We start from the raw sequence: 140,676 nt of genomic DNA, 5'->3' as shown, positions 1-140,676 counted from the left end.
GAATTGGTCAGTACTTCACTACAGGCTTCATTTTATTTTAAGGAAAAAAAAGTAGCTTAAGATAATGTAACCTGGTCTTTCAAACCATTTCCTGTAGCCAAGCAAAGAGCTGGGAAGTAGGAAGGAACATGCAAACAGCAGTTGCTCAGGGAATAAGAGGTTATAGTTAGTGTTACATAAACTTGCTAACATACGCTCTCAGACAAGTGACAGACTGTCAAGGTGTAATACCATTTCAAGTGATCCAGTGCTACAGAAAGTTTCCAGCACTAGCCTGACTTGATGATTTTTTTTTTTTTAACTTCTGTTCGAAAATGGCTGTTCTTAGAGCAATTTGTATGTAACAGCTTTCTTATTCAAGGGATCAACACTCAGTGTATTGTAGCACTACACCAAAATATTTTTTAATAGCTGGAATAGTTTGTGTGGGAGTAGAGTAATATTTGAGAAATTCTACCCTGGAGGGATTATAGGCCTTTACAACTACTGGAGACAGATAACCTATATTTAACAGAAACAGTTCAAAACATGAAAACAGCACTGGCTCAAGCGCTGCATCTCCAACCTGGTTAAAGACATGTCAGAGCCATTACTTACCACTGCATTTGCACAGACCAACCCAAAACTCAAAAGACCTGGCAAGAACATTCGCACCAGAGCAGGGCTATTCTCAGCGTCAGGCGGGAAGGCTGCACCACCTAGTGTCCCCACAGGGAGGGAGAGGTTCTTGCTCTGAACTGGGTCCCCTTCCACTATGAGAAACAGCATTACAGCAACTGATCAATCCAATTTACTTACAGATTCTGCCTTGTTCTCGAGCAATTCTCCTGCACTTACAGGCTGGTACTTTCACAGTAGTTAGGAAAAAAACTCTCACTGACTGAAATGGCTCTAAGAAAGCTATTTCAAATTTTGTCATGCTGCAGTCTTCCTTCCTTGAGTTACTAGATTAAGGTAAGTAATATAATCAGATCAATGATTCTTTCAAACTCAAGAACATCATACCTCAATCACCACAATCATTTGGCCTCTAAGTTTATGATCTTTCCTTACTTGATTTCACCCATTTTCTCACCTTTATAAAATGAACAGTCAGAGCTTAATTTAGCAATGGAAAATTTTATTATAAATAGATTTTTCAAAGTTTAATGCATATTCTTAGTGGAAATTCAAATGATATTAAAAAAAGTTCCTTTACAAAGCCAAGTTAGCTGACAAATCGCAAGGAGCCAGATTAGACCTCCTGTTGTTGCCTCTTTTATGAGGCCTTATGTTTAGCAATTTGCTCAGTTTGGTCCCAAGATGCAACTTCCAGGTCAAAGCCAGAATATTAACTGAAGAACCAAGCTATTTCAACTACTTGAGATTAAGCTTACAAGCCATCCGATTTCTAGGAATCAACAATGAAAATTATATACTTTATTTAAAAAGGTAACAAAAGCAGCAGATGAGGAACATCCCACATTGCATGAATCACACATTTATCAGTATAGAAGACCATGATATCAGTTACTCAAGAATTAAAACTATATATATCTATTTCTCAAATCACTATATCAACAGTAAAAGCACAAGTTTAGGTCTATACTTACATAGCTCTAAATTCAACCTTGCTTCAATTAAAACAGTTCTGTATTTAAAATTTTTCTGTCTGTTAACATCACAGTGAAGATGGCATCTGAGAATGAGAAAAAGCTACCAACAGTTTAAGATTGATAAAGAAGCCCAGTAATTGCACACTGATTAATCAAATACTATTCTTTTGCTTTATGAGCCAACAGTACTTGTTTTCTTGAAGAGGACGAAGCATCTTCATACTTCCCCCAGCCTTTACCAAGAGGTGTACTAGCAGTGGCCGCTACTGTGGACTTCAGGTTAGCCAACAAACCTTTCCTGGGTTTTTGTTGTTTTGGCTCCTCTATAGAGCAATGCTTTTTCCGTCCCTCAAGTTCTTTTTGCAGGGAAGACACTGTTTCTTCAAGCTCAAGAACACGTTTAGCCCAGTTCTGAAGACTGTTTATTTCTTGATCCTATGAGGATAAGGCTGTGTTAGGTATGTGAACACTCCAAAGCCTTTTTCATGTAGTTAATTTTCTGTTTCAGCTTATTTTACTACACCAGTAAACACTCCTGTTATTACTATGCTAAATGGCTATTCAGTACCCATTTCTTCTGAATTACTTCTATGTAATTTAAAGAACAGCAAACTACAAGGCCATCAGATCCAGTTAGAGGCTAAGTCTGACTGAAGAAGCTGATGCTAAAATGCTTAGCCACACTATGCAAAGAATTGCTGCTTTTCAAGGAACCAAATAAAGAAGGCTTTCCTGTCTTAAGCTGCAATTACTGAAAGCAAAACTGGTCAAATCAAAAGTTACCGTAGTCGTAAGTCTGCTAACCAGGACTGAGTAAATGCTTTGAGTGGGCAGAATACAGAGTCTTAAAGATGCTCTCTAATCCTTATGGTTAACAAAAAGTCACCTTCCTATGTCTTGGAACCAATTAAGAAACAAAGTTCAAGAAGAATAATTTTCAGTTTCAGACTTAGACTAAAAAGCATGCAGAAGGTAATTTAATGTTCAGAGGAAAACTTCACCAAGCAGTCTTATACCTGCCTTGCTTCATTTGCAGATTACAAATGAGGCATAAATGCAAAGTGTCAAGAGTTCAAAATTTTCATTTATTATTTAGGAATCTAATTGATGTCCGAAGTCAGATGCTGTCAACTTTATGAAGTCCCTGCTTTTGAAGGCAAGCTTTCTTCTATTTCAGTATTAAATAGTTTACCTGCCCGTATCTCTTTCCCAGCTTGGTCACGTCTGCAGGAGTGTCAGTACAGCTTTAAAGCCATAGATCCTCAGGTCTTGTTGCACTAACATTTGTGCACTCACAGCTTGCTTGCCCTCAGCAAAACACTTCATGGCTAGAGTTCCAAGTGGTATTTTCTTTGCTTGACAATAATTTGTGGCATCTTTAGATTAGCAAGAGTTGTCAGCATGGAGTTATCCTATTGACCAAGTCTATCACTTAAATTGAAAAATGAATCTTGTCTTACAAGATACAAAGTCAAGGAGTGAAACACAAGGGCTCTGAGCTCATAATTCAGGAAGGTAGAGACAGAAAAAAGGAAAGCAAAAAAAACCAACCTAAGTAAAAACATTATGCTAACATAGAACCATAGAATAGTTTGGGTTGGAAGGGACCTTTAAAGGTCATCTAGTCCAACCTCCCTGCAATGAGCAGGGACATCTTCAACTAGATCAGGTTGCTCAGAGCCCTGTCCAACCTGACCTTGAATGTTCCCAGGGATGGGGCATCTACCACCTCTCTGGGCAACCCATTCCAGTGTTTCACCACTTAATTGTAAAAAATTTCTTCCTTATATCTAGTCTGAATCTACCCTCTTTTAGTTTAAATCCATTCCCCCTTGTCCTGTCACAACAGGCCCTGCTAAAAAGTTTGTCCCCATCTTTCTTACAAGCCTCCACTTAAGTACTGAAAGGCTGCAATAAGGTCTCCCTGGAGCCTTCTCTTCTCCAGGCTGAACAACCCCAATTCTCAGCCTTTCTTCATAGGAGAGGTGTTCCATCCCCCTGATCATTTTTGTGGCCCTCCTCTGGACCCGCTCCAACAGGTCCATGTCTTTCCTGTGCTGAAGGCTCCAGAGCTGGACGCAGTACTCCCGGTGGGGTCTCCCAGAGTAGAGTAGAGGGGCAGAATCACCTCCCTCGACCTGCTGGCCACGCTTCTTTTGATGCGGCCCAGGATAGGGTTGGCTTTCTGGGCTGAGAGTGCACATTGCTGGCTCATGTCCAGCTTTTCATCCACCAGCACCCCCAAATCCTTCTTGGCAGGGCTGCTCTCAATCCCTTCATCCCCCAGCCTGTTTTAACCCTGGGGGTTGCCCCAACCCAGGTGCAGGACCTTGCACTTGGCCTTGTTGAACCTCATGAGGTTCACACGGGCCCACTTCTTGAGCTTGTCCAGGTCCCTCTGGGTGGCATCCTGTCCCTTAAGACTGAATGGTGTACAAAGATGCAGAAACATCCAGTACAACTATAGATACAAGCCATATTAAAGTTGCTTTTAAATTGTTGACAAACCTTGAGCATGATTGTATGCTTCAGTTGACTGTTCTCTTCTGCCATTTTTCTGTAGCCTTCATTAGCTTCTAGCAGGGTTTCATTTAATTTTTGTATTTTAAACTTCAGAGATTTTATAAGCTGAAAATAAAACCCATACAGAATGAAGTTCAAGACAGCACGTTTTATATGAATTTTTTTTATGACTAGAACTCATACAGACACTGTAAGAATTTCTGTTTAATATGGAACAGTGCAAACCGCAAGATCAAAGCAATGAAGACAAAGCCTGCTTCTCTCAACCTCCTATGTCCCAACCCATCATTTCTAGTGATAAAATTCAGCTGGAGCATTTAAGGGCTGTTCTGCTGAAGCTATTAGATTTACACACACCTGTCAATCAAAGAACAGCCACACAGACTAAGCTACTTCTGGAACAGTCTGCTCCTTTTCAGCAAGGGTAGTTAAAAGAATGCTCTTGTCTCATTAACACTATTCATTTAATGAATTGGAGCACAGTTACAACAGAAGACCCCACCTTTCTGGTGGGAATATTGGTGATTAAGTCTTGAGAGGGAAAAGAAACTCTGAACCAGCAAAATTAATGTTATATCATTAATTTACTTCTACAAAGTTAGAGAGAAAATATCTAGATTGAAAAAAACCAAAACAACCTTTGCCCATATTTAATGGCTGAATGAGGGAAGAAAAAAAAGTAGTGAATTACTCATCACACATGCACAGATATGTGAGGCAAAGCAGCAGAAGGATGCACTGATGGAACCAACTGCTTTAAACTGCTCTCACTTCAGTTATTGCCAGGCAGCAATCCCATCATTCTAACACTTTCTAGCCACACAAAACAATCAATACTGTATCCCCATATCAAGCATAAAAGCCAAAGTTTCTTTTAGCATCAAAATTTGAAATTGACATAGGAAATGGAAAATTATGTAGAACTCTCAAGAACAGGAGTGGAAAACAAATGCCAGGGCCGTAACACGAGACATTAAACTTGGTAAGGAAAAAGTTATTTTTGGAGTACACTTTCTCAACAGAAAGGGATTTAAGTTCACTTTCCATTTACATGGTTTATTAGAACCAGCTGGAACTGTTTCTCCAACCTCTGCTCCTATTTGTTATTAGTGAAAGGAACAAGGCTTGTCTCTTCCCATCCTCTTTAAACATGGGAAACTAATTGTAGCCTTACAAGAAGTTCATTGAAGGTATTGACTAAAAATGCATACCTAAAAATAATTAATATTTGTTTTCCATAACACAGCCTGAAGCTCCTAATTTCCACCTCTATATGCTATTCAGAACATGAGGATCTTGTTTGTTTGAAGAACAGAGACATTACCCTTTACTTAAGTTTAAGGCGATAGTGGAGTTCAGTACTTACAGAAAGAACTAGTTTAAGGCCCTATTTCAGCTTTAGACCTAAACTGTTACCAGATTCTGTAACTGTTCCCCTGTGCACGATCAGGCAGCATTTCAGGAAGGAAAGCACTGAGGCCATGGCAGCAATGTTTGCAACACATTCCAATACAAGGCTATACATACTTCCCTACTTCCAACTCACACCATGTGACTTGTTACAGCAGTAGATGCCTTTACAAACTAGAGTAAAGTCACAACACAGCCAACCTCTGGCAAAAGTCATCCACAATTGGGCAAGGGCTTTTTGTAAACCTGATGCCCATTTGCAGGAAATTTTCGTGCTTTTGTCTACCATGCAGATCTTGAAGCATTGAACCATGCCAGAGCTTAGGACCATTATCCCCAGATCTGTTAAATACTAAGCAAGAGCTACCTCTTCTTTCTCTCTGCATTGTTTCTGCAATCCTTCATTGGCTCTCTTCATCATCTTGGTCATAAGATCTATAGGCAAAAGAAAAGTTTGCTTGTTTATACACAATACCAAAAGTAAAATGAACTTTGAATATCCATATTAGATTCCTACCGAGTTCCATGTTATTTTCAGTAGCCAGTATATCTGAATTCGGACTTCCCAGAGCCAACAGCCTCCCTGACTGTTCATCAAGCTGCCTTTCCAACTGCAGTATTTTACTCTCTCTATCCTGAAAAAAGAAGGGTACATGGTAGAATTTGTCTAAATTTCTGCTTAACCTGATGCACTGCTGCACGTCCTTCAATTATACTACACATGTATATTCAGTTTTAAAATCATTTCAGGTGGAAGTTGTGATGGTTATGGTTGAGAAATCACAGTAAGGAATAATACTCAGATCATGAGACCTTCTAGAAGGAAGTTACTTTAAACAGGAGTCAACTCTTCCAGCCTGAAGATTTCCAAACTGTATTAAAAGTAACTATATGGCAGAAAGGAAACTTTAGTGCATCTGTGTTAACACTGTTGCCAGTTAGCTTGCTAAATAAGGAAGAACATATTTCATAGAACTAAGTTTTAATCTCAATCTCTTTTTCAGTACCTGTCCAATTGCGAGGGCAGTATTTCAGAGTGAGAAATCAAACAAGAGTCACCATCAAGAAAAGTTATTAATTTAATTCTGGTTCTCTGAAGCTGCCCGCTCAGATTTCATGTTGTGCTTTCCTTTGTCAATCAAGAATTTTCCATCCCAGGGATTTCATCGGTTTCTTATTCGACTTGCTACCAAGACTATCTTGTTCTTTGAATCTTCCCTTATGCAGCCTTGTGGCTAGTGTAAGAGGCAGCTATAAATCCAGAGGGCACTATTAAAGCTCTTTTCCTCCACCCCAACATAGTGTATAGCTAGGACTTAAGCGAACATAAAAACAGAGTCTAAGTGGGGAAAAAAGACAAGTGTGAAGGAGCTGGAAAAACAGAGGCCATTACACAATACAGTGTTGCTTGTCAGCACCTGACTAGAGAGTTGTAAAAGCGGAAATGTTCATATATCACAATCTACAACAGAAAGCCACTTCCCTCATGCCTTGAAAGGAACCTGCCTACCAGTGGAGTGAGATGTCTTATCGGTTCCTGGACAGGAGAGTGCAATGAGAAAGCACCTCTGGTGTATACCACAATTGTTCTATTCTTCCACTACAGACCTTCTGAAAAGACTGAGACCCACAGGTCTCACCTGTTGCCTGGATGCACTTAGCTATCTATGCAGAGGCTAGAAGTAAAGACTGCTAGAGTTGCACATGGCTAACATGGCTCAGTTGCAAAAGGAATAGCAACTTACTGATGCCAACTCTGAGCAGTTTCCAGGTATAAGTACATTTAGGATATTAAGTTCTCTCCTGCATAAAGTTTGATTTCTCATCACAGTTTCTTATCCCACAATCCTCCCTCTAGACCTTCAGAGCAGAGATCCATTATAATTAAAATAGCTACCCTGAATAGTACTGAATTCCCCACCAGCCCTTTTAGACTAGCTTTTTACTCTACGCTCTACAATCCCAAGGACCTCCACAAAGCCAGACTGCTGTACACACCATCCCTCTAGGTGTTCCAATCATTGCACTACAGAGATAAAGATGACTTAGAGTTAATTGAGCTGTGCCCTCAAAGATCAGGAAGTTTAGGTATACACTACAGGTAGTGTTAGACAGAAGACATCTCTATCCTTATGGTTAGCACTGGACACCAGAACAGCTAGGCTGAACATTTAGGATTCCCAAATGATTCTGTTAAGAAAAAGCAAAGTTTACAGTTAAGAGGCTAGCATGCATTTTTTAGCAGCAGTCAAGTATACCTCAACTTTCTCTTGTTCAGCTAGAAATTCTTCTATGGGAACATAATGGTCTTCAATTTGTTCCATTGCACACAAATATGCATGTTTCTTGATGGCCTCTTTATACATTTCAAATTTGCTCTCCAGTTTTTCTTCATAACTGTCTTTCATATCTTCCAAGCGGTTACTGAGGAGAACATGTTAGTTTTATTTAATATATTACTATTCCAGCTATTACAATTTGACTACGTGTTCAACTGCCAATATCAAAGTTATTCATCTAATCATAAATAGTGAAGTTAAGAGACCAAGAAGTACTTTTCTCCTTTTTATTCTCAGTGATCCTACAGACGTGCACCAAGGCATAACTTCTACTTGGCATATACCAAGAAAAGTGCTATAGAAGAACACATACTTAAGATCTGTCAAACAAAAGTTTTATAAAAAAAAAAATCCACCAACATGTAGTGATAGATATGACTACACCCAATTAGACCTAATATTTGAAGCACATTTCCTGGGAGTGCCTTTCACATTGGGTGGTTGTTCCCCCTCACCACCACCATTAAAGATAAATGTCAAATTCATTTTGCCTTATTATTTCTATACATTACACATTACTCCTGTCACAATTTAAAAAAAAATGCCCCAGCAGTGACACAGAACATCACTTCAGAGAAAAAGTATCACTGCTGTTTCATGTGTTTGGCCAAAGGTACCCAAACAATTTTAAAGTCAGTGCAGTTAAGCCATAGTGTGTTCAGCTGACAACTTAACTTGGGGTTAAGTCTCTGTTAGCAATTCAAACAGTAGGAAACTGATTTCAAGAAGAGAAGAGTTAAGAGGAAGTGAATTCAGCTTGAGCAATCTGGACACACTCGAAAAAAATCCCCAAATTAGTAACATCAATGCAAGCAGCCACAGTAATTTATAAGATAGTAAGCTAACAATGGTTCGTAAGTCATCCAGGAGCAAGAATCCAGGAGAGCTCAAAGAGATACAATCCAAACTACCTTAAGCACATGCATGCATATTAACATGACCAAGTGTAAGTTTTGGAACAATCACAAGCCTCAGTGGGGTACCTCTAACAGTCTTCCACATCTGCTAAACACTAATAACAAGTCAGGACAATCTCCAGTAATTACAAATTAAACAGAAAAGTTCAACAGAAAGCAGCATAACTTTTTCATTGTACATGGGAAGAGGCTGATTTGTACAAGTTTATTTTAATGTTCCTTCTTCCCTTTTCATCAGAAGCTTTGAAACTGTCCAGCCCTAACTCCTCTAAGTAACATGAGTATGCATGTCTTGCATATACATATATATGTATATACATACATATGTGCATATATAAAAATGTATGCATTTATATCTGTGGAATCCTTTCAGTCTTGAAGAGGACTGCAATATGACTTGCCTCCAGGCTTCCTCTGTTTCCAACAGCTGTTGGAACATTGCTTCTCCCATCTCTCTACGTATCTTCACCTCCAGGAGGAGTTTACTTTGCCTTTCTGCAACTAGCTTCTCCTTTAGGTTCTCTGTAGTTTTCAAGAGATCCTAAATTTAACATATTTCAGTTCAGAAAACAAGCTAGAAACACATATTTATATGCATGTCAAATGAAATATTCATACAGACAGCCATCCACAGAGGGCATTTCTACAAGCCTATGTTTTCAGGGGGGCTGCACCAAAGGTTAAATATTTTCAAACATGAATTTCTACTGCAAAGACAACCTTTCTCCATCTTGATGGTTTCTGCTATCAAAAAGTTTACTACTGTTTTGGCATTTGAATATTGATTTGTACAACCGTTTAGCATAAAGCCTACTTGATTTTTACAGTTTATTGCTCTTAGATTGTATAGCTTTGTTTTTAAAATGCTGCATCTTGACTTGTTCCCGCTGTTCCCAAAAGAGCACAGACAACTAACTAATGTTGTTTTAAACACACATACTGCTTCCTTACTCTTCTTGTTGAGCAACCAGTTGAATTCCAAATTTAGCACTTGACCTAACTAGAAAGCCGCAGGCAGCTTTCCACAGCTACACTTGTTCCCTCAGAACTAGACCACTAAGTCTAGGTCTGCCTGACACGGAGCAGAAGCTTACAGTTCTCATTTGATACAGCTTCCAGCACTTCCCTTATGGTAAAAGATTCTAATATTAGAACTAATAGCAATGGCTTTCTTGGGTACAATTTTGAGTAGATGTGTATCTACCTCATGACTCAGAATGGTGATGTCCACATCCTCTTCTACGGAGGTTTCAGTACTGTCAGGAAAGTCATCTACAGATGTGTTAGCAAAGTGTATGATACGTTTGCCATCGCCTCCAACTAACTTGGGTGGAAAGTAACCAAAACTTTTGGGTAGGATTGTCTGGATTACCTGGAAAATCCAGAGTTGGATGCATTGGTTTGTCAGTGCTGTCAATATTGCAGATATCAGAATACTAGGAAGAAGTGGCATGAATGCATTGTTGTATTTATACTATATTTAATGATTACAAGAACACACAAGAACAAAATTTTACATGGCTTTTAACAGACAAAAAGATCTATCAATACAAATATAAGACTTTGGTACTCTAACAAAGTGAAAATGGGAAAAAATATCTACTAACAAACTTAGCATGCTTGTCTAGGTGTTGGTGTAGTTTCCTGGAAAGTTAATGAAAAGCAGCAAATCCCTAAAACACTTGCTCCTTCCTGAAATACTGTGACAAGGATACAGCAATTCATGCTAGTTTACGTAAAGATTTTAAGTATATATGTCATAGGACAATGTATCAGTGTAGCTGATCCTCAGTGCATGCTCTTATCTTATGATGAAAGTTGCAGCTGAACAGAATTAGAAAAATCTTTCTCTCAGATCTTAATAGACATGCCGTTACAGACTTGGAACATGTCAGAACTAATCCATGGTTCCACACTAGAAATGGACTTTATTTATGCCATGAAACAGTATAGCTCACATCCCACTCCCTGCATGAAGCAGCTTCTAGGGAAGCTGAATGAACTTAAGACCAAACATCAGCCCCAAGTCCTGAATTTAATGGGAGGCTGACAAGCAGAGCTACCAGAAAAAGCATGAAAGCATGTACATTTAGCAGAGTTTTTTGCCTTCAAAGGAGGGGAGCACGCTACCTTAAAACATTAACTTACAAATAAGTCTTCCATTTTTGTTTGTTATTAATTACTTGCACTTGCCAAATAGGAGCAATGCAGGCACAAGAGATCTCATTCAGACTACAAAATAAGAGGCTACTACCACTACTAGCTGTCCAAGAAGTTTTGAACAATTGTCATCTTGTGCAACAGATGCTTAACTGCACACAGGTTAAACAATTCATCAAAAGCTTGAATCAATATTTTGCATTTGTTCAGATATATGGTATAACCAGTCATATCTGAAAGTGCTCTGACTACTTTTTACAGAATGTCTGTGGTGTAGACCTGAACAAGCCACAGACAGCTGCAGCTATCTTAACTTCTTACCACAAGTAGGTTTAAGAATGGGCAACACTACTAGAAGCCTTTTAGAGGGAAGCCATATGCAGAAGAATTAATATGATGCATCAAAAGTCCTAATCACACTCAAGTCCATACAACCTGATCATTTCACAAACCAATTGTAGCAAAGAATGCAGAATAGCAGAGAAAGTAGATGCACTCTTACCTGTTTGGCAATAGCTGAAAATTTCATTACATGTAGTGTTTCATCATATGTGGAAGCATGCTGATTAATGTTTACAATCATACAAGCTTTGCCTTTTCCACAAAAGAATGGCTGAAGCAGACGAGTCAATTTGCTCTCTCTGAACGGAATATAGCTCGGCTTCAACCTCATGGAAAAAAGAATACTAAAATTGTGGAACAAAAAATTGTAAAAGGCCCATGCAATACTGTAACTTAGGTTAATTCTGTTTCTCTTTCAGAAACAGATCCAGTAGGATGCTCATATTTAAGCCTAAGCTGTTTCACATCAAAGAGCAAGGTCTTTCCTGGATCTCATAAGCTTACAAAAAATGAAACTATTTAAAAGTAAAAGAAGCAAAAAGTGTCTGCATCACAGCTCCCTAGTGTTGAAAAACAGATCCTGGAACAAGCTGAAGGCTAAGTACAGGATTATCTGCAACTGTCAAATGAGTCCACCTGTGTAATTTGGAGGTGGAAGGGAAGAGGACAAACCAGGATATCTGTACACAAAGCATATTGCTCATATGCACACACTGAAAAAAGCTTGGTAGTTTGCTGCTAATTGCCTTTTATTGTTCTCCACAAAAAAACAGTTTTAGAGAAAGAATGTTCATTTCAGGTTTTCCAGTGACACCTGGAAAAAGGGCAGCTTACAAGATTTTGATGTGTATTTTTCTTTGACCATGTGAATCCCTTGCAGGAACATAAAGGGATGCTTAGGGTTTCAACTGAAAACTCAGCATGTTGTTTACAACTTATCACTTACTTCGGATTTTGATTTTGCTTCAGTGCTGCAATGCATTTTCCAAGAATATGAAGAGAATTATTAATATTTCCTGCTTCTTTTAGTCTGTCTCCAAAGGCTTGTGTTTTGTTACACCTCTCTGATCCAGCCAAGTCACAGAAAGACAACCTGCATGAAAGAATTATCCAGGACACGCATACAAACTTACTTCTCAACAGTATGAAAATAGAACTGCATGTCTTTTTATTTCTTTATATGTCTAAAGTGTAAATGACTCAGCCTACCTAGATCACAGAGTAAGTTGTACTTTAATGTTGACACTTTGTATGGAACACACTACGCAAGGTTTTTAGGATAACAGCGCTAACCTATCTCCCCACTGCATCTAAAGATACTTGAACGAGATTGCTGCTCCTAAGACAGTCTATTCAGCACATTCAAAGAAGTCTGCTTGTAGGCTTCATTTAAAACTTTGTAAGCATTCTTACATAAAGAATTCAGTTTAGGAACCCAAATTTTGTTGCAATCCTAAAATGCATGCTTCCAGACAAGACGAATTTCTGAAATAGTTTTGCATAGTGGGGCTATACTACAGAAGCACTTTGATTGTCACCAGTTCCAGCACTGGCAAGATAGTAGTCAGCTTCGATACACTGCAGTCTGCCTCTTTTGGATGCAGAACAATTTGTCTCCTATTGCAAATAAGAGGCCAGAAGTCCTTCCCAGATTACCTTAGAGCTCTTTGGCTATAGAGCTACTAAGTGCTCTATAATGATATTCTTAACAGTGATAAAAGTGCTACTAAGCTCAGGCCACTGAGTTGTCCCTCATGGTACAACAGGTCACAATCAGAGACAATTATCCTGGATAAAGAAGGAATTTCATCACTTTTACTTAATATAAAGAAATCCCTTGAAATACAGGAATTTATGTAACCCAACCATTACTCACTTATACATACATAAAGTATACATAAAGTATTTATTTACATATTTACATAAAGTAACACCTTTGTAAGATCATAGCCTTTCACACAGTTGAAATAAGTACATGTTAATACTACACATATTAATAAGGCACATATTTCAACTGTGTGAAAGGCTATGATCTTATGATCTTTATCCTTTTCAGTACAAGATGAAGAGCTTTTTTTCCTTCCTTAAGCAACGTACAAACTCTGTCATTCATCTAACAGCTGCTGCAAGCTTTGCCAGGGGAATACACCAAGACACAGAACAGCATAGAATACAGACATAGTCATTTCCTCAAGTTATCTTTCCTTAGAGTATTTATCACCATAACGTCTGACATTAAAAGGTGTTATCTCACAGTGAGGTATATTTATTACCAAATCTGCTCAGCAGAGACAAGAGAGAAATCAGTAGGAGCTATGACTAAACTAAAACACTCTGTTCAGGACCGTCCTCATTTTTCCGTATCAAGCTAAATGGACAATTAATCAGGGAAAAGAGAAACGAAAAAGCTATCTAAATGGCTTCAAGCAGCTCCAAGCCACTTCCTCTAAATCACAAAAGAACAGAGAGGTGTAAGGACTTAGCACTGCTCTCACACAGTGCACCTACATTAGCATTTTAGATCAGGAGAACAGTTTTTAAGCAAATCACCTCTTAGTGTAGATTGTACCATGGAGCAGTCCCAGAGCACGTCACCTGCATTCTTTTTGGATGACAGACTTGAATTTGCATTACAGGAGCACATCAAATGTGCTGCCACAAACATTCAATTCATAAACTCTAGTCTGGTCCCAAAGTAGAAAGACCCAAGGAGCAAGCTATGCCAGTGTGTCTTCAGCACACACTGCTGCGCTCAGACCTTAGAGATTAGCATCTATCAGCCCTCCATTTGAATTCTGATTACCAGAATATATAGTGTGGTATTACAACGTACTACTCTGTCCCCATCTCCCCATTATGTAAGACAATATACATATATTTCCCTCAATTTATACATTACCAACAGAGTTTTAACACGTTCCTTCAGCCAAACCTTAACAGAATAAGAGAGACAGGGAAACACTTCTACACCTGTCCCTATCAGGTTTCCAGTCAGTTTTATGCAATCCATGGAGTTCTGATTTCCTTCTCAGCTGTCACAGGATTTATTAAAAGAAAGTTCACCAGTTTAGCATGCTCACACCTTATCAACTTTTCTAAAGAATTTAGATTTGGTAATCAGCTGAAGCATTTACTTACTCTGAAACTCCAAGAACACGTGGCTGATGCTCATCAGTTAGCTTCAGTAGCCTGATTGAAAATATACTGTGACTGGAATGGAAAGAAGTCCTTTTTAATAACCACAATTATGAAAATTAAGCAGTCACTGAAGCAAAGTAAAATTTGTACACTACAGAAAGTTTCAGTGAAGAAAGAACAAGAATTAATTCACTAATTTACATTAGTTACTTCGCAATGCATTCATTTAGCAGCAAAAAGCAGCAATAAAAGTTGTATTTTATGACTTTCCGTTTCTTTCAGTACAGGAAAGGGAAAAATATCACATGAAGCCTACAAGCTCTCTTGGAGAAAGAACAATCCAGTTCACTTAAGCCTACTTAAGTGAAGTACTGATCGGAAGATCAGTAGTACTCAGGTAGCCACCTCATGTACAAACTTTAGACAGTATCTGAACTCAGTAAACCTGAAGAATTAACTTCTTAGAAATAGAAATAAATAGATGGGGGTGAAGGGAACAAGTTAAGGTTCGACAGTCCTGTAATTTTGCCTACTTCAACATACACAGTTATTTGTTCAGTTTTGAAATTATTCTGTTTTCTAGAAAGGTTGAATGTGTAACACTTGAAAATCCAGTTATTCTGTTTTAGATATCAAGCTACAAAGGCAGTGGACAAACTGTCTGAAACCAAAGAAAATCCCAGAACCAGAAGTGCCCTGTCCCCAGTTTATCCAGTAAATCAGGAAGCACAAAAGACAAACTTCTCTAGTATATATTTAAAGCAGTGCTTTACTCTTCAGCACCAACCCACAATTTAAGAATGAAGTTTCTAAAAAAACCAAAACCAAACAAAAACACGATTTAGAAACAAGCTAAGTAGAAGTCAGCATATTCTCTGGAGCAAAAGGAGGACATGCTAGGCACAAAACTCTGCCAGAAAAACACAGTTCTTTTCTGCACTACTTTAGGCTTGAGAGAAATTCACGTGGAATCATAGCATGAAAGTTAATGGCAGCTGTCTTTAGCTAATACAGAACAGCATAACTCTTGCTTCTTAGAGAAAAACCAGGCTTAGTATCACTATGATTATATTAGCTAAATATACAACATGGCCCTTCCACACTTAAAGGACAAATTAATAAGAGGGCATTAAAATCAAGTAGAAGGCATTTTCAACAGGAAGTATACCACCTTCTCCATTTATTTCCTCCCACTCCATCAAACCAGATTCTCCCCAACCCATCTCCCAAAGCTGAGTAAGAGCTAGGGGCTTAATTCTTAAGATACCAAGTAAGCTCAGCTAGAACACAGCAATTTAAGAGCATCTAGATAATCTAGCAGCACTGAAAGGTACTGCATGACTCACTCCTTCCTACATCCCCTACTGACAGTCTCCAGGTTTCCAAGAATTATACTGTCAGTGATGAAGAATTATCCAACTTTTCCTTCAACATCCTCACACAGCCATTCCCACTCAGCACCATTAGCATTTGCCAAGATGTATAGCCCTGTTGGCACTCAAAAATGAATGTGATTTGATCTTTCTGGTTGTCCAAAGCCATGAATAGCAACCCAAGTCCAGCTACTATTAAAGTCACAGGGCCTCTCCTATCTTTCTTCCAGAAAGAATTTCATAAAACCAGAGTAATCAAGGAAAGTCTTAAGCTATTATTGAAGAGTGGCTCATTTCAAACATATTCTGAAGTCTTCTCCTCCCTCCCCTTCCTCCCTCCCCTTAAAAGAGACAGAGTATGCTTATAGAGGAACAAACCTCCTACTTGACTGCTCGTTCATTCTAGTACAAGCATAGCTTCGGTTCTTGTTTCCTATTTTTAGTATTTTACAGGCTTCTTCAGTGCTCTGAATGTTAATCCACTTTAAGTCTGTGAAAAGAGACCTTTTATATACACTTCTGATCATCAAAGAAGTTCTGTGAAACTGTCGAGGTCATAAAACAGTATTATTACCTTTAATATAAGAATTTCCTCCTTGATCCTCACAAATTCTTAAGACTCTACGCTTTTGAGTTTTTGATGTAGACAATACATTTAATAGGTCATACACATATTCATTATAAATTTCACAAAAGGAAATCCACACAGATGCTTGTGTTCTTTGGTGTATATTCGTCCTATATACATCAAGTGGAAGAAAGTTGTTCTCTGCTAACCCAAAACAGAGAAAGAGTTCAATGATCAAACAACTCATTGGTAAGTTTTAATTGCAGTATATAGAACCTTCTAAAAGGAGGCTGCTTGTACATATCTGTGTTGTACAATGAGATACACAATACTGCATAACTTTGAGTTTACCCAAGAACATTCAAACCTCTCAGCAGTCACCTGTAACCAGAACATGCCCAAGTTCTAAGCTATTGCCCCCGTCTACCACAAGCTTCCAGCAGCTTATACATTAGCTTTGCAGAACTAATGCTCCCTCTTCCCCCAAAAGGAGCAAAGCTATCAAAATAGTTTTACATTGTTACTCTTTCTCCTGAGTCGAGCCATTAAAATTTGGTTAAAAAAACTATATCTATTTACTTTGTAGTATAATATAGAGATTTTTTAATCCACCAAGTTACCCACTTATATTCCTAAGTTTCTATTCTTTTTTTTTTCCCCACAAAATTTTTCCACTTCATTTTACCTAGTGAATCAGAAGGAAGACTTTTTGAAGTACAGTTGGAAGAAGCCGACTCCACATGACACATATTTGTAATAGTATTTGAGATGCTTTCTGTCTCCTTGAGAAAATAAGAGACCGTTACATCCACATGAATGGACTATGAGAATAGCCAAAGTAAAAAATGACAGTAATTCCAGTATTTAAGATTTAAATATTGAAATAGTATTAAGTGTTAAGCCACCCTTACTCTGGCTGCAAATGAAATGTTTTTAACAACACCAAACTAAAATCAGTAAATGCTTTCCCTTACAAGAATTATTTCTCTCTGCTACTCCCAGCAACCTGTTTGGAGACCAATTGCTGCTAACATAGGAGACTTACTGGACAGTTCTGGGAGAACCAAGATCCTCTGTCAGACTGCGACAGCCCAGAATCCCTTTATGAACTACTGGACAAATCTGAACAGCATTTCAGTCAACAAAAAGAACTGGAAAAGTAAATTTCTTTCAGGGGCAGGGTGGTGGGCAAAAGACAGACTAAAGGAGCAGAGATTCCTAATTTGCCTGCTTGTTGCCAATCACTTTTGCAAATCACAGGCTTGTGCTACATCTGTGAGAGTTTGAGTCAAACTTACTTTAAGACCTCAGACAGAGTGAAATGAAGCTTCATAAAGGACTTAAAGATCTGATAAACCAACAGTCTATGTTCGTTTAATTCAGACTGAATTAAAAGGCAATTAAAAATCCTGGACAGATAACAGCACAGTTTCTTTAAGTACACATATTTGCTGAATTTCTTTACATCAACAAAATTATTTAAAAACCTGCCAAGACTTGTCAAAGCATAGGCTTCAAATTACCCCTAGGAAAACTGGTGTAACGAAGTAGCAACTCCCACTATTTAGAGATTTCAACATCTCCACGTACTACCTCCCTCCCTGTATTTTATATACTGATATAAATTTTCATTAGGACATTCACCCTGATTTCCCAAAATCCAGTCCTGATAGAGGGTCATCCTACAGCAGAAGAGGGGAACAGATTCAAAGAAGTAAACCTTAATCTTCTAGGTATTAGAATGCAGTGCTAAGTTCATTACGGATTGTCTGCTGATCCCTGTATTACTCACTTGGTATATTCAAAATGGAATTTTTACAAATAGAAAAGTATGAAGCCACACTTTCAGATCTTCCATTTTCAAGATAAATAGCATATGATTTTGTTGTAATTTATTTTATAAATGACCATTTTGCAAAGACTGCACTGTCTATACATTTATGTTGCTTGAGTAGTTACAAGTATAACCACAAGCATGGATTCTATTCATTCTGTTTGTATAGTACAAAGCAGGATTCTATTCATTCTGTTTGTAAAGTACAAAGCCGAATTCTAAAGCAGGGTAAGGGACTGACATGCACGACACATCTATGCATGTCAAAAATGTAATGGAAAGTAAAAAACCCAGTACCACAGTACTTGTTCACGTGATAAGTTTTTGTAAAGATATTTCAACAAAACTGAGCGAATTAGCTATGTTGCTAAACTGTTCTTCAAATCACAAGACCAAATACAGAAAAGAACATGAAGATGACTGCCTGAAAACAAGTGGGAACAGGAACTGACATTGTTTGCCAGCGACAGAAGCTGACATTTAATAGCAAACACGAGGACAGGTGGGAATAGGAATGCAAGTAAAGCAGCTTTTAATCCAGTAAAAACCAGTATTTAATCCAGTGAATAGAACAGGTAAAAGGAAGGAAAGGGAGGGTGTGAACCATGCCAGGCAAGAGTTTTTGCAGTATATACAGCTTTCTCTGTATAGAGAACGTAAACAGGAGAACATTAAATACAAGGGTATTGCAGTAACTCAGAGCAGTTTAAACTGAGAGAATGAAAGGAACAGGACATGTAAACTGAGCCTGGGAAAAGGGCCTACAGAAATCCATGTAAACCAAAACCAAGCCCACCAAACCGTATCTGCTCTCAGATTACAAGCTTGAGTGAACATCCGAACAGTGATGCTATTCACAAGCTATCAAGCACAGCTTCAGTACTGGGGATAGCTTAGCCATCACTGTGTACGCATTGTAACACATAAGCAAGGTCTGGTCATGTATTATTTTCTAGATGCATTTTTACCTTTCCTTCTTGATGGTGGAGTCTTGCTTGCTTTGCACTGTAGTGCATCAGCATCTAGATCACCTACTGCAACATTCAGTAACTAAACTACTAATAAAGTCAGACGGTGATTTAACAGGAATATTTGTAAAGTATGGAGTTATATTCAAAATAAGATATTTCTTATCTAGAGAAATTCTTATTTCTTCTGTTCTAGACCTTGAGCTCCTGCTTGTTCCTTCTTGCAAGCTTGTAGGTTGCATAAAGTTTTTTAAAATGTTTACCTACTATCCTCCTGACCATCTCAATTTTTCTTCAAGACCCTCACCCCTGTGCATACACACACACAGTGTGAGTAAGCTTTTAAGACACTCTCAAAATAAATATGCGATCTTTAGCATCTTTTATATTTTTCAGCTGAGGTCTTTCCTCAAAAGTTAACCAGACTCAGCCAACAAAGTTCTGTTTGCAGAGTTTAAATTAAGCAATAGAATTTAGAGTGGAACTTTACATACAAATTTGATTCATAGAAGGATATTCTTTCAGAGCTATCTGGAGTACTTTAACAACTAAAGACCACAGAAAAAAGAAAACCCAGTCAATCATTACGTCTATACTTCCCAGAATTCATTCAGAGTTGCTTTGAATCATAACCCCAAAATGCAGTAGGCTCACAGTTCAGGTTAAAAATGTTCTGAACATAAGGAAAAAAAGCCAGACATTTTGTGACAATTTGCAACTGGGCTTAGAAGTTTAGAACAGTCACACACACAAGAGTGCCCATTTTTCTGGCGAGACCCATTTCTTACACTGGAAAGAGAAATTACTAGATAATGAGAACAGGAGGCTGCCACAGTAAAGGCTCCTCTACTGTACCTTCAGAGACCAGAGTTAAAGATACATACAATCTTATAAAGCAGGCTGTAATCCTTTTAGGAAATTCATTTCGTGGCATCTCACTTCACTTGCTGTATCAGAAAAGTTTCTTTATGAACTTACATAAATCACAGGTTTACCAACTCTTTAATCTGCCTTAAGACAGTCTTCCACAAAAAAGGACTCTTCTGCCTTCTTCGCTGCCCCTGCTAAGACATTGCTATGAACTCTCCTGAGCTAGTACTGGAATTTGAGCAATTGCCCACAGATCCAGCCTGGGAACCTGACCCGAAAGACGTTTCACTTAACAAGAAGCAGGTTTTAGATAGGTCAGCTTTCAGAGACTTGTCAAGGGCTAGTGTGACCACAGTGTCAGAACTGCTTCTCTATGGCAACCCTGGCTTTGCAATGGTTTTTGGTTTGAACTGTGTGCTGCCTGCTGGAGAAAGTTCTTCCAGTTTGCCCTGAGCTCCAAAAAAAAGCCAGTTGCCTTATTATTCCAAGGTTTACCAAGTATTCATACTGTAGGTTTATCTAAATCTAAAGAATCAATAGTGAAACAGAGCTTTTATTAAAGACAGTCTGTTAGACAGGAAGTTTTTAAGAAGCTTCATTCAGTAACAAGGAAGTATTTGGTCACTGACCTCTTTCAATGATGTAAGAATAGCAGTTTTTATGGCTTCTTCTTGCTTAACTTGTGCATCTTCTAGTTTCTTAACATCGTTGCTCAAATATGGTTTGAAGTTCATCTTCAGGTAATGTCTTCCCCTTATGTGGTTAAAAATCACATCAAGTGAGCGAGGTAAAATACCACAGTCTTTTGAAGTCCCTTAAAAGTAACAAAAGATAAAATATAGACATTCATACAAACTTCTCATTGGATTTTGACTTGGTTGTTATATATGCTTTTTGGCAAACATTTTATACCTTGGATAGTGAATGTCTTGCCTGCATTTGTAACCCCATAAGTAAACACCAGTCCATTCACTCCATTAACATACGCTCTTATTATCTCTTTCATTGAGCCTTCAAAAAATTCACTCTGAGTAGTTTCTGGTCCAAAGACCTTGAAGAAGGGAAAAAAAAAAAGAAGAGAAAGAAAAAAAGGAGTGATAAATGGCACCAAGAAGCTTAATATGTCAAAATATTAAGCACTGATTAATAGCGACTAGTTTTTCAGAGCAAGCTGAGTAGGATATACCAGCTTAGTTTTCTGTCTTGCCTGAACCCCTTCTGATTCAATGTTTTCTCTTGGGTTCTCATAGGATGCCTGCTTAATTCTGAGAGGCACTCAGGTTTCCACTTATTTTTGAATATTTTCCTACTCCTAAAATAAACTACTCGGAATGCTACTGAGCACATACTGTTTAGTGGATACTTTCAAGAGCTCTGCTAGCGATGCACAACTCCCTCCTCACTCCGTACCAGTCACCCACAATTGATGAGAAGATCAGCATTACAACAGTCTAAATGACTCAACACCTGGAGCTGTTTATGTTTTGATGCTGTAAGAACAGAAGTTCGTGCAGTAGGTAACAGTGTTAAGAAACTTACTTCCAGTATAAAAGGTTTAAGCAGTTAGGCTGCTATTCTTTCAAAACCAAGTCCCTAAACACAGGCTTACGTAAGTCCCTTTAAACAGGTGATTTCCTGTAACACTTCCTAGACAAGGGCATCTGCAGGAACAGCAGAACCACTGTAAGTTTGTGCCTACAAGAAGCTTCTGTGGCATCTAATCAAAGAAAACAACAGAGCTACCAAAGAAGCTTCCTTGTCTCATCTAATAGGCACCTCCATTGTCATACAGCTTTCCGGACAGGCTAACAGTGAATAATAAGCAGTCTGGATTTTTAAGGCAAGTACCACCACATGTAATTCAAAGAAGAAAAATAACATTGCAAGATACAGTAGAAAATTCAATTTTTATCATTACAGTGGGAAAAAAAATGTATAACTAAAAATTAGAAAAAAGTTTGCCTACCTGAGAAAAGGTGAACCTGTGCACAGAATGACCAATCCCTCTTTCACTGTTTTTCATTGCAGAAGACTCTTTGGGTGCATTAAGAATTACTGTCTGAGGATCTTCAACAGTTACACAACCCTTAAAAAACAAGACAAGGTAAACCAAAACACCACACAAAATTATTTAGGAAGAAAGCTATCTGGAGGGGAAAAAAAAACCACACCAACAAACTAAAACCAAAAAACAACAAAACCCCGAGTGTTTTCACCTATTTATCAGAGCTACAAAGAGTTGCAAAATTTACATATAATCTCTCTTGAGGCATGTAGCAACTACAGAGATATCCACTTCACATGAAAGCCAGAGTGTAGACAAAGTTAAGGCAGTCATCTAGAGTTTTCTAAGAGGTATAAAATTTTTCTAGGATTCCTTCCAGCAACTTTTTTTTTTTTTAAACACTTTCTAAACCCTAGTATTTTGTTATTGTGGCTTGCACAATCCTAGCTATGAAAACAAAGCTATATAGAAATCTACCGGTTTTCCACTTCAATCACTTCAAGTGTGAAACAAGCTACAACCAGCATAAATAAAGTAAAATAGTTTGAAGCATTATCCTTTGATTGATAGATGGTGTTATCAGTAATGAAGAAAACTAAGTTAGTTTCAAGTAATTTGATTGCTCAATTACTGATATTTCCCAATTAAGTAAAGGGGAGATGCAATTACCTCGCACTCACTAACTAGATGAATGTAGAATGCAGTATCCCAGGAAAATTTATTTTACACCAGACAGGCTACCAAAAATACAAACTGAACTACCAGTATAGCTTAACAGTGTCTTGAACCATCAGCCGCAAGGATTGATTATAACTAAATCTGACATTTATGTTCAGAGGCCAGCCAGAGCTGGTAAGACTAACAATCCATGTGTAACATGTACATAGCAAGTACTGCTCTTCCTAGGCGTCTCAATTAATGAGTCTGTTTATCAACTGGTATAGAAGTTCTAAGAAGCTGGGTACTGAATTTAGCCCAATCACTTGCTCACAGTGCTAGGCTCTAAATCCGTATACTCTTTAACATTCCTCCCACATTGCCAGGAACAAGAATGCAGGTCAGGTGTGCTGAATCCTAGAGAGCTACAGAAGAATCCAACATCAGCAGCATGTGCCATCAGCTGCCACTGGCCTCATAGATGCTCGTGAGTAGAGGCTTGAAGTAGTCAGATCTGCAGAGCTGGAATCCAGCTGGTAACACGTCACTCTCGTTGTCTCCCCCAGCTAATCCCGCAGGTAAGTTGTCAGCAGTGGGACCACTTCTGGCACTGTACACATCATTCATATCCAAAGAGCAGAACTTCCTGCTCTCCCATGGGTGACTCCAGAGAATGACTGGCAGTTGTATTAAGAGTACAGAATTTCATCCAGAACTCTTAAGTTTTACTTGCATAAATCATTATCTCTATAAGCAACAACAGATCAGTTAACCTGTTGACCATCTCTGTTTAAAGCACCTGTTGACCATCTCTGTTTAAAGCTATAAGAAACAGGGCTTGGGTTCTACTTTTTTCTTTTCTTGTTCCATATTTGGAACAAAGATGCTTTCCTGAAAATTATGCATGGCAGGGAAGAAAAAAGAACACAAAATTAAGTTGATCTCTCATTGATTATAGAGATGGGAAGGGGTTTTTGTTTGGTTGGTGGTTTTTTTTTTTTCCATTTGTTACCAACCATCTTCCTCACAGGTTCAGGTGCTAGTTAAAAGAGTAGAAAACATTGAAGACATTGAAGATCTTTCAAGCATTCATAGTTTTTGGAGGCTGAGGAAAAAGCCTTCATACCATGCAAAACAGGTTATACAGCTAATATGTTGGAAGATCAACTATTTCATCATGAACTACATGAAGTAGTAGAGCTTTAAAAAAATCTAGTCCAAACTTCAACACTTACTTTTTTCCTCCCTCCCTGCTTTTAAGAACAAGTAGCTTCACTAATGGTCAGGTAGTCAGAAATTTCCCATTCCAAAGAGGAACAAGATAAACAGCTCTTAAAACAATTTGATTTTGTAAATCAATTTATCCTTACGGCCAGCTCAGATTGCTGAATAATACCAAACTGGAAGCATTGTGGCAGTGCATACTACTCAACAAGAACTGCCTAAGGAAAGGTGAATGGAAGTTGAGGGGGGGAAAAAAAAATATCTAAGTGAAAAAGATACAAAAGTTCCAACTCTGGCAGATCAAATGCAAGAACACATTTTAAAAAAGCAAATCGCAAGAAGCAAATCAGAACTAACATTAAATCCTCCTCGAAATAGATCAGGAACAAGAGGTCTACCAGAGAGCCTGTGAGACCCTGCGAACAGGAGGGCTGAGAGATATGCTGTAGACACCTTGTCCTCCAAGGACAGCTAAATGAATTCTTTGCATCAGTATTCACAATGAATGGGGGGGGTTGGGGGGAAGGAGTATTTCTATGTGTTTGCATGTGCACATGTATGTCTGTGTAAAACGCTGAAGCATCTGAATCTGACAGTATAAACCCTAGAGGTTACAGGAAAAATTTGAGAGTATGAGCAGCAAGTCACCGTGATGAGGTAGCAGACTATTCAGGCATTCCAAAGAAACTCAAGGGTCAGATACCTGAATTAATGCTAGAATTGCATAATCTTTTCCATGAAACTCCTTCGTTTCTTGAGTCAAGAGTGACACCAACTTTTAAATAACATACCCAGTGGAATTTTGCAGAGCTACAGGTGGGCGTGTCTGTACCATGCAAATTAGTAAAAATTGTGATTAAAATAAAAAAGTCACATTTATCCAGGTGTCCACTAATTCTATTTGGAAGCAGTACACTGCTTTTATAAAAGAAAGTCCCAGTTTACAATACTAGGTGTTCTTTGGTGGAGAAGAAAAACTTATTTCTTAATTCTCCAACTAACCTGAGATTCATGGTTTTCAAGCTCTCCCATAGAAAAGGGCCTCACTCTCAAGAAGACTTTCAAAGGCTGATATGCCTGTTCATTAAAAAACAAAAATACACAGTTATAACAGCCGTTTTTTAAACAGAACACCCCCAAATCATATTAGCATACATCTCTGATGCAGTATTTCCTATGTTATCTTACTGCCTCACTTTCTCCTTCCTTGTGAAGTTCAGACCCTAAGCTTTCATTTGCTTCTTTACCTCCTAATGTCCTTAAGTAACCCTGTTTTTGTTCTCCGTTCCCCCCTTAGTATTCTTCTATAACAAAACCAAGATTTTGATTTAAAAAGAGCACGCTATTGGAAGTGTAAACTGCACTGCTTCCACCTTCTGGTCTCCCTCTATATTGAATTCAAGCTGTATTTTCTAACAGCTGCTCTGCAGTACTGCACTTCCATTTTGCATGGAGCATGTTCAGTTGATAGATTGACACATTCTTAGCCTCAGGAGGCCGCTTCATTACCACCATCCAGGCACTAGCCCCTCATCTTCCTCACAGCAACAACCATGAAACAGTTCTCAGTTGCTAAGGTGGGCTTTTCCATCCCATACCATTATACAAAGGTCTCCCTATCCAGGTGAAGTGATAATAGCAGGGAGATTTCTAGAGGGATCCCAGCATTCTTTCCTCACGGAGCTTCAAACTCCCTACTTTGGCAACTTCATTCAGCAGATGGATTTACCAGAGGTCTCCACAGCCCTCCCATGACCAGCAGTCCACTAATCATACACAATTGAGTCACCTGAGGAAACCTACCATTCTGAAAAAGCAGAGATGGCTATGCTACCTTCAAAAGTGTACTGCAGCACAGCATTATAGATTTTTATTTCCAAGCACCTAACAAGCTTTCCACAAGGATCTATATCCTTCTTTAGCTTACCAAAAAAAAAAACAGTACAGTCGCATTACATTCAAAGTGCAATTACTGAAGTCTTTACTTCCTTCTCAAAAGCTTAGCACAACACATAGCATTGACCATCTGCATTTGCTACTGGCTATGATCTATTTGTAAGCAATAAGAAGTAAACAGAAGTATCAAACACATCTTGGGGGCAGAGAAATACAGCAGTTTTTACCAAAGAAATATTTGCCAGCATTAAAGCTTTTTTTTTTTTTAAAAAAAAGCATAATCAGAAAACACATTACAAAACCAATCCACACCTCCTTTTCCTCTGTATTAGGCAATACTGTTGACTCCATAGGTGAGGGTTTACCCGCTACATTCAGAAAAGAAACTGATTCCAACGCATCAGATACTTCTGCAGAAACATAGTTTTTCCCCTCATCATCCATTGTTCCGTGCAAAGCAACTTGTAAGGGGAAGAAAAAAAAAAACCCATCATTTTCTCACAGAACAGGCAAAAATACAGAGAGCAAAATGGAGATCACAGTAGCTTGTATATAAACAAGCACTTCTGAAAAAAATAAGGTCCTCTAAAGAAGTTTCGGAGTATGAAGGAACTTTAAAAAAACAACTGACAGTTGGGTTATACTAAGAAACATGCAAGTGAAACCAAACTGCCTAACTACTGTTGGGCATCACTCTCATCCACCTGCAAGCGCCGGCCGCTGCCTGTAACCCCCACCCCTGAAAGGCTCAACACTCCCCAGGCGTCAGGGACTCGGATACCAGGCCCAGGCCCGCACTCCGCCCCGAGGCCACTGTGCCCTGCCTCAATGAACCGTCGGCTCGGACAAGGCTCCGTTCGCACGCAGGAAAAGGACGGCCTCGGGGGACCGGGCAGGCACCGCCAGGCGGGCGCACCCCCCTCAGGCAAGCGGAGGCGGCAGTCCCGCCCGTGCGCCGGGCTGGGCCCCGCGGCGGCCGCCAGCCGCGGCACGCGGCAAGGCTTCAAGCCGCGCGCCACCGGGCGACCGCTCGCGCGGTACCAACCGCCGCTACCTTGCCGCGCGCGGGAACCCGCGAAACACCCGCCGCGCGGGCGGCGGAGGCAGCATTTGGGCGGGGGGAAGGCGGGCGCTGATTGGCCGAACGAGAGGGAGCGGGCGGGGTGGAGCGGCAGTGACGGACAGGCCCGTGCGGGCACAGGCCCGGCTCCCTCCGCCCGGCAGGGGGCGCCGCCGCACAGCGCAAGGCAGCCGCCGCGCCGCCAGTCCCCGGGCGGCCGCCGGCGGGGGGGGGAGAAGCGGGGGGAGCGTCTGCAGCGCGTGCTCGTGACGCAGGTTTATTTATCGTTTTTAATAAGGGACGGGGGAAGGAAGGGGTTTGAGCGGCGAAGTAAGGCGGCGCCGACAGCGGCAGCTTAGCGGCCGGAGGAGGGGTGTCTTGCCTGACTGAGAGCGTGCGGGGGGGGGGGGGGGGAGGGGGAAGACGCAGATACCTAAATATTTCCATCAAAACAGTTATATAAAGTTATTACGCCTGTTACGTAACCGCTCCGGCACCAGGCGGTATTGTCGTAAACTGAGCAGAAAACAAACAAATCCCAAAATGTTCAGGTTGCACAGAGCCAGAACAACGGGGACGAAGGGCGCAGGGCGGGGCGGAGGGGCGGACCCGCCGAGGGGCCGGGGCCCGGCTCGCCGCGGCGGGAGCTCCCCGGCCGGAGCCTGCGGTCCGGCACCTGCAGCGAGCCATAGATCCGCTTTCCTGGGAAACCTTCGCGCCTGAGCCCGGCTCTTCAGAGAGCGGGGAGAGTTATGTGGCGTACGAGACCCAGGCGCACAGTTGCATTTGTCCTTGCTGCTAAAAGTCAGTTGGAGGCAGGTGAAACGAGAGAAACGCACTCAAAAGACCACAGAAAACTTGTTTTTAAAGAGCCACAGCTGCTCGAAGAACATACATGGGACTTCAGGTCATCTAGGTGTTTTTTAAGGGGCACAGCCAGCTGTAAGCTGGTAAGAAGCTATTATGTTTTGACCAACAGTAAAGACCAAAGACAGAAATGATGTCAAAGCTGTCCCCTCCCTGGATCCGTCCAAATGCTTTTGGTCAGGCAGATGTTGGGTTAAGCAGAGGGAAGACGACTTGGGTGAAAGTTAATAGCTTATCATACACAAAGGTTAGTCAGCCCCAGCTAGTGACACTTCTAGTCTGTTGCTTGTCCACCCCGGTTTATCCCCTTTTAATCTGACTAGTGTCACAAAGTCAATGTCTCGCAATGCTTTTCAGAGCTCCCCATACAATACAAATAATTTTAAAACTAAGGCTAGAAGTATTTGTCAGGCAGCTCACGTTTAAAACGTATTACCAGAAACTGACCTTTACGAAGACTCAGGTGTTTTTTGTCTGCTCACACAGTTCTTCAAGAAATTTCCCAAGCAAGCAGGCTTGTCACAATCTGTGTGTGTACATGCAACTAAGTTTCTCACCTCTCCCTTCTACCAACGCCCTTGAGCCTGCTAACTAGAGGGATAGAATCCTTCTAAGGCTTTACATTTAATGAAATTAAGTGGGCAGGTGAGGGACTCCTGAATCCCTTGAGTAAGCAAGCTCAAGCTTTGGCCAGTTTTAGGTCTTAGCAAATACAGATGGGACCTCTAGCTCCACACAGCCGCACATGTCCTCATTTCTGCTTGTTCAATTATAATTCAAGTTCTCTCCTATGGTTGAAGCAGAAGCAGCAACCTGATCTTAAATGGAAACTGTTTTTTCATTTAACTCAGGGCTTTGTATCTTGTAGGTTTAAGAATTAATCATAGTTCCTTTAAGGAACAGTTTGCAGAAGAAAGAAAACCCACCACCAAACTTGAGAGGCCTAAGTAACAGCAATGAAAATGGCTGTTTTACTGCTTTACATGTGAAAGCTTACCTTTATTATTAACTTTAATATTCAAATCCATGGAAATCTAAACCTAAAAAGACAACTAAAGCTTCCAACAGCTTAGTTTTGTGACTCTACATGCAAGCCTAAAGAAAGAACTCGCTAAATTCAACGTATTCACTACAAAATATGAAGTTTTATAACTAACATCCTCAGGAGCCATTGACTGTAAAAAGCATGGGGGGAAAAAAAAAGGCAAGTAAGCTCAGTTCAGCCTTGCATAGCAAAACCTAAGATTTGAAAACTTGGTAATTTACCTAAACATCAATTTTAATGCTACTGCTTGTCTGGGTATAGACTAAGATTTCAGCCAAAGTTAAATCCTTTATGGAAAATATCTTTTTAATAATTTAAGTGCTGCACGTCCATACAGTCACCGACCTCCAATGAAACTATGACGCCCAGGTTTCATCTTCCTGATGTTTACAACTGGCATATTCTTCCTTAAGTATCATACAATCCTTTCACACAGCATTTTGATTATGATCCCTGTTGTCCTTCTTCATGAAAATCACCATAGGGCTACCCAAGATTCTTGGCACACATATGAAAACAAGCTGATGAAAATTTGTAAATCAACTTTATTCAACGATGACCATCATTTAGGCATCGGCAATAGTAACTTCAACTTCTACACCTGGTTCAATGCTGATGGAAGTGATCTGCTTCACAATCTCAGAAGGGCTGTGTAAGTCAATGAGCCGCTTATGGATACGCATTTGGAAACGATCCCAGGTCTTGGAACCCTCACCACAAGGCGTCTTCCTGGTAGTGATTCGCAGAGTCTGAAGAAAAATCATAAACACAAGGTGTCTAGTTGATGCATACAGAAAACTAATCTACAATCAAATCAATCCACCTAAATATACTGTATGGTATCTATGTCATCAGAAAGTTACTTCTTAAGTTACAGTCTACTGAAGTTAACAGTCCTTCCCTATATTCAATTTAATTTAAAAAAAAAAATCACGATTAAAATAAATCGAAGGACAAAAAAGCCCCTTCCATGTTCAACATGCTTTGCACTAAACAGTTGCCCCAAGTGTCAAAGCCACTTGTGAAGTCATTATCTGTTTACACTGGGTCATCCTCAATTTAGCAGTACTGCTTTTCATCTCAACTTTTTTTTTTTTTTAAAAAGATGTCTTAAGTGCACATTTGCCGAAAAAAACCCAAACTTTTAAGATAGAAAAACAGTGTTAAGTACCTTGGTGGGCATGCGAACAGGTCCTTTCACCTTTAGGTTTTTTTCCTTAGCACCTCTGATCAAGTCAGCACAGACTGGAGAAAAAAAAAAAAAAGCTCAGGTTTGTGAGGTTTTTTTTTGCTTGTTTTCTTAAGTGAAGATTTCAAACAGGAAGCTGGCTCAGAATAGCGTATGAAGTGATCATTGCCATTCATTTTAAGGGTTATCCTCATAGCCAACCACATACAAGAGGAAGCGTTACGCCATGGTTAGCAAAATCATGTTACAACAGTAGGTAAAAGCCATTACTACAAGTTTAAGCTGTATTTAATCTGTTATCAGCCTGAAGATCCTGCATCAAACAGTATTTCTATAACATTTACATTATATGATTAAAACACTGGCAAAGCCAGTTCCTAAACAAGATTAAATAATTCCTTAAAGAATGTTAAACTTCTAAACTAGAAGTCTTCAAAACAAGAGTAACAAAATATCAATCAAGAAACTGGTGCCTTTTAGTTCTTACACGGTCAAATAGTGACAACTAAAACCCCCACAAGAACTGAAGGGAAGAAGAAGCTGCACTCTCTTAAGCTAGTCATTACAACAAGAAGTTTTCCGCATGATGAAAAACCCCAACACTAGCTTCCATTAAAAATTAAATTAGAATCTACTTGTCAGTATATGAAGCGCTTTGGGTTGACTTTGTTAGCCAAGTCATATACGAACAGGCAAACGCTAACATCTTTAATTACAACTGGTTTCAATACATTGTATTTTGCAATACATTATATCATATATATCATTCATTACTTAACAAGCTACCCCAGTTAAAAAAAAAGTATCACTTACCCTTCTCAAGTGATTTTACATTGCGACTTGTCAAAGTGATTCTAATGCGATGAATTGCTACCTCTTGCTCCACAGGTGCTTTACCAGTATCTTTAAACGCCTAAAATGTTGAAGTTACAAATATCAGACACTACAGTCAACACCAACTAACGCTATCTGCAGCCTGTTAAAAACAGACTTCTGGAGTGTAAAGAACAATTTAGCTATAGGACTATTTTATTCTACTGACTAGATGACATATCCAAAGGGTACAGTGGCATGGAAGAAATGGTGGGAACAGAAAGGAGGGACAAAGTCCTAACTGCTCTGAGGAGAGGCAATTTTTTAGCATCTAACTGCATCTCATGGTGGGAAGCTGCCAGAACATCCCTGCCTGGTTTGCCTAGATACAGCAGGCTGTACAGTCACGAACACTCCTCGTCCTCAAAAATAAACACATTTCAGATTTCACATATCTTACAACTTAACCTCACCACGAATTAAGTAACGAAGATATCAACAAAACAGCAACAACTGAAACAGCAAGAACAAAAAGAGGCATCTGGCCAGAGAGACGGATTCGGCCGCTCAGGAGACTGATGTGAAGAGCTTAAGCAATTAAACGCGTGCAAGTAATTGGGCATTAATGCCGACCAAGTGAATTGATGAAAGAAAACTGAAAATACGGAGGAAGAAAGGTCTTAAAAAAACGTGGAGGAAATAGGGCATTTCTCACACGGATGAGATACCACCTGTCGTATTACCTGACGCACATCCCTCTAACAAAAGCCGATTTTAAGGGCAAACGCACGAGGCCTTCCCACCACCGCTCACGCCGGGCTGAGCTGGTCTCCTCCCCGCCCGCGCTTCCCCGCGGGCAGCGGCGGCCCCGCCGCCGCCGCTCCTGAAGAGGAGCTCTGCGAGGAAGAAGCGCTACGGCCGCCGCGGCCTGCTGCGCCCCGGGCTCACGCACCGCCCTCCCTGCGGGCCGGCTTTGGGGGCAGCCGGCGCAAGGCCCCGGCCTGAGGGGCCCCCCTCCCGCGCCCCCGCCTGTCCGGGGCTCAGGGAGGGCGCCCCAGCAGCCGCCCTCGCCGCAGGGGGTCCTTCACGCGCCCCGGCCCCGGGGCCGAGGCCCAGGCGGCGGCCGAGGGCCGGCCCCGGCAGGGCGCACGCGGCCGCCCGGCCTGGCGGCCACGCGGCGCTGCCGGCGGCGACAGGCGGCGGCCCCTCTCCCCCCGTCCCCGGTGCCCCCCGCCTCACCATGGCGGCAGCAGGGCCGTCCTGACCGACTTATTCCCGGGCGGGCGAGGGGCGGCGCGGGGCCCAGCGAACAGCGGTGAGCCAGGAAGCGGCGGCGACCGGCGGCGCGGGGAGAGGAGGGCGCGGCAGCGGCGGGGCGCTTATATAGCGAGCGGCACCGCCTCCATCCGGGCGCTGGGGGACCTTTCACCTCCGAGCCGGAGCCCGGAAGCGCCGGGGAGGGGAAGTCGGGTCGGTCTGGCCTCCTGTGCGGCGGGTGCAGGGCGTCCCGACCCTGTGGGCGCTGGCCGCGGCGCTGACGGCGAGTGAAGAGGGGAGAGGGGGCCGGGAGCGGCGGCGGCGGCGGTGGTGGTGGCGGCGGCGGTGGTGGTCGAGAGGGGCAGGGGCGGCCGTGGCTGCCGCTGCGCACCCGGCAGGGCTGAGCTCCGGGGCCCGCTACGGGACGTGCCGAGCGGGCCGGTCTCCGCGGCGAGAGCCGTTCGTAGGGCTGCCGTGCCCCCAGCGCCGTTCCCCCTCCGGCCCCGCGGGCATCGTGCGCTTTACCGGTAGACTTCGGCTTTCTCTTCGGGGGTTTGCTACACCAGCGGGTCTTCGTTGCGTCCAGTGGCAGCGAGCCCATTCCCACCCAAACCTCTGGTTTTCTTTTTAGTCACTATTGGAAGTGGAGGTGTGAGAGCAGAAGTTTTAAGCTGCTTTGCGTAAAAATGCTGGTTTCATTCATTTCTGAATGTAAGAACTTAACTTCACTTTATTTATTGAAGTCCCTTTATTTACTCAGATTGGGCACTGGAGGGATATTTTTTAATGAGAATAGTCATTGATCTGGCCTGGACACTGATAACTGTCAACTCCAAAGCGAGCATTTTGCTGAGAGCATGCCCGTTTCTAGTTATATCACAACTGGAGAGATTTATCTGACTGGAGAAACATATTATATGTTATGAAATGATGGCCTATAGTAAGGTCATTTTGATGACCTTTTAAAAATAGTATTTTAATTCTATTTTGGGGGTGGTTATCCAGTAATCATAGATATGTATATTGTTAGCAAAACTACTGCCACCTTTGGAAACTTAGTAATTACTACAGTTGTTCAAAAAAGACTCCTTGGTATTTTAATCTGAACTTAACTTTCAGCTGTCACACTGCAGTTCCTTCCACCCAAATACTTGAATAGGTCTTCTTTTGGTCCTTAAACCTCACGTGATGGAGATAACGTTTGTATGCCAATTATTCCATTGTGGTGCTCAATTTTAGACTTGTTTTGCACTTGGATCCTTTGTACTTGCTCTTTGAAATCTCTGGTTTACTAATAACTTCTTTGGACTAGATGCTGTATTCTGATAAAGCAGTTCCAATAAACACAGATACAGAAGTAGTCATCCTGTCACTGCTTCTGGAAATGCAGCCATCTTTTGCCAGTGGAAATCAGTACTTGAAAAATCTGGTTTGGTGATAGTCCTGTTTCTCTGGCCTCTTCCTCCCTGCAGTGAAAGAGCATTTGTTTCTGGTGGTTTGTTTTCTGAGCCATTTAACAATTATATTAACAATTTTGAACTCACTTATGCATAAGGAACCCATGTTTACTCTGTTATCAGCTATTCCAACTACTTCCTGAGGAAGTTTTCCATCTATAAGTGTTTTATATTCATCCCTCTTAAATACATGACCTCACACTGATCATGCTGAAACACTTAATTTTCCAGTAATCCAGATGGTTCCCAATCAGCAAGCTTCCTACATTATTTCCTTAGAGCTTTTATGAATGTTCTTAGTAAACTTTATTTCCAGATAAAATATTGAATAGCTTGGTGCCAAGAACTAATTCCTGTGGGATTCAATTAGAAATATGCCTGATTGATTCCTCATTGATGACACAGACCTGTAACTTTAGTTTTAATTTACTTCCTATGAACTATCTGTGCACAACTATGCCAGTTTCTCAGTGTCCTACTGAACAAGTCAATGTACAAATGTGTTATATCAACACTGTTCCTATTGTCTACCAAACGTGTGCTCTAGTTGCATGAGAAAAATAGTCAATCTGAAAAGATACATTATCCATACATTTAAGATGTGTAATTTAAGTAAAATTTCCTCATTTATTTCTTGTTCCTATATCAAAAGGTCAGTATTTTTTTCTTTCCCTGGGATTAATGCAAGGTTGACAGTAAGTTCCTAAATTTGTTCCTTTCTTACTTTTTTTTTCCTAGTATTGGCACCACCTCACCTTTCTTTGAGATTTTTTTTTTTTCTGAGCTTCCCCAGATTTCTCAAAGCTTATGGAAAATCCACATTAACAGCACACAAGTCATCTTTGCCAGCTCTTAAAATTCTTGGATGCAAGCTATCTGGAGCTGCTGATTTAAAAACCGCCTTACTTCTGTTCCTATGTTTAAAGCTTTCCTTAGCTATTGTTAGAATTTAGTGATATAAGTATGTTGTTTGTTCTCCACAAATGTAGAACAGATATTTATCTGAACTTCCTGCTTTCTCTGAAATACACTATTAAAAAAAAAAAATACTTCATGCTGTTCACTTGAGTAGATATCCGTCGTCAATAAAACTTCTTGCTTAGCTTCTGAATATTCTGTCATTCTTAGCTTCTGATTCATATTTTGTATTATGCCTGTTTTTCCTTTGGTTACATATTGGTTTTAATGTAGGTTTTTCTCTGCAACTAATGCTAACTGCAGTTTAGTTATGAGGTTGTGAGTTTGGACATACAAATACACTGTTGGAGTATGCTTTTTAGATGAATCTTCCAGGAGTGTTTTCCTATGTCACATAATAAAGCAGGTAAACGATTAAGAAGCAAGATACACTTTTAACATGACTTAGTAGTCTGTAGCAGAAACAACTTAATACCTAATTTCAGTAAATGGCTTGCCAAGCCACTCCATCATTTACCAGCAGTCCTGGTTAACAGGGGAGGTCCCGGACGACTGGAGGCTCGCCAATGTGACACCCATCTACAAGAAGGGCGGGAAGGAGGATCCGGGGAACTACAGGCCGGCCAGCCTGACCTCGGTGCCGGGGAAGGTTATGGAGCGGTTCATCTTGAGGGCGCTCACGAGCCATGTGCGGGACAACCAGGGGATCAGGCCCAGCCAGCACGGGTTCATGGAAGGCAGGTCCTGCTTGACCAACCTGATCTCCTTCTATGACCAGGTGACCTGTCCAGTGGATGAGGGAAAGGCTGTGGATGTGGTCTACCTGGACTTCAGTAAAGCCTTTGACACTGTCTCCCACAGCATTCTCCTAGAGAAGCTGGCGGCTCACGGCTTAGACAGGTGCACTCTTTGCTGGGTAAAAAACTGGCTGGATGGCCAGGCCCAGAGAGTTGTGGTGAATGGAGTTAAATCCAGTTGGTGGCCGGTCACGAGCGGTGTTCCCCAGGGCTCAGTTTTGGGGCCGGTCCTGTTCAATATCTTTATCAATGATCTGGATGAGGGGATCGAGTGGTCCCTCAGTAAGTTTGCAGATGAGACCAAGCTGGGTGGGAGTGTTGATCTGCTGGAGGGTAGGAAGGCTCTGCAGAGGGACCTGGACAGGCTGGATCGATGGGCTGAGGTCAACTGTATGAGGTTTAACAAGGCCAAGTGCATGAGCACCAGTCTGCAGCTGGAGTTCTCATATTGCACCTAGCCTGTCCATTTTAAATTTCTGAATTTTCATGCCAATTCTGGCATAAAGATCACCATATAAAAATGCAAACCCCCTCAAAATACAAGGCTCTCTCTACCTTAAATTTTTTTTATGATGTAACTATGGAAAACATGAACTAGATCCATGACTCAGGAAAAAAGCAATTGTGCTTTGATGGACTCCTTTGCTGTTGACAAATGTGGCCACAAATATTGATCATTAAGAGACTTTTTCAAGCTGGGAGCATGAGCTTCATAATTATTATTACAAGCTCTTTCCTTCTAAATATGTACTTTATGCCTGACTGATAATACACTTGGCTTCTAATATTGACCTGGTTAGAGCATGACTTCCTTGAAACTTCTCCTTTGTCAGCCTGTGTTGCCTTGTTCTTCTGACACAAATCACCATGACAAAAAATACTTAACTGCTAATATGCTACAGCATTTCTAGTGACACTGAATCTGCGGTACATCACTGCAACATGTTTTTGAACACTCAGGATTGAAAAAGGATTGTACCTCTGGGCTGCTTTCAGGAGGATATTATTTGAATTTGTCCTGCCCTAGTTCAGTCTTAAGATTTTTTTCAAATTGATGAATTATCATGTCTTCTCTGCTTGTCTGGAAGAATGTTTGTTGCCTTTCCACTCCTTGCTCTGCAGATGTGACGCTCTGTCAAATTTGTAATAATGAAACAGCAACTTTTTGCAGAGAGTAACTGTGCAACTCTCATAGTCTTGACAGCACCAAGGCAGTTTATTGGTTAGCAACATGTAATTTGCCAGTAATCCGTGAACTATATATTGTGAATCAGTATTGGCAATACAACCGAAATCACAATACTAGATGCTTACAAAGTGTTAATGAGCACCTACAAATTTCTTACGTACCCTTCTACAACTGATCCCACTTACATATTCACATAGCTCTGTGCACATCCCCTCTCTTGCAAGAAGTGTGGGTTACAAGTGCATACTCCCACTTTTGGGAGGGCGATTCCCCTATTCCTAAATCCTTCTTGTTGGAGATACGGGCACGTGTACCTGTGCAGCTAATCCACATGCCGGTGAAAGCGTACCCCGTGGGTTCCCATACGCACTCCTGAGAGGTGGGTCCCTTACTGCTATGCCTCATTCTCTCCGTCCCTCAGCCTGAGTGGCTGGGGAGTGGGGTGGCAGCTATTTACTGTGTCCGATGGCGAGGATGATGTCCAGCCTTAGAAGTAATGATGCCTGGTGCTCTGGTTTCTTCCAACAATCACAAATTCTCATGCTGTTTTTCAAGCTAATTTCTTTTCTCAAAAGGCTCTTGGTAAACTAATCCCCTGGTTACTGTTTAATCTGAGTGATCATTGTCCTAAGCAAGCTTTGCTATTGTTAATTTCTTCTTAGCATTATCAGGTTTTGGGCAAACATCCTCTCAGAACATGCCAATTTGGGTATTCTGTTCGCACACATTATTTACACTCACATTCCTACCGTATCATCTGTTGTTATCCAGGCCACGTTACCAAGAGGGGGGTGTGCAATTCCTGTACAAAAAATCCCCAGCATCAGTCCAGTGAAAGCAGAACTAGTGGACACACAAACAAAACTGGTATTTTTGCATCCAGTTTCCATTTTGGAAACCACCTTGGAAGACTTTATGTGTGCAAAGGTTAATCAAGTATAAAAAGTATATTCCAAGCTACACAAATCTCTCCAATCCAGATTTGGCCACTTGAGGCAGCACTGCTTTTGTCATGTTCTGTTTTACTTTGAAAAAATAGACAGTTCAAGAACACTGAAATAGTTTGTAGCGCATGTTGAAAAGCTGCATCTAGTCAAATAATACCTACGTGACTCTTTGAACATAGCAAGCTGTTTTACCAACTGAATTGGAAATGGCTTCCAGCGTACACTTACCTCGCTGGCTTCTCTACGGACGCTTTGTACTCAGAGCGTTTAGGAACTAGCGGTACATGCTGGTGTGTATGAACGCTGGCAATGCTGGGCTAATAAAGACTTCAGTGTTGTCTTTCCTCCTTATATCTGCCTCCTGCAAAGACTTTGGGGGAAGCTGCCAGCAACAGGGTGTTTGCATGTTTGGATGTCTGTCCTTCAGGAAGAAAAAGTTGATTAATTTTACAGCAGTTATGTTTACCAATATATGTAGTCCACATATATTTTTGCCCATGACCCTCTGTCTACTGTTTTAGAGCCCAGTGATGAAGTCACTGATCACATTTTTTTCTTCCAAAAACCAGTTTAATCTAATCTAATTCTTTGGCAAGACAGAGTAGGAGGGAATTGTTTCACGGTGCTTGTGCTGCCTCTCTATCATGGAGCAGGGATAATTTAAAGAATGATCCTGACCTCACACTGCCTTACGACTAGAGGAAAAACTGCTCTTGATATAGAATGCATCACTGCATCATTTTTTTTTTCTTTTTTTTTTTCCCTGAGAAGTTTTTCCTCATCTCTTTAAGATTAGTTTCCTCCTTGTGATATTCTTGATCCAACTGGTTTTCAGATGATGAACGTTTGCAAGAACAAAATTTAGCAAATGCTTGCCATAGATGATGATGAGATTTAAAGCAAGGGGGAATTGCCATCTTGATGGTACGGGACTATTAGAGCAGGATATTAGTTGCATCTCACAATTTTATCTAGATTACATCCAGGTGTCAGATTGACTTCTGTGGGACTTGCGAAGAGATGCCCATCCCACACTGGAGTCTGTAAAGAAAGACTAAAGCCGATTCAGTAATGCTTCTCCTGTTGTGACCTGACCCTGTGTGAACTAGCCAAGTTGAATTACTCAAAACCTGACAGAAACAGGAATGATAACATAAAACTTAGGACCTGGAACTAAAGCAGATACTGTGGTGTTAAAGATGTGCTTTAGAAACAGGAATTATTAGCCACTGAGGAAATCATTACACTGTGATTGTTCAGAACAGCTGGTCAGATCCACAACTTAACATGAAAGCGATCCAAGAGGCATCAAATATTAAGTTTTGGTTTCAAAGGGCTTGCTAACTTCTCTAAACAGCTAATGTGGCAAAGTGGCAGCTGCACCTACTACATAGAAATTATGAGGTTGCAGTAGGGGGGCAGGAACAACAACCGTAGAGTCTGTAATGCTATTGCATAGAAGACCCAGCAGTTCTGTTTAAGAGAACAACTTACAGGAGAGTAAAGCAAGTCTATTAAACTTGTCTTTCACCTAAACATACAGCAGAAGTTCCTACTTCACTTGTAATGAAAACAGGGCTTGTACATGTTCTTTCACACCAGTCTACAAGACATCATTGTTACAAATACGCAATATGGTTTGGTTAGTCTCCCATAGTGGAAATACTATAAAATAGATAGTTTCCTCTGCAACTATCACTTAAATGCTGCAAAAGCAACTACACGTAGATGCACACAATCGCACTTCCAACATTCCTACCTCTGTGCACAGTGAAAAATCTAGCCACAGGTTTTCCAGATGCAGATCAAGGGGAGCAGTATTGTCTATTGGTTTAAAACTGAGGAAGAGACAGTATTAGCACTTAAGAGGGTTGTGGTCAAGCATTTGATTTTTAGGCAAATAAAATTAATTATTGTGGTATACATAGAAGGTGGTTTTGAGTATGGTAGCCATGTCTCCTGAAAAAATTTCAAGAAATATTCATAGTTGTAATTTTTTCAGCATTATGATCTCATGTTTTTCTTTTAAATACAAAATACATATATTATAAAATAATCTTTCAGTAATTATGACTGTTGGCAGATGTTTCTGAGACCACCCAGCAAGTACTTTGTTCTATCAATGGCCGCCTACCCACACCCTTGTAGCAGGTGTATTTCCTTTTTGAGAGTCCTTTACGTGTTCAGAGGAAGAACTGCTTCTCGTACACTCCTGATGTGAGGTAGAGCCAATCACTTTGTTCTGGCAGGCACAAATGCTTATGCTAATACCTAGGCATTGATTTTCCTCTTTGCTGAAAAAAAAACACAACAGACCTTTGATATAGAAAACTGAGCTTTTTACTCTTAAAATCTTCTGTATGTAAAAGAAATTTCTTTTCCAGTGAAGAATCCACCATTAATTGTGTACTAGTATACATTGCTGGATGATTTGTGTTACTAAAGTACAGCCCTAACTCATCATCATCATAATTAGCGCATAGTGCAATCATCAAGAAAAGAAAGGAAAAACCTCACAGACAGTTTGAGGACTGGTAATGGTTTGCAGAGCATTTAAAATTAGCCAGTTTTTCATTTTGATGGGCCAGGACAGTTGGGTTTTTGGGGTCTGGAAGTGAGGGGAAGGCTATGCTTTTATCTAAACAAGAGACTACTACGACCTGGTGGTAATGGATGACCACTCTGAACTGAATCAGCGGCCTCGTCTAATTTTAAGCACTAGTTCAAGACCTTAGTTTAAGTCATATGGGGTCCTGACAGTCCAGTGGGCAGGTAGCTCTAGCACACCACACAGAAATTCATGTGCCAGAATAAACTTATTTTTCAATGAGAGCTTCACTGGTTGAAAGGCTTGTAGCAAATAGGTTCGTTTTTGGAGGTGTCTGCCCTCTCCCTGTTCCTGGCTTGTCTCATTGCCTCCTCCAGCCACCTCCCTTGTCTCCCTGTGCAAATGGCTTTTTCATACTACCCTTGCTATGATTTGCCAGGTAGTGCTAATTTTTATGGTTAGGATACTTTTTCAAATGCTGTTTGCAATTCAATACACAACTCTTTAAATGAACTATGCAAGTGTGAAAATGTTTAAAAAAAATTAAAGAAATGTATTATTTCCTCTGAAAGCTGTTGACAGGAATGATTAATTAAATTTTAAGAATACCGTTTTTCTCCCCTTTATATTAGAAAACATCTAATACCAATCCTTTCACCCCCAAAAGCTATACAAGGATTGACATCTTTAAGGGAGGTCTGGAGAAGTTCTGTCACTTTCTATACAAAGAGAAATTAGGGTGACATTCATCTACTGGCATGTCAGTGCAATGATACATTCCTTCAAAAGCTTTGTGTGTGGCTTTTGTGTTATCTGCAAAACATTTTAATGGAACTGTTAGATAAGAGAGAAACAAGGATGTGGCCAAAGTATATGATATCTCTCTAAACTTACTGTATTATATACTATTAACTACTATTAAAAAAAATCCAGCCTCCCCTGCCTATCAATTCCCATATTCCCATATCAATTCCCTAGTGGCCTTCTGTGATGGAGTGACTACATCAGTGGACATGGGAAGGGCTACCGATGTCATCTACCTAGACCTCTGTAAGGCCTTTGACAAGGTTACCCACAGCATCCTTCTCTCTAAACTGGAGAGATATAGATTTGATGGGTGGACTGTCTGTTGGATGAGGAATTGTTTGGATGGTCGCATCCAGAGGGTAGTGGTCAACGGCTCAATGTCCAGATGGAGGTCGGTGATGAGTGGTGTCCTGCAGGGGTCCATACTGGGATCGGTACTGTTTAATATCTTCATCAATGACATGGACGGTGGGATTGAGTGCACCCTCAGCAAGTTTGCAGATGACACCAAGCTGAGTGGTGCGGTTGACACACCTGAGGGATGGGATGCCATCCAGAGGGACCTGAACAAGCTCAAGAAGTGGGCCCGTGTGAACCTCATGAGGTTCATCAAGACCAAGTGCAAGGTCCTGCACCTGGGTCGAGGCAACCCCCAGGATCAATACAGGCTGGGGGATGAAGGGATTGAGAGCAGCCCTGCCGAGAAGGACTTGGGAGTACTGGTGGATGAAAAGCTGGACATGAACCAGCAATGTGTGCTCACAGCCCAGAAGGCCAGCCGTATCCTGGGCTGCATCAGAAGAAGCGTGGCCAGCAGGTCGAGGGAGGTGATTCTGCCCCTCTACTCTACTCTGGGAGACCCCACCTGGAGTACTGCGTCCAGCTCTGGAGCCCTCAGCACAGGAAAGACATGGACCTGTTGGAGCGGGTCCAGAGGAGGGCCACAAAAATGATCAGGGGGATGGAACACCTCTCCTATGAAGAAAGGCTGAGAGAGTTGGGGTTATTCAGCCTGGAGAAGAGAAGGCTTCGGGGAGACCTTATTGTGGCCTATCAGTACTTAAGGGGGGCTTATAAGAAAGATGGGGACAAACTTTCTAGCAGGGTCTGTTGCGACTGGACTAGATATTTAGACTAGATACAAGGAAGAAATTTTTTACAATGAGTGTGGTGAAACACTGGAACAGGTTGCCCGGGGAGGTGGTGGATGCCCCGTCCCTGGGAACATTCAAGGTCAGGTTGGACGGGGCTCTGAGTAACCTCATCTAGTTGAAGATGTCCCTGCTCATTGCAGGGGGGTTGGACTGGATGACCTTTAAAGGTCCCTTCTGACCCAAACTACTCTATGATTTTATGATTCTATATTTACAGTCAGCTTTTTTACCATCTCTGTTCAGGTGCAACTTTCTGTACTTGTCTCTGGGGCCAGCTTCACTTGTGCTGTATCTGAATCAAAACCCTTTCACCACTTTTGAAGTAAGTGGTTGAGAAAAATACATGGCTTGAAAATAAAACTGGTTTTCCTTCTGCCCTTTTGGGGGGAGTAACTTAAAAAGAGCTAGACATTTAAGTTTCCAATTTGCAGCCTACTTTGCTCTTTGTAGCCTGGCACATGTGCAGTAGAATATTTATTAAGTTATGAATTACCCTATTATCCCAGGTGCCCTGCAAAGGCAAATGCAATCACCTCCCTGCTCTGCTGAACACTCAGGCCATTGAACTTCAGGCTGGGTAGGGAGCGTAACTCAGCCTCGTGCTCGAGGAAGCCCAGGGGTGGATGGTGCCTCTACTATCAAATTGTCCCATGGCATCCTTAGCTGATGGCAGACTGGGATAGACGCCAGTAGACTTTTTTGTTCCATTTGCCTTCTTTAACTGGTTTTAAGGCTTTTCATTTGACAGGCAGACAAATATTTGGCAGCTGGGTTAACTGAAGCATAGAAAGAGGCTCTTTCAGCACTGCATTAAGGTATTTGTAGCAGATAAATGGCTAAATTAAAGTATAACTAAAATGTTCAAAGTATAGTTAATTTTAAAAATAACCATTCATTTTCTACCCCTATTTTCACCTTTGTTCTAGTGCATGAATTTATAAACACAGATGCTAATGCTGCAAAAATTAATACACAAGTCAAATAGTAAGTATGCACTTAAGTCTCATTGAATTTACAAATATTTGTGGTATATTCTGTAAAACATTTGTTTTGTTTTGTTTTCTTTGCTGCAGATATATCTTACCACAGAATACAGAAGCAACCCACACATCTTCACACTTAAGTCTTCATGCTTCCCATCCTACCTTCTGTATTAAGGATGTGCCTACCTCCAAATTATGTAGTATTTTTATCATCTGAAGATAGTGTTGTTACCTCTTTCTTTCTAGGTTGAGATAAAGCATGACACCAGAAAAAAAGAAAAAAGAAAAAAAAAAAGAATATGAAGTAAGTGAGCACAGAAGAAGCCTCCGAGGAAAAAGAAGCAAACAACAGAACAAGCCAGGAGCAGGGTTACAGAGGCTCCTTGTTGATGGGAATCCAGAAACTATGTCAAAGAGAAACAGATAATCATTCCCTGCTTAATTATCAAATATGTTTAACTGTAATACTCCCACCCACCCCACCCCACCCCCAAATAAAGAGAGTAGCATCAGAATTGTAGCTTACGCTCACTTTTTTTAAAACTGATTATGAAACGTCTGTTGATATTTCTATTTGGGAACCAAAGATGCTGAACCTTCAGTAATAGCTATAGTAAGTGAAGAGTAATGCAGAATGATAAAATTAGATTTCCATGCTTTTTCTTTTCCTTCTTTCTCATTCTTCCTAGAAACTGTTTATTACAATTGCATACTTCCCATGCTTCTAGCCATGTTTTCTTGTCTTTCTTATAATCACTTGACTGCTAAAGTAATTGTTGAACTTCACAGAACCCAAGACAGCATGTGGAAGTTGCTTTTCATCGTGAAGAAAGGCATGAAAAAATTTAATTTTGACCTAAAACCATTTCAGCGCTAACTAGTATTGGCTCTTATTTAGGGATTCAGTTTGAACTAGATAAAATTACATAAAATCTCTCTCTTAACTGCATCCTGTCAAGTTTTGCACATGTGCCCATTTGAGGGAAAAGAGGAGACACGTGGGGAACATTGCGGGGGGGGAGGGTGAATGCCATTATGAAAAAAGAAAAAAAGGCCAGAATTAGAACTTTTAATTCATGCTTTCCCTTAGTAGACAATGCTATCTGTATAACCAATAAAGCACAAATTATAACACTCTAATATGGTTAATGTGTCCAGAGCTACTGCTGTTATGACTAGACATGAGAATGCAAGCACTTTACAGTATCTTCTTTATATGTGCTTTCTGAAATTAGTAAATGCAGCCAGATTCGGCAGTTAGGTATTGGGAGATTGATGAGAACTAGCTGAAGTTTCCATGGAGGCTGTGGTTACCCCAGACTGCTATGAGGCAGGAGCTAACCCACCTGATTTTGAATAGTTAGCTCTCTGCTTCAGAGCTGGAAGTTTGAAAGGCAGCTTGTGCTACTTATGAACAGAGAACATGAAACAAAACCAAAAAAACAGCTCACTTTGGGAAAATGGCCACTGTGACATGGCATCCCAGGGTCCCAGAAATGGCACTTAAGTTGCTGCTATTAAAAAAAAAAAAACAAACAATACAAGAACAGTTTAGTTTCCAAGGAAAATAATTATATCAGGCTGTGGAACTTGGTTGATGGTAAGACATGAGAGATCTGACATTTACCAGTTGGGACAAATGAGGCTTTGTTCTTTCCTAAGAGCACAGTCAAGATGCGTGGTCGCTCTTATTTGAGGAGGTCCAGCCTGTTCTTAGCATCAGATAACTCGTGCCCTGAATAGAGTGTACCTGGCTGGCAGAGGGCTGGAGGGCACAGCCCAAAGACATACTACAATGCTACTGTGCCCAGACTTACATTGATGCTGCATCATCTGAATCTGTGCAACACTGGATCCCATAATTCCAGATTTGCTAGACCCTACAGAGCCAACCAGGACATGAATGCTAGTTCAGCCTTTCAAACTCATTATGCTTTTATATATACCCTGACAAGGCATTTAGTCTACAGAGAGAAAAAGTGATGTCCCTTTTTATATTTGGTTTGCTGGGTGATTGGTGCAGCCATATCAAGGATCGTCAGCACTGGCTTCACAAGTGTTTCATGCTCAGAAAGCATAGTAAGATGTTGATAAATTACTATTACCTGGTTGTAGTGCTTTCTCCAGGCCTTTGGTAAATCTTCTGTTTAGGCTGATCAAGCTGCTGGTGATCAGTTCCAGGAACGAAGAGAATAAATAAACTAGGTACAAATAACCCTTAAGGTTTATCCTGACTTATAACTATGTCTTGATAACCATCTGGAATTGTGTTGCATAAATATGTACGGGGAAGGAGAGATAAAGAACAAAACCAGCTTCTAGAAAGACTTAGGGAAAAATTTGGATGAACAGAGTCCCATAGGAGTTGTAACACAATTGTCTGCAACTGCTCTGCTAGCATCATGTGCCTCCTGCTAACATTTTATATGGAGGTATGCAAGTGTGACAAAGTTGAAGTGCAATGTGCAGCTATACTTATTAGCTTTTATGCCAGCGTTAGAAGCAAGAAGGCATCTTTTAAAAACCCAAAGCCATGTCCAGATGAAGAAAACAGAAAGGATAAAACTCTGGTGGATTAAAAATAAAAATAGATGGAAAAAAAATTCAATGAACTAACATAAACCCCGTAATTTATAATTTTCAGAATATTAAGAACCAGAAATCTGTCAAGCCTCTCTGGTAGATCTACAGCTGTCAGGTTATTAAAAGAAAAAAAAAAACCAAAACCAAAACCAACCAGCCAACCAAACAAAACCCCTAATCATTGAAACCTGATCCCTCCGTAAGACAACAAAGCCATTCAAAGAATCAAAATGTGTTCCTTGCATGTGTGTTGTCCCTGGAGGAAACACAAAATAGGCTCATGCTAGAAACTTTTTTGTAGGAGAACTCAGGAGCTGTCTGAAATTCAAGCATCTATAAATGTTATTATAATTCCAGAACTTTTGTGGTTGGAAGGGACTTCTGGAGATTGTCTAGTCCAACCCCCTGTTCAGAGCAGGGTCTGTACCGTGTCCAGTTGAGTTTTGAATATCTCCAAGGAGGAAGACTCCTCAACCTCTCTGGGCAACCCATCCCAGTGTTTTACCATCGTCACAGTAAAAAAGTTTTCTCTTGCGTTTAAATGGAGTTTCCTGTCCTTCAGTTTGTGTCCATTGCATCTTGTCCCGTCCCTGGGCACGGCTGAGAACAGTCTGGCTCCATCTTCACTGCCTCCCATCAGTATTTATACAACCTGATAAGAGCCCCCTGAACCTTCTCTTTCCAGGCTGAACAGTCCCATCTCTCAGCCTCTCCTCACAGGACAGAGGTTCCAGTCCCCTACTCAGCTTAATGACCTTCATTGCACTCTTTCCAGTACATCCATGACTTTCTTGTTCCAACAGAGTCCTGAGCCGGCCCCACTGCTCCAGATGTGTCTCACCAGGGCTGAGCAGAGGGGAAGACTCTACCGGCAATGCTCTGGAAGAGCTGGCAACACCCTTTGTAGTGCACCTCAGGATGCTGTTGGCCAGCTTTGCCGCAAGGGCGCATTGCTGGCTCCTGTTCAACCTGGTGTCTGCCGGGAGCCCCAGGTCCTTTCCTGCAAAGCTGCTTTCCAGCCGGTCGGCCCCCAGCCTGTACCAGTGTGTGGGGTTATCCTCCACCAGGTGCCGGACTTTGCAGTTCCCTGTGTTGATTTCCATCGACAGATTTCTCCACTTTGGTAAGGTCCCTGCGAATACCAGCACAACCACCTGGCATATCAACCACTCCACCCAATTCTGTGTCATCGGCAAACTTGCTGAGGGTGCACTCTGTCCCATCATCCAGGTCATTAATGGAGATGTTAACCTGTACTGGTTCCAGTATTGATCCCTGGGGTACACCATAGTGACCAGTCTCCTGCTGGACTTCAGGTCACTGATCACAACCCTTTAAGCCCAGCAGCTCAGCTAGTTTTCATTTTTCACTGTCTATCTAGCCTGTAGTTCATCAGTTTCTCTATAAGGATGTAACAGGAAACAGTGCCAAAATCCTCACTAAGGTCAAGATAAGCAACAACCACTGCTCTGCCCTCATCCAGCAAGCCCGTAATCTCATCATAAAAGGCTACCAGGTTGGTCAAGCATGATTTTCTCTTAATAAACCCATACTGACTACTCCCAGTCACCTTCTTGTCCTTCATATGTTTGGCAATGGTTTCCAGAATTATTTGTTCCACCACTTTCCCAGGGATTTAGGTGATGTTGACCGACCTGTAGTTTTCCAGATCCTCCTTTTTGACCATCTTACAGAGAGGAGTGACATTTGCTTTCTTCCAGTCCTCTGGAATCTCTCCTGACCACCATAACCTTCCAAAGATAATCAAGAGCGGCCTCACAATCGGCCAGGTCCCTCAGCATTTGTGGGGGCATTCCATCAGCTCCCAAGAACTTGCATATGTCTTGTTTGTTTGAATGTTCCCTAACCTGATCCTTCTCTGCCAATGGTAAGTCGTCTTTGCTCCAGATTTCCCATTGGGCTTTCACCTCTTGTATGTTTATTTTTCATGTTTGAGTTTAATCAGGAGCTCCTTTTTTATCCTTGGATAAACAAGCATCCTATCACCTTTGCTTGATTTTCTGCTCATTGGGATGGACCAATCTTGAGCTTGGAGAAGGTAATCCTTGAAAATCAACCAGGTTTTCTGGGCCTCTCTTCTCTACAAGACCACACCCCATGGAAGTCTTTAAGAAATAACTTTCTTAATGATATGATTGACATCTGTACAAGATACATTAGCAGATACTATATTAATGCTTCATAATTGTGCTGAATTGTATTGGAACTCTTTAGGAACGCCAACAGCATGCAAATAAGGAGCTGGTTGATACGTTTCCCTTGGGTTTCCAAAGGCATTTGAAAAGTCCTTCACCGCAAACTTTTTAAAGGTACTAAGCAGCCGTGTTTATGAGAGAAAATCCCGGGCTGGATAAGTCAAAAGATAGGAACAGCGGGCAAAAGGAAGGTATCAATTCTCTCGACTAGAGAAAGTCCCCAGTGGTGTTTCACAGGGTTCTGCACTGCTCAGCACATTCATAAAGAGAGTGCAAGAGGGTGAGCCATAAGATAAACAAATTTGCTGATCGTGGGGTTATTTAGGACAGTGAGTGCAAGGGCCAGCTACAAACTGGCAGAAGGAAATTCTTGGTAAAATGAGGCAAATAGGCAAAATAATCCTCATCACACAGAACCATGGATTCTGAGTTATCAGAATTATTCTGAGAGGTTTCTTGATTAGTGTTAACTCAATGCTCATTAGCAATCAAAAAGAAGCAAATCAAATCTTAGAAGTTACTAAAAAATGGAGAACATCATTATGACAGCAGATTATGATATGCCTACATCTTGAGTGCTGTGCAGAGTTCTCACTCCCTTTCAAAAGAGAATTGACAGAGACATCTGCAGAGCTGATTACGCTTCAATAGTAGGTCTTGGCCATCCAGTATTCTTCTGTCAAGTATAACAGAGAATTTGAAGGGTGCTTGATTTTTCACAGAGACTCAAGTAGCACTTATTGATGCTAAAGTATCATTAAGCACAAAATATCAAGTTTCTAGCAGTTTAAGCAACAAGCTACCTAGACTGGCAAAATAAATGCAACACATAAGCATCTAGGAACTACTAAAAAACTTTAATTCCATTTTTTATTTTATTCTTTTGAAGATTGGAGAAACATTTTTATGTTTGGCTTGATGTTAAGGTGAGGCATGCCAATGGCTTTATCTGATATTTTATCTTACATGCCCTCAGCTAATTATATTAGAAGGTAACTGGCTTATTATGATAACTTTTGTAAGGTATTTCTTGTTTATTAAAAGAAGTTATGCAACATGAAAAAACATAAGTTCTGGTTCTATAGCATAATTACTTTGACAGGGAAAACACAGGAAATCTATTACCTTTGTTTTTTTGATTCCAGATGGCATTTTACAGTTCCGCTTAAGGGGGACAGAAGAGCAAGAAATAGTTAAGCTTAGATATGCTTTATAAACCATTAATTTCAGTGACCAACCCAAATACCGTAAAGACCTACAGAATCATCTCAAATTCACATAGTTGCTCATTTCCAGGATTTCACGGGGCTAAGAACAGATGTGTGTCAGAAATCAGGAAACTGGCTCAATTCCTTTGGGATTTTTTTCCAGAATGGAAGCAAGGGGGAGGAAGGGGAAAGAAGAAAAACAATTTGACTGAAACATCACTCTCCTGTCTTAAAAAGAAGCGGAGTCTTTGAGCAGAATGACAATATCAGCCACAGCAGTCAGATCTTCATAGTTCCAGATAAGGGTTGAGATCTCGACAGATCTGTAATTATCAGTTCTGATAAATCAGGGATCAGAGCTCTTTGTCTTCAGCATCACCTGCAGCACTTCCTTTCCCAGACATGTTACAACCAGATCAGGAAAGATAATAGATAACACATAAGCAGCACAGAGGATCGTTCAACGGTGTATGCTTTGAGCACCGGCGGAGTATCATTATTACTGCTTTAAGCAATCTTCCTTTTCAGTACTTCCAGTATTTTGTCTTACACTGACCCATGCATTACAAAGGCAGAGTAATCCCCCCTTACCCTGATTTATGTGGGTTTTTTTTTTTTTTTGTATCTATACATCTCCCTTCATGTTTTCCCAATTTTTTTTTTTTAAACTCTCCCTGTACCTCCAAAGTCTGGGAACTTCCTATTCCACACAAAATGCTCTTGTAAACGCTAAAGTTTACAAGACACCAACTAGCAAGTTGCAACTAACACATCCAGCAGCATGGAGGTCTTATAAAAGCACAGATTGTTAATGTATCTTCTTGCTCTTAATAGCCTTAGACTGGCAAAAAGATTCCTTATTTCAATGGGGAGATTGGGTAGTTCACATTTTCCATTTCAGAAACAGCATACTTACTGAAGTTAAGTACATCTAAGAACAAGAAAAAACCCCCACTGACACTTTGTATTTATTTTTCTGCATTCATTGATTTGTGATGCATACTCATTCCTTCGTAAATGAAGAGGAAAAGCTCCAACTCACAAACCTAGCTAGTGTAAAGAACTACTCATATCTGACATTTTGGAAATACCAAAAGGTATTATGTACAAAGACCCTTCCAAAAGCAGCCCTTTTTTGAACTTCACTTGTTTGAAAACAACTATTTTTCTGCACATCACATTCCCCAGTTTCTCCCTGAGCAAGGCAGCACACAACAGATCAACCAGAAAAAGTCACATTTGCCAGCGTCTTGATCCTTGCCTCTACCCCCTCCCACGGTAAAACCCTACAGTTTTGTTAAATTCTTTATTTATAATCTCCTTACAACAAAGCAGTTTCTTTTTTTAATATAAAAAACAGTGACAAAGCCTTTAGATCACACAGGGGCTAAATTCATTATGTTCAGAAGAAAGGTGGAGGGAAAGAAAAGTCGACAATAAAAGAAACATTAAGAGTCTTGAGTCTTCCTAGAGGCTCCCCTTGAGGGCCCTGAGGCTGGGAAGCAGCTGGGCTGCGCTCAGGCGCTCCTCTACCTTAGCCTGCCAGCAGCAGCTAATAATGCCCTGGAGTCTCTGGCCCACCGGTGACTCGTGGAAAACGGCAGCAGCCAGGGAAGGGCGTAAGTTATAGGCCACCACAGCATAGAGCACGTACTGCCGCTCACCCAGGTAGGGCTGCTCTCGCATGACGATTTGCCAGAGGGTGATAGCAAACGAGTAGATGTCTGCTTTGGCAGTGACCTTCTCCCCCTTGAGGAGCTCAGGGGCACGGTGTGTGTACGTGCCCCCGTGCTGGCAAACATGGGGACTCTGGGACAAGCCCTCCTCCAGTTTCTGGGAGCACCCAAAGTCTCCAATCTTGCATGCTCCCTGCTCAGTGATGAAGATGTTTGCAGGCTTCAGGTCCAAGTGCACAATGCTCTGTGAGTGCAGAAAGGCTAAGCCAGTCATAATGTCGCAAGAATAGCCCACAGTCTCTTCCATGCTCACGGCCTTCCTTCCACATCCTCCTTCATCATCCTCACCCTGTCTCCACGCATCCCCAGTGCCATAAATTACATGGTGCAGGGTGATGTTGCCCACATATTCCATAATGATGGTGCCCAGGCTGTTCTGGCTGGCCGGGGCGCACGTGCTGGCAGCCACCACACGTACCACATTACCGTGCTGTAGCCGGGCTACGTTCAGCTCAGCCCAAAAACTCTGTCGTGATGCCAGCCGGTTTTTGCTGCTCTTCTTCACCTGCTTCACAGCCACAGTTGCACCATGGTAGGTGGCTTTGTAGACAGAACCGAAGCCCCCAGAGCCCAGGGGCTGCAGGAGGCAGAGCTGATCCCAATCAATGGAGCACCAGGCCAGGCGTGGAGGCAAGCGGCGAGTCCTGGCTGAAGGAGTTCCCCCCAAGAAGTTTTTGCTGTCTTTGCCAGGGATAACTAAGGGGCTGCTGCAGGGTCGCAAATCCGCAGATGGGGAAAACTCCAAAGGAAGAAAACAATTAAGAGGAATGGGTGATGGCATAATAAGATGGAGAAAATAACAGGCAGTTACTAGGACAGAAGACTGGAAGGTTTCCCTGACAGAAAGGACTTGCCAGTGGCTTCCAAAGCCTTTTATCCTCTCTTCACCGTTCTCCCTCCTGCCTCCAAATGAACTGCATCTGTCACAACTAGCTGAACCCAATCAGGCTCACCTGGAAACATTCTTCTCCAACCCTGAAGTAAATCTCTAGAAAGTTAAGGCAAATGGATTTAAGCTAAAAAAATATTAACTAACTCCCATGTATTTCGCATAATTTCTAATCTCAAGAGAAAAGAAAGATGTTCTGCCTATTGAATGCCTCTAGTAAATGCCCCCAGCAGTAAATAAAGCAGTGATTGGTGAATGCCAATGAATTTCACCATGGCTCCGGGCAGGAATGATCATCATCAGAGGCATTAAACAGCTCAAAGTCATTGTCAGAGGGAGCAGCTGAAATGGTGAGTGCTAGCGTTTAATGAGCCTATGGCAGGCATAACTGAATATAAAAGACCTACCACTTAAACGTGACTGGGACAAGAGGACTGGTTTGGTTGCTCAACTCTGCCCATGCAGGACAGCAAGCTTAATAGCAGCATAAAGACAAATGATCCATTGGATATAGTAAATAGAATTATACATAAAGATTTGGTTGTCTTCCCATCACACCCCACACCGTTACTACAGGTGTCTATTTTATTTCGAGATCCTCCTTAGTAAACTTACTGCTAAATTTATGGAGCTGTTCTGGCAGAAATCAAATAAACGTAATTTGGCCTTGCTGGTCCTGATGGTTTTTTTCAGAGGGCCTTTTGCTCTTTTGACCCTGCTTTCACATATTCACGGTGCTCATGCTAACTGCCTTAGTGTTTGGTACCTGCTGTACTGCCCTTCCATCGGAGCACCCTTATGGGACCTATGCAGCTAAGTGTTTTTGAATATTCCAGTAAGTATCTTTCTGTACATGTTGACAAATATCTTGGAAAGTTTGGTCTCCATTTCCCACCTCCTCACCCTTCAGAACCTTCCTCTGGATGTCAGCTTTGCCAATACAGATCCTGCCACAGGACTTCAAAGATTGGCGGTGCCTGTTTCTCCAGAGTTCACCTGGTTCCGCAGGCAGTTCCTGCAGAGTTTTCCTGGTGTTTTCTGTTCCTTTTGTTTTGCTTCTCTGGATGAGTAAGATGCAGCACAGATGCGCTGAGGGAGGTTTTAGGGGTGCTCAGAACATGTGCAAGCGGAACTGGAGTGTTCTCCACCTTGAGAAGGGTTTGGTTGTTCACCTCAACAGACAAACCTGATGTCCCAAAGACATCTTCTGATGTCTGCTCTAATTCTACATCAGCTCAGCCAGAGGGTTTTAAAGGCATCACTCTGTAGCGAATCAACGATGGAGATCTTCCCCGTACTGAGACTTAGGATTATCAGGAGAAATTTGTCATCGCAATTCACAGGGAAGCAAACTTGGACCAGAAATGAATGAGAATGGGGAATTTGGGTTATCACCTGCCAGTGTGAAACAGATAGGCTGGGGAAGAACGAGATATAGGTGCTAATATACATTGTAGGAGTCGTTAACAAGTGAGAGCACAAAGAGTTAGGGATGCCAGAGGGCCTCTCAATGGCCCTGGGTAGGACAGTCCCTGCAGATGGGACTGCCTGACAACACAAGGCTCCTCTTTCCTTGCCCCTCCTAGAAAGGACTCTAATAGCACAAGAGGCCCCTGGACTCCTCTGGTGCTATCACACCCTGCGAGCTTTCTGTTGTAAAGCACCAGCCAGCCAGGTAACACCCTGCTGCTGCCCCCTCCGAGGGGGCTTTGGGGTGGGGGGAAGACCAAAGGACCTTTAGTGTAGTTTTAAATATGCAGTGAAGTAAGCCATGGAGACAACAGGTATTTTACACTCCTTTTCTGAGCAGCAGTGTGATTTTATGCTTCCATGAAAAAGTCTTCACTTCCGATCTTTGCAGAGAATGTTTTCTAGGCAGGCAAGTTTTCAGGAAGGCAGGCGGAAAAGCTGCAGTAAGCAGATGAATCTATACTGGAGAGAGAAAGGATTTTTTGTGCCTATTTTCTGAGTGCTTTAATTCTTGCATAGACTTCTGTGCGTTATAGTATATAAAAGCAGCAGAGAGACAGTCTCTGCTATGAATTCTCCAAGAACTGTAGCCTTCTCATGGGAGAAGTGCACTTGTTACAACCCATTTTCACCAAGCTAAGGTGGCAGAAAAGGTTAAAAGGGAAAGCTGGTTGAGGGAGAGGAGTGGGTAGAAGGATGTGTCGATGAAGGGCCTGAGACAGGGCCTGTTAAGCTGACAGCTATAGGAGCATATATGGAGATTTTGAATACTGCAGAACACAGCAGTAAAATCTATGTTCATAAAACAGAGGGTTAGGATTAGGGCTGTTCCCAAATTTCTTTGGTTGAAGTCTCATCTGGAAGGATATAGCAGACCTCCCATACTATTTTTTTCAAACTCCATGCCCCCTCCCCACTCCTTGCATTTATTCCTTTCTCAGTAATTTTCCTGTTATCCTTTTCTGCTAGAAACCTTTCTGTTTTGCCCCTGTCATGGCAAGGATGTTGTATTGTTCTTGGGGAATACACTGAATTTTTGAGCAGGAAGAGGGGCATGTTTTGGGATCTAAACAGACTTAATGTAACTTACTGTCTTGTCTCAAGATTGCTGAGGACCGGAGCAGGGGGACATCCAGTGTCTTTCAATGTCAACACAATTAAAGCAGATTTAAAAGCAAGCAGGCTTTTATTTTTAATAAACATTATTTTCCTGTAATCCAGTTGATGACACGGTGACTTCCCACAAGAACAACCGCTGTAGGACATCCTTGCCACACTTCACAGCCCCGTTTAGCTCCAGCATTTCCGCAGGCCGGAGGAGAGGGCTGCCGTGTGGCCTGGGGAGCATTTTCAGAGGGGAGCAGAGCTGCCCCTTCCCTCCCGGCCACCCTTCCCCAGGGGAACACACAGCATCGCACCCCTGGCAGCCTCCAACCACGCTGTTCCCATTTCACTGCTTTTCCACACGGAAGAAGGAAGCTGCATGAACCAGAAGTCATCAGCAAAGAATGCAACAGGAACATTTACAAGTGACAAGAGGGAAACACACAGTCTGTGCGCCAAGGGCTGCAATATGTCACAGCTACGCAGTATGTCACAGCTACCAGAACCTGCAGCAGCAATGGTTTTGTTCCAGGCTCATGTGTCGTATTTCTACAAGTAAAACATGCTGTGCATCCGATGCTGCAACAGCTGCCCAACCTAATCTGTGCTTCCAGCTGAGAAGAAATACAGAATCAGTCTCGCTTGGTTCACCCGTTTATATTTCACTTGTATATTGAGAATATAGAAACTCTTTGTTTGCCAGTACTGTTAGTTACTACTGCTGATCTTTGAGTTGCTGGAGAGAAGTAATCAGCCCCAATACCGAGGGCCTTAAAGGACTGATGTGGACACAGCCCGCCACAACAGAGGACACACACCAAATCCCAGAGTTTGATTCTGATCGAGGTACATCACTGTTGTGGTTCTTAACAGCCAAAGTTTTGACTAAACCAGAAGAAGGACAGAACTGGGGATTGGAACTGATTTCAGAGAGTTTAAGATTGTATAGTTGTATTCTTCTCCACAATCATTACTTTATTTCTTTGTGTATTTGTTTGGTGTACCATATAACAAACCCTTGAAGGCTTGGCTCTTCAGTGGCTTCTAAGAACTGCTTTACATTATAGAGGTAGCATTGTGTTTCTACTAAATTACTTTATAATCTTGCTAAAGGAGCCAAATTTATCTCTTAAGTACTTAAAATTACAGTCCTACTCTCAAAATAACACAGTTCCTTAGCCTGTGCCCTAGTGATTTCTGAGAGGTTTTCTTCCCAGTTTTAAATCAGTTTTCTTTTTTCTCCATTCAGTCCCTGTGATCTGAGTTCAGGATTTGGTGACGAACCTATATTCTTCTTGACGCATATAGCGTTTCACGGTCCAAATGCTGCTTCCAGTCACACCTCAGAGACCTCAAATGATATTCAGAGTTGCCTGAAAGCGGTTCTGATATGATCAATCACACAGGTGTAAGCAGTATCATTATTTGAAGCCAGTCCACACACAGGCTTGCTCTGAAGATAGGCCACTGAATAACCATCTTTTTACCACAAGCCAGAAAAAGGTTTATTTATAAATAATAAGATAAAGTTTCAAACACACATTGCCAAACAGCTGCTCGATGCTTTTTTCCTTCCCAGTAAGGTTACCCCGTGTGTTCAAGAGCACGAAGCAAAGGTTCTCCTTACCTTAAAACACTGAGGTTTTCACTGGAGGCACTAGCATGGCAGGTGAGGTTTCACAGCTCATCTACCGGGGCGTCACTGACCACTAGTGGACCGGGGATAACAATCTGGGACCTGCTGCGGTGGATTAACATCACAACTGTAAAAGAGCACCTTGAAACAAGCTAAGAGAATCTAAACGTAGGGATAAAAATGATAAAGTGTGAAATACAGGCTCTGACCCATAGCAATACCTCCTGGCCACGCAGAGTCGGGTACCTATCCTGGCAGGTTTACTGCTGTCATATGGCAGGCACCTCATGCAGTATTTTCAGCCAAAGTGTCCAAGATTGGTTTTGCAGTCTTGCCCCTGAAGCAAAGCTGACTTTGCTGGGTCATGGGGAGAAGACAAAAAGCAATGGTGGAATTTGAGAGTTGTAGCTTAAGGACTAGAAAACAGCCCGAATGCTTTAATGAGAAAAATGAATCACCTACAGCAAAGGGCCCAGGGGGTAACGTTAGTGCTATTCTACTGCTTGGTGAAAGCTGCTTTCCCAGGTACAGCAGATTGAATGCTGATGCCTAGGACTGAAGTATAAAAGGGTCAGTCTCCCCCAGCAGCTTGCACAATTCCGTGAACACAGACAATGCCCAGCTCCGTGATACTGTATTAAATACGCTGCCATCGCAAACGTGAGGGCTCCCTGCAAACACCACACCTTCAGAAAGTTGCAAAGAGGGGAACAGGCAAGAGGATCAGATAAATTCAGTGGCTCTGAAATGATGGCCTGGGCGCTCTGGTGGGCCATAGCAAATTATCAGAGGTTGCCCTAAGTTACAGAGTATTAAACTTGCCTTATTAAAATGGGTTGTACAGTTCAAGTACGTTGTTACAAGGTTTGCATCAGTGAATAAGCAGAAGCTTCTTGTAAAAATACTGCTGACGAAAAATATGCCTAGCCTGAACAGAGCACATAAACTATGGGGCAATCCTGTAATACTTTATTGGCATAAGGAGCCAGACACTGACAAAATAAGAGGAGACAATTTTTAGGTGAGGACAGACTTCAGTGAGTTTGGGAGTTTTGCCTGTGTTTATTCGTCATTAATGTTTGATATTTGATATTCCTATGTTAGAGCTCAGATGATGGTCATTTATGGCGTGCCCCTTAACCATACAGAGCCTGTATTTTATTTTCATTTTCAATGTAAGTAAGTAATTTGTGAGGGAACTTACGGATTTATCCATGACCATGTGTGTAACAATTTAACACAAAGGCAATAAGCCAGAGGTGAGCTTAATTTCAAAGGCACAGCCTACAGAACTTTTCTGCTGAAATTGTATCTAACACTACACAAGGCTAGCTGACAAACACCTTCCTGACGGGAGTCTGTGCACCCCATAGATAAATTGCTGTCTCTCATAGATTAATCAAGTATTTGGAAAAAACTCTTCCAACTTGCCTGGGAAACCACACGCTGTGTTAACTAGGAGATACCTTTGCAAACTGCATGATTCATTTTGGACTTGTAAAACACAAGAACTTTAGACTTAAACTTTTTGAAGTAAACCAAAACAAAATAAAACTCATTTCTCAACTTTTCCAGGTTTGATTGCTCCCCTCCCACGCATACAGACACATACACATCTACATGTATGCACACACACACACGTATGTATATATACATATACGAAAGTTTAAGCAATGTACCAATTTTCAGAAACTGTGACTATTCAGGTACTCTGCGTTATTTTACACACATCAAGCAGAGATCTGACCGATTTATATGAAAGTGACAGTAAACGATTCTTTGCACACTGCAGTTCAGCGCAGCAGTGAAAATCAGTGCCATGGGCAAACTATCAAGGATCAATTCAAATGATTTCCAAACCAGCCACGGCATGCATTATTATAGTCCTGTTCTCAGAGTGCTCAGCTGATAGCTGATGTCTCTTCAGTCTCCTCTGAGGCACACTAGCTTTTTAGCTGGTGATTTTGTGACACAAACCTCCCCGAAGGAGACAAGGTTGTGGGATGACGATGACATTGAAGGACACAACTGTTAATTGTATTTTTTCAAATACTTATTTCTCTGAAATCATTCATTTTTTGAAGATGCACAGACCATTACAACAAATAAATATAATTATGTAAAAATAAAAATACTGCGCAAGATGTTACACCTTTATTAGGAGTAGAGAAAGTTTATACTGAATTACCTGGGATATAGCACGCGAGCAGGAACTTGAAACTTCACGCTACTGCTGGGGTCTGTCATTTCCAACACCACTATCTCCACTGTCGTTCGAAACACAGAAATACAGCATTGCTGTTTATTTGCTAACAGCCCTAGCTAATAATGATAAGCAGCAGTTAATCTCCTAATACACTTCTCAAACTTTTAAGCACAAACTAAATTTTGTAATAGAGCTTATCTTGCTGTCCTGCTTGCTGCCTGTTAGTGATGGCAAACCTTTGCTGTGCAAACTACAGCAACTGCCACTTTGCAAAACTTAATTTCTATCTGATTTAATACGATGTTTTGATTTGCAAAGCAGGGAGGCCAACAGCATGTAGCTGCTCAGTTCTTGCTAGTCCAGTTTTGGATTTCTTTATCCTAGGGCATGCTTATACATGGGAAGGAAAAGGAGGAAAGTGAAGGGAGAAACCTGAATAGTCTTTCTCTTCCACTTCTGGAGGACAGCAACACCAGATATAGAGAATACTGAAGGACCAGTTTTCTGTACTTTCTGACGTGAGTTTTGGAAAGGGGTGGTTACAGGAGAGAGAGAAGGGAAGGTGCCTGTGGCTCTGAATTTAACAAGGGAACTCTGGAGGGACTGCACCAAGAGATCTCTGGATACAACATAGATATCATCCACGCAACCCTATTCTACTTATTACAGAGGCTGCCGGAGCTTCTAGAAGGTGTCCGTTTGGAAGGAGGACATGTTAATCCAGTAACAGTGGGTGAGAGCAGCTGTGATAGCGAGGCAATGGGGTGGTTTTCTCTCGGGGGAGGGGTGCAATTTGCAGAGTATTTCATATCGTAGAGCATCTGTAGAGCTTTTGACTCTCAATCTAACGAGGCCAACCCTCTCAAGCAAGTTAGAAACCTGTGACACAGAAGTGATACGTCAGTTCAAAGGAAAGGGGTAGGGATCGCAAGAAAGGAAAAATGTCTGTGTACGGAGAAGGCAAAAGCCAACAACTCTCTGTAACAGTCATTTCTCTCAGACTGGGTTACAGCAAGAAATCTAAAAAGTCAAGACTTGGAAAAGAGAGGAACCCAAAAGCAGGGAAACACAGACAATGCTGAGGATGTTAACAAAATATGTTCTGAAAAGCAATGAGACGTGAAATGTGCTAGTCTTTTACTTTCCTAGCCAACAGTCTACGCTAGGGAACCACGGTGTGTGACCAGCAGAGGCAACTTTCTGCAGTTGCGAGCAGGCTGCTCGTCTGGCTGCGCAGCACCTCTTCCCCCCGCGCCTTCGAGTCAGACTTCTTTGGCAGTGTCACAGGCAGAGTCACAGGAAGTCTGTGGGATCAACGCAACGGAGTTTCTCCTGGAAATATTTCAGAGAGACAACCCAGATACTGTGTCTAGCACGCGACACACCCTTAGAGTTTATCCTGCAAACTGTAACAATCTACGTAAATGACTTGCATTAATCTGAAGTGATGCGGAATCACTCACCTACGTCTCCCAGACGAGCGGTCCCACTACGGAAACCCCAAACTCACCTTCCAGTGTCTCACAGCGTTTCAAAGTGCAATTTGGTGGCAAACTCAATTGCTCCCTTCAGTTCAGATCTGTCTTGTCACAGACACAGTAGCATCATCCAATTTGTTCCTTGGAGAAATCATGAAACGCAGATACTTATGCTTTAAGATTTTCTGAAAAACTGACATTTTACCAGTCAGAGATTAGAAAGACAGTTATACCTTTGCAAACTCAGAATAACTACACCCAGCAAAACTGGATGTATTCTGTAATTACTTATTGCAATCCCAAACATGCAGATCAAGATTATCTATTGAAATGCCAGGCATAAGTTATTCATTAACTAAAACCATTCTGTAATTTTATTGATATATTTTGTGGAGTTCACATATTTTTGTACAGCAAACATAACACTGTAGGCCACAAGAAGCTGCAGCACTATTGTTTAATAGCAGCAAGGTATATTTTATAATCAGGGTATGTGGACAATAAATAGTCTGTTTCTTTGGATGTGAATGTTTAAAATGAAGTTCTGCTGCAGCTTCATAATGTGATTGCTATTTTACAGAGCTTATACACAAAAATATATATGCAATCTTTTTGTCTATATTTTATACAAATACAACAGTAGTTTGTGAATACATTTTAAAGTACATATACATGATAAGCAACTCGATTTCCCGTATCACAGGATAGCAAATTTTAAATGCAAGAAACATATACAAATTCAGTCTGGAATGCAGGGTTTTCTGTGTTCTTTTTTTTCTCTATTTTTGACTCAAAACTTTTATCATTAAAACATTTTAGCATACAAGTCCAAACATTTTTTCCACTAGCTAAAAATATAATTTCAGCAATCCGAGTCAGGTTTGGGTGTGTCATCATTCCCCAATATACTTTTCCCAGTTTTTGTCTAAATTCAAAGGCTTTTCGTAATATATAGTATGTTCTTCACTCCACACCATATAAAAAGCCCACATTTAATTTTAACTAGCAGTCACCTATTTTTGTGAACAAGAGCTGGGCTTGTCAGCGTTTAAATTTGCATGTCCAAAATTTTACTTTTGCAAGTGCTTATGAATACATTGTGGTGTTGCACAAAGTTCATTAATGACAAATTAAGTCACAGTATAAAAATATATCATACAACTATAGGTCTAGTATAGTCCTTTTTTCTATGGGTAAAAATACATCTGAATGAGACAGGGAGGTTTGTAGCACCATGAGAGGAGTTGTATCCCAAGTTACATTAGCAGCATGATCCAATATAACAATATTGCAGGAGTGTTTCTGAGGAGATAAACATTCACTCTGGTTCAACTGTACCACTGAAGCTTATACTGAAAAGTGTTTACATATGATTAGCAATAGTTCTGTGTCACTTCCAGGGCTAGATAACTGTTATCAAAAGACACTGCCTTCCAACAAAAGTAAGACACCCTTACTGCAGAAAAGCTTTGGGACTATCCAAACACATTTTGAACTACTGTGGCGTTATTTGTACGTCGAGCGTGACGCTAAGTAGGCTGTGGTTTTAACTGTACACTGGGAGGATGCAGGATGGGCAGCTAAGCCTATACGGTTTACTACATACCAGATAAGTACATTTATTTCAGAGGCTTATCTATAGACTGAGAAGAATACAGGATGAGCTGCTAAACCAGTGTATGAGACAGACATAACGAAGGATGCAATCCTGCTCCCCTCGACCTTTACGGATGCAGGATCAGGCCCTAAGTTAACTTCAGACAGCAGCATAGCGATGATAGGATATGATAAAATAAAATCTGTATCAAATACTGCATGTTAAACATTTTTGCCATGGTTTACCATCCAGAACTCCAGAGGACACAGTTTGCAATTGGTGAGGACAAACTCCTAATTTTTTTTGACCGGTATCCAAAATGGCAGTAGAAGACAGTGTAGTTTGAAACATGTAAACCTAGTAAAAACCATTGTAAAACCCTTAAGAAAGACACACTGGTTCTGTGCAATATAGCAAATTGATAAGAAAACACTGTAAAAATGTACCTGTTTAAAATTACAATGTCTACCATTTTGTACACAAAGCATTATACCAAAGGCCTACATATATGTAATCTAATGGCACTTGAAACAAATTATAATAAAAGGTTTTATAATAAAAAGCATAACCTGTAAGAAATTTTCTTAAAAGGTTTAGGTTTTCTTTTTGAAAGTGCTATATCTTGTAATATGTGTAACATAGAGGTTGACCAAGCTTTATTTTAAAAAATATTGGCCTATAATACATGTTTAGCTCACTAGGCAAATGATCCTGAAAATATGTACTCTTAACATTCATTATTAGCTTAATAAAGCAATCAGCTCTGGCTCATGTTTCAGTCAGTATATGGTTTTTAAAAACCGCTACTGCCAAATTAACAATAAATCACTCTATTCCACAATTTACTACTAAATAAAGCACAAGCAACAAGTACACAAAAATATATATATTTAAAAAAAAACAAACCTTACTAGAAGTTTTAGAAGTTGCACAAAGAGTGGTGCATGATCAGCCAGCCCTCCCCCCTCCCGCCGAGAATCCATTTGAAATCGAGAAAACAGGGTTTAAAAACTGACGTTAGTTAGTCGTGGCCACTCTGCCTAAGCGATATTCAAAAGCACTCCGGTGGTGGTAGTATTGCTTACAGTGTCAGTCTGCTTCCACGTTACCGTACATCCTAGTTCAGTGGCAAACACACTCGGCGCAGCCACCCACTGAAACCCTGACTGAATGAGGTTCAATATCTTGTCTGAGGTCCCTATTTCTCAAGTGAAATGTACGCCTAACTCCAAAGTGAAATGTCAATCCCTTTTCAGGAAGCTAAGGCACGAACAAAGTAGTAAGGATTCTGGCTACGCGCTAAGAAACGGGTGTTGGCAAAGTGTCTCTTGGGTTTTGTTTTTTTAACCAAGTCTAAACAGCAACTGAGACTGATAAACAGTCGCTATGGATCGGGAATTTGTGTGCCGGAGGCTGCCCGGGCCGGGCAGCGCTGCCCGGCCACGCTGCTGGGCCGGCCGCAGGATGCCAAGCACTCGCGACTTTCCTCTGCTGCGGGGGAGTTGCAGATGCTCGGCTCCACGCGGGACATGGCCCACTGGAGGAATTAAGTCCATTTATCTTCATCTCAAATTGATTTAAAGGATTGAGAATAAACTGAGTTCTTCCTACATGCGTTATGGTTGCTGACTTAAACTAGAGTTACATTTGGTTGCATTCACCTTGTGCTCTGTTCATCTGTGTTTTTCTTTCCTTTAGAAAGGTGATGAGGAAAAAAGCAATATTGAACAAATCATTCAACTAAAGATGTAAGTAAGCGAGCAATCTGTTTCACAGAAACCAGAGGAAGCAGTCATGAAGCAGAGCTAAAAGCCCACTTTGAGATAACGTGCTCCTAAACCCAAAATCTAGGAGTAGTTCGCAGAATTTCAAAAGGTATTTTCCTTATTAATACATCCTTATTTTAATGCCTTTGGAACACAAACACATTTATAAAAATGTTATCTTTCAGTAATAAAATTTAAATACACATATGTATAAAATAGTAAAACTACACCTGCATATTGCTCCTAGAATTAAAAAAAAAAAGTAGGAGCTACTGATAAAATATCCGGAGCATGAGCTCCTTAAATGGGAGCAACTTTTGTTTCTGTGAAGTATATTTAGTTTAACCACTTAAAACCTTGTATGAATCCTCATTATTGTTTGAGAAATATTAATGTACGTGATTTCTATTTTTTAATTCCTTGTACAAAAATGACAAGGAAAAGAACGTTCTTGTTGAATTACAGCAAATCTAGTTTGCTTTCATGCATCACAGGGTTGGTTTTTTTTTTTTTCCTCTTTTGGTTATTAGGGGTTGGGGAATAGAATATATTGCATTAGGTAAAAGTGGTGTAAGCAATATGCTTTTACTTCACTCCTAAGAGTCCTGTCTTTAAATCTTGGCAATGGGCAAAAAGTCCCTAACCAAGTACCCAGGTGTAGAAAGTGTGATTAACATCTAACTTGTTGCTTAGGAGGACATAACACACCATGTAACACAACTGAAAAGATCATTCCAATAAAAAACAAAACAAAACAAAACAAAAACTGGTATTTGCAAATTTACATTCACTCTCTGACTGCACACTAGTTTTGAACTGAAAATAGATACACACTTTCTGGCTGGACTTGATCCACCCTTTGGCGGTGGCAGCTGGGAGAAGACTGATGCCTACAAATGTGAATACACTATTGGAAGATTCCTATGCAGTACTCTTTCTATGCTACTAAAGAGAAAAAACAGCAAGTTAAGAATTAAAACAAAAACTGTGACAAAATATTCTGCATTACTAAATTACAACACTTTTATATTTCAAGATCAGCCATTAATTTCGCCTGTTTCCCTCTACCAGAGTCATGAAAGCACAACAACACCGTTCCAAATTCAACTTGAAACATTTGTCATTTAGGCAAGCAGAGATTCTCTGTTGAAATTCTGTTCAGCCATGATTTTAGAGAATTAAACTAAATTTTTTTTTTCATTATCCATAACAGGCCACAAAAAATTACGCCAGAAAATGGCAAAATTCTTAACACCTTTTATAATGACTTCAATACAAGTCAAAATGCTATATATATGTACATGTGTATATATGGACTTCTATATATACACACACAAGTTTTCAGAAAAATCTGAATTCTATATTTATTTAAAAAATTTAGATTTGTCATTATAGAACAGATCAGATGTGTCACCATTTGGGAAGAGGATTCGTTTGGAAAGGGATTTTTCCCAAATCTTCAGGAACCTTTGTGATACATATTTTAACTGGATGCTTTGCAAATACTAGAATATATTAAAAGGTAAAATTGGTAGTTCTACCGCTGACATCAGTAAAACAGAATAGCTGTATGGTTGCAAAAGTTTTAAAAAAGGGATGAGTGTTGAGAGTTTGCTTGGGATGACTTTCTACTGAACATTTTAAATGTGTCAATTGGCAGTGAAAATGAAAACAATACAATGAGACTTTTGTAAAAAGAAAACAAAGTAAACACAGCTGAGAATAAACACTTTCAAAACATTTTTAAAAAGTTAATTTAAATTTCTTACTGGCTTCATGAGATTGGTACTGTACAAAAGCAGAGAATTTATAATGTCTTATAGTAGGCACTAAGTTAAAAATGGTCACCTAAGGCATTTCTACAAATAGACAGTAACAAGCCAGCTTTGTACATCCTATTGGAAAGCTTGATGAAATCGTGGTAGGGTGGTGGTTGTGCTTAGACTGCTCGTGAAGGCTGCTGACAACGAGTGCAGAGACCCAAGACCTATACTATTGCTAGGATCTTGTGGATCCTGGGTTTGTGGTGGAAGTTGAGTCATAGAAGAATGTGCCTCCTCTTGCGTGTAACTCATTCCGAGGTTTCCCACTGAAACAGAAGGATTATAGGGAGGGCCATTTACAGGTATGAAGTTGAACAGCTGAGAAAAGTCCAATGATGGGGTGTTTAGAGGTTCGCTAATAGGAACGGAACCCTTGGAAAGGGAAACCTCCCCAGACCCATCATCTAGTGGCCCTACTTGTGGATCCAGCCCTAGTTTTGATGAAGATGCTTGAGAATCCTGGGATGAAGAAGGCATACCACTTTGCAACTCCATTAGGTAACTTTCGATTTCCCCTTTCAATGGCTGTTCTTTTTCAGGCATAGAAATTGCGTATGAGGTAGTACCGAGCGGATATTTCAACGATAGCTGGTGAGAAGGGTGGACAGACTCCATATCTATTGGACAAGGCATTCCCAATGGTAACGATGTGGCAACCATTTGGTGTGCAGATGCAGAACTCTGCATGGACTGAATCTGAGTGTTGTAGAGATTTAATTGCAAAGTGTTTGTAAATGGCTTTGATGTCAGTTCACTGGAAGGTAAAGACATCACTGGAAGCAGCTCATCCTTAATAGGCACAGAAACATTGCAGGTAAAGGGATCTAGAAGGTCCATTGGCTCTGTTTTGACCTTCAAAAGTTCTTGGTTGTGACTTTTCTTCATGTGGCGCGTGAGGTGATCCTTCCGCCCAAATCTCTGTGCACAGTACTGACAGAGGAAGTCCTTTCTTCCAGTGTGCACTACCATGTGTCTACGGACATCCTTTCGGGTGTAGAACCGACGATCACAGTGTTCACACTGGTGTTTTTTCTCCTTCACTCCACCCGATGACTTGCCTGCGTGAGTTTTTAGGTGCTCCAGCAGCACTCCTGTGCTTTCAAAAGTCTGCAAACATACCTTACAGGTGAGGTCACCGCTTGTTGCAGCATGCAAAGCCAGGTGACGTTTGAACCCAAGCTTGGTATTGTAGTTCTTTCCACATTCTTCACACTTAAAGGCCTCTTTGTTGGGATTATGTGTATGTAGGTGATTCTTTAGGTGATCTTTTCGGTGAAACATTTTCTCACAATAATTACACTTGTGGGTTTTCTCAGGAGAATGAGTAGCCATATGCCTTTAAACACAGATATATTCTGTAAGTAATTATTTTGATCAAAAAACACACGTGCTCATTTTTTAATGGCAGCTAAATACTACACTAAGGGCTGCTTTGCAACAGAACCTTTTAACTGAAAGCATGACACTACAAAGACAGTTCGACAAATTTAAATATAGCAAAACGCGAGCCATTTCTCTTAAATCGACACTTTAGTTTTGGTGGGTTTTAGCTACTGTAACAGGGGTATATGGGCAAGTATGAAAGTACTCGTGTAAAAGTCCATAGCCAAAAAATTTTCAGTCCATACTCTTTTTTCTCGTGACAATTCCTTATACAAATGAAAATTCTACGCTCATTAAAAAAAACAAAACAACAAACAAACAAACAAACAGAAAACAAAAGCAGAAAACAAATTAAGAAACAAAATCAAAGACATTAGCTTGCAAACTTAGGTAATTTAGAATTCTAGAAACAATCCAATGGCTACTTTAATTAACACATCCTCTCTGCAATCAGCTGAAGGCGTACACAAATATATACTTTTACACGGCTTAACACGGCCAACATAAAATAGATAATATAATCTGAAAGATAAATAGAGTTTAATACCTTAGTAATTTGTACTTAGAAACAAAGGCCTTGGTGCAGTCTTGTTGTGTGCACTTGTAGGGCCTCTCTCCTGTGTGAGAGTATGAGTGAACCTTTAATTTCTCAACACTGTTAAAGGCCTTGTCACACAGTTGGCAAGGAAAGTTTTTTCTTGGTTTGGTTTCACCACGCTTACGTTTCCCTGAAGGGACTTTCTGGGTATCTCTTACTTCTGACAAATCACCAGGAATGACAGTGGCCATCGCAGCCTAAACCAGGCCTTCTTGTTGGACACTTGGGAATTGCCCAACTCCACTAAATGATTTAGCTTTAGATGGCTTCTCAAGTTTCATGTGGTCGTAAAAGAAAGCAAAAGGGGACTGGAAAAAAAAAATAAGAAACAACTAGTTTGTAACTAAACTTAGATTTTGAAGTTTACTTGCTATGTGATGCTTCTGAATAAAACTTAAAAATAAAATTAGGTTCAGCTGGTCTAATGTAATACCTGTAGGTTTCTTTACACTATTTCCTGCGACTCTTAAAACGCATTGCTCAGGATGAACAGATCCACATATGCCCTGAAATCACACCTCACAACCTTCCCCTCAGGCACTGATGGAGAACAGCAAAGTTTCCATCAGATTACAGGAGGCATCAGGCAAAGAGCCTACCTACCCAGACGGCTTTTGGCAGCTTCGTATTTCAAAGGAATTAAAGCCCTGCCTGTGGTGTTTGCACAGACACACGCACACAGGCACGCACACAGGCACACACAGAGTTATCAAAGTGAAAAATCTGTAAGCCTCGAAATGTTTGAAAACCTGCGCGAAAAGCAGCAGTACCCATGCTGACAGCCTGGGAGGGCAAAGCTCAGGTTCTCGGGCGTACCTCCTCGCGATTACTGCACGTCTATGCATCTACTCTAGGAAGATGTACGCATTGCCAATGATTGCTAACGCCAGGTGAAATTCTCCTGTAAATTTAAACCCCTGATGTATTAACAACAGAAATCCCACGGATTAGGGACAGATTAGATAGATTAGGGTTTTACCAGCACAGCGCTGGAGACCCCCACCCTCCTCACGCTATCCTGCAAGACGTAGGGGCTCTAAGTGTTGAGATTTAGGCTAGCTCAGGATGGAGGCTCTTGGTTCTGCTGGGGCATCGCAAACTGTGAATTAAACCAGAGGCTCTCAGCTAAAGGAGGTGCAGGACGCTCGTGTCTGTCTTGCGGGCGAACAGCTTTAGATTCATTATCTGGTAACGTCTAGTAGCAACTGGGCGCCTGCCGTTACAGGGCGCTCAACAGCCCTCCTTTGTCAGGGGTAGCTGGCAGCTTTTTTTCATCATTGGAGCACAATTGCTACTTTAGATACCAAAATCCAGTGCTACTCATTGCGGGAAGGGTCGAGCGCGAGCTCTGTGGCAGCGGGGGCGAGGAGGAGGACGGTGGGAGGACGGCACTCAACGCAAGCGTTGGGCAGGGCCAGAATGCCCCAAAATTTGGCCTTTCTCCTGCAAAAGTGGCAACCCCCCCCCTTCGGCCCCGGTGTTGCAGCTCGCAGCTGCTGTCCGCTCCGGCCTCTGCCGGGGCAGCTGCACGAGAGGCGGCTGGGCCGGACGGCACCGAGGCCGGGGGCAGCGGCCGGGCTGGGGGCTCGGCGGCCGGCCGCCCCCGCGGTCCCTGGCAATGGGTCCGGGGAAGCCAGCAGCTGCTGGGACAGGTGGAGCTGGGTGGCTAGGAGCCGGGCAGGGAGCACCAGGCCGCAGCTGCTCCAACCTAACGCCACCTCCCCGATAAACAAAACGGGCTCTTCCCCGCTGGCAGCGAGGGGAGGCTGGATAGCTTGGAGGCAGCCTGGCCCTGGTCTCAGCTGTCCTCTCTCCCCCACCGAGGCCGGGCTCCGCTCAGCAGAGACGGAGGGAGCCAACCGCTCCAGATGGGAGCGGAGAGCAGCGCCCAGGTGCGACGGGGGCAAAACTAAACGGTCCTTGCAAGAGCCCCAGCGTGGCCCTGGAAGAAAGTGGGGAGGAAGGAGAGCCTGTGCTTTTCTCAATGCACCACAGGACAGGAGGGCGGGGGGGCAGGGAGAGGGAGAAGGGGATGCGCCTCTTTAATGTCTGCATTTTATGAAAGCTTCAGACTGAGATTTCCATTTGAAACGCGTACACAGAGTATGTCTTTGTCTATGCCTCTTCCTCCCTCCTCCCCAAAACTTCTCCCTTGTCTTTACAAGAGGAGAGAAACACTGGCACACCAAGATGGAAATCTGCTGCCTTTCAACCCTATAGTCCTTGAATGGCAGGTTAAGCTATGCTACTTTCTTTAAGCAAGAAGTTTTGTAAGACCACCTTTACTCCCCCAAATTTTATATGGAACCACTAACCTCTTTAAAGATACCCAGTGACAGAAAAGGTGTTTCTTTAAGGACTCTTATTGTTTCAGATTCGTCTCTGACTCATTCCCACTCATGGGACGAAGCCTGGAGACATCAATTCCATGAGTGGGAACACGGACAGGTCTTCAAACAATCAGCTTAATTTTTTTTTCTGTCTCATAAGCAGCTTTCTAGCTCGTCAGTGAAAAAATGAAACAGTTGTTTGGAGACTTGAGATCAAAGTGTTTCTGCAATAAAAGTAAATGAAGACCAGTTCCAAAGACTTCAACGGAGACACCAATGTAATCAAAGGGAGGGTCTGATTCACATTGAAGTTGTGATAAATTTGTGGATTGAGAGATTTTTCAATATATACTTTAATTAGAATCTGGTAATAAAATTAATTGTGCTTTCCTGTAAATGAACACACTGGTCTTCTACGCATATTGGCCTGAATATAGAGTGAAATCTTGTTTTAGCCTAATCTCTCCTCACTAATCAAGTTCTGGGGGCGAAAAAAAATCCAACCCACTCTATGCTTACACAGGGTGTATCTATACCACACAGGCACCCATATGAGACCCGCTGCACAGAGCCGACAGTGCAGCAGCCATGGCCCTCGCTGCGTGGCTACGGCACCTACAGTCTCAAAGGGGTAAGAAAGGGCTACAGCCTCTTTCGCCTCCCTGCCAAATCCACACCTAACCTGAGAGGGGCAAGGCAGCATTAGCAGAAAAGGGCAAAGAAACTACCTCCACAGTCTGCTGCAGGGGAGTGTGGTTAATTTGACCATGCTGGGTCCAGAGCTCAGCAGCAAGTGGCCTCCATGCCCAGCCAGTGACAAGGGAAGCAGGCGCAGCTGGTGGGATGTGGGGAGGGAGGGTGAGCTGCCGCGGGGAGGGACGACGGACAGAACTAGGATGGGGCTGTGGGGTCAGGGAGGCACAGGGAGCGCCGCACGGGGGTTGGGGACATCTAAGGACATGAGGATAGGGGTGAGCTGGTAACGCGGGGGGCAGGTGGGGAGGAACTGAACGTGCATCCGGCTGGGGAGATGCAGGAGCTTAGGCCATGCAGAAGGGTGATATGCAGGGTCTGATGTGAGGCCAAAAGCAGTGTTTGTTGTGGAACAGCATATCAGGCTTAACTGTTAAATTAACAACTCTGACAACTTCCCACTCCTGTTCTGAATGCAAGGATCGCACCTCAGGCTGGAGGCCATCCTATATTCAGGCCAATATAACATTACTGTTATCTTCTCCAAAACTTCAGGTTACCTATTTGCTGTACCAGATGTAACTCAGAACGTTCTCACAGATGAAGAATTCAGGTTTTGTTCCTCTATGATCAAAACTAATTAAGCTGACTTTGAATTGTGTTTAAGTGTCCTTAAAAATGCATCATTAGAACAAATATAGTGTGGATCCAATCTTTGACAATGACATTGTTTTATTAAAAAAACATGTATGCACTATTATCTCAGTACCATTTCTCAACAGATGAGGCAATTAAGAACTTCAGTATTGATCTCTGAATAGCAAATAACCACTTTCTTTTTTTTCTTGTGGATATATAGACTGAGCAATGGAGATAAAACTTAAAAAACCACTGATCCTCAAATATTACACTTTCCAAAGACCAGCTGAAAGAATTTTATGAGTAATATTGCCTGTTTGTGTCTCAACATATTATCACTTAAAATCCTCATTCTTATTGGTGCTTTCACAACTGCAGGATGAATGATTATATGCAGTATCAAATATAACAAACACATTACACAAAAGCTCATATATAATACTATTTTTAAAGAAGCATATACTTAAAACAGGATTAAAGCAGCCTCTGTTCAATGCACACCTGATGTTTGCCCACTAAAGTCCTCAGATTTTGGTCTTAACCAGTTCCGCTGACTCTTCTTGGAGGAAACCAGAATCCAGTACTTCCCATTTTTACTGGTCTGAAAAACAAAAGGAAGAATGGACTAGACTCCAGCGAAACCAGTATATTCAGAAAGGCTGGGATGTGGCAAGACCGGGGGTTGGAAAGAATCGGAAAGGAAAAGTTAAAAGGGATAGATCCAACCCATGCACAGAACATTATGCACTGTTAATTATAAACTGTAGGAATCAATCGTTCTTGCATTATCAGTAGCAATTATGCACTTCAATTTGCAGTATACTTACATCATTTCAACTAACGCTATGCTGGACAATAACACATAAAGAGATAAAATTAGACAAAAGCAAAGGAGTTTTCAATAAAGTTATAAACAAAACAAAAAAAAAATCCACAGACCACAAATAATTTAGAAATAACAGCGAAACACGTAAAATGCTGGGCCCAGACTTGAGTTTCTTACTCAGAAAGAACTGAATAAGAGAAGGTTTCTGGATTAGGCCCAAGTTTACTAGAACCTAATGCCTTCATTCTGCTTAATTATACAGGAAATAGCAGCTTAAAAGGTGACCTGCAAAGGAAAATAAAATTAATTTAAAAAAAAAAAAATAAAGCCTCTTAATGATGTACATGCTACAGGTAAATCCCAATAGAGGGCAAGTCTAGGTGTGCCTGAGCAAATCCAGAGGGCCTTTCTGGAATTTCCCTTCTATCTCCCTTTTCCCTGCCACCATCCTTTTGTAAATTTGCAGCATGTCTCCCTTTTCTTGCTAGCAGGCCTCCTGGATGACACGGAAGGTACACGCGGAAAACATGTTCAGCACCTCATTGTAACGGGGAGGTTTATCGCCTCCAACTCTTCCAGATATGTAAGGGCGAAGCCGTATACAGCGCGCATACCCCACGTGGCATAGCAGACTGAAGGTATTTGGCAGGAGCCCTGGAGCAATGTAACATTTCCCCCCGCACAAACAATTTTCCCTTCTCCCTTCCCATTCACTCCAGTAAAGTATTCTTCCTTTTGGTACCGAGTTCATCTTCGCACAGCCCCAGCCGCCTCTGCCGGTGAGCATGAGCGTGAGCAAACCGGTGTCCTTGAACACCTATTAAAGGCAAAAGGCAAAAGACTGAGGCTCTCTGACAGCCAAGGAGCATTTATCTTGGGCTTTGTGCATACAGGCAGGAGGCAGAAACAGCTCCAGTACCCAAAGAAAAAGTGAAAGCTTTGTTTTCAACTAATGAGCAAGGGGGCACAACCGTCACCTCCTCTTTTGGAGGTCCCCAAATCACCTTGTTTCAGGAAGAAAATGCTGATGACTCCTCACTCCCTCCTCCAGCAAGACCTTTATAAATTAGTTACCCTGCGATGCCTATCTCAACATCTTCCACTATCACAGCAGAAAGGAAGAGCTTAATTATCCAGATGTTTCTACTAACGTAGCTCACCATAAGTAGACAATATTTAAGACAGTCACATAAATGTAATGAGCTAAGTCCTCGCGGACTTAGTCCCTCCACTATTGGTATTTACAGATTATTTCCTGTTCGAAAAACCCCTCTAAATTCTATCTAAAATATTATAATGCCCTCTCAACAGTATTCAACATTTTCTCTTAAATGCTTATGGTGCTCAATTCTCACTGCACATCTAAAGTCACTCTAGCAAAAAGCAGATGCCCTCAGAGACGGGCCATTAGAGGCATGGAAAGACTATTGTATCATGGGCAACTGAAGCAACTGGAACAAGAAAATAAGCAAGATAAACACCAGGTGTAGTTAAAATGCTGAAGAGAACGAAGGAGGAAGGTCAGGTACTCTTATTCATTACCTTCTGAATATAGCAAAATCACAATGCAGTGGATCCAGATGAGGGCAATGCTATACCTACAATTAGCTGGGATCTCAACTTCTATAAGACCATTATTAAGCAAAGACCTTAACAACATACACACAAAAGGGGATAAGTTTGTATGAATAATGAAAACTTCTGCTACATTTGACAGGAGAGAAAATAAAAAAAATTCCTATGCTTTGCGACAATAAATCAGCTACTGGATAAAAGACTTTTTCTTATGCACAAAATACAAAAGTTGTTCATGATAATGCTGATTTTTAAACCACCTTTCTCAGAAGCTTTTGGTGCTAGAAAATCTCTGAGGCAGGATACTGGACAAAGATGTACCATTCTTCTCGTAACTGCTTATAGTTATAGTGTTATTAAGTTTTCTTCTCAACTAGATGAGTTAGGAACAATTTTTAATGAATACAAAGCTCAAACTATTCTCCACGTGAAGCAGAGAAGCATCACACTGCAAAAAGCATTGTCAGATGCATATGCCCAAAACCCACTTGGGAACTAGTAACAAAATACGACTTCTATAATTTGTCAGATTATAATTCTTAGAATTTATCAGATCTTCCAGTATCCATGAGGCACTAATTTTGCTAACTCTCCAAACATCCAAATAATTCCAGGTTAGACAATATTTGAATTTCTACCATCTAAGAAGAAAAAAAAAAAAAGCCCCCAAACGCTAAGCTAAATCATTTATTCCTGTTTTTAATATTAAAAAAGAGCAACATTTTTTCAAAATTCACAGTTCATCTTTAAAAATCTGAAAAAATAGCTGCACTTGAAAGTGTTTTAAAACATTATTTGATATCTAAACTAAAAGGATAACGAAGACGTTACACAAATACAACCATTAATCCTCCTCCTAACTTCCATTTCTTACTTTTCTTCAAAGTGTCCAAGCACAGTAAAGGAATACACCAGTTTCATGGATATTTTCTTTCAAAATAAGAGAGCAATAATGAGAACACAGTACTGAGAACACAGTATCTGAGATTGTGCCTTGTATACAGAACAGTGAATCTAGCTTCAATCCCTGAAATTAATCAGTTTTAAACCAGAGGAAGGGTCCTAGAAACATTAGAGTTATAATAATGGTGGAACTGATTAAGGATTTTATAGTATTACAGAGTCATCCTGGGTTTTAAATATTTCTTTAAGGAAACAAAATGAAAAGCGGTTACTTACCCTATGGAAACTGTGATTCTTTAAGAAGTGCTGTCCACACAGATCCCAGGTGAGCATGTACTCACACGAACAGGATCAAATTCTCTGAAGACAGTAATGTCCATCCAGGCTGTGCCTGTGAACCCTCCCAACTGCTACCGGCAGCGGTATAAGGCAAAGGGCTCCTAAACTGTGCCACGCACATCGTCGCACCACCTAACGCGGTCTGCAGCAATGGCAGCTCCCAGCTCTGCTCTTCACTCATGCTGTGGGGCAAGAGCCATCCCCTGCGCCACTGCCATCAACGTGCTGGCTTGGAAAGTGGCAACCTCCCTCTTCAGTGGCTGCTGTAGCCCTGCCGCTCCCAAACCTGTGCTCCCGCCTCGGGGTTTTAGATGCTGATGTGAAGGAGCTGGCAAGGTTTGCTGTGGCTGATGAAAGGGAGCAGGGCCATGGGAGAGAAATACGTGGGCAAGAGTTGATGTCCTAGCTGGGAGCGCGGTGTGAGGATGGGAAAGCTGAAACACGGACTGGCATCCTGGTTTGGGAAGAAGGAGGATGAACACGTGCAGCCCAAGGAAGCCAGAAGCTTCTGCTGCTCAGGGTAGTAATGAGCAACCTAAGCTCAGGATGCCCCAGTCTAAACTCTCTCAAGTTTGCCACCAGTAAAGACTCCTTCAGAGCAAAGGACAAGAGGTCGCTTGTGGTGCCTCTATGGAGAATGTGCCTGGAAGAGCCACAATTACTGCAGCGTAAGTAAGCATTTTTCTTCTTTTCTGTATGAGGTGACTAATAGTCACCTGACTAAAGAAAGTACTGACAGAGGAAACCTGCCCTGCCCGAGCAGTCAGGGATAGCTGGGGGAGCTGAGCTGGAGGAAGCATCAGCAAGAGACAGTCAACGTATCCACTTACTGTGGCTCAGAAGAGCCAAAGTGACCGCACCTCCACTACAGAGCGGCAGAACTGAACTACAAATCCCACCACATCTGCCCCCTCAGCCGGGGCTGTTAAAATTGTGCAAATGTTGCCAGAGCTCCTGAAGATTAAGGCAGCCGAAGAAGGAGCACCACTTAGCCTCCTCCTGCTTTTCTTGTGCTGTGGGCTTACACAGAAGCCTCTCACTAGGCAGTTCAGTTTGTGGAGGTGCAGATTTAATCCTCCTTCCTTCAGACACCTCTGCTGGGACAGTTGTTGGAAGGGGCTGAGGGCGTAAGTGGCAAAGTGCCCACACCACTCCAGGACAGCACGCTGGGACCTGCAGCCCCGCAAGGCTCAGCCATCCTTCCTGGATCATAAAGGATCCACGTGCCTACTGCACACTTGCACTGACCTTGGAGCGAGTGGTAGGTCTGACTGACTTTGTAGACAAATGCTACTTTTTGCAGTAGAAGACTCATCTCAAAGTAGCTGCAGGTAGCAGAAGGTCTAGCTGCCAACCTGGGACTTCCAGAGGTCCCTCTTAGGGAGAATTAACTTTCAGTAAGGCAGGATCTCAGCTGGAGAAGTTGATCCCACCAATGGAAATAGTCAAGCATGTAAGAAAAATCCATGCTTAACTGGCAAAGATGTTGAAGGATTGATGACTTTAGGGGTGCCTTTCTCCCTGTTGAATTAAAATCAGTCTTCTGACTGATGCAGGGGTCTACAACACTGTTTGTTCTTGGCAGGTCACCTGATCTGCATTTATTTGAACAGCACGTCACTCTTTAAAGGAGACAGCCAGTGAAGCCTGTTCACCTTTGATGCCTGCGTTCAGAAGGAGAATCCTGTCTTAGGAAGATGCTGATTCTCCCCAATTTGTTCTTGGCTGGATGGGGCCGGACGAAGAAGGGGGCAATGAAGGGAGGTGTCTCTCTGTGGCCTGAGTTCTCCTACATCTGGAAGCTCAAGCTGAGGCTTTGATGCTGGAGGACAAGAAGGGGGAAGAATGGGCATTGCTGGGGTGAGACTGTTAACCAGAAGGCGAGCTTGACCAGGGAGCCTGCCTAGGCCAGGAGCAGCTCGCGCCTGCACTTTCACAAAGTGATACTTCATTTAATTTTCTGCCTGTTTTATTGTGTAATTTGGAAGAGATTTGAACATGTACGCACATGTTTCTGCCCTAAGCAATGAAGACACCTGGCACGACTGTCTATAAACACGGCCCTGCCAAACGGCGGGAGGCACAGACCTCAACCCCCGGAGCCCTGCCTCTGGCCATCGTGGCCTTTCGTACAGCAGGCAGGGAGAGGGAGAGAGCCAACAGGTACACTACCTGACAGCAGCCGGGAATCAGCCAGGGTTTTACAGCTCCTGTTCTCTCACATGCTGACGGAGAGATGTGAAAAGACAAAGGGCTCCACGCTGAGGCCCCCGGGGGACGAGATGGCATTGAGAGGTGGGTGAAGCCATTTGGCCTTTTGCATTTTTGGACAACAGTTATTGTAAATAATTGTTCAAAGATGTAAGCACTGGCCCTACCATACAGGAGCGTTTCATGTCAGGGGAGCACCTGCACATACGCAAACTAATCACAAAAGAACAGATAGGTTTTTGGGTTTTTTTATATACAAGGCTGTGTTTATCTTATCTTGAACTTCAGGACTTCTCCTTACAGCAGGCAGCTGAGTTCAGAGAAATCCTTCTCCACGGATTCAAGCTCTAGCCTACAGTATAGAAGGGTGGCTGATGCAGCGTGGTAGGACAGCAGCAAGAGCACGCACAGGCTGCAGGAAGACACAACCAAATCCAAACATGCAGCAGGAGAAGTGCCCGTGAAAGCTACTGCAGGAAAATGGAATGATGTGGGCAAAACAGTGAAAATATCTATCCAGTGATCTTAGGTATAAACATAAGAATGACTTAGAGATAATAACACATAAGACTTTACCCCTTGGGGAAACAGCCTAACATCTAGAACATAATGAATTAACATAAGCACTGAAACTAAAACCAAGCAACCATTGTAGTCTGCTGTTAGTGACAGCACATTACTAATATCTACTGTGCGCAGAACAATGATTATGCTGCAAAGAGTATTATATAGAAGGTAGAAAAATACAAGAATTAAGATATTTTATCAATTCAAAATTTTAACAAAGTCTTTGTTGGGTTTGCTTTTTTTGTTAAAACATCCACAAAACTGAGAAACTTACTGAAATTGCATAAAGTCGAGCAGGAAAAAAAACCCATCCTTTCAAAGTAGTGTGAAATATGGGTAGCAAAGGGAACAAATGCACTAAAATGATTAAACCCATTTCTTTTCTTCTGGGCAGTAAATACACAGATTCCACTAGTAAACATCTGTTAAATGTACATACCTTTTATTAATTAATACAGCAAGCATTTGGAGGAAAAAAAACACTAGGTTGCTGTGGAACAGTAAGCATCATACAAAAATAGGTATTTATACAGATTTGACCACTAAATACAACATGGTTTTTTTCATGATCATAAGATTATTCACAATTCTTGAAAGCTGTACTACAGTCATGAAATTTGGACAACCAGCTTTTTAATTTTAGAAAATAACTCATTCTTATAATATGCTACACTAGAAAGTGTATTACATAACCTTTTTCAGAATATAGAAGAAAAATTCTATCACGCCTGCCTTTTTTTTTGTCTTCTTAAGTTTCTGGGAAAGTAGAACATGAACTTACCAACAATTATTTTATCATGACCTAATAGTCTGTAATTTAAAGAAAAAAAAAATCACAATACTATCCAGCATCTCTTTGTGGGCTTTCCATGTTTCAAATTACTTAGGTCCACTTTAAATCTTGAGAGCTCAGTTTTGGTTACTAAATGTTCCAAAGGATTCCTGATTATATACTAAATTAAAGGAAACAAGAGCTGCCTAGAGTTAACCCATCTGATGATTGTGGTTTTATGAGCTTTTTAAGAATCTCTATGGCACTGCATAGATGTTTTTCTAAAAACCTTGGAAAGGCTGTGATACAAATAATGTTGATACTGTAATTACTGTTAGAATGTTTTAAACCTGCAAAAGTGCTTTCATGTATTTTGGAATCACACCACCCCCCTAACCCCCCCATCCAAGGATAATCTGCATCCATTTTTAAAGTGATGATGCTTCTGTGAAAGCAAAGTTTGGTTACTATTTAATCTGCATACAGGACCATGTCATTTTTATAATAAAATCAAAAGCAAATCCTGTATATGTACAAGTAAACACAAACACACATCCTAAAGGTGCCTATGAGATTATACACTACTATCATCAGGAATTAACTGATGTTCATAAGGAACATTATTTTCCTTTGTTCCAAGACATCTTAAAATGAGACTAGGTGTGTGGGCGAGATTAACGGTACATCTAACATACATTATTCTGCCTCCAGTAATAGCCAAAAGTACAGAACAGGTCACGAACGTATGATATTTCTCACTGATTCTCTTCTGACCTCCAACTACTTTGATGTCAGGGACTTCCTGAACCATATGTGGTTTCTGTTAGTTTAGCAATTTTCAGCACATCACCCTTCCAAGCAATAGTACACACACCCCCTGGAAACTCTATCAGTTTCTAATATCTACAGCATACTTTCTAAAAGTCATCCCACAGGTCTCTCCACTACCAATTTTATGGAAAACCTTCCTTTTGAAGGCTTGAATCTGCCTTCCCTACTAACTGTGTATGTTCTTGTTTTGAAAGGCAGTGGTTAGCCTGCCTCTTCCTTCCTCTGCAGATCTCCATGACATTGCCCTCAATTCATTCCTTTCCCAGACCAAAGTCCCAGTTTACAGCAGTGTTCTTCATATGGAAGCCACCCCATGTAGCTCATCATCCTTGCTGACCTTCTCTAAGCCTCTTCCAGTTCTAATCAATCCTTTCTCAGATGAAGGCTCCAGAAGTGCACACAGCACTCAGGAGGCAACTAGAACATACACTCTTGTAATGGCATTCTCTATTTTATTCTGTATTTCTTTCCCCTAACATTTGGGTTGTGTTTTGGTGACCAATGAGCTCATGATCTCACAGAATCACCAATCACAATGCCCAAATCTTACTCTTCAATGGTAATACTCAGCTTAAACTCATAATCTTATATATAATCAGGATTGTTCTACCCAGTGCTCCTCAGTTATCCTCATTTAGCTACACTGAATTTCATCGCCCATTTTGTTGCACAGTCCTCAGCACTTTAATGTTCTTCTACCGTTCTCCACAGCTGGCTCTCTTCTTCATAGCAAACTTGCTGACCCAATTGCTCATCCCCTTACTGATACCACTTACGAATGTGATGAACAACACAGATCTCTGTGGAACGTAACCGGGACCCTTCTTTAATTGAGAATTGACCTTCTACTTCTACCCTTTGATCCTACCTTTTAATCTGTCATTTACTTGTGCAAAGACCTTCCCTCTTACATTATGGCTCCTTAGTTTCCTTAAAAAGCCTTTTTGATAAAGTTCACTTTTGATTTTTGAACCAGAACATCTTTTATTCTTGCTGATGCCCCCAAAGAACTCCAACTCCCTAAGACAGGACTCTCTTACAAATGCTGCTTTGACTCTTCCCAAATAATCATACCTACCCAGGTGGCCACCAATTCTATGCTTTATTATAGCATCTACCAAAATTGCCTTTGGTACAGATTTCAGATTTGCCTGGTGCAGGCCTGCCTGCCCCAGACCACCCCTGAAACCATAATTTTACATACTTAGATTTCAGAAGATTTTTCTAAGCCTGAATACTTTAGGATGTACTTTTAAAACAACATAATTAGGCTGCATAGCACAACTAGATAGAATAGGAAGTTACAAGTTTTGCTTTTTGAGACAGAGTCATCTAACTTGAATCGTAACGCAAGATGTTTTCAACAGTTTCAGTACCCAGTCAAGTAAAAGGGTTTCTGGTGCTCTAGTCTGCTAGGTGGAAATCACAATGACATCAGTGAACTCAATGTAAACTCCACAACATAATCCTGTGCAGCTAGTGATCTCTGCTTAGTCAGAGAGATGGTCTGAACTGGAACAGCACAGAAAAAAGCAGCCACCAGTCACTCCACTTTGTGCTGTGCTCCTCATTTAAGCTGAAAAAGTAAAACTTACCAAAGAGCTCAGTAATTTCACTTGAAGGTCTGCTAGGCAGACAGCACAAAGGAACCGCCAGAAGGCAGGGACACATTTTAAATAGCAAAGTCTGTAAAATAAGCATGGGCTAGAAGTCAGAAAACACAGGACTACAATAATCCAACTAGTGATTCATTGCTTGGGCTTGGAGAAATCCTCTATCCTATCTCAATTTCTGTCTGCTTCTAAAAAAAAAAAAACCAACCAAAAAAACCACAAAAAAAGAATATACTTACCTGTCTTGCTAACACAAGCTCAAATAAGAGGGGCAAGGTGGTGGGAAGAAGTGTGTGAAAAATCGCAATACCACATAGAAGTGACTGTAATAGGACAGGACCCTTCACAGGAGAGTTAGATTTGCCTCATGAGGTTAGGTTAGATGGTTGCGAAGCTCACATTTGGGACAAAATGACAACTCATGAAGGACAGAAATAAAGTGACTGAGAGAAAGGGTAGTCTCCCCAGTACATATACTGCATCGTGGGTGTAGGTGGTAGCTCTGCACAGTTGTCCAAAGAACGTAGCAGAAGCCCAGTCCTGCTCTGAATCACGCTGCCTGAACAACATTGTCTGGGGGCAAAAACTGTGACAGAGGTTAGCATTGCTTTTTTTATAACCTTGGATTTTCATATGATTTATTGAAGCTACTGCAACTAAAATGCTGATCCTGGTTGCCCCGTCTCCTCTGCGTCTTATCCCAGCCCCCAAAGAAAGGCAAGAAGTAAGAAAGAGTGCCCAATTTCCAAGCAGCTGCTAATCTTCCAATACACTCTGCAGTCGAGGAACTGCTGTTCTATCTGAAAAGAAAATACTTCATAGATTATTGTAACTTTACATTAAATAAAAAGCGTCACATTCAGTCACGACAGCCTTTGCTACTACTGCTACAGCTGTGATGCTGATGATTGTATCAATGACCTTATGAGCTAAAACACAAAAGCCTCAGGAAAGGGTAACTAAAGATGGAGAATACTCAGGGTAATATCAAAGCAAATCCCTCTTCAAAGCTGTAATCAGTGAGCCTTTCAGAACCTGCACTGCGCAGACACTGAATATATTCTGACTCTGTTCACACGTACCAGCTTTGTCTATGCAATGATGTTAGCATACACAGCTAACTCTGTGTATCAGCTTACTCTGACTACAGTGACTTCACAAAGTGTTTGCGTGCCATTTTGCTATGAGAACATCCTTGTTAACAAGGTAAGTACATAGCTCTGCATTCGTTCCCATCTCCCATTTGGCATGTTGAGCAGTTCATTTACAGTGCTCTGCTTCAGTTTGTCATGCAACACATTTTGGGATGCACATTTTAAGAATTCTGAGATTTGATGCCAGATTAATGAAAATTAAAAGCAGTCATGCATAATTTAGAGCTACACGACTGAACACAGCAGAGGGAGATGAAGCCAGGCAGTTAGTATCCAGAACAGTCACCTGGAGTACAATTTTTGGATTCATGTGACTGGCAGCAACTACTAGTTTCAGGCAGCAAAGGCAGAACCTGCCAGAAGTCCACACAGATTCTGCCCTGGAGCTGCACCAACAGAAAACCAATCTGGGAGCTCCTGTCAGCCTGATGAAATGTCATAACGATGTAGTCACCAAACAACTTTACCATTAAATCACAAGGTAATCAGCTTGTTATTGGCAGGCCAACCAAGTCAGGAAGGCTGACAGCATAAGGAGGTCACGGATAGCTTTGAAGGGATAGGGTTCCCTACTGGCACCACTCAACAGGTGGTGAGACGCATACCTGCTGCCCTACTCTACCCCAGCTCCACATCCCAAACACACAGGCTTGAGACTTTATCAACACGATGGCATATTCCTTCACAGTACTGCTGAATATAGTTTATCACAGTAAGCATTCACCAATACTAATAATGTGTGGTCTACGATGAAAGACCTGTGTCCTGCAAGGTAATTTTTGTTCTCCACAGTCCAAGACACCAGGGCATTTAAGAGCTCTCCTCCTTTTTTTAAAGCAACTTAGTGGACTCCGCTTCCCTGATGTCCAAGCCTGTGTTAAGTGATGGGAGAAAAACACATGCAAGACTTTGCTTTGAACAGCTGCAGACTGCCAGTGGGGCAGGCTTCCAGAAAGGTAGAAGGAAGATGGTGACAAAAAAGATGGAATAAAAATAGTCTTATGACTGTATGGTATGCATCAATGTTTCATGCACATTATGGGAAAAAATCCTGGAGGGCAGATGGAAACATGAAATGGAGATGCTTTTGTGAGTCCCGGAGAACGTATTCCTCTAAGAGCCCTCCAACAAGATGCTTCAGCTCCTTTCACGCTGTGGGAAAGTAGCTGTAGGCTAGCAAAAAATTTGCAATCAAAAGGTATGTTTTAGTTTAATTTTATTTTTAAAATTTGTGAAGAGATGAGTTTTACAATAGGCGTGTGTTCAATTATTTTTCAGACAGGTGTTTAGAAAATGGATTTATTTACTGTTTTAGCTGATGGTGCTTTTTCAATGAAAAATAATGACCTTAAAAACAAAGTAGGTCGTGCAAGGAATGCTTCTCTAGATGATGTACACAAGATCCTGAATACTGTCAGGCAACATTTCTAATTAGCTCAACTGGCATAGTGGTCTCAATATGGAACATTTTCTATGCGTTACAGGGTGTTGGAGGTAAAGTGCTTGACCAGTGTTTTGTTACAACTGTTTATGCTTAGCACCTTTGTATTGCCTGTTTCTTGTCCCCTTCCAGAATCGCATAATCCATTTCAATCTTCTGGGAGTTCTCCAGGAAACCCTCCTTTCACCACTCTGCCTTTGCAACCTCCTGCTGAGCTGAGCTGACAATTTCAAGGTTCAGATCCACCTTTCGTTTATCTTCTGAAATCTGATGGCTATCTTTTAGCTAATAATTCCCCTCTTCATATGGGCTGCAGCTTTTTTATGTGCTAAGAGAAATCAGAAAAAATAAAGATGTTACTAGTCACCCCACTCATTACAAACTCTATTTTAATACTGCTAACTAGTTTCTTCCCTCATGACCACATTCAAATTCTTTTCCCCCAACTTTTCTTTTCACCGTGTTCCCTTCAAAACTGCAAGATGCTTTCCAAATTACTTCCACATACTACATATGCTGTTGTAGGTTTTTCTGGGACATACGTAATGGGGTAAGTTGTCTGCTATTGTTTCAAAACTTGAAATGGTCAGACACTGTTGGATAGGCATTTCAGTATAAAGGGTTCTGCCTTTGTTTTTTTTTAAAGAAAAAAACAGTAGGCATTACATTTGTAACAGCACACATGTGCAACTAGCTGTCCTCATGCTGAAGGATATTACTCCCTAGCAAATTCCTGGGAGACTTAAGGGCCTCATTTACAAAGACAACAAGCAGACTGCGATAATAACATTGCAAGGCTACCTATCAACAAGCTTCATCCAGGAGCACTAGAGGAGCATTTCCTTAAAAAGAAAGAAAAAAAAAGGCAAAAAAAAAGAAAAAAGAAGGAAAAACCCCAACACCTTCTCCACCTTCAATGTTTGTGTCAAACCTCCCTCCCACACACTTTTCACTCCTATAAATTACTGTAAAATACACTGCAAAAATCAAGAAAATTCTGTAGCAGTTGTTACATATACACAAGCTCACTCTACTAAACAAAAGTTTTAGAACAGCAAAGCAGTTCAAAATTCCCTCTGCAAAGATTGAACACGCTAATGAAACTCGGTGACAGCATAGCTTTATATTTGAGACTGCATTAAGATTTATAAACACTCTGAGCATGACTAAGGTCTGGAGCAGGGGGGCAGCATAACCAAAGCTGGGGAAGGCTGTGACTAGTGAGGAGGAAATGAGAGGAGATCAAATCAGCTGAGAAAGGAGGCAGAAAAGTGCAACTCACGTTTGGGACTTGCCACAGCAAAGAAATATACCATTAAAGCTTTAAAGTGAGACTGATGAGAGGATGCCATTTCAGGGAGGGGAGCAAGGGGGCGAGAGGCGGGGGAGCAATATGAAAAATCCAAAAGCATCAAAAAGTGTGATCAAGAGCTCTTGTATTTGTGGAGTCAGGTACTGGAGAAACTACAAAGCCCTGACTCAGCAGCACAGACGTGACATACGACACTGACCGGGAGGAAGGCAAACTAACACTTGTTAAACTGAAGGACATGTTGCATGGGCAGGGGTGTAGGCAGCAGCAGGAGGAAACACAGACTCCCATGTAACGCCATCCGTCCTTTACGTTTGTGCATCCCTGCAAACGCACGGTTCCCTCCAGCCTTCAAACTCTCTCCCCTTGCACCCACGTGAGGACCTGAGCTCCGGGGACCGTGGAGGTGAGCCATGCTGTGGCTCCGGCTCAGCTGGGACAGGCGTGCTCCTTGCTGTGTCTAGCCGGGTTGGGCTGCTTTGTGCCTTCCCCACAGCCCCAGGGCTCCCCAAGGCAGGCAGGGAGCGGGCAGCGTGCTCCGTGGTGACATCAGCACCAAGAGCAGGGTCACCTCTCTCCTTCTAGAGATCTCCAGGCTTCCCAAATAGGGCAAGGTAGCTACGGGACAGAGCTGCAAAGACTTGGGCAGTGAAGATAACTTGATGCCACTCTCGTGGGATGGATCTCTTACACAGAGGGCAGAGAGCGCAGAGAACGAGGGGAAGAAAAAGACATGGAGGTACAAGGGAGCTGACACAGTAAAGTTTCTGAGATGTCCTTCAGGACAGCAGGACTGATAACTAGGCAAGGGTAGCTGAGTGAAGACTGAACAGGTTTTGCTGGATTTGACATGCAAAATTTTGGGGAGGGGGATACCAACAGTAAAGGTTATTACTCTGGGTGAGAGTGTAAGAGAAATTAAGAGAAGTAGGGACAGTGGCTGGAGTGCAGAAGTTCGGAGGTGGCCAGTGAGTGACAGCGCATCTGGGTGGATGAGGAGCCCACAGCAAATAAATATAACAAGGTCTAATCTAAGTTTGAGGACGGCTAAGTTAAATGGCAAGGGGAAGGCTGCTACCTGAGCCAGAGAGTTCTGCTCCAGAAAAAGTAGTTTAAACCCTCCCTGTGAAGTTATTGTGCAATTGGGCATGCAATACTTACTGGATCGGCTTCCTCCTCCAGCCTTTGCAGGATCCTGTAGCCATTTCTTGGGTATTGTTCACGTCTGATGAGTCACAATGCTTGCAGCAGGCCCAGGCCCAGCTGGACACTATGGCATAGGTGAGGCTACTGACCTTTATTTGCTGGGTTTTTACCAGGTTACCTCGGGCCTCTGCTGTGGCACTGTGCACCACCCGGGGGAAAATAAAATAAATCACTCCTGGATTCGGTGGCAACGTCACTTGCAAAACCACAGCCCAGAGCACGTATGAGGGCACTGATCAAGAATCCTGTTGTATTTCTTTGTCTTCTGCTACATCCTTTGTGGTCCTTTGTGTTGATTCATCCCTGAGGCCAGGTCCAGGTGTGCTCTCTCACTTTCGTTTACGTGAGCAGTGACCTGTACCTGTCCATCCCGTAACGATTCGCATCTGAGTAGGACCAGACATACATGAACCAGAGGCCACCAGAGCCTTGGCAGTACTCTTCAAAACTAATCAATCGTTACAACCAACTTGCTCACAATCCCACCGCAAAAAGCAGCACTCTTGGCTACCTGCCAACTTGTATGGAGCATTTACCTCCAGTCAGGATGATCCTGGAGTAAAGAAGGACATGGGTAGTGAGCCAGGTGGGAAGAAATACAAACTCAGTACATTATAAGCAATTAACGTAAAGAAACCTTAGAGGGGAAACTAACTCACCGCAACAAGCATTTACTGCACTTACTACAGTAAGCAGTCCTTTTTGATGTAACTTTGAGACTTAAGTTCAGCATGGACACATGATGCTGTAAGAGGAACTGAAGCGTGTTCAAGGTAACATCCTACTGTGAACTAAGCCATAGTAAACTGTTTTTGTTAATTATTTCTCAGTAATCAACAACCTAGACATTCTTTTTCACTATCTCCATTTTAAGTTCACAAAGGGACAATTCTACCTATTATCTGCTTGAGTGAATCCTATGTTTCCATACTTAGAAAAGCAAAATAGAAGTAAAAAAAAAAAAAAAAGTAGTAAATTTTGCATGCAGTTTCTGTTTGTTAGAGCAAATCTTTCTTTCAACATCCAGGAAGAATATCATGCAGAAGGTAAAAAAAAATCCCCACAATAGATTATTCCTCATCCTCTGCCTTTAAGAGCCTACTCTAATAGATAACACAAACGGGTTTAAGCAACTGTAGTAACTGTTTTCAAGCATATCTTCTCTAAGCCACTGAGAGGCCAAAAGAATGGGTCATGTGGACATACATTTCAGATCTGCTAAGTCCTGGTCCCATCTCTCTTACGTACCCCTCTGCAATTTTGAGCAAAAGCAGCTCATATATACTGCATATCAGTTGTGCATTTTTATCAACCTCCAATCCTTGCTTAAACAAAGAAACAAAACCACTTAACTAAATCCAGCCTACCTCTCTGTCAAGTATGCCCTTCTCTTGCAACCTGACCCGACCACCCCTAGTTTCGAACGTGCAGCCCTAGCCACTCCGCTTTTGCGGATCCTCCACCGTCCATTAGCAACCACAGTGCCACGCTCCTCCTTCAAAGGTTTCACTGCTCTAACTGCAAAACCTGAGGAATCACTTCAGCTCCCCGCTGCAAAAGCCCATAGCTCACTGTGCAGTGTGAATCAAGTGTTTGAGCTTTCTATTACATACACAGGCTCTTCTTTATTTACAAAGGCCTGGATGTTAAGAAGACACCACTACAAACAGAAGGAGTATTTATTTACAGATACCATTAGCAATTTACAAGAAAATGTAATAAACAGGTCACATATGAACAGCTGAGGCACTGAGTGGCTAACTGGATATTTCAGCTATCTTAATTAACTTCAGTATTGCATCAAATGCTATAAGAGAGCGACAGATCACTAATGCCAAGTTAGTCATTTTCAGTAACAGTTCTCATGGAATTTTTTCCTTCTAAATAATCAAAACAATTGGTCATTGGACCTTATAAGGAAAAGTGCCATACCAAACAGAATTTCATAAAATACAGCTGGTTTAACTTCACGGTTCCCTCCAGCATATCTGCAGCACCTGAATTTTGGGGCTGCATTTTTATGTTTTGTTTTTTTTTTTTTTTTAAAAAAAAACAAGATGACAAGATAAAACTATTAAAATAATTAGCAGTAGAGCAACTTGCTCAGACGGTTTCATCTGTTCTTACGACAGTGAGAGACAGTCAATAAAACCACAGCATAGCAAATTTTAAACTAATAAACACCAAGACTTTATTTTTTAACAGCAAAGTACTAGCCTGTGAGATTTACTGCCAGAAGGTAGCATACAGTTAGACAGACAAGACTTACAGAGATAACTGGATCATCCAGAATTATAATACGATTTCAAGAGGGATTCAGAAAAAATAATACCAACCCTCTTTTTTCAGGACAAAACCCAAACCAGCAGAGAGTTAAATAACAGAGGATCTTCTCCTCTGAATCTTATGGTTATACCACCCCTTGAAGCATCTGATAGCAGCTAATATCAAGACAAAATACAGGACTAGACAGAACAGTAGTCAGAATTCCTGTGTCGTATCAGATCTAGAGGATAACACTTTTGTGAACTCCAAACAGCAGCCTCCCATCTCTCCAGAGCATCTTTTGAAACATGCAGTTGAGCTTGCCTCGAGTATAGCAAAGTATATGTTTTAAGACCTTGGGCACTGGGATACCTGCCAAGTCACAACAAGTATGTATACATAATCTAATCTACTTAAATTTTGAGTGGAAACTCTGTGCCTTTTAGATATAACCCTCAAGGCTACGAATAGCATACTTGTTGGACAGGATGAAGTTTCCCTGTGTAAGTAATAACTGAGCTCTTCTGGCATCTAACCACGCCTCCACGCTTCTTCCAAACCAAAGATCGGGGAGGGAGGAGTGATGAGGATGAAGGTGAGGAGGTTCGGAGATAGGGGCAAAAGGAGATTAAGGAAGAGGAAACAGAGACAAATTGTAGGTGGATTAGGAACAACAAAGCTCTCTTAACAAAACAGTTATAAGAAAGCAATCTTTTCCTCCCCCACCCCCCCTTTATCTGGCAGGTGACACGTTGGTAAAAAAGTCCCCAAAACGGAGAATCCCGTGAAGAGGAGAAGGGTGCTACAAAGTGAAATGAAGCAAAGCAGAGGCAAAGCAGCAGTGTTAACAAATTGCAAGGCAACGCTCACTGTCCAGCAGATTTGAATACAGAGAGGATTATTCACAGCCTTGGTATGGTCACCTTTTCTTAGGAAGAAGTGGCTAGAAAGCCAATGAAATCGTTGGGAGCCTGTACAGGCTTCTACAGCTAAAAATAAAATTAACAAAACAAAAATCAAAACAGTTTAGAATACACACGAATGTAAACAAATGGGCATATTTTGACAGCACAAAGCAGTAGTTAAATAACTGTGTTGCCTTCTAAAATGAGGGAATATTACTGTTTTTCTTTAAAAGCAGGTGACTATTGGGTTTGAAATTTCATACCGCACTTATTTCTATGACCTATGAACCTTCTGTTAAGAAAAGCTAAACAACTGGATAAATTTTAATAAAAGATCTTTGCATTTGAACTCTAGAAGAAAAATTTCACTGGCAGCCTTACTTCCTACCACTAACCAATCTCTTAAAATATAATATCTACTAATCATTTAAAATACTTGGGTCTAATTGCACACAATAACGGACAGACTTATCCGAAGCAGATCTAGTGTGGTCTACACTACTTGTTTTCGCACGATTTTTTTTTCCTTTACTTCTAACAGATAATGTTACAACTACAAATTTCAAACTGCAACTGCCCTGCTTACCCAGATCTGAGTACCAGAGGGCAGGCAAGGGTGATGTGGAGACTCGTGCCCGTGCCATCAGTGTTTGTAACTGCACAAACGAGCAGTCTTTAAGAAAAAAGAAATACTTGTGACCACGAAGCGTGGATTCATGACCAGCTAACGCTGGGTAATACAGTCTGACAGCACGGCACCCACCCAAGCTTTCTATCATTAAGAACACATGAGAAAGTAACACACAGAAACTTGGCTGTAGAAATTACATTTCTTTCCTGCCTCCTATCATATCGGAGAAATCTGCTGGAGTAAAGAAAGCTATGCATCCCCTTCTTCTGCAGAGAGACAATACACTTAATTTCTGACCTGTAGCGATGATAATCTTCCATCCCTCTCCCCAAACACACCGCTCTCTCCCAGCCCCGCCAGTTAGCACAAGCTGCCACCATGACTAGTGCTGGGGGGAAACATCTGCTAAAGGGCCACAAGACAGTCAAAAAGAGTTAGGGTTATACGAAGCAACAGCTAAGAAAAACGACACAACACTACCAAAACAGGTACAACGGCCTGATGATTTCAACATAGCCCTTTCTGAAATTGTTTGTTTCCTTACTAAAGCAGGGGGGTGCTTTCAGAGGAGCCTGTATCCCAAATGGGAACACAAGAACGTGTCAGACATCTGTATTTCAGTCTCATTGTTACCACAGTTGTCACCAAAACTTTAGGGTTTGTATCCAAAAGGCTGTATTTGCAAGACAAGGGCTGATACTTCCCTTGAATTACAGGGCCACAGAAACCAACACTGTGAGACATCACCTTTTTTATTTTTTTTTTTTTTTAGGGAAAAAAAACCACCACAAAACCAACACAAAACAAAACACTGAAGAATCACTCAGCATGGATACAGCTATGGTACAGATAATTGCTGCCAGTTAACCTCAAGGCCTGATCCCTCATCAGATTTGATAGCTGCCTGGCAAACAGCTTCAGCAGTTACCTTCTCATCCCTGGATCCAATCCCAAAAGCAAGACAGCTTCAGCAGTTACCTTCTCATCCCTGGATCCAATCCCAAAAGCAAGGCAGCTTCAGCAGTTACCTTCTCATCCCTGAACCCAATCCCCAAAACCAAAGCGGCTATCTCCAGAATTAGGTAAGCCTAATCCCACCTAAGCGCACACCTTGTTTGTTGGGTTGACCATAGGCAGAGGCAACCGTGCCCAGCCAACACCCCAAGCTTCCTGGACACAAGCCACCTCCTTGCTGGAGGCCCGGCTGTGCGGTGAAAGCAGCGCCAGGCTCAAGTGCCCATAAGCAGCTCGGGGGCAGGGGGTAACAGCTCTGGCACAGCACCTTGGCTAATGCTTTGGGATTAGAGAAGGACGCATCTGTCCAGCTGTCATGTTGAACATAGCACAGGACAGCACTCTGTCAGCCTGTCCAGAGCTTAGTTATTTTGAGCATGCCTCCACACTGAAACAGTTCAAGGTACGGTGCTTCTTCCTCCCTCCCTTTCCTTTTTGCAGTGGTGCTTGTCTGGCCATACAGTATGCCAGGCCAGAGAGCTAAAACAGTCAAATTAACCCTAGAGAGCTAAAACGGTCAAATTAACCCTTCAGAAAAAATGTCAACCATTTCCATGAAGTCTAAGTCTTTGGAGTGGCTTAGTGCCAGCAGAAGAGGAGGCAGAGAAGAGCCGTCTCAGGTACAGAGATGAGCAGGTTGGGATTCCCACAGCCCTAGCCCAAACTGCAAATCACCAAGAAACTGCACCCACGGATTTCCTATGGTCTCTTGGCACTAATGGGATTGAGCAGTCACTCAAAGTCAGGAACAGCAGAAATTTCAGCACGCTGCTAAACAAGGGGATTTGGCACCAGCTCCATCTTGCAGACCCAATGTCCAAGAGGGTGGCGAGGGGAACCAGCCTGGCAGAACTGATTGAGCACAACAGACTAATGGAGTATCACAGCACTGTGAGATGCTCTCACCTTAGCAGGGGTGATGAGAGGTATTAAATGACTAAGTTTGTATTATTGGCGGTGCATATATTTCCTTGAATAAACTTGGTCAGAACTAAGTCTGCCAAACATCAACAATCACAGCAGAGAGAAGCACTGTGCAACTGTTTCAACTCACTATTCCCACTACAGGGAATAAGGTAGAAGTTTACAGTCCTCTACACCAGAGATGGCTACCAACCACAGAGACCAACACAGGGGCTTCTGAAAGGTGAATTAAAAAAAGTATCTGCTCTACTTATATAACATTACATTTCATATTGAAATTCTATCTTCTGATTTAACAGGAAGCAAGGCTGCCATGTGATGAGATGGAAGAGTCTCAGAACAGCATCAAATCTAAATAAATACTTTTTTGCGTCATTTCAATATTGAGGAAAGGTGGAGAAAAGTTATCTGGACATACAATTTATGATGGTAGCATGGCCTCTTGCTTGGAGCATGTTTTCAAAGAAAGAATGAAAACATGAAGGTAAAGAGAAAATCGAATAAAATGTAACACGATTTTTAAAAGTTCAACCATGTCAAACATGCAACTTTTATTCAACATGACAAAATAGTCTTTATATAAAGGAAGCACAACAGTTCTAGTCTCACTCAGTAAGAAATCTGATATACTACCACCTGAGCAGTAGTTTGTTGAGCTGAGAAGACAGGGGTTAGTTCAAGAATAGTAAGGCAGGAAAAGTAGCAGATCAAGAGGAGATGACAACAGATTTCTTTCTGAAAGGTGGAAGGATGTTATTTATGGACTTCTGCCAAGACTGGTCTTCAGTCTTTTTTGATTCAACATTTTCATTTAGAATTTTTTTAATGCCTTCAAGTGAGCACTATCAAAATATGTAGAAAATACGAAACTAGGAGGTACCAGAAGTACAGTGCAGACTGAAACAATACACAAGAAAAACTGCAACAGCTGCGACAGAAATGGGATGAAAAGTAACAACAAAGGACAGAGTAACGCACTTAGAGACTAGTGGTTTCTGCTGAAAAGTGACAAATCGTTAGTTGGAAGTAGCAGAGAAGGAAAAAGTTTGTGTATAACCATCCTCTAAGCAGCTAGTAAAAGTCACTAAAGAGAGCTGGTTCAGAAGAAAGAAAATATAATGATTCAAAAAAGCAGCTGTATTTCCAGTGCAGAAAGGGACATACAGATGCCACTATAGTGGACTACCAAGATCTTTCTGGGAACACCATGTATAAATCTGGTAATACATGTTCGCAAAAAATTTATTTGGGATAGCACAACAAAACATCTAACGCACAAAAAACCCAACCAAAACTGAACAAAAGGTCTTAATAAGTACACCAATGAGACAATCAGCAGGGCTGGCATAAAGAATAAGTGTAAGCTTATCGTAAGTAAGTTTAGGCTGGAAATTAAAAGGTCTCCTAGCCAACAAAACACCGGCTTTAAGTTTACATGTCAGAAGATAGGGATGTGAAGAGATGAAAACATGTAACTAGTTCACAAGTGGATCTGTATAGGTTCACAGATAGACAAACATGGTTTCTGTGACCGAATGGCGTTTGGCTCAGCCAAGGTGATTTGTTCCGGTTCTGGGTCCCTGAATTCTCATTGGAACACAACAATGGTCCTTGCGGGTCAGAGCAGAAGCCCATACAGCCCAGCATCCTTGCTTCAGTAACAGCAGATCATGAGGAAGGCAAGCGTGTAGTATTTTGGGGAAGTATCACCATTTGTGATTTAGAGACTTCCTGTGCTAGATAGATTTAATAGCCCTCTTTTCCACTAATTTGGCAGTCCCCTCTTGTGCCCATGTATGCTTTTTTACTCAGAACATCCCACGGCAGGGAGTTCCACAGCTTAATTGCACATTTTATTCACAACTACTTTCTTTTAGCTTGTTCTGCACCCACCTCCCACTACTTCTCTTTCCTCTCAGCTAATAATTTTGCTCCTCCTTCATCCCATCTATGCCACTTTATGATCCCCTGTCTGTGATATGAAACCTATATTGTATTCTCCCTTTTGTAGTCTCTTACCAGGCTGAAAAGTCTAAGCCTACTTAGACCTTCCTTGCATGGAAGCTGTTTCACTACTTTGTTCACATTCATCACCTTGTCCTGTATTTTCTCCGTTCTACATATATCTTTTACACAGTATTCAGGAGACAGACACACCACGGATTGCTGCCTGTTTTATTTCTTTCCTAACAATTCCCAATGTCCACCAAAGTACTACAGATAGTAAGCTTAACGTCTACATCAGGCAAGTCAGCATAAACTTGAATAACAACGGAGGGGTGGAGGGTGGGAGGACACATGAACAAATACAACGTATTGGTGAAGAGGCAACACAACTTTTGGAAAAGGAAATCAAGCAAGTGGAGTTCTCTGAAGGAATCAATAAACATGTATATAAGGGACATGCAACTGAACGGCATGCAGGTATACCTGCACTGAAGTGGCTAGAGACTGACAGATGAACAGCCTGGTAGTTACTGCCTCTTCCAATAAAAGAGCTGGAGATGTGAAATGAAATGACGAGAACACAAGCTCAAGAAGGAAACTTACCCGTTCTTCAGACATTTCTGCTGTGGAACTCCTTGCAACAGGGTGTTTAGACATGTAAGAGTTTGCAAAGGCTCAGGAGGTCACAGGAAAAAGTTCATGGAAAGAGTCCAGTAAGGGTTAGTAAATACAAACCCACCACATCTGGCTCAGGAAGCCTTTGACAAGCAAATTATTGAAGATCAGGAGAACACTCTGGGAAAGCTATCCCTACATGCTTGCCCTGCTCGTGTGCCTTTCATCACACCTTTGGTTTTGCCACTGTCAGAAACAGAACACCGGGCTTTGATTTGCACACAAGTGTAATTATTCTTACTAAATAAAATGCAAACAGAATTTGATCAGCATTTATCAGGTTGATTAAATGCAGTATTTGTCATCTCAGGCCTTAATTGGGCCGGTAAGACCTGTGATAACAGTTCTCTAACAACTCTTGATTTGAAAGCAGGACAATTCCTCTGTTAATTTACACAAGAACCAACACTGCTGTCAGTAGGTACAAATGCTAACTCAAATCCAGCATATTTTGTTATTGGCAGAATGAGTAGGATCACATTTCACCACGCTGCCAAATACTTGCCATTGTAAGACAAACTCCTCTACATAAGACAATTACGACTTTGCCAAACTGCCATTGTTTGGGCTGAAATTTTACAAGTTAGTGTCTGCTTCAGTGTTTTGTTTCTTCACTTTTTATTCATTCAAAACAGTGCGGTCATTTCAAAAAATAAAGGTTAATGTAAAAAAAGTTTTGTCTGCGTCAAAAGATTCTGGCAGACTTTTCCTACTTTTCCTTTTCCTAGAGTTTTGAACCCCTGTCCTTTGGGATGGAGACTTGAAATTAGACAGGGATAGTGGTAGAACTGTCATTCCTGTGAACTCTACCCAAATTTGGCCAATTTGTTGATTACTTATTAAGCCCTTCACTCATTCAGAAACCAATCTTTTGAGTCAGATAATTGAATGCTGTCCTAAAGAACTCAGATTCTACTATAGATCTCTGTGTCATTTAAATCGAATGCTACAGAAGAGGTCATTAATTTTCCAGGTCCTTGGCATGGGTCTACAAGGAGTGATTTGCAGAAATACTTAGTGCCTGCAGCTGCAGTGGAAGGCAGTGAAAGCTGCGTTCTAAACAGATTATGAAGACAATGGTTTTGAAAAACTCGGCCTAGTAATCTCAAAACAGGTTCTCCCAAAAAATGCCACAGAAACTTGATTCTTAAAAAAACAACCCTCAGAAAAACCACAGGAGCCATTTACTTTATTCTCACTCTGCATTTTACCCTGTGCATGCACTGCAGGCTCTCCAGCTTTGGGATCAAGGTGCTTATAGTACAAGTCTCATGATGCAGGTTGGGCAAGTAGTGCCTCTCCATCACAAGAGTCAGAAACAATGTACAAGCAGCTAGGTGTTTCACGAGGGTATGGACTGTGGCTGTAGGGCAGGATTTCTCAAAGTATCCAGAGCCTGAAGCAAAACATCAAACGTGCTAGGGAGCATACCAGAACTCTGTATAAATATGTTCCATTGTCAAGATCCATGTATAAGTTTCCAGCCAGCAAACTGGCTTGTGAAGTCCCATCTGTGGGATACATACAGCTCTGAGAACTAGCATCCCACTGGGTATTTGCCTTCAGTGATCCAGGGCCTGAAAAGTAGAATAGCATAGGAGTGCCCATGGCGATGACTGAGAGGAACATAATTTGGCTTTGTGTAAATGAGGGACAGCTGAATTTACTATTTTATTTAAAAACAGTAGTGTCAGCCACTGTTGTTAAATTAACATACAAAATTAAACAGAGTGCATATATGAAACCGCAAGTACTTTAACTGCTTTTTCCCCTTTCCTTTCCACATGTCTCAGTTCTTCTCCTTAGAGTAACACTGTAAGTTCGTCAGGGGAAGGACAGACGCCTGCTGTGTTTTCCTTTTCAGCCTCTAGTACACTGAATCCTAAAAATGGATGCTACTTTTTTTTTTTAAAGACATGAACAAAGCAACACAACTCCAAAAGCCTCCTTTAGTTCTATTTATTCTTACCCGGTCATCAGTGCTTAGAAACAAACATTCTTCCTGTCCACTGCTCTCCTGTGAAAGACCACAGTATCTATAGTTACTGGAGAAGAGCGTTTCAGTTATCTAGCCTCCGATCCTTCCCATGCTTTACTTTTCAGCTTGCCCCAGAAGGCTTGCTTTCTCAGAGGATACCAGAACCAAGATTTCTCTCTTTCCAAAGGCAGCTACTGAAATTCTCTCTCATCACTGGGAAGCTCATCATTCCTTAAAAGAACCAAATACCAAGATCACATCTGAAACTGAAGAGCTAAAGAGTCACTTCTGATCAACCTATACCTTCCAGCCTCCTTGCCAGGCCTCCCCCTGTGCAAGAAAAGTGGTGAGACTGCAACTCTGACCCTAAGAAAAGCTGTCAGAGAGCACAGGCTGAGCTTTTTAAAAAACAGCTACCGACTTCCCCCAAACCATTTTTTCTTCTTAGTTGTAGATCTTCCTGTCAAAGGAAAGCATACTGGGCAGGTGGCACACACCACCACGGTAACACTGCGAAACTCTCACCAGAAGGACAGAAATAGCATCAGAAACAGCACCTCAACTTCCTTCAAAATATCCATGATTTTCTAACGGCCCTAAGAAGCAAACACCATGATAATTCCCCATCCTAGGAACGGAATGGCATGAGGGAGAAGGGGGTGAAGGACTATATCAAGCAAGAATCTTTCCTATTCCTTTCTTAAACCATGCCTGTTTACAAGAGGCAATCTCACACAAATACAAGATATTTTTGGCTGATCTGGCTGGGCTGTTTCTCCTTGGCCATTTGGAAATCAAATTTATTAAAGAAAATACTGTATTTTTGGCCAGAGGTAGCTTAAGATCTTTCCTCCTTAGAATCCATGAGAAGATACTTCCCTCTTCAGTTCAGTGGAGCAGCACAAATTTGTGGCTAAGAAATTTTGGGCGTAATTCTGAAAGGAACAAACAAACAAGCCGAAGTCCAAGTTCACACAAATATCTTCTCAGGACAGTTGTTTATTTTATATAATTCTTCCAGCTGTGCAAAAGGTGCTCTAAACAAACACAGCACGTTGCAGAAGAAAGGGAAGTAGCACAACACAACCTGCACTACGGCAGAGCTCTGTCCCTGGGGGTGAGAAGTCAAAGCCCAAGAAGCTGCTGCGGCACACAACACAGGGCAGCAAGACCCTGCAGGACCTGAAACTCTGTTGGCAGATGGACATTTCTGGTGGTTCATCTCAAGGAATGTGTTAAGAACAGCACACAAGAATCCACTGAAGCATTCAAGTAGTCAGAGGATTGGCATATTTTGCAGGTATACCCTTGGCCATAATCTGCTAGTGCTTTACCTATAAACTACTTCCCAATACACCAGCATCCCTCTGTTTCCTAGTGCACCTATGTCACAGGGCACCATCAGACTAAGCAGTGCATAAATAAGAACACATTTTTCTTTTGCAACTGATGAGCAATATGTGACTGAAAAAGGATGAAAGCAGAGTAGAAAAGCAATCTGGTATGGGAAAATGGTACATTAAAAAAGTAGTAATGAAACATTCAGCAGAGGATGAATCAAAACAAAAACCAAACTGAACATTTCCTGTAAATCAAAGATTTCAAAATACTAAACAATAAGAGACTTGATTATGAAGAAATCTAGACACATACAAAAATAAAAGGGCCAGATCAACAGCATGTTTTGAAGTATTATTAAAATGATGGTCCACCTTGAGAAGGTAGTTTTCAGATGCACTGACAACTCTGGATAACCTTATTTTATGCTCTCCATTTTTTCTTAGAGATATAAATGAAAACCGTTGTTGAGGAAAACTGCACAAACTTGGAATAAACATGAAAGAGTAACAAGATGGGAAACAAGTCATTACTAGACAGGAAAAGAAAGAAAGCAGAAATCCAGAAAACCTGAAGCAGAGTAACAAACAAACAGTTTAATCTTTTTGAGGGTAGTGGGATGCAGTGAAGATGGCTTCTGGTCCTCTTTTACTATAAGTAATTTATCACGGGCTTGATCTCTCATCTGGGCATTTTAAATATAAAAGTTCCTTTTCAGTAAATACATTCTCATCCTTAAAACATAATTATGGTCTGAAAGTTGACACTATAAATAGCACTACGGAGCTTCATATTCATGCCTTTTTGATTTCTGTATCGATTTACTTGATTGCAACAGTCAAGCGTATGTCTTCTGGTCCTCCAGACTGAAAGGAGTCCTTATGAGGGTTAGTCCTAAAGAGGTGTTTGACAGGGTGACAGTTTTGAGTTTACATCCATAAATAATAGTTGAATCAATGTGTAACTGTAAATACATATATATAAAGGACAAACCATTCACAAATGTTTAGCAACTTTCTTAAGAAAAGCAAGTATCTGAGTTAAAAAAAAAAAAATCAGATTAGGGAAACTTAAAAAAAAAAAAAGAAAGAATACATATTCCACTAATCCATACTGGCATGCCAAGAAAACTTAAAGACAATTTGGAACAAACTTCACAAATTCTTACAATTAGGAAATACATGAGGAATAACATCATGAATAAGTCTTCAAATTAGCAAGTGACCAAGAAGTATATGCTTTGCCAATTTCAGTTCAAATCAAAATACTTCATGATACAAGCATATTTTTAGTACTTTTACAAATAAATTAGTTCTTTGGAATAAGATTCTTCACTCACTAACATTCTAATTCTTTTTTCCTGCAGTGTCAGAAACAGCCATTTCAAGATGACTTTTGCAAATCTGCAGATTGAAAGGGACAATTAACATGTAATCTCATATGAAGTTAGAGTGCTTGAAAAAAAGGACAAAAATCTTTCAAATATGAATCTTGGAAAAGTTTTTTTTTCTTCACTTTAACGACTGTCTGAAAGAACTACTGCACTAACCTGATGACACACTTATTTACTATATTTTCTTATGCCCGTTATTCAGTTGTTGGCAGTAATACAACTTCATTTAGCAATAGCTTGGACCCCTCAGTAAGGGAATGTGTACATAGTAGCTCTCTAATCTTGCTGCCCAGCTGCTAAGACAGTCACATGAGTCACTTGCTGCCTTTAGAGCAACACATACCACTTGCTGAATTTAGAGACATTCTCTGTTTCTGCCTGGCCATACATATAAATTGAGTAATCACACATAAAACACTTTAGGTGTTTTATTCTTTTTTAATTTAAACTGGTGAGTCAAAGAACATATTTTTTACTAATGCAGTTAACAACCCAGCTCCACAAAGTGATTTATGTACTGGTTTTCAGCATTATCGTTTTCACTCCAGTTAGGCTAACTTCAGGAATCAGTTCAAATGTAGGTAACTTCATCTAATTGTTCAGTGAAAATCCAGCCCTGGAAGAATGAAGAACTCTATCTGCCAGGATGATTCAGTATACAGCTTCGGAACAAAACACTTTACAACAATTCCTTCCTTATCAGGATTTTAAACTGTGACTACTTGGTACACCACCTTATTCAACAGTCTATTTAAAAACAATTTACATAAAGACTGGCATAGTTACTTCCATGCAGCACTTCGGTCTACTGATACATAAAACTCCTTGTTGAAAATACTTTATTAACATAATTACAGGCACTACGTAGAAAGTACTATCACACACAAACAGTACACAGCCTTATAGCAAAACACTGTGAGGATGACCTCTTCTTTGGACTGTCACTGCATCCTCAGTGTAGGCCCTATGATGTTTCATTTTACTCTGTATCACATGCTATCTTCTTTCCCATATTCTCCCTGAGTCTCATTATGGCATTGTTCTTTGCAGATGGTTGTATATGGAAATGATCAACAACACAACGTATTATGCTCTGGTCATATGTGTTCATAGACTACCAGCGTAACAAAAACCCCACAGAATCATAGTTCAAGGTACAGGGCTAAAGCTACCAAAGCCGAGGAGTCTTTTAGATTATATGAAAACACACTTCTCCAGTTCAAAAATATATTGGCCCAAATTGCAAAAGGTGTTTTAGTGTGCCTAAAGAAGAAAGCAGCGTGTCAAACCTTACCTAACTCTATTAGTTTGAAGTACGGCAAAGCTTGCCTTAAAATGGTCTTTACAGACTTTTTGCCAGTAGGAAATCAGAGTAGGCGATGTCCCAGCTCGCCTGTTGAGCAGCAGCACACTTTCAAGTTAAATACTCTAATCTGTCAGATAACATTAAATAGAGCTCCATAACTAGCCAGAATAGAGTATCAAGTAGTAACAACTAACTAAACTTTTCACTCATGTTGTACCATTCTGAATTAGCATTTGTAAAAATAATGAAAATGGTTATTGCTAAGCTGTTTCAGCAAACTTTGCAGTGTAATTCAACTAAGTACAAGCAAATTCCTTGTATTGGTATTTAATACCTAAAAAATTCTAGTCACTGATGTACACAGTGGCAGTCAGCCTACAGTCAGATTTCAGACTAACACACACATATATCTACTGTTCTTACGAGTAACATCTAAGATTTCTGAAGTCGAAAGATAAGGCAGAACTATATTTTTCTGTTGTATTTTTTGCACTTTACAGAATTTTCTGCCAAGTCAGTATTGCTGTTTCCCACGTTTGTGTGACTCGACACAGCGACAGTATACAATTACAAAAATTGAATGAGGAAAATACAACTTCAGAAAACAAAGTGGCAGAGGAACATGGGGCAAGATTAGCAACTGAAACTACTAATCTAGATGAATCTCGGAGTCTCCAAATCCAGCTGGCATAAATTCTCATCCTCCTTTACTCTATCTTTCGCATAATCAGTATAGCATTCCATTCAGGTATTTGGCTATCACAACATAATATTCTACATCAAAATTAGGAACTGCTACCCCCCAACACTGAGAAAAGGTTTTTGCATATGCCATTTTAATCAACAATTTGTCTCAAATAACCAGAATGCCTTACAGCAGGCCAAACCATGCTGACATATAAAACAATTCTTGGAAAAAAGGCTGCAATTTGATAATGCACGTATTATGCATTCTATTAAAGAAGCCTCTCTCCTTAAGAATTCAAGTTTATGGGAATATTTCTGTGATAACCTGAAACCTTTCAAAGGGACTCTAGTAAGAGGTAGCTGCCTGGAATAAAAACATTGCCTACAGAATCATGTAGGATGGCTTAGTGGATTAGCATGTTAAAAGCATGATCTCTTTTGATGCAGCTATTTTTAAGTGGTCTTTAAAAAAAAAGTACAAAATGTTAATTCTATTTTCCAATAAAGATAACTTTTGATCTGCTGAGTCAGAGGTGTTATGCATAATAATCACAGCAGGAGTACAATGCTATTTGTATTTGTTTGGAGGAAAAAGCATGAGCACAATTCCGTGCAAATAACAAGAAAAAAAATCATGGAGCAGAATTCAGTTAAAGGCAAATACACCAGAGGAAAACGGTAATTCTGACAAAACAAAACACTTGTTTTCCTAGGTACAATCCACATTACTAGAAAGTCAACTCCAAAGCCATGTAACATTTACGTGCAGGTTTTATAATATACACTTCCAACGCTGGACTAAAATACTGCGTGCTACTAAGTCAGTACCATATCACTTTTCTATGTATCACTTTTAATTCTGAATTCAAACCCACAAAACCAAACAACTCACTAACCTTAGAAAGTACTTTATCATGCACTATCTGAATATAGTAGAAGAGCTTGTACAGCTCCCAGAAATAATCATGGCAGGGTTCTGAATACCTATGCGTGTCTAGGTATCTAACCTTTTTACCTCAAAAAACCCAAAAGTTACGGATGTACATGGACACAACATAATATTTTTTTTGCTTTGATCAAGTTCTGATGGTTTTGTTACTGAAAACTACATTCTTCTAAATGTACATTATGTATTATTTCCATAAATATATTACTATAACACACATTCCCTTACTGAGGGATCCAAGCTATTGCTAGATGAATCTCCCATGACATCTAAGTATTATTTACTTGGTTGAAAAATATCATCAGATTAGTATAGTAGTTATTTTTCTTTGCTTTCAAGACAGTTAAATATTTTTCCAAGATTTTTAGTACAAGAATTTTGTCCTTTTCAAGCACTCTAACTTCATATGTGTTACATTAATTGCCCTTTCAAGTCGACAGACTTGTAAAAACCATCCTGAAGTGTCTATTTCTGATACTGCAGGAAAAAATGAAAATGTCAGTGAGTGAAGGAAGGATCTTATTCCAAATAATTAATTTATTTGTAGAAGCCAGAGTAAAGCAGTTTCCTGTTCACACTGTAGAAAGAGACCAGTCCTTCACTGCAGGTCTGCTCCTTCCACATTCAGGACATTGCAGTTCCATCATTAAGCAGCATCTCCTGCTGAGAAGCACATGACTCTACTGTTCCATGATGTACCTTCAATGACCACCAGTTTCCAAATGATGCTAAAAAACATAACTGGTTTTAACCTATAAAACCCTGAACAGCTTGATTCTTGACAACCTGAAAGATCACTCCTCTTCATGAGTGCCACTTGAAACAATCTCAAATGCATGTTACAATAAAAAAAACAGATGAGGAAATACCACTCACTCCCTGAGAAGCGTTTCAACTTTAACATATATCTCTTATTCTGAGACAGGCTTAAAATGTTAGCATTACAGACTATACAGTTACTACTGTACATTTACTAATGACCTACCTAGAATTTGATAGATGGAAATAATGATATTTGGAAAGCCTGAAGTAAAGGCTGAATATCTTGGAGGTCACAGTGAAGAAGAATTGTCAGCATCTAACTGGAGTTTAATAAGCTTTGCCAGGGGAACCTGGGACATGCATTTTTATTGAGGGTTTGTTCAATTTAATTTGTCTTGATTTATAGCAAAGCACTGTTGAAGAGGCCAAGGAAACTTTTAAATAATCTGGTCAAGATCAGACAGGAAAAAAAGTCTCCCTCTTCCATCTACAAATTCTGTAGTTCAGGACATTTAATAACTTTGCCAGCCACTGCAACATACTCAAAAAATATCAAGAAACAGACCTCCTAAAGAACTGATGAAAGTAACAAGTGGAGGGGAAGAAAAAGAATACATTTTTATCTCCACATAACCAGTCTAAAAATACCCAAAGCAAGAAGATAGAATACTTGCTCTTCAGGCCTGAGCTCTGCCATGCATGGGAGGGAGTATACGTATTTTTGACTACATACTCTCTCAGATGTACCCCCAAACACAAAATCGCATCATGAATTTACAAAGTTGCTAAGTAACAGTTCATTCGTAAGACAGATACAAATACTTCATGATCTCCATCCACTAGACCTCTTAACCTTCCCACAAAGGCCTAAGTTACAAAAAGTTTGGAAAATATATATAAATATGTATGGATAATCTTCAGAGCATTGTTGGCAGCAAAAATGGTGGCAAATTTTTATGCATTTGGGAAGGAAGAATTAACAAATCAGTTAAGCTCTGTCTTCAAACTACGAGTCTTACTATCTCAATGAAACAAACGTGATTTAAGTACTACTTCATGTAACAGTTACAGAACACTTGCAACTTGAAAGCCAATTTCTGCCTGCCTTGAAGCTATTTTGTTAAGCTACCTACATAAAACCTTTATGCTAAAACTACCACCAAATATCAAACTACCTCCTTTATGATAAAAGTCGGACGCTTAGCAGAAAGGATTATTTGACTTTCAACCACAGGTTAACAACTAAAACTATGACAAGAATAGGGGCGGTGTACGGCATCCATGAAGTTTTTGAGGGTTTGCTCAGAGTTGAGAGACTTTCTATGGCTTGATTCCTGATGAAAACTGGAACAAACAGCACAATACTCAAGTACTTATTCAGACAAAACCTTTAGGGAATTCAATCTGCCTAATGAAGAACTGTGGAGTTCATCTCAAGATAACTGAATATGTTATCAGTTTTGAGGTTGCAACATTACTGTGCGACTTAAATCACAAATTCATAGGATTTAAATATTTTGAGAGACTGGGGGGCAGTGATTTAAGTCATCAGAGCCACTTCCTGACCACACCTCCCTTTTCACTCAAGGCTTGAAGAAAGATCCAGTCTCCTTTTAGGTTCAGTATTCTTATTAGGCAAACTACAGAAAAATAGAAAATAATAATACATATTCAACCTCCCCAACTAAAGCACTTTTCTACTCCAATCAAATGAATGAGTAATCAATTTCAGTACAAATATTTAAGTATAATGAAGAGTAAGAAGTTTGTTCTACACGATGTATAGATAAAAACTGTACTAGAAAATGAAATGTATTACTCAAGATGGACTTAACTTACTTGTTCTCAAATATTCTGAAGTGGTCAAGTTTTCAAAGGCAAAATAATATTATGCTACAGGGGAGACCTCCAAAACCAGTTTTTTTCCAAGAAACTTACTTCGTAGTTTATAATTTCTGAAATTGTAATCTATATTTCTGTTTGCCTTCTACAGCAATTGATGCTAGGACTGTGTTTGAGTATTTTTTATGAGGAATAGTGATGCCACATATTTGATTAATGCTACAAGGCTGCAAAACCTGACATCTTTTCCTCATAGGCTAGTTTAATATTCGTCCAGTTTGCAACTATTCCCATCATCCAAATACACTATGATTAAGTTTCCCATGTTACTCTACACCCAGTTTTTATACTTGTAGCATCATCAGCCCCAGTTAATTCCACAGTACTCCTCAGCACAATTTTTGTAGTACAAAAATGATCAATATCAACACTTAATGGGACACAAATTCATTTTGAGAGAACAATCGAGTTTTAAATAAGTGAAAGAACGCTGGGTTCAGAGAAGAGTGTATCCAAAAGAAAAGGATATATTCGTGCAGCTAAGACAAGAACCCTTTAGAATTATAACTGGGAAAACATTAGATTTTACAAGTAATGAGAAATTAAACGAGTTTGATATAAATATTTCATATATACTTTTTAAAGCAATTTCAACACATATTAAAACCAGCCTGAATAATTAGGATAATTAACATATTATGATTCTTGGTAACTTTTAAAGTAACAAATAATGTAACTTTGTTGTTTAGGAATACAGCTGATTTCATTGTACTGGTATGCTTGTAACTGTACTTAAACACCATTTAAAATAGCATGTAGCAACACCATCCTTTGACAGATGCAATAATATTTTTATTACTTTTTCTGAAACTGATTAAAATATAGCCATAAGCTATATGTTTGTGCTGGGGTATAATTAGAAGTGGTTTAGTCTAAACACAATCCCAGTATTCAAAAGAATTAAAGAAAACTGTCAAGTCACAGAAGAAAAAAAAAATCTACAGACTCAAATTAACTGGCATTTATTGTGATCAGCTAAGTCCAAGCTCTTCTCTAAGCTACGTGGTTCACAGTTTCCTAGTGTTCTAGATAAAATAAATTATGCGTGTATTGACCAGTAACTTCCACTGATCAAAATAAGCTTGAACAATGTCTATGTTTAGCTTTTAAACAGAGCACAAAACCCTGACAGGATTTCACATTTGTTTTATTTTAGTTCAATACTCACTCTTCCTAAAGCACTTGTGAGGGGAAGAGCACCAGTAACTGATAACAGGTAGCTAACACCATAAATTTATGCCTTTGTAGTGTATCATCTAATGAAAACATAGGAACAGCTGTAGGCAATCTCTACTTTTGCATATTTATATTGTATCTATACTTCCATGTGATAAATACAGTATTATTATTAAGCCTTGCATGTAGGCAGTAGTAAATGCACAATTAGTATAAATGAAAATTCCACACATGTCTGTAGGAGTTTGAAGAAACTTAACATTTACAAACTTGCAGATCTTTTATTACTAACTATACAGGATTAAAATTTAATAGTAAGCCGCCAGAATCTCTCTTTCTGCCTTTTCTTCAAAAAGGTCTCTTTAAAGAAAAAAATCCTATATCACAACTGATTCAAAAGACATGACATTCTCCCTAAGCAGCCAGATGTTTCCTTAAAATGTGTGTGTGTGTGTGTGTGTGTATCTATATTACATATAAATGTAACATTCATGATAAATACATATACCACACAATAAACAGTTTTATTAGAAGTGACAAGCACTTGGGACAGTAAAATCTGATTTGCATACACAGGGTCTTTCTGCTGTTCAAACATGTAGTGTAATGAGAGCTCACTAATTTAGAATCAGATGATTTGCAGGACTTTTTAGTGAACTCATGTACTAGTAAATCTGATACCCTGTAGTATACAAATACATACTCAATAAATGAGAGGGAAGATAAGCTTTCTGACATTGTCCTTGCTTTTTGATTACTTGGCAATTCACAGTAAATGAATCAGCCATCTACATCTCATTTAATGAGAAATACTTCAGATTTGGCAGTCTCCAAAGTGTAATGTGACCCACAACCATAAAGAAAAGTTTTTAGGGTGAAAGTTAGTGATACACAGTGTCAGGCTACCAGGTAAATTACCTGTACTATACGTAGGTCTATGTGCAATCTGCACGGTTAAATGATATCAAATAAGGTATTATCTACAACAATGTGGAAGAGATTATTATTAGTTATCCCAACTTTAGTAAAAAAACAACTTTGACAAATAATTCCCTTTAAACACTTTCTAATCTGATTTCTAGGGATATTCTCCTTTGAGAGAGGAATTTAGCGCATTAAGTGCAAAAGAAGATTATAGCAATTCAGTTTACTGTAACAGACACTTTTTGCATTTTTCCAAGTTCCTTTACGTAGTTATTTCTTAATTGCATATGATGGCAATTCTAGATTTTACTTTCCTGATTCCCACTTGACTTCTCAAAGCTGATTTGAGCTATTTTACTTCAGAGTTTTGAGTTAGTGTTCTGTGTATTACAGCCACACTTGTCTACATTCATTTGTTTTATCTACCTCACTTTTTGGTTTTATACAAGTTCAGCCCTGTTTTGGTTTGTTTGTTTGTTTTTTTCTTTGCCTTCCTTTAAACAAATAAAATAAAATTATGCACATCAGGCCACATTATACTCTCTTTGTGCCCCCTTGTAAGGCTACCAAAACTGCCAGGATTGGGCATGCGTAAAATAGCCCATCACTCTGGCCATGTATTTTAATGTATTTGACAAAGTATCTCTACACTCCGGACAGACAGTGAATTAGGAAAGGGACAGAAGTTATCACAAAGAAGGCTAAAATACAAACTGATTTATTGCTTCAACATGAGAATAACTATATAAGCTTTCCCACTCTTCACTGTCAAGAATGTACTTGTGCAGTCATCTCAAAACCCTGCTATGTACAGTGGTTAATTTTAATGCCATGATCCTACAGTAACTGTTTACAAGACATGCAGGGTCCATTTAAATATTAACAATTTTAATATATGCTATGAGAAGGCCCCATCCTTTATAACTGTTATCACATAACTATTTTTAAAAGCATGTTTTATCTTGTCAAAAATAAAAAAAAAATCCTCTAATTCTATTCATTTCTGCTAATTCATCCTTCTAAGATGAGACAATAACAGGTGAACACTAATACCGAAGTAAACAAAAAAATACTTTAACAAGCCAATCTAAATAAAAGTAAAACTGAACTTGCAGTAATGGTGACCAGTTCTGTTCAATATTAGGTTTTCATAACTTGCGTACAATTAGAATTTTTCGCATTTGATGTTTGGTGGACATCTGTTCGCTTTAAATGCATTAGTAACTGCAATCTATTCAATTTCAGATAAAGGGTCACTATAGTCCTTGAAAAATTAAAAATAAAATATAGGCAGTTGTCTAAGAGATTATATTGAGAGTTAATCAATGTTTTACATTCAAGTTACAAGTTTGCACAATTTAAAAATCAAAATAAATTTAATTAAATTCTAGATGAGATTTTTTGATTAGCAGGAAAAATACACAACTCTCTATTATCCAAATGCTCAGATAAATGCAAAAAAAAAAATCCCCTACACTTCAGAAATTTAAACATTTTACATTTGATCAATACAAAATGTTACTGTATTCTAATATTTGAATTATTTTTAAATAGCTTTTTAAGGCTACCTAAACATTTGGTAATTGGTTAAAGATGCTTAACAGTTCAGTGGATAGATACTGCACATTTCTTTCAAAAGTAATGCAAGCTAAATCCTCACTAGTAGCAGATATTTGGAGAATATCTCCTTGAGAGCAAGTGCTCTATCACTTCGGTGGTGGTGGCTGCTAGCTCCTTTTAACTCTACACTGATTTGAGAATGGTCTAATTGCTCTAACATATTTCACATTTTCCAGAATATTTCCCCTTGGTAAACAGATAAACTTGTTCAAGAACCCTCCCAAAAGGTACTTGCTGACAAAAACTGGTTTTAAAGATATAAGAGGTTATAGATACAAAATTTTAAAAACTTATGTTTTAGACTCTGAAATAAAACATCTCTTTTTAACAAAATAACCTTGAACAGTTACAAATAGTGGTTTATTTAGAACATGAGCAGTGCTCTCTTTAACCCATTAATTTTAAAACACATGCACTACCCTGAAAGGAGGAGACTTAAAGGCACCATTTTGACTGACTAGCTGCAGAGATGGACGACCACTAGAAGTGGCTGCGCTTTGTATGCAGTGCCTTTTGGAATTACTCAAACTTTTAAAAAGTTTCTCAATTTAAATCTCAAAGTTCTACATTGGGAAACTAATTTTTCAGGATAATTACTAAATGAAAAGTACACACTAAGAGACACACTTGAACTAAGCATTCAAGAAAAGTTGAATGCATGTTAATTTAGATTCCTGTATTTGCTGTACTGTTGTAGAATACTGTAGTTATTAACTTTTAAACATTATTGAATAGGATTGATAAGTATCTAAGAAGGCTTTTAATACATGTACAGCTTCCCAGTTTACCTACAAAAAGTAGGGTAACTTTACCAACAACAGCCCATAGTATTTGCTTCCTCAGGTGTCTTAATTTTAAAAAATCTTGAAAAAATCACAGTGAATCATGTATAGAACCAGAGCAACATATAATAGAGAAGATTATCTTAACTCTTAGAAGCCAGGCAGCTTTGAAAGTTACTTCTATTTTTATTAAACTCCACATCATCCCTGTAAGAAGAATTCAGTTTTCTCCAAAAAGAGAGTAAGTAAGTTTGTAAAAAACAATCCTAAACAACATTTATCTTCTGCTATTATTATCACCATCTGGATTATACCTTACATTTAAACCCAGTTTAGAAGAGTATGAAATTCTGTGAGAACACCCTTTCCTCTTCCTCCTCGCTATGTCCTGGATTTTGTACTGTGGTTGGATACACTGAATTTACTTTGTAATACATAACTATAAGTCAAGAAAGATACTCCACAACATGCGCTTCTTTCATGTTGTTATTACCAGTGCCTACACCTATTTTCAGCATTACAATATTAATGATTTAGAAGCTCTTCATTAGGTAAAAATGTAGTAACACATTAAACACTTCATACTGATGGTCACAGACACAGTATTTGAAGAGTTCTTAAATACTGTTCTCAGTACCATTAACCAGTTTATTAAAATTAGTTCTGTACATCTACTACTATCCATCTACCCTGGTACATTAAAAACACCAACACATGGTGTACTGCTATTAATTTATCAAATTTCTATGCATTTCAGGATAATGTTACTTCAGTCAATAAAAAGAAGAGATCAGTGTAAGAAATATTTGGAAAGGAACTTTGAAGTATGAATTCTTTCTAACTATAAAAGACATCTCTAAACCATAAAAGACACGTTTTGGAAAAATGTTCAATTTCATTCCTTTATAAAAACTGATTAATCTTTCTTCCTTAATGAGCCTTTTTTCCTAGCCTAAGAGTAGTTAATGTGATTTAATTTTCACAATTGTGAGTCACTGGAAAACATTGAGATTTCTTCCAAAATCTCTAACCACAAGACTATCCTAGTCAACAAATACTGTATAACAGCTTCTTTGGTCACACTTGCAGAAAAGGTAGGGATCATTTGCGAACACATGCTATTCAACACAGAGGGCTATCACAACTGATACTCAACTTCTACAAGTTCAAAGAAAACATTTGCTGAAATAGCCTCCCTACAAGTTCAGTACTCCATCTTCCCTCTTGAGAACCACATACCTGTATTCAATTTTTAATCTAGAATTAAATGCAAAGGCTACAAAAACAGGGCACGTGTAAAGGAAACATCATAACTCCTCATAAAGATACCAAATTGCCATGTTAAGAGGCGATGTTAATTTTTAAAACAGGATATTTCACTGAAAATTAAAATACAAAGGAGATAAATGGAACATTTCACATCACTACAGTCAAACATTTACAAGTTAAAAATTAAGCAAAAAACTGTATCAGCCAGAACCCATGCTAAAAACATGCATGCACACACACATGCACACATATACATGAAACTAGACCGCAGTTAGGATGATTTTTCTTTTTTTAAACAAAGCCAGAGGCAATTCTTCCAAGTGATGTTATAATTACACAGCTAAGTTGTACTTGTAAAAAGCCCCTAGTTTGGCCAATTAAAACCTACAGTTATTTTCACCACTTTCAAAACCTTTTGGGACTGTTCGGAAGATTTAAGTATAGAACAAGCTCTACAATACTTTTCAACAAACTCGGGTGTCCCCAACAAAACTGAATTTATTCAGAGTAAAAATAATGTACTTCACAACTTTTACAAAATGTCTGTGAAATTGCCCTATGCACATAGGTCTCCTCCCAGGGAATTCATAGCTAGCAGAACACCACAAGGTTTTAATATTAAACAATCTGAGACTATTTCATTTCTGCAACACCCATTCCAAAAAACGCTCTCCAAAACACAGCATTTTAATTAACACACCAAGAAAACTCCCCTGAAGACCTGCTACACACAAAAGAATTGCTTTGATCCCAACGAATCTGCACGCTTTCCCCTATTATTCTGCCTTAATTTATCAGACCAGGGCCGATTTGATACCTCTCCATTAAAAAAAAAAAACAACGAACCATCCCTCTGCTAGAGGCAGAGGTGCTGCAGAGGTGATGATAACCCTAGGAAAAGAGAAGCTGTCTCTTTAAAATGCCCTGCTATGTCCCTGATCCCACGTGGAACCAACATCAGCAGCACTTTCGCATTAACTTCAATGTGAGGCGAGGCGAGGCATCATTATTTTACATAAATAAAACGAGGAGACTGCAGAATACATTCTTTGTAGGAGACAAACAGGTGAACTGAACGTGCCAGGGAAACCAGCAACCACCGGCAGACGAGGTGCCCTGCCCCTGAGCCCTCTCTGCTTTCCCTATGGAGCATTACCTCAACCCCACACTACTCTGAAGAATCCAGTTTAAATAGAGGAGGGAGCCACCAGGAAAACTTGAAATTCAAAGGCAACGAAAACGCACTTTATAAACCGGAAAGGTTTACTCTTTGCCTCACACATCCTAATTAGATCAGGAAAGTGACACTACAAAGGCATTACATTCCGGTCCAAAAAAAAAAAAAAAAAAAAAAAAAAAAAGAAAAAATAGACAGAGGAAAAGAAAGGAGCCCCCTTCTCCAAACCCCCCCCAAACATACAAAAAAGCATTAAAAAAGGAAGTTATAAAGCAGCACATACAGCATTTATCTTATCTAGGATCACTCCACATTACCCCCAAGTTATGCACTTTCTGCACTATCATCTCCCCCTACCTCTCTCTCCTGAAAGGGATTTTCACGTTTTCTCATTGTCGGTGGCGAGTTATAAGAGGCTTTTGCCTTTCCAAAGAATTCATCAACAAAAAAAAATAATAAATATTAACTCCTTGCTCCCTGAAACCTTAAAACGGTCTCGGGAAGACACGGGTTTTATTCTGTTACCTTGAGGAAGAAAAGGGGGAGCAGCCCCGATTTTTAGGTATTTTTTGGCATTTTTTTCTGATTTTTATTTTGTTATATGCCTCAGTTCTCCCTCCATTTTGGTTGTTTATGATACTGACAACAAGCTGTCCCTGCTCTCTCTCTCTCTCTCTCCGGATCTCTCCTGCTTTCAGTTAGCAAACCCCCCTCCCCAATGCAACACGACTCGGCACTTACTTGGGTTCACACTTTTCTCTAAACACACACCGATGGGGAAGGGAAAAGCTTCTGGGCCACTCGGAGGGGGAGAGCAGGCAAATTCGTTTCTTTATTACGAAAAAAAAAACTTTTGTCCAAAAAACGACGGGAAAGGGGGGTCGAGTGCCCCAAAGTCACTCCGGATCCCCCCGAAGACGCGCCCGCCAGGTCCGGGGGACACCCCACGGGTAGCCGGGTCCGCGGGGGAAATTTCTGTGCGAAATTCGGCCCGTTTGAGGCGGGGGGCGAATTTATATTAATTTTTTCCCTCATTTTTCGGCACCGCGGTCTCTAATGTCTTCCGCTCCCTCTCGCCGCTCTCGCCGCTGTCACTGCATTCACAGCACAGGCTCCGGAGAGGCGAGGAGGGGAGGGGGCGGCCGCGCAGCTCCTGCTCCTGCTCCTGCCCCTGCCCCGCGCCGCCGCCGCGGCCCCGGCCCCGGCCCCGGCCCGCCGCGGGGGTCGGCGGCGGGCACCCCGCGCCCTCCTGCCGTCCCCCGGGCAGACCGCTGCCTCGCCCGCGAACCAACATAGCGCCGCGGGGAGGGAGGGGAGGAGTGGAGGAAACTCCTGAGAGAGGTTTTTCTGAAAATCATCTCTTTCTCCCTCCGAGGGAGGGGAAGGGGGGGCACCGCTCGCCTCGCCTCCCCTCCCCTGCTTTTCCCCTCCGGGGGGGTCCGACGCGGGGCAGTGGGGGGCTGCGGGAGATGGGGGGAGAGGGATGGAAGGGAGGGATGGTTAACACAAACTTTTCCTCACTGCTCGCTGCTCCTCTCTCCTCTCCCCCCTCCTTCTCCTCCTCCCCCTTCATAATTTAAATAACCCTGATATTTCCCTGCTAAACCCCGGCGCCTGCCCCCCAAACCCGCAGCAGACTCACCGCGGGAGCCTCAGCATCCCCTCTGCGCCCCGTTTCCACCCTTTACAGTGTTCTCCGATTTTTCTGTAATTTTTTCCCCATATTTCGGGCTGGACGCGGCGGGCCTGGAAATTGTTTGCTTTCCCGTCTTTCCAGCAGCCATTGTAGTGTATGCGCTGCGGTGCAGCCCAGCCTGCCGCACACGCCGCGCCCACACCGCCCGCCGCCCACACGCACCGCGGGTTGGACGCCTCCCCCCGTCAGTCAGGGCCGCGGCCGCGCCCCGCCGCCGGCGCCTGCGGCCCGCGCCGCCCGCCCCGTTGGTGGAAGGAGGCGCCGCTCAAGGCCGGGGCGGGCCCGCCGCCGCCGCCATTGGCGGCCCGGCCCTGCCACTCAGTGCCGCCGGGGCGTGGGCGGTGGCGGCGCTGGGCCGGGGGGAGCCGCGAGGCCGGGAGCGGGGTAGGCTGCGCCCGTACTTAAGCGGGCTGCCCGAGCCGCTGACGTCTTTCGAATTGGAGACGGGCTGCCCCCTCCCGCCCCGGGCTCCCGCGGACACGGCCGGGGACGGAGGTGAGTGCCGCCGCCGGCGACCCGCGCTGTCCGTCCGCCTGCTGTGCCTGCGGCCGGGCGCCGCTTCCCCTTCTTCCCCGCCGGGGGAGGGAAGGCTCGCTTGCCCTTCGCCGCCCGTCCGCGGGCTGGGGGAGCCCTGCCTGGCCGGGAGACGGCGCGGGGGGCCCGGCGGCGGGCTGCGGCGCGGCGGGGCCCGGGCACCGCTCGCTGGCGGCAGGTGGTGCTGAGGGAAGGCTGCGCGCGCGCGCGCCGGCCGGCGGCCGTTGGGCACCGGTGGCCGTTGGGGTGACGGCCGTTAGCCGCGCGAGGCGGGGAGAGGGGCCGCTGGCGGCGGGGGGAAAGGGGCGCGGGGCTCCTCCGGCCCCCCCCGCCGCTGGTGGAGGAAGGCAGGGGCTGGGTGGTGGGCGCCGGCGCTCTCCGGCCCCGTGGCGGCCTGCCCGCCCCCTCTGCACCTGACTTGCCCCCAGCCCTTTTGTGGAGGCTGAGGCCGTGCTCAGCCGTGCCGAGCGTCCGGACCCGCCGGCTGCCGCCCCCCGCTTGTCCTGCTGTAATAGCGATAAAATCCGTAGGATTTTTATACGACCTTCACGCCAGGGTTTAAGGTTTAATAAGCTGGTCTGTATTGCAGCATAATTAGCAATATTGTATGTATATATGCATTTTAAAAAGCCAAACACTTTTCAGTGGGAGGGAGCCCATGGAAAAATATCCTGATGGTTTATGAACTGAAAAAAGCCCTAGGGTTAAAGAGTGCTAGCAACAAATGTATTTCTCTGTGGTACAGTTTACAACTGTTAATGTGTTAAAGCATAATTAAGAACTGTGGAATAGACAAGCCTTTGGTTGTGGTTGGGCTCAGACCTGTAATCTGAAAGCAGGAAGGGAAGCCTGTGCGAAAACTGGGGGGAAAGGTCTCTTCCTGCTCGACTGCTCATTCAGTCGCACAGCAGCGTTTCGGTGTGACCTGCCTGCCCTTCTAGCTGATAGTGTTTCAAATCCTGAAGTACTTCGGAGAGGGGGGGAGAGAGGAACACGCACAGGAGCTATCAGACCTTTTTGGTAGTACTGAGTATGTTTAAGCATTTGCGTACTCTGAACTAAGCAGCTTCATGAGAACCTGAACTGCCTGTTCATTAAGTAAGTATTTAATGTATTGTGTGGATTGTTCCTTAAACTGGGCACGGTTGCAGGCTCTGGTAGTGTAATCAAACTGGAAATGCTAATTGCAGTTTGCATAATGAACACTGACACATCCTACGACTCACAATACTCTGAAAGAGTAAGGCTGAAGTCAATCTAATACCATATACCTTGAGGCATGTCTGCTTAAGTGGTACTTACACCTCTAATATCAATGAAACAGAGTTGTAATACAGACGCAAACAAACCTCTAAAAACGTTGTGTCTGTAGTACTGTCTTAGATGAAGCATTGTGATATCCTGCTTTTGTTTTCTTCTACTTCTTTTCCCCCCTCCTTCCTTGAAGTCTGGATGATGCTATTGTTTTACATGCTTGTGCTTCCATTTGAGTTGGAAGTGCCTGATCAAAAATCCTCTTGCACCCACAGAAAAGCAAACATTTGCCTAGCTTGTAAAGTTAACTTAAACACTGGATAGTTCTGAAAAGAAAGTGGAAGGGTTTCCTGATGCTGTTCTTTGAGAGGCCTGTTTGAAGAAAACGATTGCATGGAAGGCAAAAAATATTCCAAGCACCAGGAGAGTATACTTGCATAGGGTGTAAGACCTAAGGCTTATTCACCTGGAATAGCTTACTCTTGTCCAAAGAAGAACCTTCATCTAAAACATTGTTTTCTGTCTGTGAGCTACTAAGAGCAGCATTTGATTTCTGTTCATTGATACCAAGCAAAACTGGCTTGTTACTGCAGACTTGCAGTTATCAATCTCTAATGTGAACAGAAACAGGTTTAAGTTTAGAATTAGTAGCAATGTCTTCAGGAAAAAAAAACCCCCGACAAGATCAAGCAAGGATGTTCTTTCACAGTTTCCTTAATCAACTGTACTTTAATTTGCGGCAAAGAGCACTCTCTTCGTCAGTCCCGTGTTTCTGCTTGCATTAGCTCAAACAGTCATCTGGTCAACATTAATTTATTTTTGGTTAGATTTAGTATTTGTTTGGAACAAATACCTGCATGGCCATATGTGTGCCAGAGGCAATGTAAAGGGAATGGAGGGTCTGCTGTTCATCTTGATGTCATCATCTTGGATCAGTGTAGGTTCTTGGCACTGAACTTGGTCTCTCAAGCTTACAGTTCCTACAGTCACTGTCAAACTACTAAACTGGCGAAAAATGTGATTCGGGCTGTCATACACAGTGTGAGTGGATCTGGTCCCTCCTTGCGGTAAAACCATTTCTTTTTCTGTTAAGTATCTAATACAGCAACACAGGAGATGGTTGGGCACTTAGTACACCTGGGAAAGCTCAGTGAAGATACAGATGCGATCCAGCTAAGGCATAGGCACAAGGCTGGAAAAGTTTACTTGTACATTGCTCCCCCATGGTATTAATTGAAGGGTCTACAGTATGTTGGCTGTGAACAGCTTCTATGGAGCTGTTTCTCCTAGACGTGGTCACTTCTGCAACAATATGACAGGCTGGTATGAGAGTCACTGCAGTAGCTCCATTCTTTGCAGGAATTTATCAGGGAGTAAGCAGTCTTGGTGACAGGCTAAACTTGCCTGAGTTGTCTTGCTATTAGTGCTTTTGAAATAGCATTTTGCAAAAGAAGTTTTGTGGTGGTGGTTTTTCTTTTTTTTTTAAGACAACCAAACTGTGTGTGTTATTGGAAGGCCTTTATGACATGCTGCAGTTCAGACTTAATCCTGAGTTGCTATTAAAAGTAGATACTTAACGTGTTCCTTTTCTGTTTCTAGCCAAGGTACGAGTGTCTATCTAGAATGTCCAGGCATGCACAACAGCTTAGAGACCATGATATAAATCCATGTGTAGCGGTAAGATGATCAAATTGGGATTTCTGTTTGTATGTTTCAATGTCAAATAATGCAATTTCTAGAGGATTTTTTTAGGGATAGCACTCTTGCATTGGCATTTTGCATAAAAGGTTTCTTAAAGAGTCTGAAGATGGGAAAAGCTGAAAATCATCTGTTATAGTAAGGGTGAAATAACAACCAGTAATTCCGCATAAATAGGGGTAATACAACTGATAGCAATATCTTCAATTTTCTGTCCTTAAAACCAGAGCCTGAAATCCTGGTTAGACAAGCTTGGTTGATTTTTTTAAGTCTTTTGTGGTTTGTACCAAGCATCTTTGTAAACAACTGTTCTGTGGACTCTATCCTTACTATTTAGTGAGTACTAATGTCTGTCATCTTTAAATGAAGTCATTGCTTGGAATTCCTGATTATCCTTTGTGATAGATGTTCCTCTACTGTCTTTGTAGTGTTCTTTCATCTGAGAAGCTGCCTCCTGTCTTCATAGATATTCTGGGACTTGTTAGAATTTTTAGTCACTGAGTACAGTAACTTCCCTCAGCTCTGAAGTATGTTTTCCCTATTAAAGGAAACAGATGCCTCTAGAAAGTGTATGGATGACAACAACTATAACAAGGATATGTGTACGGCTTATTTTTTGAAGTACAAAAGCTGCAGAAAATTCTGGGTAAGCGCAGTAGTTTTTCTAAATTTTACTCCATGTTTGGCTTTAAGTACATTACTTCTGACACACTGCTTTCTGAACTCTGCAGGCTTAACTAGTGCAGACTGCTACTGTTTTTACGGTGACTTACAGGCCTAGGTAGTCTCGGTGTGTGTTGCTGGAAGATTTAAGCAGATGTACATTGAAGTACTTCACTTGGTTCTCCTAAGTTTACCCTCTTAGATTGTGAGTCTGTGTTTTTGCAGTACCTGATATGTTTCCCTCTGAATTTGAGTCAGATATTTCTAGTAATAAGTTCTGTCTTAAACGGATATAATGAAAAAATTCTGAGGTAAGGTAAGTTCATCTGTTTTTCCATTGGTTTGGGTCACATTTACTTCAACCTAAGATAAAGCTTAGGAAGAGTTCATTCTTATCAGGTGGTGTCCTTATTTCCTTCTCTCTTGCAGTAGAAAAGTATCATGAGGAACTATGTGCAGTTAAACTGTTCTCTGCTATTTTCTTTCCTTATGCCATAGTAGCAAAGAGTCTTTTAGCTTAGTCTTTAAATAATTGTGCAAACAACCAAAAAACTATTTACAGACAATTGCACATTAGTCTTATATAGTGTAATGGGAATACTGTAATTTCACTGTCTTCTGAAGCAGCAAGGTAAACTATCAGATATCTTCAATTAAATACTAGTACCTTTAGCTATCAGCTAATCTGACTTAGAATATCTGGTTCTTGATATATAAAGAGTACTTCTATTAAAGAATCTTATTCGTTCCGAGCTCAGAGGCAGAGACTTCTGAGAAATCTGTGTTCTCATGGTCACTTTCTTCTATTTTCAGCATGACATTATGATGCAAAGGAGAAGAAATGGTGTGAAACCGGAGATGCCCTCAGCAGAAGAGAGAAAGAAAATGTTGGAATCAATGGGGAAGCCCTACTGACGAGAAACTTGCATTGATTGACTGTTTTCACTTTACATATGAAGACTTAGCAGCAGCAAGTTGCCCTTTGATGAACTGGACTTTACAGTCACCATATCTTGGATTAAAATAAGCTCTTAAATCTTGAAATGTGTGAGCTTTCTAGGATAGAACTTCTTGGTTTTATTCATATTCCCTGTTGTGGGGACTAGGCCTCTCACTGGAAGATGTGGGTACCAATACAGCTTATGTCTAGACACTTTGGAAGTAGAAACTAACTTGCTGTGAAATGCTAAACATAAAATTAATGATACTCACAGAAAATCTGTTTGAAAAGAGGGGGCTGGTGAGTGTTGCATTGTAGTTGTAAGGATGGAGCAGGTTGAGAGATTGGTATGTGCAACGTGTTTCTTGTATCCAGCTATTCTGCCTAATATTCTGGATTTATCATGTGTGATCCTATCACTATTTTCACATGACTTGTATTCTGTGTCCCTGGTTTAAATAAGAGTGTTCATGAACTAAAATCCCAAATCCAGCAAGCTTGTCATTAGGTCTGCCACTGCAGTGACAGCAGAAGCTTGCAATAAATCAGATCCACAAGCTTTGCTTGTTACAAGGTTAGAGAGGTTGATGAAGATAGAACTGAACTCCTCGCATCTGAACTGAATAGTACCTTCTGTGGATAGTAAATAGATACTTTGCTGGCGGGGAGGCAGGGGGACTTGTAGACATGTAAACATATACTCTGAGTGACATGGCAGGTTTAACTATAGTACATCTATCTAAGACTCTCTGGACAGCTGAAGCCCTGGGTTTGGAAATGCTTACTCATACAAGACTACAAAGCTCAGTTTGAACAGGTACTTAATCTTAAGTAAGATTGATTCCTTAACTAAACTGAACAACTAGTAAGTGTAAACAGGTTGCTGTCTAGTGGAAACACTGTTTTCTTACCTTTAGTACCTTCAGGTGTCCTGGCTTAAAAGCTTGCACCCTGTGGTAAAACAGAAAAACCACTGTCATGAGCTCAAGTTCTGTGTGAAATCCTTTAGGACTTACTGTGATCAAGTTGGCAGAACTCTGGCTGACCTCATGGAGGATGGTGTAAAAGTGTTGTCTCTCTATTTAGACTGTTTTGGAAAGACTTCATGGCTTCCTGTTTCTCCTTCTGTCTGGCTTGTCTTGTTTCTTTCCACTGGAGGCCTATTTCTATGCTTAGTGGGATTTTTATGCTGTTTCCACCTTTCCCCTTGTTATTTGACCTGACTAGTAACTAATGGAGATCTGCTTTTCCTCCTCCTCTTCTTTCTGTCTGTTCTCCTTATGCATCTGAGTTTTGAAATGGATCGATCATACCCTTTCTGTTACTGGAATGAATGTGTAACTCTATGCCTTTGGAGTGTGCAGTTCTCTGAACATAGCTGTGCAGCTTCCAAGCTGTGTCACAAGTTCTCTAGTCAGTTCCTGGCAAGATCTTCTTCAATCAAGATCATCAGATTCTTTGTTTTAAATTACTTTTTCTGCACTTAAAATTCAAACTTTGACTTTTTCCTCTCTGTTCCACAAAAAAACCTTTCATTATAGATTCAAAGGCTCTTTCTTGCCCACCTCCTCCTTGCCACCTTCTTCTAATACCCTCCTACATACCAGTCTGTTCTTTTTTTTTTTTCCCCTCCCCATTTGGCACCAATTCCTTTTTATCGATTCAAGCGTTTTGGTCTGTTCTCATTCCAACATTTTTTTTGGTAGTAACTTTGTTCTGTCTCTGATCTGATGAGGTCCTGCAATGACTTTCTAGTCAGCTCCTCTTGTAGGTCTTGTGTTCTCTGTTCTCCCTGTCTTAGTGAGAGGAGAACTCCTTGCTTTCATTAGTCAAACTTAGCCATAACACTTCCTCATTGGCCATACCTCTATTTGATCTTCCTGTTCATCTGCAGTTTTTGGGGAGCTGTTGTCCCCTTTTCCTTACGGCTATGTCTCTCTGGACTATTCTGGTTTTGCTGCCTTGCTTGTCTAAGGGCACCTTCTCTCTCACTTGGCGCAGGTTTGTCATTTGGCACGTCTGCTGTATCTTTGGGCAAGTTCTTTGCTCCTGTGGCTTTGGCTACTATTCTAGCGCTTGCTGTTTGCCTGTTGCTGTGCTCTTATGTTCTGGGCTTACCTTAAAATCTACTGTATGTTTTAGTTCTATGCAAGAAAAACAGCATCTCTTCTTGATGTGATTATGCTGATTCTTCCTTGCATAAGCTCAAGTTCCTTAAAGTCATCTCATTTATCCTAGGTTTCCCTTTCAAGTTTTCTTTGAGTGTAGAAATGCCCTTTCTCCTAGGTTATTGTTGCATTTACAATTTTCTTCTGCCAATATTTACTTGGAAAGTTTCTACTGTTTTTGTTTTCTTTTAAAGGATGATTGACTTATCTTTAGACTTTAATAGAATACCTTGTACTGCTTTGTAAAGAACTGGTACTGAACTTCAGAAAGTCAGAAACGGAGATGCATTCCCTGCTTTCAAGTATCAAACAATGCCAGAATGTGGGATCACAGGACAGGCTAAGGCACATGTAATGCAAGAATGGTATTCTAATATTAGACTTCCTGATCATCAGTGGACACACATGGTAAGCTCCCTGCGGGTGTTACAACAAAATTGAGTTTAGTGAAGAACTGAGGGCAATTTAAGCAGTGACCTTGTGGATTTAATTCAGGTAATCAGTCATCTGTTGTAGAGAATGCCATCTATTCATTTATTTCCATTGCATATGCCTTATAGTTACTGTTAAAGAACACAGCTTTATGAAGAATCTTGGAAAGCAGGAAGTTTTCTTCCTCTTGTCATAATGCCTCTCAAGAGTAATCCATTAGTTAAGCCTGACTTTTCATCTTTTTTCCCCCTCACCGGAGGTTGCTGTTCTTGCTTTCACTACTGAAGCTCAAGAGTGGTTAGTTATGATAGCTAAAACATACTCTTATGTATGAAATGGTTGAGTTTTTTCCATTAACTTTTGTACTGTGATTAACTGTCTTTGGTTGTGAGCCGAAGATAATGGTCTTTTCATTATACCTGAGAGCTTATATTCCACACTTCACTGAAACACTGAGGTAGGCTGTAGCCTGCCAGTCTTCCTGGGCAAAAATAAACTGGGTTGAATTCTTCGTTTTGCTGAAGCACACTCTTGTGTACTAACCCAGAAAACATAACACAATGGACCAATATAACTAATTCAGAAGCAGGGAAAAGACCTGTGGGTTTGTTTTGTTTAATAGGTGTAATTCTTCATTTTGCTTGTGATACAAGGACCAAATCTGGATAGTGGCATTAATGTTTCTTTTTTTTTTTTGACAGCTGGATGGTGCTGTTGCACAACAGACTATGAAAACAGAATCACTCCACCCACTGGAGGCTCCTTTGAGCTTTTTTAACCTCTTCCCACAGAGATAGCAGAATTCATGCAGGAGCGATGGAAGATTGGTGCTGTCTCTACAACGTAAGCAGAAGAGGAGGACAAGAGTCACTGCTGGAAAATAGGAGATTTCTGTGCCACCTGAGAAGCTTTGGAATATGGTCCTTGAAAGAGTGTTTTTCACTGTGGCGTTTGATCACAGCTGAGCACTGAGCAGCTACAGGCTGTCTGCCAGACCCAGGTGAATGTCCAGACTCCCATCTGTACGTTCTACCATCTTACCTTTCCCATTGCCCTACAGCGCAGGGCCCTTCTATGTTTGGCTCTGGAAGCTTTCTGCTGCTGCAGTTGGGATGCATCTGTGCTCTTGAAGGTGTTAGAAAATCATCTAGCTCTAGGGTCCTGAAAACTTCTTTGGGTTTAATAGCTGAAGCTTTGAAAGGCAGGGAGTTGCATATGCTGCTGCTCTGAGTCTTTTTCATGGTCTTCTCTGAAAAAAACTTTTGCACTTGTGTGACCAAGGCATGCCTATAGGGGAGGTTTCCCTAAAACTGCTGCAGAACAGATAGGATCAATGTAGAGTATACAATGTTACTCTGCTCTAATGCCTTTGGAGGCAGTCCTTCACTCATGTTAAAAGTATCTGCAGCTTTAAAGTCAGTTTTCCAAAATAGCTGTGAAAAAAGTCATCATAGTGTGAAAAGTTTGGAAAAATAGTACACTATTGCAGGCTTATTCTCTTGAAAGAATTTGAGGCACTGGAGAAATAGTTCCGTAAGTATTAAAGTAGTAAAAAGTAAAACAAGCATACTACTTCAGAATTTTTTTAATAGAAAAAATGTAAGAGGAAGGTACTGCATTTATACTGACTGAATGCAGTGGGTCATTAAAATAACCTTAGTATGTTTTTTATACATATGGTACCATGTATGTAGTAATTAAGACTCATCAGATTTTGAATAAGTAATTCCTCTACATCCTTTAGGTCTCTATCTTGATGCCTCCTATCTCAAAATCCTTTTCTGAGGATTTTCAGTTTTAAGGTCTTCAACATAATGATCCTCAAATCACACATGATTACTTCCTTTTTGACAACTGAGCTGCTATCTGAATGCAGCTAACTTGAAATTCCTTTGCAACTTGCTTGTCTCTCCCTTCAGCATCCCTTTCAATAAGCTCAACCTCTTGTCTTCCTCACACTGATGCTATATTCTGCCCTGTGGACACTGTTCTCCTATTACATTATTTTTCTGGATTTTTTCCTCAGGTACAATACTGTTTCATCTCCTGATTTCTATGTTACTTTCTTGCTTTTATCAATTATGCTGCTTCCCACCCTGTCTTGTAACTTTGTGATCACCATCCATGCCTGAGGTTCAAAGTTCATCTTGGAGGTTTCATTCTACAGTTTAAACCTCCCTAATTGCCTTTTGCCTACTCATCTCTTTCACAAGCTAATTTCCATTAGCTCTGGCTGGAGTATCTTCCCTCCTCATAAATGCATTATACAACTGTTTTTTTTTTTTCCCTAAGTGTCTGTTTTTTACAACCCTATCTTCCCCTTCAACCCAAAAATGTACTTCTGTAGCTAATTCCTTGTGATTTAAAAAAAAAAGGCCACTCTAGCAGCAAACTCAAAGACTACGTGTGTATCTATATAAAATGCTAATTAGGTAGCTAGTGAAAGCATCTCCCTTATATTTTTTAAAATTCTGGTAGCCCTTTCTCAAAAAAGCTTTCCAGTGTCACTTCTTGTATGGTGGCGCATCCTGTTTAATTCAGGCTGTCAGCTCTTTGAGCAGCAACCTGCTATTTGTTATTAGCCTGTAGAATGCTGTACACAGCTGTGGCACTGGAGAAAGAGCAAAAATAACACCAAAGTTGGTTAGGCTGAGAGCTAAGACAAATTTTCATGTCTTTCTGATTCTGAAGTAATGTGGCAGATGGCCTAGTTATTATTAGCAGTTCCTTCCCTAGCAAATCTCTTTTGAGGAGAGACGTGAGGGCCACTTAATATGAAAAGCTTTTTCCCAATGCTGTCTGTGGGAGTAATTCCTTAATTTATTATGTAGTATCTAACAAAATCAGAAAAGTTGGGTGGCATGGCTCTTCCATCAATAGGACAGAGGTTTCTTTTGGTGGTGTTTTTTTAAAGCTAATAAAATCTTCATTGTCAATGAAGCTAGGCATCTATTTTTTCCTGAGAACGTTCTTTTAAAATTAATTTTGAGAATTGTTTTCTATATCTAGACTTTTTCCCCTTTTGCTAAGTAAATTGTGATATTTGCAATAACTTCTAGGTTCTGTATACTCCAAAGGATTATTCATATACACAGCCTCCCTATTTCAGGGGCTGCGTGGTTTTTTTGCAACATTCAGTTTGAGCAGGTTCTGTCTGGAGCCCCAGCCCTAATCTAGTTAAACCAATCTGGAGCTATTCCACAACCTGCTATGTTTTTGTTTGTTTTAAATTCAAACATTGATTGTTGGTGAACTAGGTTTTGTGTTGCATTGCACTATTCTTCCAATCATTACTCTCTCTTAAAAGTCCCACTACTCTTGGGCTACGTCTTTACCTGTTTTACTTTGATAAACAGCTATGCACTGCAAACACTTCCTGATATTTAAGTGACTTTGGCAGAACAGAGACTTGAAACAAAAATGAAAATTGCTCAATCCCTGCTATTTTCTTTAACATTGTTTTCATTTTCAAAAAAAACTTGCCTCCTCTTTCTATTTTGTATTTCTTCTGAGTCACATCAGTGGATACTGAGTCACCTCAGCTATGAGGTCATCTTTTGAAGCTGCTATGTAACAAACATTTTCTGTTAATGCCAAACTCTTTTATTTTACCTGGAAAACGTTGTTACCCTTTTATGGTAAACACTACCACAAATATTGCCTTCTGTTTTAGCTTTTTCTCTGTACTACATATTTAATTCTCTTCCAACAAAGAGGTCATCTTGTATCTAACAGCCTTGGTGGAACAGAAATGCATGCATCTTTGGCTCCCTGTTCTTTGTGTTTATCTCTCACCGCTCAGTATTTTAAATTTACACCTTTTCCAATATACTTTGTATTTTTTTCTTAAAGGTTTTTAAAGTCGACCTTTGCTTTTGGAAAGGTGCTGTTAAATTCCTGTACTTCAGCACCTTAACTGTGCCATGTTTATGTTTTGTTTTGGTTTTAACACTTCATGTGACAATTTCCTGGCACAAAACCTGTCTGTTGTGCCAGGGAATATCAATGTCATCCGTTGCCCTGTAAAATAAGAATAATCACCTTCAGTCATTGCAAAACACCATTTCATGTGTGCTACGGATCAGTAGATTTAAAATAGAAAGTAACAAATCAACAAAACAATCTTAAAAAAAGCAACCCTCTTTTTAAATTTACTGTTACTGGAAGGGAAGAAAATAAAAGATTTCTTGAACTGCTTTTCAGCAAAAGCAGTTGAATATGAATGCTGGATGATGTTAAAAATAGCTGCAAACTATAAGGTTTGGGAACTTTATGGGTTAGGGGTCAGAATTTTGTTGTATATGCATACAATAAAATTGAATTAGTGTCTGTCAAAAATCAGTGTTCTGTGTATAGATGATACTGTACTGTGTTGTATCAATGGGTTAAAAACTGCACTTATACTTCAGAGTTGTTCCAAAATGGAAAACAATTGTAAGATGAGTAAGAAGGTGTATAATGACAAACAAGAAAGATTATGCTCAAGATAGAAAAGAGGTACTCACTGAATATACTAAAAGCAATTCACAGCTGTAAGACAAAGTTAGACTAATAGTAGAAATAGGGGACATCAGCTCAACCTTGCAAACACCCATAAGCCTGTGAAGAATCTAAACATTTTTCATTGATGATAAAAGATTGCAACTGTTTTGTCAAAAAAGATTTTGCAATGTTTTCACAGAAATAGCCTGTTGGTAATATTTTTTTTTTATTGTGCCACATGTGAATCTCAATTTTTCTTGCCTTGAACCATGGACCCCTGAGCAGTCCTTGGCTCTAGAGTTGCATACAACTGTTGAAGTGATCAGTGAATGTGGTTCCATGTGAAAAGTAGGGTGACAGGAGTTTTGTGGTGTTTTCTCCTGATTTTTGTTAAATAGTGGAATTGAATGAAGTTGCTGCACTGGAATATGTTAGCAATACATGCTTGCTTCAATGTATAAGCAACAAAAGGGTGGAATGAAGATAAAGGGACAGATCCTAAAGTAGGATGTGCACTATGAATTTGCCATATCCTGCGATATCAGTCTTCAGTACTTTGGCTCTAGGTTTCCTAGTGGTGAATGGATTCAAGCAGATCTTGCTGATGGTCTAAGAAATGCTGTGTTTTAGTATTCTACTTGACAGGTAAACAAATAAGTTAAAGATGACATTTTAAGATCCTGGGCTGGTCCTATACAGGATGGAGGAATCACTTTGACTCTCAAATTTAAAATGTAGATCCCTAAGGGCCTGTTCACCTGTTGGCTGTCTCTGTGTTCAGACATCTAGAGCCTGTGGGTGCCAAACACTTTGATACCAGAAGTCCCTGGTGCTTCATGTTCTGCTTTGCACTTTGGTGCTGGCAGTGCTGATGGACTGCGTGTCTCTCCCCACCTCGGCACTGCTGGGATTTATGAAATAAACATTTCATTCTATCAGCCCTGGGGAGTGACTGTGAAGTCTACTAGTGTGTGGGTGAGCAGAAAGAAATTTATTTTTCTGCAGGGTGTTACTTGATGGTCATATCTTCAGTGATTCCCTTCAGCAGCTGCTATTCCAAGTCCCTTGTTCCTGCCCTCCAGCTGGTGCCTCTTTGTGATCCCCACTGCCAGTGCTGGTGCAGGGCTCTAGCCTGGGGAATGTATCCAGCTGCAAAATAGCAAAGGGAAAATGGGGAGAAAGGGAGGACCAGTGCTTTTCAGCCCAGCTGGATCCCTGGGCACCTCACTGTGCAGCTGCAGCCACACTTGTGCCCCTGGGTTGGAAGGGACAATGTAAGGTGTCTGAGCAGCAAAAGAGAGGGAGCAAATGCTGAAGCCACAGCTGCTGTCACAGGTCAAGCAAGGCTTTCCATGCTTGAAAAGCGGGCTTAGGTATTCAAAGCTGTGAGTACGCTGTGATTCTCGAGGTGGCAGGCAACTGAAAGCAGATAAAACCTAGAAGGAGCCACAATTTCCTAGCATCTCCAGCTGGGCAGTTTAAATAGTCTTGACTGTGTGCCAGTCTCTTTAGTCCCAGATGTGATCACATTGCAATTAAGTGCTGCAAGAACACATGTATGAGTAGAAAAGCACTGAAAAGGCTCCCTGGTAGGTTTTACCTACCTGTGCGTTAAAAGCAGTTTTCAGGTTTCTGCCCTTTAAATTTTAATGTTCAAAACCCTGAGAATCAATTATGTTACTAAATACTTTAACACCTCAGCTCTTTTAGGGTTGCTGTGGGACAAGAAGACTTCACAAAACACTTTGCTTTTCTGCGGTGTAGAAAAATTGCCAGCCAGGAGTTGGCAGAGAGCATCAGTATCTCTCTCGGTCTCCTCCAGTTGGCAGCTGCAGGAGATCGGCCTGCCGGAAAAGCTGCTGTAAAGCTGGATGTTTGCAAACAACCAGCTGCTCCTTGAGTCAGGGAAATCTCATTCTCAGTTTGTCCCAAATGGGTACAGATCTGCCCGATTTTGTACTGGTCTGGAAGTGCAGGCTGGTCATTTCTGAATGTGGTAGTGAGGTCATTTGTTGCTGATTAGTGCTACCAATTGGCCTCTGTAAAGCAGCAAGAAGCTGACACTGTCTAAAATCAAAGCAATTTGCTATTTTAAAATGTTGATGGATTCACTTACATTTTTGTTTGCATCTTCTATCAGGTCTAGAATTGTTATTCACTTGTGGAGAATGATTTTATGTGCAAGTTTTTCCTCATGATTTGTTTCCAGTTCAGCTTTCACATTGCTAGATTCTGTACCAACCCAAGAGAAATAACGTTTTCTGTTCAGTAAAGGATTAATACTTTTGATGAGATGTTTCTGACACAGGAGGTTCGCAGATGTTCTTGCACAAGCCTTTAAAAGGACATTTGACATGTGGCGTTGCAAGAACATATTCAGCAAATTTTAGGTAAGCAAATAGACTTAACTTAGTTAAACCGCTTTTCATCGAACTAGAATGAGCCAAATCAATTTCTTTGCCAAGGAATTTATTTTTATTAGCGCAGTATAATTGGGTGCTTACTAAGCTATCTAGTTCGCGCAGTGTTTTGGAGGGGAAGGAGCGGAGCCGGTGGCGTTGGGAGGTTTCCCGCCGAAAGAGGGCGGCTCCGCCGGGAGCACAGCGGCAGCACTTAGTGCAGACCTGCTCCTCCTCCGGGTTTCTAACGAAGGCATGGACACTGTGCTACACAACCCATCCCTGAAACTCAAAAAAATCATAATTTGAAATGAAAGCCGAAGAAAAGTGAGCTATTCGTATGCTGAGTTCACTGCTTTCTGTTTCATCAGTGGTAAAAACCTGAGGGGGGCTGGAGTAGGAAATTGTCACGCCACCAGAAAGCGTCCTAGCACGCTGCTTCCAGTCTCACAGTAATTTCTGGGGTTTCTAACAAGGGGAACCATTCACTGTGTTAAATTCACATGCATAAACTCTTTTGTGGGTAGTGAATGCTTTGGCATACACAGAGTTCTTCTTTCAAAAGCCCGTATTCAATACAGATTTCAACATTGCTGGACAGCAAGTCATCTCTCTGTATCCCCAAAGACCGAGAACCACAAAAATTGGGCGCTTTTTATAATTAAGTGTGACTTCTCCAAAGAGAGATGATTGCACCATGAGAAATTTTTTTTTTGCCAGAAATTGTCTCCCTGTATCACTTTCTCTATTGAAAGATGTGTGTGGGATTTGGGATACGCTGTATCTTCACAGTGGGTCTTGGATGAGACATTACAGATCATGTGCTTTGGATTTGTCTGACACAGAGCCTGTGTCAGGCAGCTCACAGATAATGTTGACTCCCACAGTATTTATCCAAATGACCTTAAAATGACTTAGTAAAGGGGGGAAAAAAAAAGTTATAGTCTTCCCCTCCCCACCTCAAACCCCTGAAGAGTTGCATAAAGATCAGATTTCTGTAAGAGACATAGGAAGAAGACTTTGTTTATATTCCCCTTATGTACACTACAGCAATTTTTTAATATGTCCTGCTGTTTCTGGGTAGGTGGCACTCTCTGAGTGTGAAACGCAGCATACTAAACGGTCAGAATGACAATTTCACACCGTATTATGAAGGCAGGTCCTTAGCATGGCTTTTCTTAGAGTAAGGCATCCACCAGCCTTTTGTTTCACTGCCCATCATCCCACTTTAATCTATCACTTCTACCTTCATTACCCAGCATATGCTGACTACTCTGTTTTGTTAGGTAGGTTTTAATAATCTTTCTTGATGGTCTGAGTTGATGTTATGTGAAATAATCAGGTAAACCAGTATTAGATGTCACTACTTCAGCCACTGGAATAATATTTTTGTTAGCAAAGTGAGATAGAAATTAATTTTATTTTGAAATACTAGCATTTGGTTCTGAGGGTATCTGCTTGCCAAGTTAATTTTATGTTTCTTAATATACATATTCCTTAGACTGTGCCATCGTTTCCTGGTTTCTGAAGCTGAAACAATATTGTTTTTCTTCCTAGTCACGTGGTTTTTGTTAAAAAGGAGTTTTGATTTGGTTCTTTTAAAATTAGAAGCACATTTTCATTCAATTTGATTATTTTTAAAGTTTAGTAACTCTGACAAGAGCAAAAGCTTCTGAAAGTAATTTCTTAAAAAAATCTGGACACTTCAAAATAAATGAAACAACACCAACTAGTTGTCCTTCAATAACCTCATTATATTTTAAATTCTCTTCTATTTCTTTTAACACTATTATCCACTAATATAACCCAATAAAGACATTTCAATCATTATGTCCATAAACTAGTCTTGATTTATTGAGAAGCATCCACATTCACACAATCTGTCCTAAAGATCTGAGCTAGCAACTTAAATTGTGTGAATGCTCATTAATTTCACTGATGGATCTGAGAGAAGCTGTTAGCAGACTGTAAGGGCTGAGCTGCAGTGTTGAACTCTTCTGGGTGACTGGTAGGAGTAAGTTTACTTCTGAGAGATGGATGAGAAACACTTAAAACTATCAAATACTACTTACATGTAAGAAAATGCATTGCTTGTGTCAGGGAGTTTAGACATTATTCTCCTTCCAAATGAACCTCAGAATGTCACAAGTTGCTGTAAATGAGGATAGTCTTTTGAAATGTTCCCTCTCTGCTAAACAGAATCAAAGCCATTTGAGAGAGATGCAAGTGTGACATCCTGCTTATTAGCAGGTGTGTCATCTCCTCCTAACAACTTATCGGGGCGTGTAGCAAATAGCATCGCTGAAGACTAGCTTCACCTATAGACATTGAAAGAAAGCGTCCACAACCTCTGGCCACCCAGCAGAGTTAAAGTGTGTTTTGATTCAGTAAAGACAGCAGTAGGAAACCAAAGTAATCTTTTCTATTCCCAAGAAGGCAGATCATATAACTGGTACTTTTCTTCCTCAGGTACTACAAAAACCTAATTCTTGAGAGAAAAAAAATGATGTCTGGCAGTAGATCTGTACTCCTTATGACTGCCCTGAATTTTGCCCTGCTATCAAGGACGGCTAAGATTTTATTAACTAAAAGCAGAAAAACAACTTCCAAGTTCACACAGACCATGTTCTACCAGCTGTGCTGAAAAAAAATGGTGCAAGGAATGGCACCTCTGAAGAGGCCATCTCTAACCCTATTATGAAGACAGGTAGTTTCCCAGGTAAACCTATGGTTTATGGGTCAAACTTCTAGGCCTCATTCCCCTAAAAAAACAAATAAACAAAAAAACCCACAACAAAACCAGAGAGGAAAACAGCTCACATCTAAGTAGGCATTTACATGTCAGCGTTCACTGCGTGTGTATGGTCATATGCATGTTTTCCCTCTGGTGAAGCAATCACATTTTAGCTCTCAAAACTAGAAGCATATTTTTCCCCCCTTCTTTGAGACCTGCTTAAACTATTGGGATGTCATTAAGCTAAGTATCATTTGTGAGGATAATTCAAGCAAGGGGGAACAGAATGGAAAAAAAGACTATTTGAGAGTATTTGCAGACTTGTTTTGGTATTTAATAACAGAACTAGGTTTTTATCTTAAAAAAAAATCCTCTAGAAGAGGGGTTTTACTGCCAATGTAAAATATGGCTTTTAAAAAAAAAAAGCAGACCTAGGCCATAGATACTTCACTCTCTCGAATAACTTTTAAAAGTTCACATGCACCTGTAATATCAAAGTTCCCAAGTCAGCAAATGGCAAAGTCTGGAGCCTCGATCACCGATGATATGTTCCATTAGAGCACATGGATGGAGAACACTGCAGTCTGTGCCCTATTTGTTGTAGACCTGTGCCATCCCATAGGACTCTTGTATTCATAGACCCAGGCCCAAACATTACGAGTTTCAGATGAGGTTTTCAGAATGGAAAGCTGTGATTTTAGGCAGTGTTTCTTCCCTGTGACTGTTGGTCCTCTGGGTATGTCTCAGGCTATACTCATAGTATGGAAATGCCCAACCACTCAATCACTTGATACATCTCAAATCCTGACCTTACTGTTCATATCACACTCCTGATGTTTCTACACCTTCATTTAAGTTCCTCAAGAACCTGCACCACGTGCTAAATTCCTGACTCCTCCTTCTGTCTGGGGAAGTGGGGGCAAAAAAGGAGAGAAGATATGGGAATATTTTGCCTCCGCTCGTGCTCCCTTACAGAAACTGAGCAGATTTGGGAACCTAGTTCTAGTCCAGCTTTCTTGTCCTGAGGTAAAGCCAAAGTTTGCCTTTCCTTTGAGAAGACAAGTGTGTCCACCTCGTTCACCTCCACCCTTGATGGTGGAAAGTCTGTTTTCAACCCAGGCTGCATGGTCAGAGTGGAAGTGCAGTGGATGCTCCTTCTCCATGGAAGCTACAGATCAAAGTGATTTTCGAGACATACTTTGGCTGTAGCCAAGTGTTCTAAAGCATTACAGAGTTTGCGAATTTGCTTTTCCTGCACTGTGGGTTAATGAATAATCCACTGTGTACCTTTATCTTGCAAAGTTTGGTGTTTAATTTTTGGTTGCAGCAGATGGAAAGCAACTAATTTTTACTGATTTTCTTTTTTTTTAAAGTGGTTTCTGAGATCAGTAAACAAAACGTTGTAAGTTGAGTTAAATTCTAGGGCTGAGCTATCTAACAGCTTACCATTATTAAATGGGGACACCCTGCTCCCTTTACCCCATCCCCTTGCCTAGGGACAGTCTCATCTTCAATCCTCCGCCAGTTCTCACACTTGCTGGATCCTTCACTGAGCAAATTTGCTAACCCAGCAGTTTAAAGGGAACAGCTTCCGTGGGGTTAATGACTGGTCTTATGTAGTTTCACACTTAAGCAAAGTGATTGTGCAAGCACTGGGACACGTGAGCTACATGCACCCCGCAGCATCTGCTCACAGATAACCATTTGTGATTGTTGCCTTTCTGTACAGTTATCAACATTACGGCCAAGAGACCTCCTGTGTAAGCCTGGGTTACCACCAACCAAAGCGATGAGTCAAGACTCCGCAACAGCTCATATCCTCTGTGGCTCACCAGAGAGACCTGTAACACCAAAAGACTCCAAGTGCATGACAGTGGGTTCTATTCCAATTTTCCCATCTAATTGTTTGACTTCTTAACAACAAAGTCTGCAAAAAAAGCCTAACAAACCAATCATCTTATGAGTATTGCTTCCTGTTTTCTGAAGCTGAATCCAGAACAACAGTTTGTGTAATGATGATGAGCTGTTAAATAAAATTAAATCTTTTCCCCTATGGACTTTGTAATAAAACTGCAAACAATATTTTGCAAATAAATATGCAGGCCTGTGGGCTGTCACTCCCAGATGACATGAATTAGTGGAGGAAGGTTTGTTGTGCTTCCTTTCCCCAGCCGTCCACCCCTCCCTGGGTTTTGGATGTGCTAGCCTTGGACAGGGATGACTCAGCTGCTGGTGAATCACCTGCTGAAGTGCTAAAAGTGATAGCTTGGCTCCGTTTCCTCAAGCAACAGTGGGCTGTCAAGGCAGACTAGCAAGAAAATTGTCTTCTGCTGCTGGGAGAATTTTCCTGCTTGCACATCTAGATTGACTGCAATTAGAGATGATTGCACAGATTTTACTGTGACTTCAATAATCCCTGTTGACAACTTGCTTAATAAAAGCTTCCTTGTGCAACTGCTCGTTCATGATAGGGCTTTTCACAAGCATTGCTGTAAAGCTTTCTTTAGCAGAAAAGCAATTGATGAACAGCTTATGTACAACGTAACTGAAGAAATACTGCTCAGGGATGTTTCACTGTTTCCCATTTGGTGACATGGAAAGTAATGGAATATTTCCAACCAAAGAGATTGTTCCTGAAAAGAGATGAGATCTAGAAAAGCCTTCTGAAATCTTGCTATTTCAAATTACTGTTTTCTGGATTGGTGATGGTGGAGAAAGTCAGGAGAAAAACTAAAAACCACATGGAAAACTTTGCCAGGTTCTACATCCCCACGGGACTGCATATGCCCAACCAGCTGCTAAGGAGAAAAACATGGAGAACCTATTGTCACTATGTGGCAAGTCTAAATGTCCTTTACAAATAGAGGCTGAGAGATACAAAACAATGCTAGTTTACCACAATAATTTTTAACTAATGTGATCAATGGGCCTTTTTGACTCTTTCTTTCAGGGTCAGTACCTTCTTCCCCTTAATAGTCAAAGAAAAACAGCGCATAAGGCAGCTGCCTGTTCTCAGCGACAGTAGCACCAACCACTCCTGCTGACAAGCAAGCAGACCTTGTGAGAAGATCATCTTCAAGTCTCTGTTGTGAACCTTGGCAAGAACCAGCAGACATTTTGTTCTCCACCTCCTGTGGTACAGATTTGTACTACTTCATCTAACCAGGAATAGTTCCTTGAGTGGCTGAAGTTTGAAGAAAATATAGTCACTATAGCTAGTTACTTTGGCTGCCCACCATCAAGAGGATAGAATTTAGTAAGCGCAAAGGAAAAAACTAAGCTTTATCTACAATGGCAATTATTTGCTGGATGTTTTTTACTTTGGCCTCTTTGTTGTGTGGCTTAATATATTTTTGGGGATTGGCTCCATCCTCAAGAAAAGCACATCCCTGTGGAGAGCAGCAGTATCATGGCCCCTGTTCAGCTGATTAGCTAGATCACTCTTTCCAACAGATATTTCCTATCATCTTTGTCAGGGTCCTCTGAGCAAAAATCCTCCTGCACAATGATGGTGGTGTGGTTTAACCCCAGCTGGCAACTAAGCCCCACACAGCCGCTCGCTCACTCCCCCCCAGTGGGATGGGGGAGAGAATCAGAAGAGTAAAAGTGAGAAAACTCGTGGGTTGAGATAAAGATAGTTTAATAGGCAAAGCAAAAGCCGCGCACGCCAGCAAAGCAAAACAAGGAATTAATTCACTACTTCCCATGGGCAGGCAGGTGTTCAGCCATCTCCAGAAAGCAGGGCTCCATCATGCATAACGGTTACTCGGGAAGACAAACACCATCACTCCAAATGTCCCCCCTTCCTTCTTCTTCCCCCAGCTTTATATGCTGAGCATGACGTCGTATGGTATGGAATATCCCTTTGGTCAGTTGGGGTCAGCTGTCCCAGCTGTGTCCCCTCCCAGCTTCTTGTGCACCCCCAGCCTCCTCGCTGGTGGGGTGGGGTGAGGAGCAGAAAAGGCCTTGACGCTGTGCAAGCACTGCTCAGCAGTAACAAAACATCCCTGTGTTATCAACACTGTTTCCAGCACAAATCCAAAACAGCTCCATACTGGCTACTATGAGCTACTTCTCAATAAGAGCAGGTACACCCCTGGAGAAACTGTAGCCATGGGTGAGGCCATGTTGGAGCAGGTTTACTTCTGAAGGGACTGTGGCTGTGGGTAAGGCCACACTGGAGCAGGTATATCTCTGAAGGCATTGTGGCCCATGGAGTAGACCACGCTGGAACAGGTGCACCTCAAAGCGATTGTGGCTGTGGATAAGTCTGTGCCGCAGCAGGTATACCCCTGGAGACACTGTGGCTCATAGATAGGGCTCCACTTGGAGCAGGTACACCCCTAAGGGACTGCAGTCTGTGGATAAGTCCAAGCCAGAGCAGGAGCAAGGGGAGGAATTCATTGCAATGTTAAACCCTTTAACCTGGCCCAAAGGGACCAGGGATGGAGATTGTAATGGAAATACCTTTAAATTGTTGTAAGCTGGGATTTGAGTTGCATTTTATGGGAATTACTATAGCAGGAACCACCTGAACCAATGGAGGACAGGCCTTAAAAGAAACAGCGCAAGTGCAGCAGCACCTGAGCTGGCTTTGGTGCCCAGTAACTCCACGCAACACACCACCTCTGCTGTCCTGAGTGACCACCATAACAGATGGAGCCCAAAGTCATGGACTAAATGAGGTTTGTGGACGTTTGTGGACATTTTACAGACATTTTACAGGGGTGGTCCATAGACTAAGGGAATGATATCTGTGTATTGTATCAAAGGATGGGAAGGGGCGTGGTGGTTAATGAGAATGTATTGGATAGTGCGGGACCTGAGCATGACAGCACTTCAGGGATTATACTCCACTTACAATCAATCCATTTTGCTAGTCGTCTTTAAAAAACTCAAAGATAACAGCAGTCATTTTATAGCAGTCGTTTCTCTACGCAAACAAAATACAAAGGTTCTTAATATTTTCCATCCAAGTCTCCTTACAGTCCAACTTGGGAGTGGTAATAGGATGAGAGCCAAGGAATTTCCAGAAATCTTGAAGTGCTAGTAAGTCATTACTGACACAGTGCCATGAATATTTGGTTGATGAAAGTTAGATGCAGGACCATTCTGCCCCTGATTAGCAGATATTATCAATGTGTCCCAACAAAATCAAAGCTTCTTGCTTGCTTACACAGTGGGGAAAGAAGAAGAAGAAGGGTAATTACTTCCCCAATTAGGAATAAACACAGCCTTTTCTGAGCCCCTTCCTCACCTCAAGTCATTCTTTGTTTAGGTTATATTTGGTTTATAGTTTAAAGATTATAGATCAATTGGTGTGAAAATGTTCTTTAAAAATATTTGTAGGTGTATAAAATCTGGAGACCAGTCCTGTGACAAAGGGTGTCTTCCAAAAGAGATTTCATGGAATACATGGGCATGAAGCCCTAACGAATGCAGAAATTCATTAGTCACCACAGAAGCTCCAATGGTTTACATATAGGAATGTAAGAACAGACATTGTAGATGTCTTCAGTGTGATTTCCTGGATTTCAAAGTGGCTAGATCAGGTGCTTCAAAATAATTACGAGAATTCATATTTGGTTTGTAAAGGCATACTTTGCTGTTCTATTATATCTCCTCCAAAATCCTCAGCCGAGGAATGGTGTGATCCCTGAACATCTCTCCTAGCTTGTTCCCTTGATCTATGTGTACCTTTAGTGCTCCTTTTTGGATATTAAGAGAACACTATTAAAAAGAAAAAAACTAAACCAACCTATAACTCAGGTGGAGAACATGGATGGATATTCATGGTACGTCTTTATGGTTTTCTCTGCTGTAATACAATAAGACAAAACGCATATGTGTACAAGAGAACACAGGACAGGCCTCCACCGTGGAAATAATGCAACAGCTCTTCCTTTGGATGTGAAAAATCCATTATTTCTGTGTCAAGTTCTAAAAAAATAATGGCAAAAAGGCTAGCTTTGTGGCTGGGTGAATAAAAGATGTGAATATGCCACATAAGTGTCTCCTTAGTGTAGGTTCTTAGCAGTCAGGGTGCTACCCCATAAAATGCCTGCTGTTTTTAAAGAGATTATTTAATCCAAGGGGGAAAGCATTGCACAGGCAAGTCACTACATGGTCTCAGAGGTAAAGCTCGAGCCTGATATTGCATACCAAATTGCAAAAACTAGTTAAAAAGACTTTGAAAACGGGGTGGATTTGGAAGCCTTCCTGTCTGCCTCAGGAAGGGGGCATGTTGCTCCTTCACTCACAACAGCTCTGATCTACCTCTTTTTACCTCTGAACAGGCAGAGTTCAAACAAAACTTTAAAATTATAAAAAATATATGTATAATTGAAGTATATGTATGTATGTGTATATATATACAGACAGACACACCACCCTCCTGTCCTATATTCTGCTTTTCCAAAATACCCAACCCTCTGCTTATCGTCTTTACAAAACACCTTGTTTGAGACTTTAAGACAAAATGCTAACCTACCCCTTATTTAGCTCAGGAAATTCTCTAAAACAGTAGAAACAGGTCCAGCCTTCAAGAATCCTGTGGACCAAAAGGATGTCTTCTGGTACTTCCTATAAGGAGACCATGTACCAACTAATTACTGATCACCAATATCACCCTTCCCTGTTTACTTGCATCCCTCCACATATTTAGTGGACTCCCATTTGAACTGGTGAAATAAACTTCCTCACCACTTTTTCATCTGTCCTCCAGCCGCCTTCTCTAAGGTGCTTTTCCACTGGGGAAACTGTATCTCTTTCCTATCAAACCTAGCTGCCTCTTTCCAAATCTAAGAAGAAGCAGACGACAGGACATTATTCCTTGAACGTGAAGTGATTGTTAAGCGCTCTCTCCCCTTTGAATGAAATTGGAAAACCTGATCCATTTTGGATGGGCAGAGTTACAATCACACACAAATTGAAAGCAATTGTTTTTGTTAATTTTTGTTTTTTTTTGTTTTTTTTTTTTTAATTTTCTTTTTTTTTTTTAATTTTCTGAATGCTAAGGACCAATCCATAATCTTTAAAGTGTTAATATAAATATTATTGCAGATAAAAGCATGAGTGAAGGCAGTCAACCATTTCGTTGGCAATGTAAAAAAAAAAGTTGAAGAAACTAGCTTCATAGCTGTCTTCCAAGTCCTCGGCTCAGAAGCAAGGTTGGAAACAGATTTCTGCCTGTTGCTGCAGGTGCAGATAATTTCTACAATCAACCTCTACCTGCTTCAAGTATTTAATTTTTTTGTGAAATTAACTTGGTATTCATTTTTTTAGGGAGTTGTAACACAGAAGATTTCAACTAGATACCTTGTCATTTTACTCCCATCCTCTGTTACAGACTGACTCAATACCAGCGCGTGGAAATCACATACTTCCTGAAGAAACACTTCAAACAAGCACCTCACCTGGCTATTCTGGTGAGATTTGTTCCTTCTGGATACACATCCTTTACAGATGTGATTACTTGGAACTGACAGCTCTCTCTCAAATTGTTAGAAGCTTCCCAAAACACAGCTATGCTATTTTGCAATAACTGTAAGCATGACTCAAATCAGTTTTGGAATTTAATTAACTGTGCATGGTGAATTGTATGAGCATGCTTCAGGGTCAACCATTATCATGCCAGAAATATGCAGACAGACCAATAAGTAATGCAAAGTGTATTTTCTAAAATTAATATAGAGAAGACCCTCCATATTAGCCCTCCACCAAGAATTCCCACTTCTGGGCAATAATCATTGAGGATTTAATGCTCAACAGATTCCTCAGCTATCACATCTCACTCTGCATTAGTCTCTGAGCTACTTTTACAGTGACGCACTTAATAGAGGTGATGCAGATTCCTCCCCAGTGGGACTGCACCATCACCTAGGTTTCATAGCCTAGATCGTGGCACCTTCATGGTATGAAGTTTATGGTGCTAACAGACAAAACTTGTTCGGCAAGAACCTCTTTTTTTGCTGTTGGCTGCATCTGCTGACAGTGCTGTTGCTGCTGCTCATGTTCTGGCTGTTGATTCTTCTTTCTGTGCCACAGCCAGGGATGCTGCCTCTGGACCTCAAGACATGGAGAGAAGAAAATGTCAGAATATATGCCAGACCCTGTCTTAGGGCTCTGCCTCTCCTGGGTCTTTTCTGTAGTTCTTCCCTCCTGGGCAGGGAGTGTGGAAGACTACCCCAATACAAGTCCTGCAGAACCATGTTTCCTTATATAGATGTGGTTATTCACCACCTTGGAAAAAAGCAACATCTCTCAACACAGCTATACGAATTATCAAGGTTTGTTTTGATCAAGCAGTAACTACCCAGCAGACCCAACACTGCAAGGCACCTTGGCAAGCAGCCTATGACTTTGTTATACCCTTTTCCTGTATATCTGTGTCCAGATCATGAGGACACTCTTATTCCTAGTGTGAATATTGCTGAGGGCAAGGGAAGAAGGTGTGAAAGATTTTTTTCACCCCTCTTCCCTAGACAAAGCTATGTTTTCCTCAGGTATATGCTATCTGCACAACTTCAAGCTGTGAGCTTAGTGGCTTTGGCAAGCAGAGAAAAGATCTGTCAAGCTGGAGACACCTAGAACTACAGAGAAAGTGTGTTATACGCGGAGTGGACAAAAGCCACTGCCTGTAATGCTCCCCCACCTATTGAAGCATCAATGACCCCACCAAGTCTCACCAGAGAGACAGTAGTTCTGCATTCTCCTGGAATATCTGATAGCTGTAGACCCAAACCTGTCTCTCCTGACTGTCACAGCAAAGAAAAACTCAGTCAGAGAAGATAAGTTATTTTGTCAAAAGATTTACTTTACAAAGCCTATGGTTTTGGGTAGCTGCTTAGCAAAGCATGCAGTCCACACAGGTGTCTTAAGATCAACTGCCCCTAGGAAAGTTACCAGAAAAGAGATATCTGCTTGGTTCCTTCCCAAAATGAGATCAGACCACCATGAAGACCAGTTTCCAAGCAGCTGCATATTGCTCTTGGGTATGATTTCCAAATTCATAATAATAATAATTTATTAATAATTATAATAGAGCCTGTTTCTCAGCTGCTATTTTTTTTTGTTGTTTTCCTCCTCAGTCTTGTTCAGAGGATCAAGTTAGTGCCATGAAAAATTATACTCTCCATGCTTTGAAACATTAGAGGATAGCAAGATTTCTGCTACCACAAGAATATGAACTCACATGGAAAAGAAACACAATATGCAACAAAATACCATGTTCTAGACTGTCTTTGAATCTTTGTATCGGTGATTGTCAAGGCACTGCAGCCATCCCAGGCAAATTTGGGACCCATTCATTTTGTTAGAGACTATTTAAAGTTTCAACCAATGGTCACGAAACCAAGAATTCCTTTGTGGGAGCTGCCTGATGTACTTCAGAAAGCAGTCCTCTGCTGTTGTCAGATGTGATACTGTCACAACTGAGATGCTCTTCCATTTCATGTTCTATCTTTTTGTTTGGGTCTCACAGCGATCCTTCTGTGAGGAGTTTTCTTGCTGAGAGCAGGAGGAAAGAGTCCTTCTTAGCATCAGGAAAGTAATCAGTCAAGATCATTGTTATACTGGAAGTAAGCCGTCTTTTATCTCAAGAAGTTCATATGTCACTTGAAGAGCCAAACACTCACCCCATACCACCTCCTGAACACAGGGCTGCTTTTGTGCTGAATTTGTGCTGCTTGACCTCCAGGACACAACTCTACACATCTGTCATGCCGTCTGAGGAAATGTGGGAGATCAAAACCACTAACAGGATAGGCTATTATCCTCCAGTCACACAAAGTAATTTGACAGTGACTGTAATATTCAAAGTGGTAGCAGCACACTTGCATGAAAGCAGTATTTGTGTACTCCTACCAGGACAGCTAGCTAGCAGAGATTTTCTAATGAAGCTCTGCATGACAGATTATGCACACTCAACCTACTACAGAACTTGGTCTCTAAAAGATACGAACATATTGGAGTGAGTCCGGTGAAGGGCCGCAGAGACAATTAAGGTACTGGAGCACCTGTCATACAAGGAGAGCTGGGACTGCTCAGTCTAGAGAATAAAAGGCTCAGGCTCAATATGCGTAAGTACATGATGGGAAGGTGTAAAACATAGAGCCAGACTCTTAGTGGTATCCGCTGAAAGGACGAGAGGCAATAGGCACAAATTGGAAAAAAGTACATTCAATTTAAACATAATTTTCATTTATTTGTTTTTAAACTGCTGTGTGTTCACACAGTTCACACCTGGAACAGGTTGCCCAGAGTCTGCAGCCTTAGAGATATTCAAAACTTGACTGGACATATACTGAGAAACCTAATTGACCTTGCTCTGAGTAGAGGTTCTTTCAGAGCTCCATGATTCTGTGAAGCAGTGAAATCCCTATGGAGATGTACTTCTCTGGCACAGACTATCAGGTAAGGTCTCCTAGTGGTGTGACAAACCCGAACCTGCCGAGAATCCACAAATCTCACAGCCAGACTCATTGCTTTCAATTTCCCTCAGCAGAACACGTTTGCAGAGACGCTAAGAATGAAAAGCTACTTGCTCTCACAAGAGCTGGACTTCGATACATACTGTTCATATGTATAATCCACTTCTCTCCTCCTTTGCTCCAGAATCCTGAACACCTAATATTTCATAGTTAGGAAGAAAAATGTGCTCTGTTAGTATAAAAAGGTGAGGAGTCTGCAAGACACGGATACACCGCACAGTTATTAGTGGTTGTCTTTGTGAACAGTGCAATGTACATATGGACAGCACATTTAGGCAATATCTGGTTTTTAATTCGTAACTTTCATTTCTGAAGTGTACTGTAAAATGAGCAGAATTTCTGAGATAGAAAAGCTGCAGATCTGAAAGGACAGTAAGACAAATCTTTTCTTCATCAGTCTGAATTCTAACTCTCATCAATCCATCATAAAGGTAAGGCTATTTTTAACACGCTTGTTTTACTCAGTGTTTCTTGCTCATCAGTAATAAAGTAGTTCTATGTAAGCCTTTTCCGCTGGTAATCCTCACTAATTGTATAGACAAGGGAAATGAAGGTAGGCCATCATGGGGGAAAAAAACATTAAAAAAAATCACCCTTTTCTCCATACAGT

At 41.1% G+C, this 140,676-nt stretch overlaps 5 protein-coding genes and 1 non-coding gene across 17 annotated transcripts; 1 reads left to right on the top strand and 5 right to left on the bottom strand.

The window, feature by feature from the left end:
• Window positions 1-1,169: 1,169 nt before the first annotated feature.
• On the bottom strand, window positions 1,170-26,737 carry LOC142078764 (kinesin-like protein KIF20A). The gene is made up of 18 exons (XM_075141835.1): window positions 26,132-26,737; window positions 24,926-25,000; window positions 22,004-22,123; window positions 20,950-21,088; window positions 20,667-20,851; window positions 17,051-17,147; window positions 16,372-16,569; window positions 16,176-16,287; window positions 14,425-14,496; window positions 12,233-12,379; window positions 11,447-11,612; window positions 9,989-10,156; window positions 9,186-9,325; window positions 7,787-7,952; window positions 6,046-6,163; window positions 5,896-5,963; window positions 4,104-4,223; window positions 1,170-2,030 (listed from the first exon to the last, which is right to left on the bottom strand). Exons 1-18 carry the CDS (start codon window positions 26,261-26,263, stop codon window positions 1,755-1,757), a joined length of 2,499 nt encoding a protein of 832 aa, XP_074997936.1. The 5' UTR covers window positions 26,264-26,737; the 3' UTR covers window positions 1,170-1,754.
• A 2,579-nt stretch (window positions 26,738-29,316) lies between these two features.
• RPS20 (ribosomal protein S20) lies at window positions 29,317-32,181 on the bottom strand. Its single transcript, XM_075141834.1, has 4 exons — window positions 32,033-32,181; window positions 30,794-30,893; window positions 29,963-30,036; window positions 29,317-29,540 (listed from the first exon to the last, which is right to left on the bottom strand). The coding sequence occupies exons 1-4, from the start codon at window positions 32,033-32,035 to the stop codon at window positions 29,358-29,360; spliced, it is 360 nt and encodes a 119-aa protein (XP_074997935.1). The 5' UTR covers window positions 32,036-32,181; the 3' UTR covers window positions 29,317-29,357.
• LOC142079855 (small nucleolar RNA U54) lies at window positions 30,115-30,179 on the bottom strand. Its single transcript, XR_012672807.1, has one exon. It is a non-coding gene; the product is annotated as a small nucleolar RNA U54 (small nucleolar RNA).
• A 16,780-nt stretch (window positions 32,182-48,961) lies between the features above and the next one.
• On the bottom strand, window positions 48,962-51,673 carry MOS (MOS proto-oncogene, serine/threonine kinase). The gene has a single exon (XM_075141831.1). The coding sequence runs from the start codon at window positions 51,372-51,374 to the stop codon at window positions 50,325-50,327; it is 1,050 nt and encodes a 349-aa protein (XP_074997932.1). The 5' UTR covers window positions 51,375-51,673; the 3' UTR covers window positions 48,962-50,324.
• Window positions 51,674-61,612: 9,939 nt separating this feature from the next.
• PLAG1 (PLAG1 zinc finger) lies at window positions 61,613-112,415 on the bottom strand. 12 transcript variants are annotated; one of them, XM_075141818.1, is made up of 8 exons: window positions 112,219-112,415; window positions 111,318-111,406; window positions 84,911-85,508; window positions 82,538-82,765; window positions 79,825-79,915; window positions 70,707-70,806; window positions 66,493-66,851; window positions 61,613-65,898 (listed from the first exon to the last, which is right to left on the bottom strand). In XM_075141818.1, exons 7-8 carry the CDS (start codon window positions 66,732-66,734, stop codon window positions 64,635-64,637), a joined length of 1,506 nt encoding a protein of 501 aa, XP_074997919.1. In that variant the 5' UTR covers window positions 66,735-66,851; window positions 70,707-70,806; window positions 79,825-79,915; window positions 82,538-82,765; window positions 84,911-85,508; window positions 111,318-111,406; window positions 112,219-112,415; the 3' UTR covers window positions 61,613-64,634. The 12 variants fall into 12 exon arrangements, with proteins under 12 accessions (XP_074997919.1, XP_074997922.1, XP_074997921.1 ...); XM_075141821.1 differs by lacking the exon at window positions 79,825-79,915; XM_075141820.1 differs by lacking the exon at window positions 111,318-111,406.
• Window positions 112,416-112,565: 150 nt separating this feature from the next.
• CHCHD7 (coiled-coil-helix-coiled-coil-helix domain containing 7) lies at window positions 112,566-127,764 on the top strand. Its single transcript, XM_075141833.1, has 4 exons — window positions 112,566-112,767; window positions 115,660-115,737; window positions 116,306-116,404; window positions 117,235-127,764. Exons 2-4 carry the CDS (start codon window positions 115,684-115,686, stop codon window positions 117,334-117,336), a joined length of 255 nt encoding a protein of 84 aa, XP_074997934.1. The 5' UTR covers window positions 112,566-112,767; window positions 115,660-115,683; the 3' UTR covers window positions 117,337-127,764.
• The last annotated feature ends 12,912 nt before the right edge of the window (window positions 127,765-140,676 follow it).

Source organism: Calonectris borealis, chromosome 2 (assembly GCF_964195595.1).
Source record: "Calonectris borealis chromosome 2, bCalBor7.hap1.2, whole genome shotgun sequence".
NCBI lineage: Eukaryota > Metazoa > Chordata > Aves > Procellariiformes > Procellariidae > Calonectris > Calonectris borealis.
Note: the sequence above shows the minus strand (reverse complement) of the source record. Positions and strands in the feature narration are given on the sequence as shown.

Excerpts from the sequence above, each read along its gene's own strand:
- LOC142078764 (XM_075141835.1), bottom strand. The coding sequence starts at position 26,263 with ATGGATGATGAGGGGAAAAACTATGTTTCTGCAGAAGTATCTGATGCG. Across the intron at positions 7,953-9,185 it reads GAAACAGAGGAAGCCTGGAG|TAACCGCTTGGAAGATATGA; the intron begins GCAAGTCATATT and ends TGTTCTCCTCAG. Across the intron at positions 6,164-7,786 it reads CTGAACAAGAGAAAGTTGAG|GATAGAGAGAGTAAAATACT; the intron begins GTATACTTGACT and ends TTCTTTTTTCAG.
- RPS20 (XM_075141834.1), bottom strand. Across the intron at positions 30,037-30,793 it reads TGTAAAATCACTTGAGAAGG|TCTGTGCTGACTTGATCAGA; the intron begins GTAAGTGATACT and ends TTTTTTCTCCAG. Across the intron at positions 29,541-29,962 it reads CTGTTCGCATGCCCACCAAG|ACTCTGCGAATCACTACCAG; the intron begins GTACTTAACACT and ends ATTTTTCTTCAG.
- MOS (XM_075141831.1), bottom strand. The coding sequence starts at position 51,374 with ATGCCATCACCCATTCCTCTTAATTGTTTTCTTCCTTTGGAGTTTTCC.
- PLAG1 (XM_075141818.1), bottom strand. The coding sequence starts at position 66,734 with ATGGCCACTGTCATTCCTGGTGATTTGTCAGAAGTAAGAGATACCCAG. Across the intron at positions 65,899-66,492 it reads TCTAAGTACAAATTACTAAG|GCATATGGCTACTCATTCTC; the intron begins GTATTAAACTCT and ends CTGTGTTTAAAG.
- CHCHD7 (XM_075141833.1), top strand. The coding sequence starts at position 115,684 with ATGTCCAGGCATGCACAACAGCTTAGAGACCATGATATAAATCCATGT. Across the intron at positions 115,738-116,305 it reads ATATAAATCCATGTGTAGCG|GAAACAGATGCCTCTAGAAA; the intron begins GTAAGATGATCA and ends TCCCTATTAAAG. Across the intron at positions 116,405-117,234 it reads AAAGCTGCAGAAAATTCTGG|CATGACATTATGATGCAAAG; the intron begins GTAAGCGCAGTA and ends TTCTATTTTCAG.